Source organism: Monodelphis domestica, chromosome 2, assembly GCF_027887165.1.
Source record: "Monodelphis domestica isolate mMonDom1 chromosome 2, mMonDom1.pri, whole genome shotgun sequence".
NCBI lineage: Eukaryota > Metazoa > Chordata > Mammalia > Didelphimorphia > Didelphidae > Monodelphis > Monodelphis domestica.
This window is the reverse complement of record NC_077228.1, coordinates 540100135-540211857: the sequence shown is the minus strand read 5'-3', so window position 1 is coordinate 540211857 and position 111723 is coordinate 540100135. Positions and strand designations below refer to the sequence as shown.

At 42.6% G+C, this 111723-nt stretch overlaps 3 protein-coding genes, 1 long non-coding RNA gene and 2 pseudogenes across 6 annotated transcripts in view; 2 read left to right on the top strand and 4 right to left on the bottom strand.

The window, feature by feature from the left end:
- Positions 1-35444: 35444 nt before the first annotated feature.
- LOC130456973 (inorganic pyrophosphatase 2, mitochondrial-like) lies at positions 35445-41526 on the bottom strand (annotated as a pseudogene).
- LOC130453575 (zinc finger protein 350-like) lies at positions 39522-56672 on the bottom strand. The gene is made up of 4 exons (XM_056820103.1): positions 56239-56672; positions 53291-53359; positions 43934-44060; positions 39522-42222 (listed from the first exon to the last, which is right to left on the bottom strand). Exons 1-4 carry the CDS (start codon positions 56284-56286, stop codon positions 42062-42064), a joined length of 405 nt encoding a protein of 134 aa, XP_056676081.1. The 5' UTR covers positions 56287-56672; the 3' UTR covers positions 39522-42061.
- A 5994-nt stretch (positions 56673-62666) lies between these two features.
- Positions 62667-74473, bottom strand: LOC103105464 (zinc finger protein OZF-like). 3 transcript variants are annotated; one of them, XM_007486048.2, is made up of 4 exons: positions 74262-74473; positions 73482-73608; positions 71969-72121; positions 62667-65690 (listed from the first exon to the last, which is right to left on the bottom strand). In XM_007486048.2, exons 1-4 carry the CDS (start codon positions 74382-74384, stop codon positions 64426-64428), a joined length of 1668 nt encoding a protein of 555 aa, XP_007486110.2. In that variant the 5' UTR covers positions 74385-74473; the 3' UTR covers positions 62667-64425. The 3 variants fall into 3 exon arrangements, with proteins under 3 accessions (XP_007486110.2, XP_007486111.2, XP_007486113.2); XM_007486049.2 differs by having other exon boundaries at positions 71969-72064; XM_007486051.2 differs by having other exon boundaries at positions 73482-73820; positions 74262-74472.
- On the bottom strand, positions 65709-69995 carry LOC103095396 (inorganic pyrophosphatase 2, mitochondrial-like; annotated as a pseudogene).
- On the top strand, positions 74472-89175 carry LOC130457580 (uncharacterized). Its single transcript, XR_008916906.1, has 2 exons — positions 74472-74818; positions 87812-89175. It is a non-coding gene; the product is annotated as an uncharacterized LOC130457580 (long non-coding RNA).
- Positions 89176-99994: 10819 nt separating this feature from the next.
- LOC100011653 (aryl hydrocarbon receptor-like) overlaps positions 99995-111723 on the top strand; it is a 102771-nt gene continuing 91042 nt past the window's right edge. The window contains exon 1 of the mRNA XM_007486055.3: positions 99995-100666. Coding sequence (XP_007486117.2) covers positions 100608-100666 — 59 coding nt within the window. The 5' untranslated portion in view covers positions 99995-100607. The remainder of the gene's footprint in view (positions 100667-111723) is intronic.

Below are 111723 nucleotides of genomic sequence, written 5' to 3'. Positions count from 1 at the left end.
CTCTTTTGACTTCAAGATCTTAAAAGATTTGAAGTTAGCTATTAAAAACAAAGATTCCAAAGATTATAAATACTGGCATTTATGGGCATATTATGTTGATAAATCAACCATCCCCTCCAGTGAAGAAACCTTTCTTTCCTTGGAATCAAACCATTCTAGCTTAACTTCTTTAGTGAAATCTAGAAAGGAACATGCTCTATAATCCCACCTGGCCTGTGAGGAGGTTACTCCTCATACTGACCCAAACCAGGACTTGTACCCCCTCATCTCCTCTCCTTGTAAATTGTTGTACATCCCCTACTCCTCCCATCCCCTTTCCCCCCCCCCCAATCTACCTCTCTACCCTCCCTTAACATACTACTACCCAGTGCCCAACCATCTCCCATATCCTCACCCATACCATTCCTACTTCAATCCTTTTCCATACCCTCCTTCTCACCTATCTTACTATGACCCCTCTAGAACTCACTGCTCCTACTCCTCTCCACCCCATACCCAATCCCACCCCCTCCTTTCCACCTTGCCTCCAGCCCCTACCCATTCCTCTCTGTTCTGCCCCCAATACTTTTCACTCTGATTTCCCATCTGCTGACAAGCTTCATTCTTCCACCACCCCACTCCCTTCCCCTACTAGCTTCACCACAACCCACTTCATTGAACTCCAGAACACAGGCCAAGCAGAAATTGTCACAGATGATTTAAATAAAGATCTTTTCCCTCTAAGAGATGTTCCTACATATAATAGACATGGAGATTTAGTAAACATTAGACATTATACACCGTTTTCTCCACAGGACATTGAAAGATTCAAAGAAAAAAACACTTTCCTATGAAGCTGAGCCTGTGGTGTTTGAAATAATTTTTTTGCACATATAATCCCACATGGCTTGATGTAGAAGATTTGATCCAGGCCTTGATAACAGAAAGGGAAAGGAATAAGATTCTTTCCCTTTTTATTCAGGCCCAAGGAGAGGGAACAACTCATTGACCAAATGAAGATCCTACATGGAACCCAAATTCAGAGCAAGATTACTTACAACTATGCCAGGCTAGAAATGCATTGTTAAAAGGTATGATTTTCTGTTCTGATAGGCCTGGTACATGTACTAAATTTGATAATCTTAAGCAAGAAGACAGGGAAAGTCTGTCCCAGTTTATGGACAGACTTATCGAGCTGGGAGGGAGGAATATCGAGCTTGATCTGGATAGAGAAAGGGACCTTAGACAAATCAGAATATAAATCAGAAATTTGTCAAAAACAGTTGTTAGTTAGGAATTATTTTATGACTAGCTGTCCAAACTGGCCTACTATGGACCTTGAAGAATTGAAAAGAGTGACAGTTTATGCTTTTGAGGGACATAAGGAAAAGGAGAAGGAAAACACTGATTTAGTGGAAGAATTAAGGAAGGAAATAAAGGAATTGACTTCTAAACAGGATGAGAAGAAGGATAAGGAGAATACTATGTTAGTAGAGACATTGAGGCAGGAAATAAAAGAATTAAGTGAAACAGTTTGAAAGGTAAAGCAAGGAGAGATCATAGCTCCCTTACAAGAGTCCACAAATCAACCACTAACGTTATTTTTGTGGAAAAGTTGGCCATGTAATTAGGAATTGTAAGAAGGGAAATCATGAGGACTTCCGGTTAAGATGGCGGCTTAGAGAAAGCTAAAGCTCAGATCTCCTGAAAACCCTTCCCGACCGATCTCAAACGATAAACTCCTAAGGCGCCGAAATTCAAAACGATCAACAGCACAGACCCTGGGAACCCTCCTCCTGGACCTGGACCCGGATCAAAAGGTACGGCTCCCCTTAAAAGCCAGAACCCGAGATCACTCGGACCTCAGGGGTAGGAGCGCAGAGTCCAAGGCTCCCGGAAGCCGCAGCCCGGCCGGGCTCAGAGAGCAGAACCCTCAGGGCCTTCTACAGTCCCGGTGAAAGTTACTGCCTGGGGCTTCCGCTGCAGAGAGCTGGTTGAAACAACAGCAACCCTCAGGGCGGGCAAGACAGCCTCACGGGCTGGATCCTGCTATCCAAGTCTCAGTGAAAGTCCTTGCCCTAGAGCTTGGGCTAGCTGCAGCCCATCCCCCCGCAGGCTGACAAAACAGCCTCACGGCCAGCGATTCTGAAGGCAACTTCCAGAAAGCGAGCCGGGGGGAGAGTGTGGCCTCGTGGTCCGACCCTTCCATTCCAGTTCCAGTGAGGCATATTCAGTTTAACCCAGGGAAAGCTCATAGAACCATCTGCCCAGGACTAAAGCCTCTGAACACCAGACAGAGACAAGAAAAACTAATCCTCCACATTCAGAAATGGCAAACTCCACAGAACCACAGAAGCCCCAAAATACCAAAAAAAATAAGAAGAAAGGGGCGACTTTGGACACATTCTATGGAGCCAAAATACAAAATACAGAGCAGACAGAAGATAATATAAAAGAAAATGCTCCAAAACCTTCCAAAGGAAATGGAAACTCTCCACAAACCTATGAAGAATTTGAATCAGAAATGACCAAAAAGATGGAAGCCTTCTGGGAGGAAAAGTTGGAAATAATGCAAAAGAAATTCACGCATCTACAAAACCAGTTTGACCAAACTGTAAAAGAAAACCAGGCTTTAAAGGCCAGAATCAGGCAGCTGGAAGACAACGATCGTGTAAAAGAGCAAGAATCAATAAAGCAAAGCCAAAATACCAAGAAATTAGAAGAGAACATAAAATATCTCACCGACAAGGTGATAGATCTGGAAAATAGGGGGAGAAGGGATAATTTAAGAATAATTGGACTCCCAGAAAAGCCAGAAATAAACACCAAACTGGACATGGTGATTCAAGATATAATCAAAGAAAATTGCCCAGAGATTCTAGAACAAGGGGGCAATACAGCCACTGACAGAGCTCACAGAACACCTTCTACACTAAACCCCCAAAAGACAACTCCCAGGAATGTAATTGCCAAATTCCAAAGCTATCAAACAAAAGAAAAAATCCTACAGGAAGCCAGAAAAAGACAATTTAGATATAAAGGAATGCCAATCAGGGTCACCCAAGACCTTGCAAGTTCTACTCTGAATGATCGTAAGGCATGGAACATGATCTTCAGAAAGGCAAGAGAGCTGGGTCTCCAACCAAGAATTAGCTACCCAGCAAAACTGACTATATACTTCCAAGGGAAAGTATGGGCATTCAACAAAATAGAAGACTTCCAACTTTTTGCAAAGAAAAGACCAGAGCTCTGTGGAAAGTTTGATACCGAAAATCAAAGAGCAAGGAATACCTGAAAAGGTAAATATTAAGGAAAGGGGAAAAATGTTATCTTCTTTTACTCAAACTCTCTTCTATAAGGACTACATTTATATCAACCTATGTATACTAACATATGGGGAAAATGTAATGTATAAATAGGGGGTAAAGAAAGACCAAATAGAATAATCATTCTCACACAAAGATTCACATGGGAAGGGGAGGGGAAGAAAACTCCTATAAGAAGGAGAGGAAGAGAGGTGGGGGGGGGTTACTTAAACCTCAATCTCAGGGAAATCAGCTCTGAGAGTGAAAAACATCCAGATCCATTGGGATCTTGAATTCTATCTTACCCAACAAGGGTAAGGAGAAGGGAAAACCAAGGGGGGGAGGGGGAGAGGGAGAACAAAAAGGGAGGGAAAGAGAGGGGGGAGGGGGAGGGAACAAAAAGGGAGGGACTAAAAAGGGAAACATCAAGGGAGGGGACAAGGGGGACTGTTTCAAAGTAAATCACTGGACTAAAAGGTAGAGCCGAAGAAGAAAAGGTTAGAATTAGGGAAGGCAATCAAAATGCCAGGGAGTCCACAAATGACAATCATAACTTTGAACGTGAATGGGATGAACTCACCCATAAAACGTAGACGAATAGCAGAATGGATTAGAATCCAAAACCCTACCATATGTTGTCTTCAAGAAACACACATGAGGCGGGTTGACACCCACAAGGTCAGAATTAAAGGATGGAGTAAGACCTTCTGGGCTTCAACTGATAGAAAGAAGGCAGGAGTGGTAATCATGATATCTGATAAAGCCAATGCAAAAATAGACCTGATCAAAAGGGATAGGGAAGGTAATTATATTTTGTTAAAAGGGACTATAGACAATGAGGAAATATCATTAATCAATATGTATGCACCAAATAATATAGCACCCAAATTTCTAATGGAGAAACTAGGAGAATTGAAGGAAGAAATAGACAATAAAACCATACTAGTGGGAGACTTAAACCAACCATTATCAAATTTAGATAAATCAAATCAAAAAATAAATAAGAAAGAGGTAAAAGAAGTGAATGAAATCTTAGAAAAATTAGAATTAATAGACATATGGAGAAAAATAAATAGGGAAAAAAAGGAATACACCTTCTTCTCAGCACCACATGGCACATTCACAAAAATTGACCATACATTAGGTCACAGAAACATAGCACACAAATGCAGAAAAGCAGAAATAATGAATGCAGCCTTCTCAGATCACAAGGCAATAAAAATAATGATTAGTAATGGTACATGGAAAACCAAATCTAAAACCAATTGGAAATTAAACAATATGATACTCCAAAACCGTTTAGTTAAAGAAGAAATCATAGAAACAATTAATAATTTCATCGAGGAAAATGACAATGGCGAAACATCCTTTCAAACCTTTTGGGATGCAGCCAAAGCGGTAATCAGAGGTAAATTCATATCCCTGAATGCTTATATTAACAAACAAGGGAGAGCAGAGATCAATCAATTGGAAATGCAAATGAAAAAACTGGAAAGCGATCAAATTAAAAACCCCCAGCAGAAAACCAAATTAGAAATCCTAAAAATTAAGGGAGAAATTAATAAAATCAAAAGTGATAGAACTATTGATTTAATAAATGAGACAAGAAGCTGGTACTTTGAAAAAACAAACAAAATAGACAAGGTACTGGTCAATCTAGTTAAAAAAAGGAAGGAAGAAAAGCAAATTCACAGCATTAAAGATGAAAAGGGGGACAGCACCTCCAATGAGGAGGAAATTAAGGCAATCATTAGAAATTACTTTGCCCAATTATATGGCAATAAATACACCAATTTAGGAGAAATGGATGAATATATACAAAAATACAAACTGCCTAGACTAACAGAAGAGGAAATAGAATTCCTAAATAATCCCATATCAGAAATTGAAATCCAACAAGCCATCAAAGAACTTCCTAAGAAAAAGTCCCCAGGGCCTGATGGATTCACCTGTGAATTCTATCAAACATTCAGAGAACAGTTAATCCCAATACTATACAAACTATTTGACATAATAAGCAAAGAGGGAGTTCTACCAAACTCCTTTTACAACACAAACATGGTACTGATTCCAAAACCAGGCAGGTCAAAAACAGAGAAAGAAAACTATAGGCCAATCTCCCTAATGAATATAGATGCAAAAATCTTAAATAGGATACTAGCAAAAAGACTCCAGCAAGTGATCAGAAGGATCATTCACCATGATCAAGTAGGATTCATACCAGGGATGCAGGGCTGGTTCAACATTAGGAAAACCATCCACATAATTGACCACATCAACAAGCAAACTAGCAAGAATCACATGATTATTTCAATAGATGCAGAAAAAGCCTTTGATAAAATACAACACCCATTCCTATTAAAAACACTAGAAAGCATAGGAGTAGAAGGGTCATTCCTAAAAATAATAAACAGTATATATCTAAAACCAACAGCTAATATCATCTGCAATGGGGATAAACTAGATGCATTCCCAATAAGATCAGGAGTGAAACAAGGATGCCCATTATCACCTCTACTATTTGACATTGTACTAGAAACACTAGCAGTAGCAATTAGAGAAGATAAAGGAATTGAAGGCATCAAAATAGGCAAGGAGGAGACCAAGTTATCACTCTTTGCAGATGACATGATGGTCTACTTAAAGAATCCTAGAGATTCAACCAAAAAGCTAATTGAAATAATCAACAACTTTAGCAAAGTTGCAGGATACAAAATAAACCCACATAAATCATCAGCTTTTCTATATATCTCCAACACAGCTCAGCAGCAAGAACTAGAAAGAGAAATCCCATTCAAAATCACCTTAGACAAAATAAAATACCTAGGAATCTACCTCCCAAGACAAACACAGGAACTATATGAACACAACTACAAAACACTCGCCACACAACTAAAACTAGACTTGAACAAATGGGAAAACATTAACTGCTCATGGATAGGACGAGCCAATATAATAAAAATGACAATCCTACCCAAACTTATTTATCTATTTAGTGCCATACCCATTGAACTACCAAAATACTTCTTCACTGATTTAGAAAAAACCATAACAAAGTTCATTTGGAAGAACAAAAGATCAAGGATATCCAGGGAAATAATGAAAAAAAACACATATGATGGGGGCCTTGCAGTCCCTGACCTAAAACTATATTACAAAGCAGCAGTCATCAAAACAATTTGGTACTGGCTAAGAAACAGAAAGGAAGATCAGTGGAATAGACTGGGGGAAAGCGACCTCAGCAAGACAGTATACGATAAACCCAAAGATCCCAGCTTTTGGGACAAAAATCCACTATTCGATAAAAACTGCTGGGAAAATTGGAAGACAGTGTGGGAGAGACTAGGAATAGATCAACACCTCACACCCTACACCAAGATAAATTCAAAATGGGTGAGTGACTTAAACATAAAGAAGGGAACCATAAGTAAATTGGGTAAACACAGAATAGTATACATGTCAGACCTTTGGGAGGGGAAAGGCTTTAAAACCAAGCAAGATATAGAAAGAATCACAAAATGTAAAATAAATAATTTTGACTACATCAAACTAAAAAGCTTTTGTACAAACAAAACCAATATAACTAAAATCAGAAGGGAAACAACAAATTGGGAAAAAATCTTCATAGAAACCTCTGACAAAGGTTTAATTACTCATATTTATAAAGAGCTAAATCAATTGTACACAAAATCAAGCCATTCTCCAATTGATAAATGGGCAAGGGAAATGGATAGGCAGTTCTCAGATAAAGAAATCAAAACTATCAACAAGCACATGAAGAAGTGTTCTACATCTCTTATAATCAGAGAGATGCAAATCAAAACAACTCTGAGGTATCACCTCACACCTAGCAGATTGGCTAACATAACAGCAAAGGAAAGTAATGAATGCTGGAGGGGATGTGGCAAAATAGGGACATTAATTCATTGCTGGTGGAGCTGTGAACTGATCCAACCATTCTGGAGGGCAATTTGGAACTATGCCCAAAGGGTGCTAAAAGAATATCTACCCTTTGACCCAGCCATAGCACTGCTGGGTCTGTACCCCAAAGAGATAATGGACACAAAGACTTGTACAAAAATATTCATAGCTGCGCTCTTTGTGGTGGCCCAAAACTGGAAAATGAGGGGATGCCCATCAATTGGCGAATGGCTGAACAAACTGTGGTATATGTTGGTGATGGAGTACTATTGTGCTAAAAGGAATAATAAAGTGGAGAAGTTCCATGGAGACTGGAACCACCTCCAGGAAGTGATGCAGAGCGAGAGGAGCAGAACCAGGAGAACATTGTACACAGAGACAAACACACTGTGGTATCATCGAACGTAATGGACTTCTCCATTAGTGGTGGTGTAATGTCCCTGAACAACTTGCAGGGACCCAGGAGAAAAAAACACCATTCATAAGCAAAGGATAAACTATGGGAGTGGAAACACCGAGAAAAAGCAACTGCCTGAATACAGAGGTTGAGGGGACATGACAGAGGATAGACTCTAAATGAACACTCTAATGCAAATACTATCAACAAAGCAATGGGTTCAAATCAAGAAAACATCTAATGCCCAGTGGACTTACGCGTCGGCTATGGGGGGTGGGGGGAGGAAAAGAAAATGATCTATGTCTTTAACGAATAATGCTTGGAAATGATCAAATAAAATATATTAAAAATAAAAAAAAAATAAAAAAAAGAAGGGAAATCATGAAAATAGGAATATAAGTTTCAGGAATAGTAATATTGATAGGAGAAATAGTTATTTGAATGAGGAAAATCAGAACTTATACCCAAACATCTGTACTCAGTGTGGGAACTCTCCTCACTATGGGGAACCCCAGAGGTGTGGACAAAGGGATTGTGATGAATGATGGTACTTGGGAGGGGAAGGAACCTCAAAGAGTCTGGAGGTGAATTTTAAGCCTTTTCAGACCTAATTGCTTTATTGGAGTTAACTGTTTCAGTTTGTTCCGCTCCCCAGAATGAAGAAGTCTATGTAACACGATTCTAAATAAAAGATGCATGTAATTCACTGTTAACCACTTCATGAGTTATCAAAATGGAAATTTCCTGTTACAATGTCTTTATTTGTATCTCCCCTATGATTGTATTGAAGAATATCTTTGTAAAAGCCCATAACCAGCATATTGTTCCTTTTTTGACTTTTTAAATTGTCACATATATGGTGATGGATGGACTCCATTACATTGATTTCAACCTGTATACAAGTTTTGAGAATTTAGTTGTCTAATAATTTAAATTGATTTTCATGAGTCTTCAGAAGTGATTTTCAGATATTTGGGAGCACCCCTACCTCTGACTGATCATTTATTTGCCTAGCTCTGAGTTGTTTGTAACAAGAGGTAAGGGTCTATTTGTAGTTGAAGTAAAGTTAAATGGCATTGTTGAATTTCTCCATCTCTGCATTCATTGAAAATGTAATGAATGACACATCTGAAGTGAATTTCACTTTTTAGTCCTTGGTTCCACGTGAAAATGGGTGGGACATATTGGAGACAGTTCTGTTACACTGTTACAGTCTCATCCCAAGAGGGAGGGAGGTGCCCAAGTGGCTTAGTTATCCTGCGTTTGTTATAATCTCATCCAGTAGGTGGGAATGATTTTTTCCTGCAAAGCCTTGTAGCTTCAAAATGGATTTATTATATTTGTAACTCTTCATCACCAGCACAGAGGTTTTTCTAGGTTTCTCTCCCATCAAATTTTGGAATGATGGTAATAATAGACTTTGCTAAAAATATCTTTGCCAAAGTTGAAAGATTGGCTAAATCTGTAGAACTTATGACAAATATTCATGATTTCAAAAGCTTTTAATGACACACAGCAAATAGCTATAGAGACTCATGTAATTTCTAATGATAGTGGGTTTTTTGCAGTTATCCTTAAATGGGCTCTTATAATTTTGGGGATTTTGGTACTTTTTAGAATCTGTATTAGTTGTTGTCCTACTGTTGTTAAAAGGTTTTTACCTGGTGAAAAAATTATGTATACTCACACTGTGGATCCTGGCCAAGTTAAGAGTGATATAAACTTCATTTTTGAGTGAGCACCTTTTGTGTTGTGCCTCTGCTTGGCTAACACATTGACACATGGAATGTGAACTGCAAAACTATGATTTTTTAAATTATTTTTTCTCTCTTTATGTTTGCAATAGGATATTTTATTTTATTTTATTTTTAACCCTTACCTTCCGTCTTGGAGTCAATACTGTGTTTTGGCTCCAAGGCAGAAGAGTGGTCAGGGCTAGGCCATGGGGGTCAAGTGACTTATCCTGGGTCACACAGCTGAGAAATGTCTGAGGCCAGATTTGAACCTAGGACCTCCTGTCTCTAGGCCTGGCTCTCAATCCACTGAACTACCCAGCTGCCCCCAGGGATATTTTATTTTTCCTTTCTTTTTTTCCCTAACCTTGGTGATACTTGAAGTACATGGAATCAGTATTAATGGTTTTTTACCTGAAATATAAAGTTTACAGTATAAGTTTACAGTATCTATTTGCCCTAGTAATATGCATACCCAAAAAGCTTCCAACTATGGAAAACTGCCATACATTGATGAATGTTATGGGACTTTGTTTAATGATTATGTCTGATTCCAGGAGAAGAGAACAAAAGAGCCAGTATACAGTGCCAAGTAGCATGAGGTCAAAACAGATCAAATCCAGTCCAGGGAGGATTGTTGAACTTCGATGCCAATACCAAAGGACTTGAACCTAGTGTCAGAATTGAGGTTGTGGTGCTTGACATATGTTAAGATGCAGGACTTCCTTGAACCACACTCCATGTGCAATACTTTGAGTCAAGTACCTCAGGTTGGCTATCATCCTGTCTCCCCCCTATCTCTGACAGTGATGGTACAATCAGAACAGGGAATGATTTTCCCATTTGCTGCTGAAACTTAGTCCTTTCTCTCCTATAATTTGGCAATTTCCTGTAGTCATGGCTGCAAATGGGTAAAGTGTTATATTGCTGCTATTGTCCTACAGGTTTGTGGGACATAAGTCACATTAATTGGATCTTGTTACTGATTCAAGGACCTATTACAGGTTTTTTATTTTTTTACTCAGGATTTTATACAAATAATATTTTTATTTTATTTTTATAATCTCTGTACTTATTATTATTTTTATACAGAATTTAATTCTTGTTTTTTATTTTGGGATTTTTGGGGTGTTTTGCTTTTCTTTTGACAATTGTTTCATATATCTCATAACTCAGTCATGTATCCCAGTGTGATTCTGGTGTTGGTCAACACCCTCCACAGGGGGTATTGTGTAATTATCCTAAAATCCAAGATTTAAAGCTTTTTGGAGAAATTTCAGGAAAAAGAAACTTGCCAACATCCTGAATCAAGAAAGTGGATCCTTTTGGAGAAGGTGCTTAAAAGATGCCTGAAGAAGCCACACACTGCATCAAAAAATCCAGAGTGAACTCTGGGATATAATGAACTGAACTGAAGGGTGTTGAAAATACTTACTCTGAATATAAACTCTTATGCCAAAGGGGACTGCCCCCTAATTGGCATTTTGTCAATGCATCTATCTATCAGTTTTTTTTTATTTTACTCTCACCTCTAACAATTGTAACTTCCTCTTAGCAAAATGCAATATTGTATGTACTTTTAGCTAGAAGGTATTTAGAGTTATAAGATAGCAATATTGAAATGGGGATGGGTCTCCCAAAGGATCACAGGGGTATGTGAATCTTAAAAACTATTCGGACTATATTTTAGAAAAGATTTGATTTAGCTATTTCCTTATTGTAACAATGGAGATACTTGGTCTAACAGAATTAGGAATGTCTTGGGAACTTTATATTATTCCATCCATACTTAGACATAATTTAGGGGAAGATAAAAGTTGTAAACTGAAACTAGAACCTTAAGCTAGGTCTACTTTTAAATTTAATACAGAAAGGTGTTAAGTACCTGTAAAGGTTAAATTAATCACAAAAAGGTCAAGTAACTTACAAAAGGCAAATCTTAACAAAGAAGTGTGAAGTACTCAGAAGATATAATCTAACCAGAGAAGATGAGAACTAAAGAGTGGTGAGAACTAAGAATGGGCATTCCTGGAAAAAAGTGTCTACTGTGATTGGTAGACTAGGGGAGGTGACATAAGAGAACATTTCGTTAAAAGGAAGGGGTAAAAAGTCAGTTGAAAAAAATTCAGTTTGGAGTGGAGATTCTGAACTCAGTTCAGGAGATGGAGTTCAGTGGAGGACTAGAACACAGCTTGGAGTGGTCTCATGGTGAGTGATAAGACTGACTCCCTTACCCGTAGGCTCAGGGAGGCCACTTTGACCAAAGCCTTTAACTACTGCTTGGCTCATCCAAATTAATTCTCTCTCTCTCTCTCTCTCTCTCTCTCTCTCTCTCTCTCTCTCTCTCTCTCTCTCTCTCTCTCTCTCTCTCTCCCCTTTTCTTAATTCCTTCTCTCTATATTAATTATAATCACCATAACTTCCAGACTGACGGGAATTTTATTTGGTGACTATTTAAATCTAGATTTCAAGTCACAACACTAAAATTATCCTTTCAGGTGTTTGTGTAAAGGAAGTTCATTCCCCTCTCCCCTCCATCAAACATTCCTGAAGGAACACAGTTGCTCCAGGTTTGCATCCCTCTATATGCGGTATGTCAATAAAAGTCAAGACTTTGGGACTTGTGAGGGGGAGAACGGAGAAGAGAACAAAGAAGGAAGAAGTCGGGAACAGAGCAGGCAGGTGAGAGGGAAGGAGGAAGAGACTGGCAGGCTAGGGAACATGTGGTCAGGTTAATTATAGGAATGATTGTCTATCCTTCCTAATAAGCTTTACAAAATATATATCTGGGTAGAAATATTATTTCAATTCTTATACTACACATTCTATAAGAAAATGGGAACTTAATATTAAAGATCATACTATAATACATTAGAAGAGGAACTGCACATATATGTTTCATACCTACATACAGGGAGATGTAGTTAGAATGATATTTTATATTCTCCCCATGTAAAAACAATTTCCAACATTCATTTTTTAAAAACGGAGTTCTAAATTTTCTTCCTCTCTCCCACCTCCCCAAGAGAGCAAGAAATATGATCTTGACTTTGCATGTGCAATCACAGAAAATATTTTTCCATATTAGTCATTTTGTGGAAGAAATTTCAAACCAAAATAATGAAGAAGAAAAGGAAAATATGTTTTGGTCTGAATTCAGAATCCATCAGTTCTTTCTGTGGAAGCAGATGTTTTTTCTCATCATAAGTCCTTTGGGATTGTCTAGAACACGGTATTACTGAGAATATGTGAGTCATTCACAGCTACTGACCATACAATGTTGCTGTTATCATATAAAATGTTCTCCTGGTTCTGTTCATACTTTGCATCAGTTAATGGAAGTCTTCCCAGGTTTTTCTGAAATGATCCTGCCTGTTACTTCTCATAGTCCAATAGGGTTACATTATAATTATATACCAAAAATTCTTAGGCCATTCCCCAATTAACTAATATCCCTCAATTTCCAGTTCATTGCTATCTCATATATAAATAGCTTTGTATAAATAGGTTCGGTTGAAAGAGGAGTTCTCTTTCCTTTATGTTTCCTTTTTTTAAGGTCATCTCTCAGTGCCCTGAAGGTCAAAGACCATTGAATAAATTCAGGCATAGACAAGCCCTCAGAGAAAGGAATTTAAAGAACCAAGGAACCAATGAGACAGGAAACTGATTCCATAGACACTGCCCTTCTGGGTGGCTAAGGCAAATTAAGAAACTATGATTGGTTCCTGAGATGTGATGTGTGAGAGCTAGTGGGTGGAGAAGAGTTTATAAGTGGAGACCAGGAGGTCTTTGGGGGTCTTCTGGCTTAATCTTGGAGACTGAAGGAACCATTGTCAGAGGTTAGCTTCAATCCAGTATGTTGGCCAATAGATTAGTAAACTAAGCACTTCTCTACCTCATCCCTACCTTTTCCTCCCTTTACTATTACTACTTTGATTTAATAAAGTTATTAAGCTATTATCAGCCTCATAATTTTAATTATTACAGTACTTTCCCCTTTTGGAAATCTTGCTGGGATATTTATTGAACTCCTCCTACTTGACACACAATGTGCTGAACTTTGAAGATACAAATATAGTCTTTGACTTCAAGGACAAAGAATACTGTCAGTGAAAATAAACCTATTGACACCCATTATATGTTATTATATTTTATTTATTTTTTAGTTAATTTAGTCAATTTAGAACATGATTCCATGATTACAAGAATTATATTATTCCCCTCCCTCCCCTCTCCCCACCCTTCCCACAGCTAATGCCAATTTCATTGGGTATTACATGTGTCTCTGATCAAAACCTATTCCCATGATGTTGGTGTTTGCATTAGGATATTCATTTAGAGTCTACATCCCCAACCATATCCTCTTGGCCCATGTAATCAAGCAGTTTTTTTTTCTTCTCTGTTTCTACTCCCACAGTTTTTCCTCTGAACGTGGATAGTATTCTTTCTCATAGATCCCTCCGGGTTGTTTATGATCTCTGCATTACCACTAATGGAGAATTCCATTACATTCGATTGTACCACAGTGTATCAGTCTCTGCATAATGTTCTCCTGGTTCTGCTCCTCTTGCACTAAATCAATTCCTGGAGGTTATTCCAGTTCCCATGGAATTTCTTCACTTTATTATTCCTTTGAGCACAATAGTATTCCATCACCAACATATACTACAGTTTGTTCAGCCATTCCCCAATTGAAGGGCATCCCCTCATTTTAGAATTTTTTGCCACCAAAAAGAGCGCAGCTATGAATATTCTTGTACAAGTCTTTTTCCTTATTATGTCTTTGGGGTACAAACCCAGCAGTGCTATGGCTGGATCAAAGGGCAGACAGTCTTTTATCACCCGTTGGGCCTATTTCCAAATTGCCCTCCAGAATGGTTGGATCAATTAACAACTCCACCAGCAATGCATTAATGTCCCAACTGCCACATCCCTTCCAGCATTCTTTACTTTGCTTTGCTGTCATGTTAGCCCAACTGCTAGGTATGAGGTGAAACCTCAGAATTGTTTCAATTTGCATTTCTCTGATTATAAGAGATTTAGAGCACTTTTTCATGTGCTTATTAATAGTTTTGATTTCTTTATCTGAAAATTGCATATTCATGTCCCTTGCCCATTTAACAATTGGATAATGGCTTGATATTTCGGTTTAGCTCTTTATAAATTTGAATAATTAGACCACTGTCAGAGGTTTTTTTAATGAAGATTGTTTCCCAATTGGTTGCTTCCCTTCTAACTTTGGTTGCATTGGCTTTGTTTGTACAAAAACTTTTTAATTTTATGTAATCAAAATTATTGATTTTTACATTTTGTGATTTTTTTTTCTAGATCTTGCTTGGTTTTAAAGTCTTTCCTTTCCCTAAGATCTGATATGTATACTATTATGTGTTCACCTAATTTGCTTATAGTTTCCTTCTTTATATTCAGGTCATTCACCCATTCTGAGTTTATTTTGGTGTAGGATGTGAGATGTTGATCCAAACCTAATCTCTCCCATACGGTCTTCCAATTTTCCCAGCAGTTTTTATCAAATAGTGGATTTTGGTCCCCAAAGCTGGGATCTTTGGGCTTATCATAGACTGTCTTGCTGAGGTTACTTACCCAAAGTCTATTCCACTGGTTCTCCTCTCTGTCTCTTAGCCAGTACCAAATGGTTTTAATGACCACTGCTTTATAGTATAGTTTGAGATCTGGGACTGCAAGTCCTCCTTCCTTCACATTTTTTTTTCATGATTTCCCTTGTGAATCTTAAAATTTCTCAGACTATAACTTGGAACATTATCTTAAGGTTATGGTTAAGGTTATTCCCCATTTAAACAATGGAGATACTTGATCAGGAATGTATTGGGAACTTTTAAATTACTCCACCGATATTTAGGCATACTTTAGGGGAAGATAAAGTTGTAAACTCATTACTGAACAATGAAAAAGTACTTAACCCATACTTATAGTGAGGCAAAATCCCTTAATCTAGATCTATTTTTAGATCTAATACAAAAGGGTGCTAAGAACCTATGAAGGTCAAATTAAACACTAAAAGGTCAGGCAACTTGCAAGGGGCAAGCTGAACAAAAAGGTGTAAAGTACTCAGAAGTTTTATCTACTCAGAGAAGGTGAGAACTAAAAACTAAGAATGGACTGTCCCAGGAGGTGACACAAGAGAAATTTCTCTTTAAAAGATCTGTCTGAACCAGTTCATAGGGAGTTCGGATCAGTTGAGCTCAGGAACTGAACTGTAGGGTCTCTCTGAACACTAGAGTTTTGCTTGGGACAATCTTGTGGTGAGTGATTAAAGACTGACTTAGTTTTCTCTCATAAAAGAAAGGCCTAGGCCCTAGCCTTCCTATTATTTCCTTTTACTCTGTCTCTCTCCCTTTCTTTAATTCCTTCATTTGTATTAATTGAAATCTCCATAAAAACCCAGCTGACTTGGGTATTTCATATTTGGGAATTTTTCCCATGGTGACCACTTATTTTTGACATAAAATCAAGATGCTAAAATTTATCTTCACAGTTTGGGCAATTCACAGTCTTGAAACCCATATTTTCACAGTCAGAGTTTATGGCAACCACTCTTTTGTCTGTAACACCCTGGATATCCTTGATCTTTTATTCTTCCAAATGAACTTTATTATGTTTTTTTTTCTAATTCAGTAAAAAAGTTTTTTGGTAGTTCAATGGGTATGGCACTGAATAAGTAAATTAATTTGGGCAGGATTGTCATTTTTATTATGTTAACTTGTCCCACCCATGAGCAATCAATGTTTTCCCAATTATTTAGATCTAGTTTTGATTGGGTGGAGAGTTTTTTGTAGTTGTGTTCATATAGTTCCTGTGTTTGTCTCAGCAGATAGATTCCTAAGTATTTTATATTGTCTACGGTGATTTTTAAATGGAATTTTTCTTTCTAATTCTTGCTGCTGAGATGGGTTGGAGATATATAGAGAAATACTGATTATTTATGTGGGTTTATTTTGTATTCTACAACTTTGCTAAAGTTGTTGATTATTTAGACTAGCTTTTTGGTTGATTCTCTAGGATTCTTTAAGTAGACCATCATATCATCCACAAAGAGTGAAAGCTTAGTCTCCTTATTGCCAATTTTAATACCTTCAATTTCTTTTTCTTCTCTAATTTCTACTGCTAGTGTTTCTAGTAAAATGTTAAGTAATAGAGGTGATAATGAGCATCCTTGTTTCACTCCTGATCTTATTGGGAAGGCTTCTAGTTTATCCCTATTGCAGATGATGTTTCCTGGTGGTTTTAGATATATGCTGTTTATTATTTTTAGGAAAGGCCCTTCTCGTCCTATATTTTCTAGTGTTTTCAATAGGAATGGGTGTTGTATTTTATCAAAGGCCTTTTCTGCATCTATCTAGATAATCATGTGATTTTTGTCAGTTTTCTTGTTAATTTGGTCAATTTTGTGGATGGTTTTCCTAATATTAAACCATCCTTGCATTCCTGGCATGAATCCTACCTGATCATAGTGGATAACCCTTGTGATGACTTGCTGGAGTATTTTTGCTAGTATCCTATTTAAGATTTTTGCATCTATATTCATTAGGAAGATTGGCCTATAGTTTTCTTTCTCTATTTTTAACCTGCCTGGCTTTGGGATCAGTACCATGTTTGTGTCGTAAAAAGAATTTGGTAGAACCCCTTCTTGGCTTATTCTGTCAAATAGTTTGTATAACATTGGAATTAGTTGTTCATTGAATGTTTGATAGAATTCATTTGTGAATCCATCTGGACCTGGGGATTTTTTCTTAGGGAGTTCTTTGATGGCTTGTTCAATTTCTTTTTCTGATATGGGGTTGTTTAGATAACTTATTTCTTCCTCTGTTAGTCTAGGCAATTTATATTTTTGTAAGCATTCATTTATATCACCTAGATTGCCATATAATTGGGCATAATAGTTCTCAATAATTGCCTTAATTTCCTCTTCATTAGAGGTGAAGACTCCCTTTTCATCTTGGATACTGTCAAATTGGTTTTCTTCTTTCCTTTTTTATTAATTAGACTGACCAGTACTTTGTCTATTTTATTTGTTTTTTTTTTCAAAGTACCAGTTTCTAGTCTTATTTATTAAATCAACAGTTCTTTGACTTTCAATTTTGTTAATTTCTCCTTTGATTTTTAGGATCTCTAATTTAGTCTTCATCTGAGGATTTTTAATTTGTTCACTTTCTAGTTTAATTTGCATGCCCAATTCATTGACCTCTGCCCTCCTTAATTTGTTAATATATGAACTCAAGGATAGAAATTCCCCCTCCCCCCAGTACTGCTTTGGCTGTATCCCATAGCTTTTGAAAGAATGTCTCATCATTGTCATTTTCTTCAACAAAATTATTGTTTCTATAATCTGTTCTTTGACTAACAGGCTTTGGAGAACCGTATTGTTTAATTTCCCATTAATTTTGGATTTGCCTCTCCATGTACCCCTTACTAATTATTATTTTCATTGCATTGTGATCTGAGAAGGTTGTATTTATTGTTTCTGCTCTATTGCACTTGTTTGCAATGTTTTTATGCCCTAATACATGGTCAATTTCTGTGAATGTTGAAAAGAATGTATACTCCTTTTTGTCCCTATTTTTCTCCACATATCTTCTAACTCTAATTTTTCTAAGATTTCATTTACTTACTTCTCTTACCTCTTTCTCATTTATTTTTTAGTTTGATTTAGCTAGTTCAGATAGAGGAAGGTTCAGGTCTCCCACTAGTATAGTTTTCCTATCTATTTCATCCTTGAGCTCCACTAGCTTCTCCTTTAGAAATTTGGATGCTATGCCATTTGGTACATGAATGTTGAGTACTGATATTTTGTTATTGTCTATACTGTCTTTTATCAGGATATAATTACCATTCCTATCCCTTTTAATCAGTTCTATTTTTCACTTTGAATGTTAGATATCATTATTGCAACTCCTGCCTTCCTTTTATCAGTTGATGACCAATAGATTTGGCTCCATCCTCTTACTTTCACCCTATGTGTATCTACCTTCCTCATGTATGTTTCTTGTAAACAGCATATGGTAGGGTTTTGGATTCTAATCCACTCTGCTATTCACTTGCATATTATGGGTGAGTTCATTCCATTGGCATTCAGAGTTATGATTACTAACTGTGTATTTCCTAGCATTTTGATTTCTACTCCTGGTCCTGCCTTTTCTTTTTTCAATATTTCCTTCTACACCATTGTTTGTTTTTAATCAGTCCCCCTAGTTCCCACCTTTATTTTACTTCCCTTCCTACCCCCTCCCTTCTTATTCCCCCCATTATTTTCCCTGTAGTCTTTCTAAAATTACCCCCCCCACACACACACACACTCTGTCCCTCCCTTGTACTACTTTCCTCCCCACCAGTCCATTTGTTACCCTTCTACTCCCCTATAGGGTGCAAATCTATTCTCTGCCCCAATGGATTGAATTGTTCTTCCCTCTTTGGGTCAATTTCAAAACATGTAAGAGTTGAGTATTTCCTGTCTCCAACCTCTTTAACCTTCCAGTGTATTGATGTTCTCCCTCTTCGCACTATGAACTTCTTTGTGACATATAAATTTACCCCCTTTAGTTTCTTTTCTGTAACTTACCAGGCATGTTGTGTAAGATTTAAAAGAGTGGGAGCTATAAATTGTAAGAATTAAAATGGTTGAGGTCATAAACTGTAGTGAGTTAAAATAGTTGAAGATATAAATTGTGATATATATGAGTGGGTGAGTAAATTTGACCACTGGAAATATGTTTTCACTACAGTGTCTTGTTTCAAATCAAATATAAGGTGGTTGCCAGGGAAATATTCCCAATTATGAATATACCCAAGTGAACTGGGTTTTATAGAGATTTTAAATTAATAATACAATGAGGAATCAGAGAGAGAGAGAGAGAGAGAGAGAGAGAGAGAGAGAGAGAGAGAGAGAGAGAGAGAGAGAGAGAGAGAGAGAGAGAGAGAGAAAGGAAATAAATGAGAAAAGAATAGGCTGGCCCGGGCAGCCCTGGCCAACCCAGGCCTAAGCCCTAAAAAAAAAAAAGATCAGTCAGTCCTAATCACTCACCATAAGATCTGTTCAAGCGAGGATTCAGGGGGACAGAGTCTCCCCAGAGGGAGTTCCATCCAGAGTCAGCCTCCCTTGAAAGACCTCCTTAGAGATTGTCTCTCAAGAGCCTGTATATCTCAAGAGATTTTTTCTCAACAGTCTGTCCTTTTTCTTATATAGAGGGTTTTCTCCTATGTTACCTCCCCTAAGTTCTTCCATCTACCAATCACAGTAGATGTTTTCCAAAGGACAGCCCATTCTGAATTCACACCTGAGTAGGTTAGAATCTCTGTGTAAGTTTTTTCCTCTTTGCTCCTTTTAAGTTCACAAGTTGCCTGACCTTTATAGGTACTTAGCACCCCTTTGTAATTAATTCTAAAAATAGGCATGGCTTAAGTATGGGTGTAAGTATTTTTCATTGTTCAGCAAGGAGTTTTCTCCTCTAAAGCAGTCTTAAGTACGGGTGGAGTAGAGGTCTTCACATTTCTGATCTAAGTAGAGTTCTCACTGTCCAAACGGGGAGTGGTCCCAATAGGGAATTGTCCCAATGGAGAATTCCCCAATGGGGAATTTTTTAACATTCACAAGTCTGAGAACTTTCAAGATTCACAGTTGGCATCTGGGAAATATGGTTGATGTATTAAATACTTGATCAGATCAGTTAATGATCAATGTTATAGACAGTTCTAAGGGCAGGAGAATTCCTGAGCCTGAGCCACAAAGGCTTAGCCCTCACTTTGTCAAACCTCATTCCTCTGAAAAGCACGTGTCAGGTGAATCCCCACCTTCTCTGATCTTGTCATTGTCTATTCAACCAATGTCAAGACCTAGGTGATATGTTACATATTCATTGATCACTTCTCAATCCACAATAAATGCTGGTGTGAGGGGCACTACTCTCTCTCTTGATTCCTGCAACCTTGGAGTTCTTCCTTCTATCTCTCTTTATCTTTCCTAGTGCCACTCTTGGCCACATGCTGTCTATCTCGGAATTCTTACTTCCATGTGTTTTCTTATGTCTCATATTTTCCTTTAATTAATTTTCTAAGGAGAATATTTTCAGGAGCAAGTGCCGCTCCCTATATCAATTAACTTGTCTGTGAGTCTTCATTTATCACCCATCTTCCTCAGGCTCCTTCCTCCTTCTCAAGCTATATCCCACAAAGAAAAATTATAAAAACAAACTGCTGGCCGGATTGTTATATTTTTCCATTTCTTTTAGTGTTAACCTCTTTTTTAGCTTTAGTCATATATATGTATATAAATATATATATACACACATATATGCATTTATGCATACATATACCTATATACCTATTTATGTCTTGTCATTTCATCCTATACAGTTTGTCACTGTTCCCTCTAAGTGTTATTCTTCTAGCTGCCCAAGTAATAATAACAATTTTTCAGTTACCAATGACCTCTTTTCTTATAGGGAGACATATCATTTTAACTTATTGGATCTCTTTAAAAAAATTTTTTTTCCCTTTTTTCCCTCTTTTTTAGTTACCGTTTGATGAATCTCTTGAATTCTGTGCTTGGACATCCAATTTTCTGTTCAGGTCTGGTCTTTTCTTTAAAATGCTTGGAATTCTTCTATTTTGTTGAATGAACATACTTTCCCCTGTAAGAATATAGTCAGTTTTGCTGGGTAGTTGATTCTTGGTTGTAGACCTAGTTTCCTTGCTTTCTGGAATATCATATTCCATGACTTTTGGTCAGTGTAGATGCAACCAGATCCTGTGTTATCCTCCCGGTGGTCCTGTGGTATCTGAACGACTTCTTCTTAGCAGCTTATATTATTTTTTCCTTAGTCTGACAGTTCTTGAATTTGGCTGTAACATTCCTGGGTGTTGTCAGTTGGGGATTAAGTACAGGAGGTGATCTGTGGATTCTTTCAATCTCCACTTTTCCCTCTTGTTCTAGAATATCAGAGTAGTTTTCTTGGATGATTTCCTGTAGTATGATGTTCAGGTGCTTCCTTTTGTCATGGTCTTCTGGTAGATCAATGATTCTTAAATTGTCTCTCCTGGAATGATTTTCTAAATCTTCTGTTTTGTGAATGAGATGCTTTATATTTTACTCATTTTTTTTCATTATTTAGATTTTGTTTTATAATGTCCTGCTGCCTTGTGAAGTCACTTGATTCTAGTTGTTATATTCTGGTTCTTAAAGACTGGATTTCATCCCTGACTTTTTGGTCATCCTTCTCCTTCTGGTCTGATTTTCTTTGGAGGTCATCTTTCATCCACTTTACCTCATCTTTCATCTCTTTTGCCTCATCTTTCATCTTCTCTGCCGCATTTTCAAGCTGGTTGATTTTGGCTTTCAAGACACTATTTTCTCATTTTAGTTCAAGTGCCTTTCTTTCAAGATGACTTATCTTAGTTTTTAAGTTCTTTTCCCAATTGTCTTCAGCCTTTCTTAATTGTGTTTTGAATTGTATTTTGAGTTCTACCAAAGTTTTCTGTGTCCAATTCACTGGTTTTTCTGTTTCATTGCTTGGTGTTCCATCCTCCTCTGTTCTGTTTGCTATTTGTTCATTGCCTGTATAGAAGCTGTCGATTGTAATTTCTTTTTCTGTTGTTTGCTCATATTTGCCCCTTCTTTTCCCCCTGTAGTTGTCTGTACTCTTGCACCTCTCATTATGTGTTGGATCTGTGGGTTTGGGCTTTTCTGTCAGTCTTCCCTTTTGAAGTTGTGTCATTGAGTCTCTCAGTACAATCTGTGGGGGAGGGGTGTTGGAGCTTGAGCTTCCCTGCCCTCTGAAGACTGTTGATGGGATTAAGTCCAGCTGGTTTGGGCTGGATGTGCCCTGAGGCCAAAACCTCCTGGAAGGCTGGAGCAATATGGAGGGTCTCTGCTGCTGCAACTATGCTTCCTGCTCTGCTCTCCTTCTGTAACTCCTTCCCCACTGCCTGTGTTTGGTGCTCCGAGCCTGGCACAGCTTTGCCCACAAGGTATTTCCTCCAGACCAGTGCCTTTGCCTGCCAGAGGTTCCAGCTGCTGCTGGAGGCTTAGCACTCTAGGTGGGGGAGGGGGTCCTGGGATCTTCCTTCTCCCTTCCCCTTAAACCCGAGTGTTCTCAAATTCTGGCTTTTGGTGGGCATAACTTTTAAATTGATTCCAGTAGGAGTGTTCCTTAGCTCTGTCTTGTTGTTAGGTTTGATTTTCAGTCCCCTAGGAGCATTTAGTTTGTAATTGGTAAGGAAGGGTTTTCAGAGGTCTGAACTTTTGCTGCCTCTATGCTGCCATCTTGACTCTGACCCTATACCTAGAGTTTTTAAGCCATTTAGGTAGTTACAAAAGACTCCCCCAAATGGTAGGTTAATTCACAACTCCACCAAAAGTGCATCAATGTCCCAGTTTTCACATATCTCTGAATTTCCCATTTCCTTTTTCTATCTTAATTAACAGGCATGAAATGGTACCTCAGAGGTGTTTTGCCTTGCTGTTCTCAGATACAAATTCTCAGCCAAATTCGAGATAGAGGCAATTATTTTTAAAAAGTGTGTGGGGGGTTTGATTTCTTAAAACTGAAAAAATTCTGCACAAACAACATCCACGCATCCTGGATTAAAAAAAAAAAATTAGTTGAATGAGAACAACTTTGGGATCCAATTTCTCTGAAAAGGGTCTGGAATCGAAGAGAATTTGCAATCCCAGGACCCAGAGCCATTCTTTAATTGATAGTCAAAGTTAGTTTGGGTTTTTAAAAAAATTATTTAGATATTGTAGAATAAGGCTAATATATTTCATATACTATCCCTAACTCTTAGTTTCTGTTCTCCTATTTCCTTTCCCTACTTCAACCGGAAAGAAATTAGAGCTGTATTAGACTGCATCTGGCCTTCAATCCCACTGCCTCAAGACAGTTTAACCACTGACAACTTTAGTCACTTATAACAGCTTGGCATTGTCAACTAGTTGTCAATATTACTATCAATATCCAATACCAACAGCAAGATCAATTATATTTATGACAGCTTATCAAGAATATTTTGGATCTCAACCTACCAACATCCAAGACACTTACATGCTAGCTGACTCTGAAGTCACTTAACCTGTTTGCCTGAGTTTCCCCAACTGTGAAATGATGAGAATAAGAACATTTGCCTCAGAGGGCTGTTCTGCAGATTGCTGAAAGCAGATTTTGAGGAGAACATAAAGCATTCTAGCCTATTTGTATCCCATTCTTTGCCATTAAGCCAGATGCCTTTCTGACAAGCCCAGGATGTTTCCCTCAGGACCCCCCTAACCCTATTTGCAAAGAAAGCTCCCAGACCTTCCCGAAACTCTCCTCTCTCTGTTCAGCCTTTCCAACAAGGGAAGTACTGAACCAGGAAGGCATTCTACTGAAGACAGAAGGAATGTACCCAGCTGCTGGCTCTGGTACAAACAGCTCTGCTCAAGAACATTTGAAGCTCCTCTTTGGGAAAAAAAATAAAAAACCCATTTCTCTCTCCATTTCTGTGTGAGGACTCTTCTTGAGCTCACCCCAAACTCCTTAGACTCTCTCTGGGTCAGGGAGTAGCTGAAGGGCAGTTGTGGGGGTCACACTCTTGAACAGAAACAAAAGCTATAGGGGAGAGCTCTGGGGGCATCCCCAGCTACCTGATCCTGGCTGTCATCAGCAAGGACTCTGACAATTCCTACAACAGGATCCACTGGCATAAAATGACCTTCCAGCTCCTTCCTCTCTCCTCACAACTTCCTCCTCCTCCTTCTCTGACCCAGGGACACTGATCTCCTGGATGATCCTTGGCCAAGACCTTCCATAGTCTGATTCTGGGCCTTTCCAGGCTGCCTCCTTGTAGGGAAGGTTCTCCCTCCTCCCTCTGGCCCCTGAGCTTCCTTGATCCCAGATAAATCCTCCCCTGGGGAACCAGTGATTTCTGTGGTCCCCAGAACCCTTAGAGTCTTCCATCCCAGAGGGCCTCCCTCCATCAAGGCCCCACAGAGCTTGTTTAGACATGGCTGCTGAGGGATCTCCTTGGTCAGACTGTGGGGGGCCTGGATGGCAGCTGATGGTTTCTCCCTTTTTTTGTGCTGAGCAGTGCCTGGCACAGACTAGGGTGTTTCTCCACACTTGATGGCTTGGGAAGAAAAGGAGGACTTGAGGCAATGCAAGGGAGCTGCACTAAGGGGACACAGAGATGGGGACACCCTCAGGCTCTGGTCCAGTCCTGACTCAAATGGGAACAGGTTAGTCAAATAAACCAGAGGAAGAGTGTGTGCATGCTTGTGTGTGTGTGTGTCTGTCTGTGTATAGGTGTAAGGGTCAAAATTGGTTTGACAAATATAAGAATTTAAAAAATTGTTGTGGTCGCCTTTTATGAAAATTAACTCTTAAGTCACAAGGCTGTTAGTAGCTTTAGTAGCTTTATTACAGCAAAACAGCGATAGTAAGAGATGGAAATATAGGAAGGAGGTAGAAAATACTGCCTAGCTAAAAATACCCTAAGTCTGGATCTGAGTTCCTCCAGACTGTGAATGTGAATCTAAATTTGAATCTCACCACGAGAGTGTTTCTAGCCAGTCGTTTCAACAACCAAAGAGCAAACGCCAAAGAGGTGAGCCTCAAAATACCCTTTTGATCTGAAGAGTATATACACTGAGGCTCCACAGATGCAAAAGACCTAAAAAAAGACTTTGAGGGTCCCAGAGGCTCCCCTTACATGAAGTTTCTGCCACCCGTCAGCTCTCCTTGTCACATCTTGGGAATCAATTATAGCTTCTCAATTTGTCTAGCACTGCCAGGAGAAGGGGGGAGGGGGGTGTAACTTAAAATAGACAAAGAGAGTTTACATTCTCTTTCACATATGTGTGTGTGTGTTGCCAGGCAAGCAGAGAGAACAAAGACTCAATCCTTAGACAACAAAGAAGGAGCCAGTGGTCATCCTTGGCACTCACTTGTGTCCAGGGTCAAATCTAACATGGGACGCAGGGCCTGGGGGGGGGGGGGAGATGTTGGGGTCTGAGCTGCCCAAGGGCCAAGGAACTCATAAACCATTAGAAGATAGCCAGGAAGTGCTGTTCCTCCTGCCTTGGATGTGGGAACAGAACTGGCCCAGCAGGAAGGAGGCAGCAGCTTCCAGGCCCCTCTTGTGGCAGAGCCAGGGAAGGGTCTCCCTGGCTGAGGGGGCTCCCATCTGGGGCTGGAATGCACTTACCTGGGCTCGGAATCTGTCCCTCTCCAAGGCCATCTCTGGGACCCCAGGCTTCCTATAGAGGCAGCAAAGTAGCCCCAGTGAGTCCATCTGCTGAAGCTCCTCCATCTTTCCCAGCCTTGTCTCCCCACTCAGGGTCCTGCCTCCCCCCAAACCTTCCTCTCATTTTATGGCCCCAGAATGGGGGTCCAGCCAAAGCTCTTCCTGACAGGCCTCCCTCGGCCCAGGGAATGTCTGACTTCTCTGCCCTTCTGAGCAGCAGGAGCTGGCCTGGAGCCCCCGGGGAACCCCCTCCCCCCTCTCTCTCCCAGTGTAGAACAGCCCATCTTCCTCTCTGCCTTTGGGCTCACTCTCTGGGCCAATGGCTCTGGGTGGAACCTGAGAAGAAAGCTGCCCTGACCTCCCTCCCAGCTCAGGATCTGGCTCAGCCCCGACCCCCCTGGGGCCAGGCCTGGGCCTCGGCACCCTGAGCTGGGGAGGGAGAAGGGACCCAGAGGGCAGAGCTCTGCCCTCCTGGAACCCCTCCACAAGGAACCCGCCTGCCCTGGCTCTGGAGCTCTTCTTCCCTCCTTCGGGGTTTTCTGGGCAGACACCGGAGCTCTTCGCCATTTCCTGGGCCATCCGGGTCAGTCCTCTGCCTGCATCTCCCAGAGGTCAAAGCAAGAACTGGGAGCACCCCGAGGTGGGCAGGGCCTGGCCGTGTCTCCTTCCCAGAACGTGGAGGCCGAGCTGGAAGGAGGACAGTCGAGGCTGAAGAAGCGGAGACCTCCTGGCAGCCAGCCCGGCTCCTCCTCCACACAGACAGACTGAAGGGACTCGGCCGGGGTTGCCCTTCCTCCCCAGGAGGTGGGGGCAGCGGGAGCTCCTGGGAAAACTGGCCTTCTGTCCACCATGTGGCCCTGCAGCCCCAGGGCGGCTGGCCTGGGTTCTCCTCGTCTCCGCAGGTCTTGGGGCTCATTTCAGACAGTCGGGCTCCCCCACAGCGATCACTGGGAGGCGAGAGTCAGCGGGAGCCCCGGGGAGCTCCGCACCAGACTCACCTGAACGGGAAAATGCCCGGATGATGGAAGCAGGAGGGTGTGGCTTGTAGCTCGCGGCTCGGTGTGGAGGCGGGGAGGAAGCGGCAGAACCCGCTCCTGGGCAAAGTCCGGTAAAGGCGACCGATTGGTTTGGGCTCTACTGGGGCAACGGCGGCAGCATCCTCTCCCCGCAGAGTCCTCCTTGTGCCCAGACCAGAGCAGACGGGGATCCGCGCACATCTTCCCTCCAGGACTTGCGTGACTTCCAATAGACTGGCCAGTAGATTCATTCATTAAGCCGCGGATGAATACACGAATACGGGTTCCATTCAAGGGAACTTCTGCCTGTCTGGTTCCGGTTTACGAAGTCGCCCCGCACAGAGGCGGCTAACGGGAAGGGGCGGCCGCAGGAGACCTTCAGTGCTCGTCCAAGGGACAGAAGAAGGCAAGGAGAGGGGGGCAGACCGGGCAGGGACTGGCCCCTCCCCGACCCACGTGACCATTTTAGCTCGGCAGGGAAGCGGCGCCCAGCCAGAGCTCTGCCCCGTCAGCCCCTGCTCTGACTGGCTTTCCAGAGGGACCCGGGAAGCTGCACGCTGGGGCTGCGGGGTCACTCGGCGCCCAGACCTCCGACATTGGTTTCCTCCCCTCGGCCAGCCCGAAGGAGGGAGCGTAGAGCGAAGGGGACATTCGGCCCCCCAGCCTGGGCACTGGGACGAGCAGTGGCCACGCGACGCCGGCACACGTCCTGGCCCCCAACAGGGGTCTAAGCCGTCGGGCTGTCCTCGGCCGCGGATCAGGAGGACTCCTTCCTGGGTCCACGTTCCGAGCCGAAGGGGCCGGTCCGAGAATTCCTCCGAGGCCGGAACCGGTTCAGACGAAGCGGGTGCCTGGGCTGGCCTTGGTCGCTGGTGACCCGGGCAGGAGGGAGGCATCGCGGCGAGAGCAGCGGGTGTTCTTTGTCCGCCTGTGGCTCCCTGCAGGTCTCACTACCTGGGCCGACTTTTCAGACCCTCTGGAGCCTGAGCACGCCCTGAGGGGGCGCCAGGAAGAATGTTTGCATCCCCCAAACGGTTTTATGGGCGAAAAACTCCCTTTGAACTCAAGACCCCGGCAGGCCCCTGGCCTTGTTTTTAATCTGGAAAACCTCAAAACGCCCCCCCCCCCCCCCTATCACAGACACGTCCAAGCCTCAAGCCTACAAATCTCGGCTCGCCAGGAAGAGAGGAGGGGAGGGGCAGGGACAGTGGGAACCAGGAGGGGCTGGGGGCGGGGCTCTGAATGAGGCAGAGAAGTGCGGGAAGAAGAGGAGGAGGGTCAGTCCTGCCCCCTAGAGGCCTCTGGGAAGTAGGACCTCCAGAGCACCCTCTGTCCACACCTCCTGTAGCACTTCCAAAGATTGCTTGTTTCACTCTGTATCAGTTCATGTGGGTCTTCCCAGCTCTTTCCCAAATCATCCTATTCATCCTTTCTTATAGCACAATGCCCTCCAGCACCATCACTTACCAGTTTGTTCGGTCCTTCCCCGATGGATGAACATCCCTTCCATTTCCAGTCTTTGCCACCTCACAAAGAGCAGCTACAAAGATCTCTGCCTACATAGGTCCCGCCCCAGCTCCCTCTTTATCTCTGTGATGCAGACCAAGCAGGAGTAGTGTCATTGGATCAAAGGTTGGGCATTGTTTCATAGCTCTTTGGCCATCGTTCCAAATTGCCCTCCAGAATGGTTGGATCAGTTCACAACTCCCCCAACAATGCATAAGTATCCCAGTGTCGCCACATCCCCTCCACATTCATCACTTCCTGTTACTCTCATGTTGGCCAGCCTGATAGGGGTGAGGGGTTACCCTAGAGTTGTGTTAAATTGCATTGCTCTAGACTGGCTAGCATGATAGCAAAGAAAAGTAATGAATGCTGGAGGGGATGTGGGAAAGTAGGGACATTAATTCATTGCTGGTGGAGTTGTGAATTGATCCAACCATTCTGGAGGGCAATTTGGAACTATGCCCAAAGGGTGATAAAAGAATGTCTGCCCTTTGATCCAGCCATAGCACTGCTGGGTCTGCACCCCAAAGAGATAATGAACAAAAAGACTTGTACAAAAATATTCATAGCTGCGCTCTTTGTGGTGGCCAAAAACTGGAAAATGAGGGTATGCTCATCAATTGGGGAATGGCTGAGCAAATTGTGATCTATGTTGGTGATGGAACACTATTGTGCTAAAAGGAATAATAAAGTGAAAGAATTCCATGGAGACTGGAACAACCTCCAGGAAGTGATGCAGAGCGAGAGGAGCAGAACCAGGAGAACATTGTACACATAGACTAATACACTGTGGTATAATGGAATGGAATGGACTTCTCCATTAGGGGCGGTGTAATGTCCCTGAACAATCTGCAGGGATCCAGGAGAAAAAAACACTATTCATAAGCAAAGGATAAACTATGGGAGTGGAAACACCGAGGAAAAGCAACTGCCTGACTACAGCGGTTGAGGGGACATGACAGAGGAGAGACACTAAACGAAACTCTAATGCAAATATTGACAACATGGAAATGGGTTCGAATCAAGAACACATGTGACACTCAGTGGACTTACACGTCGGCTATGGGGGTTGGGGGGGAGGAAAAGAAAATGATCTTTGTCTTTAATGAATAATGCTTGGAAATGATCAAATAAAATATTATTAAAATACAAAAAAAAATAAATTGCATTGCTCTAACCACAAGAAATTTAGAACACTTTTTCAGGTGATTATTGATGGCTTTGATTCCTTCCTCTAAAAATTGCTTGTTTCTATTAGTCAACTGGGGAATAACTTGTATTCTTCTAAATGTGTCATTGTTTTCTGTATATTTGAGAAATGATCCCTTTATCAGAGAAATTTGTTAAAAAATATTTTCCCAGATGTCTCTCTTCTAATCTTGGTTACATTGGTATTGTTTGTAGAAACCCTTTTTATTTTAATATAATCAAAATTATTCATTTTACATCTTGTAGTATTCTCTATATCAGCCTGCACTCCTCTATCATGATTTTTTTAAAGTTTTTTTTTCTATGATTTTGGTTAGATTACTCTCTAGACATGGCGGTGCATGATGGTGGACAGGAGACCAGGGAATAGCTTGTCTTAAGCTTTTGTCTCATTCTGGTCCCACTGGCCATTCCCTCTCCTAGTCAATGAGAAAGTTTGAGTAGGAAATAGGATTGCAAAGGGGAACTGGGAAACCACCTACAAATCATGACAAAGATCAAAGGTGCAAATTTTACAAATTGGATCACATATTTGTTATAATTCACGCCCTAGTGATGTGGGCCAAATTAGGAGAAACCATCTGGGTAGTGCTGGTCAAGGTCTATGATCCTCTGATCTATAAATCCCAGATCCCATCCAGTCAGGAATCATCAGGTCCAGATCAGGAGAACAGCAAAAGAGCTTCATGACTTTGGGATGATGACTGAAGTTTTACCAGTAACTTGGAAATGATTTGGATGTCAATGAACTTATCTGAAGGTGACACAGAGAGGACCTGGTCTGTTCCCTTCCCCTCTTCCCCATAAAAAGTATAAAAATGAGATCCAAACTCCTGTGCCCAGTCCTCTCTCATCTCCTTGGGGTCTAGAAATTGCAAGTCTAGTCCACGGTTCTGTGACTGACACTCTCTGCCCCTTCCTCATCTTCTCCATTCAGATACCCTTCACTATCACAGTCTTCTAAGAGGCATACATCTATCTCCATATCCCTTTCCACTTTTCTCTACTTGTCTCTGCGTCTTATTAAAATGATTGCTGCCACTTTCAGAATACCAATCCTGCTCTTTTCTACAGAGTTCCCAAAGAATGAGGCATGCCCATCCCCATTTCATATATTAGGAATTCATAGGTGGCCTATGATGGAGGCACCATCACCAAACCTCTGAGAGCCAGATGTAGGTATATAGGACATCTGAGGAGGTATAGGGGATGGGTGAAGGGAAAGTTGGCTCAATGGTAAAACGGGGGATGGCACCCTGTGGCATTTGGGATGTGAATGTGAGTGTGGATAGCCAGTAGCTAGTTCTAAGAGAGTCATGTTCCTGATTGGCACAGAAAATGCTCACCATAAAGGGAGAATGAGGCTTAAGGGAAAGGGAGCCAGCAGAAGTCTGGTGCCTTCTGGGTTCCTGGTCAAGACTTACCTGAGAACTGTACCTGAAGACCTGGTTTCCGAAAGGTGGAGTGATCTCCACTCCTCAGGGAGATGACAGTCAACCCACTCTGGGTGGATCTTCCCAGACCTAAGAGCCGCACTGCTCAGCCCCTGAAGTCCCAGAATGGGCCCTTTCCTCCACCAGTACCCTGGGTCAGGACCACAAGATCCTGCATGCCTCTATTTGCCAAGCCCTGGTCTTCATAGGAAGACCCCAACCACCTTCCAGACTTTCCCCCCTTCACTCTGATGTGGGCTGCTATGTGTAAAGGGGACCTCTTCCTCCCAGGGATGTGAACTTTCTACTGGTCCAAGAAAGCCCTGGGAGCATGACCTGGAACTTGGGATTGGTTCTCGAGATGTGTTAGAGCAGCCCACCATGAAAGGAAGTGACTTTATCATTATTGTTTATCATAAATAGGAACATCCCTGAGAGCAAAAAGGAATATAGTTTAGTTGCCTGTGGCTGCTGGAGTCTGGTTTGTTTGGGCTGGAGCTGAATGGGGAGGACGGAGGCCTGGCTGAGAGGTGAGAAGGCAGCCCAAAGGGAGTTTGAACTGAGGGTGGGGAGGAGAAGTAGGTAGGTTGGGTGGGGCTAGTCATGATCAGGGGAAAGTTGAGGAGAAAGAGAATAGGGAGGGGGTCAAGGCAAGTCTGGAAGGGGAGGGGAGAGAAAAAGAAGGGGGAGGACCTGAGCCAGTAGGGGAAGGAGAGAATGTGGGGCAGGAAAGGGGAGGAGTTGAGGAAGGGGTAGGAAAGGGTGGGGTTGGGCAGTGGGCAGGGAAAAGCTGGGCAAGGCAAGAGCAATGGAGGGCAGGGCAAGAGAAAGGGAGGGTAGGGTGAGGCAGACTGGGTAGATTAGACGGTAAGAGGCAGGTAGAGATGGTACCAAAGGTCTAGGAGGTGAGAGGGGCAAGGAAGGGGGAGGGGAGTAAGGAATCAAATCCTGTCTTGGATCAAGAGGAGCTGAAGGAGTCAAGCCAGAATGGCTGGAGGACAGTGAAGGCCACTAGTGTCAGGGTTTTCAGTGAGCCAGACTATTTTTGGGTGGTGGGTTTGGTTGAATTGTCAAGGTGGTATGCCCATAGCCTCTCCTTGTTATCCATGGCCAGTTTTAATTCCTTTAAAAATCAATGAGTCATACCTTGGCCAGCTAAAGGATTTTAGTGTCCAGGCTTGGCACTTTTTTCATCTATGTTTTTAAGAGCCAACCCTCCTTAGGGAAGCCTTGTTCATCCCAACTACATAGTACCTTATGCAATGGAGAACCCTCAGGCACTTTACTGGTTTTCTTCTCCATAATGCAAAGAGGAGTTAGTTGACATTATCCAGTCAGAAACCACTGCTTTTATTTTTTCACTGAATGTAGAAAAATCTCTAGTCTTTATTTCCCAAAGTTTTTGGGAAAATTGCTGGGTCTTTCTACCCTATCTGTATGGGGCTTCTGCTCTTGCTGCTGTTGTTGAGGAGGAGCTCAGCAGTGCCTGTGGTAGTAGGCTATTACTGCTGGGAAATTTAAGTAATTAAAAGGATCCAACAACAGTTTCATATACCCTAGTGAAGAAAAAAGTATTGTGAGACACATTATCCTTTGATTTTATTGTAGAAAGCAACAAACTATATTAGGATTAAATAAGAAATCAATGCAAGGCAATAGTACTCAATAGTACTAATGCTGAATATATATTTGTAATAGCAATAATTTTTAAAAATAATTATTTTTTGAAATAGTGGATCAATGAAGTGTTATGCCCAATTATTTAATATTTCATTAAATATTTGATTTAATTCAATTGTAGTAATAAATGTTTGCTTCGATTCAATTAGATTTTATTAATGTAATTGTTTAATCATATTTTATATACATACATATATATGTATATATATATATAAATTGCCTCTAGTTTTTTGCTGTGTTGGTGGCATTGCCTATGTGTGCACTGAATGCTGTGAGTCTTTAGCCCTGCTGAGAAGCTAGAGTGGTCTGAGATTAGGGTCCAGGGAGTGGTGGGGAAGATCCTTGGTACAGGGAAGGAGCTCCAGTCCCCACGATCAAAGCTGGAACATGGAAGTTTCTCTGTGCTAGGCAGGTGGAGTGGCTGGTCTTGCTGGTTGTTGAAGGGCTTGGAATTTGCAAGTGTGGGTGTGGCCCTTGGACCCCTGCTGGGATTTTGTCCATAGAGATGCTACATTGGGATGGACTTTAGGTTCCAGCCCCGAGAGGCCCCCTGCTGTGAAGCAGGGAGTGGGGCACTTGAGAGCAGATTTGATTTGCGCACGTTGCTTTGGCTGCACAATGATGCTGGTACCGGGGGAAGGGTGTGGGGGGATCTTGTCTGCTACTCCAACATCCCACCCCAGTCTAAGCTAAAGTTGGGGCCACTTAGGGGTTTCAAACTTGCTCCAAAAAAATTATCCCCTTTAGAAAAGCAAAAGACTTTATGTGACCAAGTCCGAGATCTGTGGCAGCTGTGGCATTTTCTGTTTGAGTAGGAGTCAGGTAGGGAGTGGTGGCTGGTGCTCTGAGCTGATCTGCCCTAGTGTTTATTTTAAACTCCTCTAAAAAATTTAAAGAGATGAAGTGAAATTGCTCTCCAGTGGTCTCCATAATATAAGAATGAAAACTAGCACTATGGTCATTGTTTTTCATGAACTTTATTAGAATTTACTTAAATAGGCAGAGGCAGATAATTAAATAGAAAAGTCTTTTAGTCATGTGGGTGCTCTCCACATGGCTCCCTCAGTCACCTTCTTCTTTGCCTGTACCTCGAGAAGGAGCCCACACTTCCTTGTCTTCAACATTTTCCCTCCTTCTCCCTTCAGTCATGTCCTGTTAAAACTCAGTCACATGACCCACACTAGATGATGTCACTAGAATTATAAGGATGCAGGTTAAGACCCCGTGTGTGATCCTGGGAGAGGATTCCCATCACAAAATTGGACAACTTGTTTTAAAGGAAATGATAATGTCTTGTCTTCCCCTTTAACTTTGGCTGTACTGGTTTTGTTTTTACAGTTTTGAATTTAAGATAATAAAAATAAACCATGATGTAGCTTATGTTATCTATTTCTCATTTGGTCATAAATTCTTCCCTTATGACTGAATTGATCTAAAAGGCAAACTATTCTATGTTCCCCTAATTGGCTTATGGCATCATACTTTAGGTCTATATCATATTCCCATATGGACCTTATCTTAGTATAACTGATGACATACTACAGCAAGTTGTCCGATTTAGAGAAAGCTGTGAACATCTGGAGTTTCTCTGATTTAGAGCAAAAGTGGAGCAATGTGTTAATCTTTCCACATTGCATTCAAAGAGTTTACCCCAAGTGTGGATACTCTGATGTACAACAATATAGGATATCAGGCTGAATATCTTTACACATTGTTTACATTCATAAAGTCTCTACAGTGTGGATTCTCTCATGCTGAAAAAGTTTGGAGCTCCGACTGAATGTCTTTCCACATTGATTGCACTGATAAGGTTTCTCCCCAGTGTGGATGCTCTGATGCTGAACAAGACCAGAACTCTGACTGAATGTCTTTCCACAATGCATACATTCATAAGGTTTCTCCCCAGTGTGGATGCTCTGATGTCGATTAAGACTAGAACTCTGACTGAATGTCTTTCCACATTGCTTGCACTCAAAAGGTTTCTCTCCAGTATGTATGCTCTGATGATAAGCAAGTCCAGAGCTGTGACTGAATGTCTTTCCACATTGCTTGCACTCATAAGGTTTCTCCCCAGTATGCATTCTTTGGTGTATAGCAAGACATGAGTTCCAACTAAATGTCTTTCCACATTGCTTGCACTGGTAAGGATGCTCTCCAGTGTGGGTGCTCTGATGTACAGCAAGTCTGGAGCTCTCTCTGAATGTCTTTCCACATTGCTTGCACTGATAAGGTTTCTCCCCAGTGTGGATGCTCTGATGTCGAGCAAGACCAGAGCTCTGACTGAATGTCTTTCCACAATGCTTACATTCATAAGGTTTCTCCCCAGTGTGGATGTTCTGATGTCGAGAAAGACCGGAGCTCTGACTGAATTTCTTTCCACATTGCTTGCACTCATAAGGTTTCTCCCCAGTGTGGATGCTCTGATGATAAGCAAGTCCAGAGCTGTGACTGAATGTCTTTCCACATTGCTTGCACTCATAAGGTTTCTCCCCAGTATGGATTCTCTGATGATAAGAAAGACTAGAGCTCTGAGAGAATGTCTTTCCACACTGATTGCATTCATAAGGTTTTTCTAAAGTGTGGATTCTCTGATGATAAGAAAGACTAGCATTCCGACAGAATTTCTTTCCACATTGCTTGCATTCAAAAGGTTTCTCTCCAGTGTGGACTCTCTGATGTATAGCAAGATGGGAGTTCAGACTGAATGTCTTTTTGCACTGCTTGCATTTATAAGGTTTCTCCCCAGTGTGGATTTTCTGATGTATAACCAGTTTGGGTCTCTGTCTGAATATCTTTCCACATTGCTTCCATTCACCAGACTTTTCCTCAGAGTTCATTTTCTGATCTTCAGTATGGGATGAATGTTGAGATTCAACACAGAATTCTCTCCAAGCTATGTTATTTGGAACATCACTCATGAGTCTTTGATGATCTGTTTCTTCCACAAAAGGGCTCATCTCTGTGGGAGTTGCCTTCATTTCTGGTCTGATCTCTCCTAAAAGAAATAAACAGTAAAACACACCTGCATAGTCACATATAAACACAAACATATCTTCTTTCCTCAGTATCAGAATATAAATAGCTTTATGTCCTTTTTCCTCAGGTAAGAAGAAAAGTCTTCCAACTGAAGTGGACACAATTCGTCCCTTGAAAATGCCATTACCTCAAACCTAAAGAACAATTTAATAAAAAAGAGCCTCCTACATGATTTCATTGTGTTTTCATGACAAACCTGTGGTTTTGGCTAGGCTGTCATTATTACATTCCTGTATCAGAACATGACCTCATACCCAAATCCTGGCATTGAAACGAAATATTATGACTGGGCATGTTCTGTCTATGGTACTAGACAACTCATTTTCAATCTTTCTTTTTACTTTCATTTTCATTGTCTACAAGTTCAATCCTATCTTCATAAGTATGAGACCAGTGGGTGCATGCACACTAAGTATTCCTATTATTTAATGATCTAGCTTATTTGTAAGCATTATGTAATTTCCTTCATGATTACTTTTAACTTTATTTTTTGTTGCAGTATCTGAGATCAGAGAAAGAAAATCCATCCTCTTTTTTTTGCACTTGCTCAAGGCATAAAAGATTTTGTTCTGTTCCCTACTTCTTCAGAATAGCTATTACTTTTCTTTAAGAGCCTCTTTTCACTACGATCAAGTCCTTTTACTAACTACAACCGAAACAAATACATGGAATTTCCCATGTTTCAAAATATGTCTCATACAATAACTTGAGTCCATGGTCCTTTTGTAAGGAAATGGGCTGCAGGTTCCATTCTTTGTCCTTTTGCACCCTTCCCATTTAGTGGTTCCTAAGCCCTTTGGAGATTCGATGGGATGTGAGCTAAACATTAGTTAATGTGACCATAAGCACTACATAATGGCCCAATTTTGTTATAACTATTTCTCCTTTTAGACAAGTATTTCAAACATAATGTTCCCCACCCCCCTTACATTGATTCCAAATGATCCTAACCAGGAATATGATACTTTTCAAGTGCATTTATGACATCAGATTCTGATTGCTTCTGAGTAAGTGTAATATATTTTAGTTTCTCAACCTGACATCAGATTATTTCCAAGCTTCCAGGAAGGTTGGCCATTCATTCTCATAGGCAAGTACAGACTCTCCTTGGCTGCCATTATATGTGAATAGTTGCCTAATTCATGAGTTACCCTGGAATTGCATCTCATCAAGTTTATAACCAAATGATTGAGATGTTATTTGGGTTTTCATTCTTACAGCAGCAGAGAGAAGAGTCTTTGAAAACCCTGGTCAATAGAGATGCAGAGTAGAGGCTGTTATGAAACCCTCATTGACCACAACCTTTTTACAAAAACAGTCTTTCACTGAACACTCACTGCAATGTGATGATTATTTTCTTGTCCTTTTAAAAAAATATTTTAAAGAATTTATTATTAAGCATTTTTTTCCATGGTTACAGGATTCATATTCTCTCTATCCCCTCTTCCCTCCTCCTTCCTGGAGCTGACAAGCAATTCCACTGGGTTGTATATGTGTTATCTCTTGATACGTATTTCCATATTATTACTTTTTGTGATAGAATAATCTTTTAAAATCAACCCCCCCAACCATATTTCTATATAAACACATGATCAGTCATTTGTTTTTCTTCTGTATTTCTACTCCTACATTTCTTCCTCTTGATGTGGATAGCGTTCTTTCTCAAAAGTCCCTCAGGATTGTCTTGGATCATGGCATTGCTATTGGCAGCAAAGTTGAATACATATGATCATCCTGTAAAATTTCAGTTCTGTGTACAGTGTTTTTGTGATTCTGATTATTTCACTTAATATCAGTTCATGGAAGTCTTTCCAATCCTTATAGAAATCCACTGATTCATCACTCCTTATAGCATTATACTATTCCACCACCATCATATATCACAACTAGTTCAGCCATTCCCCAATTGAGGGACAACTCATTTTCCAATTTTTTGCTGACACAAAAAGTATAGTTATGAATATTTTTGTACAACCTTTTTTATTATCTCTTTGGGATACAAACCTAGTAGTGGTATTGTTGGATTTATGGCATGGATTCTATGGGCATATTTCCAAATTGCCTTCCAGAATGGTTAGACCAATTCACAGGAGTTCTATCTTCTTACATAAATTTTATGTATCCCCACTTTTTGACTGTTTTAAATAATGAGGCAGGTGTTGAGTCCAAATCAAGCCTCGGACATCTCTTAGATCTTGGGCAAGTCACTTAGCCTCTAACTGCCTGAGAAAAGAATCTGCTGGAGAAGGAAAGGGTGAATCACTCTAGTATCCTTGCCAAGAAAACTCTGGGACAGCAGTAGTCTATGAGGTCAGGAAGAATCAGATTTGCAACAACAACATTTTTAAAGATACAACTGATATTTAACATTTGTTTGTAGAACTGAAGACGTTATTTAAACAGAAAAGAAATGAGCCAAGAGTCTGAAAACCTGGAACTTGCACTCTGATCTACTTATTCTCTAGCTGTGTGACTTGAATAGGGCCAGTTCCCTCACTTTTAAAATGGGGTTGATGTCATCATAGACTATCTCTGAGCAGTTGCTTAGGCAACATACATACTAGAATATCTCTTAAAGATTATTTGAAAGATCAAATGAGATGATGAGTATGTATTCTGTGTAGCACAAGTATCGGTAGACAACTTGAGACACTTACAAAGTTCTCAGATGCTCTCTGATTTAAATTGAGACAGAGATGGGGGCTAAATGAGGTCCTGTTATGGGACTGCCATTTTAATCCAGTCTGAAAAAAGAGAACAATCATCTTTACAAGCACCTAGCTAACATTTAGGATTCTACATTCATGCAGAGAATTTGAGCCTGGACATCTGTGGGTTTCCTTTTATGAACAGGGATGATAAACAGTGGGTGTTCAAAATATGTTGCTTCCAAGCTTTCCCTAAGAACTTAACATGGCAACAAAGAGTCTGTATTTTGGGGAGATACTCAGGAGAGAAAAATTTGGGAATCCAGTGTTTATTGGAATATGGTTCATCATGAGGCATTTTAAGGAAGCGACGTTCATGATGGAGGCAGTAACTGTTGTGAGAACTTGTCTGCAGCCCTATCTATCCATTACTTCTTAATAAAATGTCACTTGTGGAGATCTTCATCTTCTTTGGAATTGAAATCTTTATCCACAGAAGCTGATGCCTTCTGCACTAGGGATCAGGTTTCTTCAGTGCAACAGAAAGGGCTATCACTTATTTCCATATTGACACATTTTATTTCTCCTTCATCAACTTCTTTATGAAGCAAAGCTTTCCAACATTTGTGGGTAGATTCAATAACTTGATGAGCAAAATCCTCATCTTTAAACTCTCCATTAAAAGCAAAATTATTTTTTGTCTTCCTTTCTGGCACTTTGTAAAATCGGAACCAGTGAAATGTTGCCTCGTCTTGAGGTAATTTGGTTTATCCTTCCACACATCATCAACACTATGGATGTTGGAAGATTCTGGGTCATCCATTCTAATAGCAATTAATGTCTAATCTGCCTCATCCACATCAATAAAGGCCCGAATTCCAAGAATATTTACCTGGATGTCACCAGGAGCATGAACCTTGGAGCCTATTTCACAAACGTCGAGGGGACCATTATGGCCATGGCAATAGGTGCAGGAGTGTACATGATGAGGGTTTTCCCAAGTCAGAGGAAGAGCTTCATAATTCCATATATAACCCTTGTGAAGGGAGATATTTGCCACATAATGTAGCTTGCCTCTCTTTATATCTTGTTTAATGGGGTTCAATGGCTCCTTGGTGTCAATCTCCATTTTAGCATTTGTCCAACAAGGTATTTCTATCACCATATTAAATACTTCCTAATGCTCACTGGTCCAAGCTTTCTTTGTAGGAATGAGATTTTCCTCTTTAGATTCAGGCTTCAGAGGAACGTCATGTAAGTGGGAGATGTAGTGACCAGTTATATTCTTGACATAGAGGCGGTATTGGTGGGAGTATGGGCTGCCCGATTGTTTCTTGTGGAGGTCTTGGCAGCAGTAATAGCCATGAACACCTGGCCCAGGCCTTGGCACCAGAGCCCAGGACCAGCAGCCTCAGTGTTGGGGATGGCACAGGCCTCAGCCCTGCCTGGGAGCTTCTTAAAGGAATTGGCTGGCAACACAGGTTAGTCATTGAGTAGTTTCAGTGAGAGTAGCTAATTTGCCAGAGGCAGAATAAATGAAATCCCATCCTTACAGGGGATATGACTGATCACTTGCTTATATGGGTATATGATTTGGGGTTTTGGTTCAAAAGATGACTCTTATTAGAAAAATGAATAATATTGAAATAGGTATCACGTGATAATACATGTATAACCTAGTGGAATAGCTTGTCACTTCTGGGAGGGGAGAAATAAGAGGGAATAGAGAGAAAATGAATCATGGAACCATGGAGAAATGCCAAAAATATTAAAAAAAATTTAAAAGGTGGTTTTGCAGATAATTTTTTTAAAAAAAGCAATAAATGCCATTAATATCCAGGAACATTTATCATTGTATACATTAGTTGTCATAAGTCAATGGAAAAACAAATGTTTCACTGCGTAGGTGGCAATTTTTTTTTTTTTGTTGGCTGGTTAGAGAGCTAAAACTAAAAAGAATTTTCACCCCTCTGCAAGAAATTCTCTTTCTATTTTCTGCCTCATAGAGATGCTGGCATTTCATGATCTTCTTAGAAATCCCCTACAGGTGGGGTGGTGCATTCTAATTCTACTTCAAAAACTTGCTAGTACTTTTACTCTTGGGCAATTCACAGGAGTTTTGTCTCAGTCTCCCCAACTATAAAGATGGACATCACAATATCAATTAAGTCACAGGATTCCTATGAGGAACAAATGAGAAAATATTTACAAAGCGTGGGACAAATAGTAGGAGCCATGTGCAAATGGTAGCTTTTATTTTATATTATAATTTTGATTATTCCCTCTTTTGATTGCTCTTCTTCTCAAATGTCTTCTTTCCTCTATTTCCTTATTCTCCATTTGAATTAAATGCATTTCTATTCCCCAACACTCTTTTTGCCCTGGATCATCACAGAGGGAGATTCAGGAGCTCTTGCTTTTTTTAAAACCATCTCTTTGTTGGGATCCTAGATTGTGAGCTCCAGGAGAGCCCAGACTGGGGTTGTCCTTCCCTTGTGGGCTTAGCATAGTTCTTAGAATCTATTTTGTATTTAGTCCATGTTTGGTGGCTGGGCCCAGGGCTTATGTCAGGCCCAAGCTCTGCCAGCATCCTTGCATTCTGGTCTTTCTTCTGGAAGGCAAATGCATACTCTGGCCTGAGCCCTGTTTCTCTCTCTGTCAGGCCCTTATTTCTCAGCAGTCAACAGTAACTCTGCTGGAATCTGAGCAGACCTAATCCTGGAGATCCCAGAGGCTTCTGTCTAGGCTCTCATCTCCCTAAACTGAGGTGGTGTGGTCACCTCATTTTCCAAGAACAGCACAAAGATGGAGTTCCAGAAAGCAGGGCCTGGAGCTGAGGATTTCTGCAGAGCTTAGCCTTGGATTGCTTCCAAGGCAGGTAGCCATCTTCATCCCTACTGATGAGCTGCAGATGGAGAAGGAGGAAAATCAGGAAACCAGTTGCCTGGCACTACTCTTCCTTTAGGCTCCCTGATCTCAGCTGGGTCCTCACCATGGTAAGGCAATCCTGTGACATCTCCCTCATGGATTCCCTTTGCCACCTACCACAGCAGCCTTCCAAAGATTTCTCTGGTCTCCAGCTCTTCCTTATGGCTTCCTCCCACCCCCTGGCCACACCTTCTGAGCTGAGAAATTGGCCTCATATTTCACTGAACAAAAGTTGGACCTCTCTGCAGAGCTCTCTTATCCTCCTTGTTCTTTCCTTTTCAGTCTTTCCAACACTCATGGACTAATGACTCTTTTCCTCTGGAAACCAATAAATAATTCCTCCTCCATGTTCCAAACCATCCCTTGATGTCTTCATCCCCTTGAGATACTGTCCAACGTCTATCCTTGGGATGAGGGTTAAACTGCTAAAGATGGCCATTTGCAGTGAGTTGTGCCAATGCTTTTCCCTCGTCTTCTCTGCCATACTTTGGGCTTACTATCCTCAATCTTGCTGTCCTGGAGCTCAAGCTGAAGTCCATCTTCCAGTTTTCTTCTCTTTAGAGACTTCCTTCTCTTGATGCTCTGCCCTGGATTTAGTATCTAAAGGGCTTCTACAGAGTCATCAGCATGCTGTTTGCTCCAGCAGCTGGTGAGCTCCATGAGAGCAGGGGATGTCCACTGAATCCCTTTATATCCCCTATAACTTATTTCAGGACTTGGCACAGAGGAAGCACTCATACATGTTTATGGATAATAAAAGATCTCAGAGGGGCTAAGCTAACCCCTTTTGACACTTGTAGGAGACTTCCAGGCCCTTCAATCCCAAAAAATGACTTCACAGAGGGTCAGAGACAGATGCCCAGAAGGGAGAAGATAGGAAATGGAGTCCAACAATCTCATCTTATAGATGGGGAAACTGAGGCTTAGGGGTGCAGTGATTTGCCCAGGGAGTTTCCTCCTAAAACCTCTGAAAAAGAATTCCAAGTTAGGTCCTCCTGTCCCCAAATCTAGCCCTTGCTTCACCAGAGCACACAGAAACCTCTGGTCACCTCAGCTTTCACACACTTCTTTTCCTCTCCCTCACCTGGGCAGCATCTCCTCAGACCTTCTTGCTCCTGCATCCATGGAACTTCTCTCTCCTCTAAATAAGAAAGCACATCTTCTGGGGGAGCTAGAAGCCCTGGGGATTAGGAATCAGTCAGAAAGGAGGATGTAGAGAAGGTCAACACTGACTTCTCTTAAGAGTGTAAAAATTAAAATTAATCTCAAATACCAAAAATGTTATATTTTAAGAGATTTATTAATTATCATTATAAGTAAAGGAACAAAAGGGATGCAAAATGAAAACTACATGTCCATGGCTAATCAGCCTGTTCAAAATCCCGTCTTATCACCAGTCACCAAAAGGAAGCCAAAGAGAGCTAGAGCAGGAACACCCACTGAATTTATCCCCTGTCTATAGGAAGTACTTAATGAGAGGGAGTCAGTGGGCTCCTGGAAAATGTAGCTTTTTAGGGTAATAGATTTCTAATTATACAAAGGAAAAGTAGAGGGAGGACACTCCACTCAGAGACTGTCCATGGGGTTCCCACAGAAGTCTGCCCTCCCCCCTCAGTGACTGTAATGCAGGAAGCCAGGGTAGGATGTGCCTGTTACATAGCTGGGGGACCTGGAATGACCAATAGCTCTCCCGCACACCCAATCTTTTTCTGGTCTATTCTACCAGAAATTTCTAAAGTCCCAAACTAGGTGTGAGGGTCATTATCCTGGAACAGTCTGAAGCCCCAGATCTAAGGGAACTCAAGGGATCAACTTTTGTTCCATCATCCTCCCTGCTCCTCATTCTCTGACAGCTTTCCAAGCCTCAGGGACTACTTTCTAGGGGGCTCTGTTCTCTTCTCCTAGGGAACTCAACAAATCCTCAGTGGACCCAATGCTGTCTCTCAGCCAGTCCACACATTCTGACAATGACAGAGGGATGCATGCCGGGTCTGTGGGAGGCTTATGGGGCCTCCTGGAGGAGAGTCTCAACAGCATTTAGTGTGGGGAGACGAGGGGGGGAGAAAGTCAGTGAACAAGTCTGGAACTAGAACAATTGGTTCTGGTGCATTTTTTGTAGAGAAAACTGAACTCAGTCAATAGTTTTTTCTGTTATCTGGCAGCTAGATGGGGAGTGGCAGGAAAGCCTCAGTTTAAATCTGGCCCCAAGCAGCTTCTACATGTGTGCCTCAGTTCAAGTCACTTAATCGACTCTATTTCCTCAACTGTAAAATGGGGATAATTCTGTCACCAAATTTGGAAGATGAAGGTGAGGAAGAAGAATCATAATATTACAGAGAGAACCCTTGGCAGAGCACCTGGACAAGCGCAGGTCGTTATTAAGGCTTCTTGCCTTCACTCCCTTTCTCACTAAGCTCTGCTGGAGGTTTAGGACAATAGGAGGGAAGACTAAGGACAACCCTGCTCTGCTGGAGACACCCAGGAGGTATGAACTAGAGAACGATATCCCAAATAGTAGATACACTCTAGAGAGGAAGAGGGTGGATGGAAAACCCACCCTAATACCTTTCCCAGATGAGTTTGGGAGACACAATTCAAGGCCAGGGAGAGGAGAGACGGAATTAGCTCTGAGACTACATCCACATGCGAGATTTTCCCATACGGATTTGATCTCTGACTTCAGGAGTACCAAAGGGAACCCAGAAGTTCCCATTACACAATGCAAAGTCCTTTTATAGGAGAACCAGGTAATAGGAGGGCTCTGGCTCTGGGACTCAGCATAGGAGCCCTCATCCCTTCCTCCTGACTGAAAACTGCTTCCAACCCTGCTTGCTGCAGAGGGCGATATTACTTTGGATGGCAGACTGGGGCAGCAGGGAGAGACTCCTTACCTACAGAGAGCAGGTTCTGGACATTCTCCAGCATCACTTCCTTGTACAGTGCCTTCTGAGCAGGGGACAAGAGGCGCCACTCCTCCCAGGTGAAGTCCACAGCCACATCCTGGAAGGTCATCACCTCCTAGAGTAACCCAAGTCAGAGCACAGAGGGCTGAAAGCTACATCACAATGAAGAGCCCACCTCTGGTCAGTTACAGGAGGAAATTGACACATAGAGAAGGGAGGGGCCCAAAGGTCCCACCCTCAGTCAATGTCAGAGCTAGCACTAGAAGCTGAGGCTTTAAGAGACCAATGGAGGTTTGAGAAAAGCAGCTCTAGGATGCTCTGGAACAGTGCTGAGGAGTTTCTAACTACTGTGTGAAGGGAAATGTCTAGAGGACCCCCATTTCAACTTTGGTCCCAAGGGCCCCAGCAATGGGATGAAGGTGTTGTGATAGAGATATGAGAGAGAGAAGTTTTTCCAGGACTGGAGATCTAGCTCTAAAATGCAAAACCCAGGATTCCAATGGAATATCCCTGGTTGGTGGCAGTTGGAGCTGGGGGAGGGGGCTTTTGTGTCTCTGTGTCTGGGACTGGAAGTCATACTTTTCCCTGGATGCTTTTCGTTGGCCATACTAAGAAGGGAAACTGAGTTTTTGAACTTGGTCTCTGGCTCTGAGCAGTTGGAGTTGATCAGAGGGGCTTTTTGGTCTCTGGGTCTCTGACTGGGGGACACACTTTTGCTCCCTGGAGGTTTGAAGCTGGCTGAGAGACTTTTGTGAAGCTGACTTGGCTTTTGGACTCTGGTGGAGCTGACTTGGTTACTTGAAGTTCTCTGACTTTGGACAGTTGAAATTGACAAGAAGGAGAAACCTAACTGAAGAAGAAGAGAGAAGATCGTGAAAAGCCATTGTCCTCCATCTCTCTGTCTCAGAGTCACAGTTTGTAACTGGACTATTTTCTCAATCATTCATTTAGATTAGGGACTTCCTCATCCCCTTTACCTCAGTTTCCCATCCTGGTATCCCAATAAACCCCTTACCTGAGAAAGAAACTTAGAGTATTTTATAATTCACTGGGGGGGGGGGGGGATTGGGAGGAGAAGGGTGTCAGGAGGAAGAGGGTTGGAGGGAGTGAGGGAGGAAAGAGGTTAGGAAATAGATCAGCCATCGTTAGGGATCAATAGGCACATTCCTCAGAGCAGTACCTGATGTACCAGTATCCCTGTGTGTAGTGGCATCCCCCAGCAGCATTTCTCTGTCCTCTATTACCAATAAGCAGTCTCAGGTTTTCTCAGCAGTTTAGGTCCCTGTAGCGGCCTCTCTAATAAAAGCCAGTCATAGAATAGTAGCCATTGTGAAGAAACAGTTTCTCCTCAGTTTGTCTTCTCTATCTCAAGAAGTAATAAGTTTCCTTCAGTTTATTCTTTATTACAACTGGCACCTTCTCTATGTCAGTAAGAAATAGTTTCTCTCAGTCACTATTTTATTACAGTGTCACAGTCACATGTCTGCTGCCCTGACCTGAGGAGTCAGTATGAGTGTCCCTAGCATCAATGTGCCACAGCCACAAAGGGGGAACCTAAAGGGCAATAGAGGGAAAGAAAGGGGGCTTTTATACCTCTCCACTGGAACTAACTGGCTCTTTGAGCTGGGGGGTTTCTCTCTGAGGTTTCCTTATCTCTTGATCTCCTGCAAGCCCAGCCTGACCAAGCTGAATGGAGAAAGAGATCTAGAAAGAATGAGACACCTCTCTCTCTCTTTCTGTCTCTCTCTGTCTCTCTCTCTCTTTCTGTCTCTCTCTCTCTGTCTCTCTACTTCTATGAAACTCTCTTTACTAATAAATGCTTATAAACCTAGTAATAAGCCTCCAGATGAATTTTTGATTATAACATTATGGAACGCATCTCCCTGTGAAATCATGACAAAAGTCTGAGTTCTAGCTTGGAGCTGTGTGGATCTGTGGAGGAGAAAAGAGAAGGTGAGGGGAAGTTCTTCCTTCGCAGAACTTAGAAGTGATATGTCCTCAAGCAAAATCTGTGAAGAGTTTGTCAGAATCTGTCCAGAGCAGTGTATTCTGGAGGGAAGAGAGTTCTATGAGATGCCTTCAAAGAGAACAAAGCTAAAGAAAAGATCTAGTTTGTTTTCTACATGATTGAAATCAAGTTAGATCTGGATGAAAACCCGAGGAGCGTTCTAAAGAGATGGTCCTTACAATCTGGAGTCAAAGGAGTGATCTGGGATGCTTTCCAGCCAAGTGAAGGAGATGTGTGTGTTGTGACATTCAGGGCTTGAGGTTCCCCTTGGTAGGATGGGTCACAGCCAAAGTCTTTACTGTATGATTGCTTTCATTCATATATAGCATATAGTCCTTAATTATACTTCATTACACAAAAATAACTATGATGGAGAAGGGAGAATTACATTGTTCAATAAATAATTAATTTGGGTTCAATTTGAGCTAATTCATGAGAAAACGTTCCCACTATATTTATGAGGAAGAAATAATCTAAACAGACACCTAGAACTCTTGAAACTTCAAACAACAAGAGTCAAGATAACCAATTAAAGAGGCCTACATCGGACAGCCCATATAAAGGGGAGGTTGGCCAGATCTGAACATACCTTGATACTCTGGAGGGGCCACTTATACTTCCTACCTGTTCTATACATATACATACATGTGTTTGGCCAGTGAACCTGGAATTAGATGTTTTTCTATTTCACTTCTTTTATTCTAGGATTTGACTTCTGAACAAATGAGGAGTTTCTGACTCTTTCTTATGCTTTTCCAGATTCCTAAGAATTTATAAATCTTTTCTTCCCGTCTAGGATCTCTTCAGTTATTCTTCTTCACTGTATGGGTTCTGAGCAAAGAAAGGCAGTCCTTCTAGGGACGGATAACTGGCCTTTAGTTGACTCACACTCAACAGATGCTATTCCAAACATCTTTCCTGCTCATACCTCCCACATCCATCCATCATGACCAGGGGATAAGGTCATGACCTCCAAACTTCCTTTCCAATAGAAAGTGAATCTCAAATATTTTGATTCTCACCTTCATCTACTTTTTTGGGTCTCCTCTGACCAATTTCTCCACCATTCCCCTTATATGAGCACCTTCTCTCCTCCCAAAACCCTTTTCATTTCTGTGTGTGTGTATCTTCTTCCTCTGTTAGATTGTTAGAACCTTGGGATGAAGAGAATAGAAACCCAAGAATCTACCATGGCAAAACTCCAAAGACACAACAAAAGAGAGATAAGAGATTTGCAATGGAGATCCATGGAAGGGAAGGACAACCTAGAAGAAAAGTCAACAAAGGTAAAACAAATCTTCCCACTACCAAAGCCAAACATCCTGATCTCAAATATTGGAGGAACACAGACAACCTAAAGTTCAGAGAACATCCAGAAGAACAAACCGATAAAAACAATGAAGACAATAATGACAATAACAATCAAAGAGCACTGGCCAGAACTTCAGGAACATAGAAAATGAAATTGGAATGGAAAGAATTTACATTACTGAAGATGGCCTTCAGAACGAAACCAACCCAAGGTTGCCAATTCCAAGATTGGAAGTGGTTCCATGGAACAATTCAAGTCAGAAACAAAAAGTGCTACAAGCCCTCAGAAGAAAGACCTTCAAAAGCAATGGAAAGGATACTGGAATAATACAAGACTATGCCAAACCCATGAAAGGAAAGAAGATGTACCAGAGAACATTGAAACTCAGGATGCAGCCCAGGGTGACCTATCCTCTGAGAAGTCTCAGCTGACCTTGTATCATTTATTTATGGATCCTATTTACCATTAACTGCTTTTGCCTGGTAACTGCCCAAGTCATGGTTCTCTGTCTCCTGACTGGGCACAATATTCTTCTGACCTGTAAAAAGTGAAGGGCAAAATCCAGCTCTTGGGCATCACCATTCTAGCTTCATTTCAAGGTGTTGGATGACCCTGGAAGAGTCTGGTGAGGTCCAGGGAGTCGGGTCTAGTATTTCTACATGACTGACCCATCTCTCAGAGATGCCTGGTTTGCTGTCCAAAGTCAGGGCCTTAACCTTGCACTTGCACTCACACAAGAATCACTTCTTTGTCTGAGGAAAGAAGGAGGGGTGGGTCATTGCTGGTCCCTCATTATTGATTATTCCAATCAATCCCAGATTATCCCACCCCATAAACAATCACGTTGCCCTCAATTCTATGATCTTGGTTACCCTGTCTGTTCCTTGCTCTGCCCATTAATAGTGGCAATCCCCTGACCCATTTTACTGACAAGCAGCACTCCCCTGCTTGTCTTCCTTGGAAAACTGCCTCAGTTTACTCTTTGGTCCAATTCCACTCCCGACACTTGCAAATGTGAGCTTCCCAACATTGGACAGAACATTAGATGTCCACTAATGAAGAGGAGTCTGAAATATTTTGAGAAAGAAAATGTGAAGGGAAGAGATCATTTGCTTCTTGAACAGGCCGAGCAGCAGAAAAGCAGGAGGAGTGAATACTTGAAGCCAGCAGTGGCAGCAGAGGAACATCAGAGAGAGCAGAAAGAGGCTTCCTTTAAAAACTAAAAGCCCTTAGCGTAGAGGTGAAGACAAAGAGAGGGGATCATGGGAAGAACCTTATGGCGTCCCATCTCCTCCAGGAGGATGCTTCTTGGAGTGGACTTCACAGGACCACAGGGGAGAAGAGCAGGTGTATACAGAGAAGACGGGGACATGCCCAGGGCATCTCAAGCACCACAAATGTTCTATTCCATTCCCTCTACATTCAGCACCTGTTCTACCCCAGGCCCTGTGCTAAGCTCTGGGGATTCCCCAAAAGGCAAAAAACAATCCTTGTCCTCAAGGAGCTTACAATCAAGTGGTGGAAGGAGACAGTATACAAAGATGGACACCCAGCAAGCTCTGTCTAGGAGTAATAGGGAAGAATGAAAAGAATGAAGGCTCTCTGACTAAGAGGGATGAGGGAAGGTTTTCCTGAAGAACCTTTGTAGTTGGGACACATAGGAAGCTCAAAGGCGTCAGTGTTCTGAACTGTGGAGGAGAAGTATTCCAGGCATGCAGTAAAGCCATCAAAAATGCCTGAAGTAAGAGCCAGTCAGGTCCCATAGTGGATAGAGTACTAGATCTGGAGGCAGGAGGCCCTGGGTTCCAATGTGACCTCAGACACTTCCTAGCTGCATGATCCTGGGCATCTTAGCTTAACTTAATCCTGATTGCCTAGCCCTTGTCCCTCTTCTGTCTTAGAACTGATTCTAAGATGGGAGATATGGATGAAAAAACCCCACAACTTTTCCATTTGGGGGCAGTTAAGTGACTGTGAATAAAGAACTATAACTGGAGACAGGAGCTCCTGGGTTTGAATCTGACCTCAGATACTTCCTACCTATGTGACCTTGGGGAAGCCATTTATCCCCAAATGCCTACCTCTAACCCATTTTCTGCCTTGCAACAGATGCTGAGCATCAATTCTAAGACAGAAGGGAAGGGATTTTTTTAAAAGTCTGCAGTTGAAGGAATGTAGGAGGCCACTGTCCCAGGATCCAAGAATACAGATTGGAGATTAACATATAGGAAGACTGGAAAGAAGGGCCTGGACCAAACAGAATGTTTTGTAGATGATCCTAAAGGGAATATGGAGCCATCGGGGTGTATTGGGTAGATGAGTGAAAGAATCAGAACTGGGCTGTAGGAAAGTCACTCTAGTCACTGGATAGAGGAGGCCTTGGTATGGGGAGAGCCTTTTAGCAGAAAGAGCCTACAGCAGGCTGTCTTTATAGTCCAGGAGGGAGGTGATGGCGGTCTCCAGTGGGAGGAAGGCAGTGACACAGGACAGAAGGGGAGTACTGGAGAGATGATGCAAAGGTGAAAGTGAAGGTGCCATATTGGATAGGTAAGGGACAGGGAGGAGTCAAAGTGGGGCTCGCAGGCTTTTAGCTTGAGGCATGAGGAGGATATAGCTATAGAGAAGGTGGGGGTTCTATCTAGGTGAGAGAGAACAATGTCTGTGTTGGACACACTGAGATCAAGATGTCTGCTGGTCCTCTAGTGTGAAATCCCTGTAAGGAAAGGAGAGATGCAAGACTGGAGGTCAGCACAGACAATGCAGATCTGAGACTCATCAGCAGAAAGATGGCGATGGCATCTCTGGTAGCTGATGAGATCACCAAGTAGAGAAGTCCAAAAAGAGAAGAGTAGAGGGCCTAAGACAGGGCTGGGGGAGCTCCATCACCCAAACCCTATCCCTGCTGTTACCAGGTCTAAAGGAGGAGCCAGAAAAGACAGAGAATCACAGGTCAGAGAGGTAGGAGCTAAACCAGGAGAGAGCGAGAGCCATGTCCTAAAAACCAAGAGAGAAGAGAATATCCAGGAGGAGAGAGTGGGCCAAAAGCATCAAAGGCTGCAGACAGGCCTGGGAGGCGGAGGACTGAGGAGGTGGTCCTTGTTGTCTTAGAAAGAGAAGAGCAGACAGGGCAGGAGGTATGGTGGAGGGGGCAAAGCCTGAAGAGATGGGACAAAGAAGGAGGAGTTACCCTGGAAGTGGAAGCTGGTTCCACTCATGCAAGCAAGCAATCTGATCTATACTTTATATGTGCAATCATTTAAAATGTTTTTCCATATTAGTCATCTTGTCGAAGAAATTTCAAACCTAAGAAAGAAGGAGGAGGAGGAGGAGGAGGGGGAGGTGGGGGAGGGCGAGGAAGAGGGGGAGAAGGTGGAGGGGAGGGGAGGGGGAGGAAAAGGAGGAGGAGGAAATATGTTTTGGTCTGAATTCAATCCATTAGTTCTTTCTCTGGAAGCTGATGGTTTTTCTCATCAAGAGACCTTTGGGATTGTCTTAGAACACTGAATTGTTGAGAATAGCTGAGACGTTTACAACTACTGCCCAAACGATATTACTCCTATCATATAAAATGTTCTCCTGATTCTGCTCATACTTGCATTAGTTTGTGGAAATCTTCCCCGGTTTCTCTGAAATGATTCTTCTTGTTATTTCTCATAGCCCAACACGGTTACACAACTTGGGCCATTCCCCAATTAAGGAATATCCTTCCATTTCCAATTCTTTACTATCACAAAAAGATCTGCTATATAAATATCTTTCTCCCTCTTTGGGGATCTTTTTGGGACACGTAAGTAGATCAAACGGTATACATGGTTTGTTTTAAAGTCCTTTGGGCAGAATTCTGAATTGCTCTCCCAGATGGTAGCAGATCAATTCACAACTCCACCAACAGTGCATGAGTGTCCAATGTTTTCACACATTTTTTCTGTCTTAATTGACAGGTGTGAGATGGTGCCTCTGACTTGTTTTACTTTGCAGTTCCAGGACACAAATTTGAGATAGAGGCAATTATGGAAAAAAAAAACAACTTAAAATTTGATAACCTGAAGCTGAAAAACTTCCTGCATAGACAACATTCAGGCATCCAGGATAAGACAGAAATTGGGTGAAGGAGAACAATTTTGGAATCTAATTTCTCTGAAATGGGTCTGGTATCCAAGAGAATTGGAAACGCAGGACCCAGAGCCATTCTCTAGTAGACAGTCAAAGGATCTGAACAAAGCGTTTTCCAAAGAAATGCCAAGGATTCACAACCACGTGGAATATGGTCTAAGTCACTAATCAAGAGAAAAAGGAACCAAAACAGGGCTGAGGCTTTATCTCATAGTCTGCAAAATGCCAAAAAGAAAAACATTGGGAAACAATCAGTGTTGTAAGGGATTGTGGGAAGATGGGCACACAAAGGCAATATTAGTGGTTACAAAATGGAAGAAATTCATGAAGATCTGATTTCCAATCCCACCTCAGACACTTACATATTACGTGATTCTGAAAAGTCACTTAATCTCTGTTTGCCTGAGTTTCCTCAACTGTGAAATAATGAGAATAAGAACATTAACCTCAGAGGGTTGTTATGCAGATTGCTGAAAGCAGAATTTATGAATATAGAGCACTCTCGTCTGTCTGTAACCCATTCTTTGCCACTGAACTCATGCTCAATATCTCCTCCTTCAGGGCTTCCTTACTCCATACTGGAAAAAAAAAAGCTCCCAGGCCTTCCAGAAACTCTCCCCTTTCTCTTCAGCCTGTCCAACAAGGGAAGGACTGGACCATCATTTAATTCTACTAAACAGAGAAGGAATGTACCCAGTTGCTGGCTCTGGTACAAACAGCTCTGCTCAAGAACACTCAAAGCTCCTTTTCTGAGAAAAAGGCCCCATTTCTATGTGAGGCCCTTCCTGGGCTCACCCCAAACTCCTCTGACTCTCTCTGGGTCAGGGGGCTCAGCAGCAGAAAGCTAGTGATGGGATCACACTGTAGAGAGGATACAAAAGCTACAGGGGAGCTCTCTGGGGGCATCCCCAGCTACTGATTCTGGCTGTCACTAGGAAGGACCATGGCGATTTCCACAACAGACTCCAATGGCATATAATGACCTTCCAGCCCCTTCCTATATCCTCACACCCTTCCTCCTCCTTCTCCTCCTCCTCCTCTGACCCAGGGACACTAGTCTCCTGGCTGATTCTTGACCAAGTCTTTTCATGGTCTGATTCTGGGCCTTTCCAGGATCTGTCTGTCTCCCTGCAGGGAAGGTTCTCCCTCCTCCCTCTGGCTTCTGAGCTTCTTTCAAGTCCCAACTAAATCCTCCCCTGGGGAACCAGTGATTACTGTGGTCCCCAGAACCCTTAGGGCCTTCCCTCTAAGAAATCTATTGTGAGAGAAATCTATTCTCTTACAATAAACAAGATTGAGAATGAAATATGGATGGAGTTCCAAATAATTTAGAAATAAGATGTGTTCTCCAATTGTCTTTGCCTGAAGAAAACTCTTTCCCTAATTTTTAGAAAACATTTCTTTGTTTATACAGTCCACACTATAAGAGTTTAGTTATATCTGTATTAAAGGACTAACTACTAAAGGACTGAGGGATATGATACATATAAAATGGGTATCTGGGAAAGTAATGCATACCAAACTCTTCCCAAGACAAGATGGACTATAGCTCCAGAGGCGCTGCATCCAAAATCAAAGTAAAATAAATTGCTCCTTTTACTGATGTCATCTTAACAATCTCTTAGCCAAAGGTAAACCTGTCCTTAGGCCTGGCTCTCAATCCACTGAGCCACCTAGCTGCCCCTAAAAGGAGGTTTGTAAGGAGACATTTTTGCCAACTCAATTTGCCATTCAATTATCATTTTTCTCTCCAAAATGGAAGAACTAAAATTTTTTTGTCAAACTATTATGCAAAGAGCAACCTTTTTATCCACAACATGTGAGAATGGCTTTATACTTAAGAAAAGGGCTAGGGGAAGTGGGAGAAAAACTATTAACATCAGCCAAGGCAGGGCGATGTTCTCAAACGTACCTTAACATTATCAGATTTCATCTCAGAATCTGAGTAGAGCCCCTTCATGAAACCAGTCGTTCTAATTACCTTCAAAACATAAAGAAAAGGTCAATTATTAATATCACGTCAGAGTACATCTGCCCATTTTCAAAGATGTTTTCTTCACTTGGGATGCCAAAAGGGTTCAGACCTGTAACAGTTAAAAATTAGGGGAGACTGAGGCAGGTAGAAATTAGTTTCTCTCTGTAAGGAGTATTATATTTTTATGAGGTTTATTAAAGATTAAGGATTAAAGAAAATACAGGATAAGAAAACATGTGTCTAGGCCAGTGGCCTAGACACCTCACTTACATTATGAAAAGAGCCACCTCTGCTCCAAAACAGAAGTCCAAAAGTCCACAAAAGCCTTTGCAATCAGGTTAAATCCCTTCATGATCTCGGCCCACCTGAGAATTCAGTGAGATTACAAAGCATTTTGGGGAAGTGGAGCAAGGGTTTGTGGGGATAGAAGTCCAGAGTTCAAATCCATTTTTTACAGACCTGAGTTTCCTGGCCACAGGGAATTTCTTGTGGGGAGACTCACTCCAGTAAGGAAACTGACCAATTTATCTTAAATTAATAAAGTCTCAAAGTTGAGATACTGGGGCACGGAGGAGAGGAATGGAGGTTTGGTATCTTGCCCAGAGTCAGAGTTCATATGTTAGAGGCAAGACTTGAACTCAGGTCTTCCCAACTCCAAGGCTTGAACTGTAGTTAGCAAGTCATGGCAAATATATCATTCCACAGGTAAATACAATGACTAGGAATGAGACCGACAGAAGATGAGAATGGAAGAAAGACCAGGGTCAACAGTTCTTTCCTCTGATTCCCCCATCTTCCATCACACCACAGAGCTGTCTTGCTTCCCCATGAACACTCAAATCCTTTTGCTCATTTCCATGACTTCAACCAATGAGCCCAGAAGGTCAGACCAGAAGCAGGAGCCCTCAGAGGATCTTAGAGGTCAGCTAATCACCTCCTAAGCAAGACTGTCTCCACTGTGTAATATATCCCCATACCAACACCTAACTCTTGCTTGAAGATACTCCCCCTTCTCGTCCGGAGGCAACCTGGAGAAAGCTCCAGTTGTTAGCAACTTTGTCCTCACACCCAATCCCAAATCTCCTCAGGGTCCCGCTCTTACGCGGGTCCCTGTGCTACCCTCTGGGAGAATCAGGACAAGGCTAAGCCTTTCGATAGGCCAGAGTCCTCCTCCCCAGCCAGCTTTACAGAGGGGCACTCCAGGCTCAGGGAGTTCGGCTCAATAGCATAAAGACTGAATAGCCCAGGCAGAGCTCTCGATCAATAAGCGATGAAGAAGGGCTGAATGCAGGAGCCACTGAAAATACACTCACAGCATTCAGAGCTGGCTGAAGGGTGGAGGACGCCAGACTATGACTGTAAGGGCCCAGAGGAAGAATCAAAGGGGACTCAAACAGGAGGGACTGGGTGGATAACGGTAGCATTAGTGGAAATAAGGAAGTCGGCAAGGGACGTTACATACAAATACATGTGAGTGGTCTTATGAAGTAGTGAATTAGGTGGACTTTGTCGTGTATTTTTTCCGCCCAGAGTAACAATATGACGTGTCTGGATGCTTTTTCTCTTCAAAGGGGTCCACGCTGGAAAAGGTTGGGCATCCTCAGGCTATACCACAGTGCAGTGAACTGGGGTTCATTCACTGACTGAAGGAACCAAACTAGAATCAATGAATGGACAGACCCCTGCAGGCTTTCGGGAGGCCTCTAGGTGGAGCTGAAGGGCTCCGCACGTGACTCGGCCATTGGCCTTCTGATGACTTCCATGAATCACAACTAACTGGAGAGAACATGAAGCCGGGCCATGCTGCCGGGCAGTGCCAGGCGCTCCTAAACCTCCATCACAGCCAAAGCTGCCATCCCGAACCGAATGCTAAACGTCAGTGACTAGCCTTAAGCGGTACACAATGGCCCACTCTTGTTTTCCCTCTGGACAAGCATTTCGAACATAAGGGTCCCCCCCTCCCCCCATTCCAAAGGATCCTAAGCAGGAATAGGATACTTTTCGGGTGTTTTGTGACATCAAATTCTGGGTGCTGCTGAGTAAGTGAAATACAGTCTTTGAGTTGCTCAACTTGACCTCAACCCCCCCAAAGCAAAGGGCTTGAGCTGCCATTGGCTGCAGCTGGAAATCCAGAGGAATCCAAGAGCTCCCAGGTCAGCACTCAGTAATAAAACGGGCCCCTGCTGGGATGTGAGAAAGGAAACCTGGTGGAAGAGGCCTGGCCGGCCCTGTGTGGCTCCACTGGGGCAGCAGGAAGGCCTGAAGGGAAGTCACTGACACGAGGGGGTGTGGAGCCAGAGAAGGGCCTCCAAAGTGGCCTGCCCTGGGCTCAGCTGAGGGGAAGCTCCTCGCCCCTTCCCCACCCAGCTGTGCCCCTGAGCGCTGGCAGCTGTAGCTCAGCCAGGCTGTCCCCCGTAGCCAGTGCAGATGTCAGGGCGGGTTCGGGGGGCACCCGGAACAGTCAGGGGGGCCGCCCACAATCTGCTTCGCTCCGCAGCGGCCCCAGGCTTGTCCTTCCTTCTCCAGCGAGTCTGGGACGCTGGGCTGGTAGCTGAGCACTCACAGCAGGTGCCCCCCACCTGCCACCCTCGGCCTGGGCGGGCTACGCTTTCGCGCTGAGGTGCCCGGCCCTGGGGGGGAATGGGGGGGTCCGGAGCGCGAGGAAGCTCAAGTGTCACCCTTGCACCGACCCCTCCTCCCCACCCCACGGCAGCGTTCAGGAGGCGCCTCTTGGAGCCTCTGCGAGGGCAGCCGGTCCGCGACCCGCTCCCCTCCAGGGGCCGGGCGTGGAGGCTGCGATCTGCACTGCAGAGGAAGCTCCGGGGCTCGGGAGGCCCCAATCGCCCCGAACCCCGCCCCCGAGCCCTCCCGGCCTGGGCCCGCACCTTCGGGATGATGTCGTGCAGGTAGCGGAAGGGGGTCTTGCTCAGCATCTTCTCCGTCAGCGGTGGCTTCTTGATCACTTTCCCCAGAGCGTCCTGCGTTTGCTTCACCACCTAAGCGTTCAAGGTGGCTCCGGCCCCTACCTGGTCTCCTCCGGCCGCCGCTGCCAGACTCCGCCCCTGCAGGCCCACCAGATTCGCCAGCTACTGGCTGGCCTATCCCACAATGCACGGCGCTCTGAAACGACGCTTATGCGGACCCGAGGAATTCTGTCGCCAGGCGCGCGCGGCCCTAGCAACGGGAAAGAAGCGGCTGCCTCCTTGGGGTCATGTCCCTGCCCCCTCGCCTTCCAATTCAGATGGGGTCTCGGATGTCCCCGCCGCCTGCCCTTACCCGCCGCGCCTTGGTTCCGCCCCCAGCCCTCTAGTCTAGTACCCGCCCCTCCCGGGCCCAGGGCACATAGTGCACTGGCCCCACCCACCACCTTCCCACGCCCAGCCACTGGGACTCTATTCCACCTCTCGACAGTGTTCCTGAGCTCTAGGGGCCTTCATGGCTCCGCCCATCCTCAGGCTCCCCGGCTTCCTGTCTGGGCCAGAGATGGCGCATCTCAGCTGCTCTGTTGTTAGCTCCGCCCCGTCCGTCTCCAGAAGCCAGGATCTACCTCCATCCCCGCCCACCTCTCTCCTGGCCTCCACAAGCAGGCCCTGGGCCCCGCCCCTAGGGCAGTCATACCATGGAGTTGGGCTTCTCTCTCTCTAGTCCCGCCCCCTCTTTCTTTCCCAGCCTCTTTCCTCAGCCCCTCCTCGTCCTCGTCCTCGACCTCGTCCTCCTCCTCCTTTGCCCTCCTTCCTTCCTCTTTCTTTCCCTTTTCATTTCTCTTTTCTCTCGTTCAGTGGCATTTTCTCTTTCCTTCATCTTTCCTTCTTTCCTCTCCCTTTTTGTCTCTCTCCCCTTCTCTTTCTTTTTTCTCTTCTTCCTCCCTCTCTCCTCTTTTCCCATCTCTCTCCGACCTTCCTTCTCCTCTGTCTCCTTCCTTCTTCCAATCAAAGGGTGGGGGCTGAATGGAACCCCATGCCTCCAGAGAAGCACCCCAAGATTGATCTTTGAATACGAAGAAAAGGGGTGCCAACTGGTTTTTAGTTCTTATAACCCCCCTTTCATTCTCTAGAAGACATGCTAATCTCTCCAGTGAATATCTAAACATATCAGGATTGTCTCACCAAGGTACATAAGGGCCCAGAGATATTACATATTAGTGGAATGTCTAATTACAATCTGTGTTTAACACATTGAAAATGTTTGATAGACACATTGACAAGGAGCCATTAGGGGAAATCTTTAATTACCCTTTTTTGGCACAAGAGTTTTATGATTAAGATAAAATATTGGTGCATGGGAAGGACAGAGGTGGGGTCTAACCCCACACAGTTCAATTCATTATATCCAAAAGGTTTGCTCAGAGTCTCATGAAATGGTGTCTGATTTTGGGGAACATCTATTTCTGTCATCTTTTCAGCCCAATTACAATCATGATGGTCCTCACAGCATCTTCTCCAGAAGATCTGCATTTCTGTTCCAGGTTACTGACAATATCTTTCCCTGAAATTGCTTAAAAAAAACAACCTATGGACCTTTAGAAGAACTTCACAAAAATCTTTCCAGAATTTCTAAGCCAAGTGTCTATCAAAAGAAATTATAGATCACCTCCAGGAGAATAAAGTAAAATAAAATCTCCTATGCTGGAAACTCTAAGATATACAGTGATTCCAGTCTAGCAGTTCCACTGACAAACAACAGATTTTTGAAACAGTAAGGGGAAAGACCTGAAAATATAAAGGAAGGGAAAGTTGAATAAACAAGACTATCCTCACTCATGAGAAACTACAACAGGAAAGGGAATAATGTGTTCCAACAAAAAAAGGCCCAATTGTATAGTGTGTCTGCCCTGAAATCATAAAGACATCATAGTAGCTGTTTTAACATAGTAGCATCATAGTAGCTGTTTGAACCTGGGAGAGTCACTTTACATTCTTTATCTTAGTCTCCTCATCTGTCAAATTAGTTGGCAAAGGAAATGTCAAACCACTTCACTATCTGCCAAGAAAACCCCAAATGGCCTCAAACAACTGAACAACAATATACTTTCATGCCAAAGGGGACTGCCCCCTAACTGGCTTTTTGTCAATGCGTCCAGCAATTATTGTTTTTTTTTCTTTTATCCTCAAATTATTGCAATCTTTAAAATTGATTATGTTTTTATGATCCTTTGGGGAAGTCCTTCTTCTGAGAGGATCAAATGGGGGATGTAAAAATAGACTCGAATCCAGGACTTCAATCCCCAGAAATCCTTGCTCTACTTCCCCAGAATGCCCTCTAATCTCACTGAATTCTCACCTGGGCTGAGAGTAGGATGGGATATTCAAACCTGGTTGTAAATAGGCTTGGTCTCTTTTGGACTTCCATTTTGGAGCAGACATGTCTCTTTCATGATGTGAGGTTATCTTGTCTAGGCCTCTCTGGCCTAGACATGTGCTTTCTTATTCTGTATTTTCTTTAATCCTCAACCTTTAATAAACCTCTAAAATTATAATACTCCTTGCATAGAGAAACTAATTTCTACCTGCCTCAGTTCCCCCTAAAATTTTAAACTTTACATATGAGAAGGGGAGAATGAGGCTTAAGGGAAAGGGAGCCAGCAGAAGTCTGGTGCCTTCTGGGTTCCTGGTCAAGACTCACCTGGGAACTGTACCTGAAGAGATGGTTTCCAAAAGGTGGAGTGATCTCCACTCCTCAGGGTCCTGATGACAGCCAGCCCACTCCGGATGGGTCTTCCCAGACCCAAGAGCCCCACTGCTCAGCCCCTGAAGTCCCAGAATGGGCCCTTTCCTCCAACACTACCTTGGGTCAGGTCCTCAAAATCCTGCATGCCTCTATTTGTCATGCCCTGCTCTTCATAGGAAGACCCCAACCACCTTCCAAGACTTTCCCCCCTTCACTCTTATGTGGGCTGCTATGTGTGAAGGGAACCCCTTATTCCCAGGGCCATGAACTTCCTATTGGTCCAAGAAAGTCCTGGGAACATGACTTGGAACATGGGGTTACAAGTCAGGGCCAGAGAGACTTTGATAGTTTCCTGAGATGTGGTAGGGCAGCCCACCATGAAAGGAAATGACTTTATCATTATTGTTTATCATAAATAGGAACATCCCTGAGAGGGAAAAAGCCTGTATTGGAGTTGTCTGTGGCTTCTGGATTCTGGTTGTTTGGGCTGGAGCTGAATAGGTTGGACAAGGAAGGGGATTGCTGAGAGGTGAGGAAGCAATCTAAAGGGAGTTTAAGCTGGGGGTGGGGAGGAGAGGTAGGTAGCTTGGGTGGGGCTAGTCATGATCAGGGGAAAGGTGAGGAGAAAGAGAATAGGGAGAGGGTGGAGGCAAGTCTGGAGGGGGAGGGGAGAGAAAAAGAAGAGGGAAGAGATTGAGCCAGTAGGGGAACCAGAGAAGGTGGGGGAGAGAGGGGCAGAAGTTGAGCAAGGGATGAGAAAGTTTGGGTTTGGGCAGTGGGCAGGGAAAAGTTGGGCAAGGCAAGAGAGGAGGCTGGTAGAGTAAGAGCAAGGGAGGGCAGGGTGAGGCAGACTGGGTAGATTAGATGGTAAGGGGGATTAGAGATGGTACCAAAGGTGGACTGGGAGGTGAGAGGGGCATGGAAGGGGGGGTGTAAGGAGTCAAATCCTGGCTTGGATCAAGAGGAGCTAAAGGAGTCAAGCCATAATGGCCTGGATCTAGACAATGAACAGCCTCTTGGCTGGAGGACAGTGAAGGCCACTAGTGTGTCAGGGTTTTGTAAACCTTAAAATTTCTTAGACTTATAAATGTTGGAAATTTCACCATTGGGAAATTTCATACTTGGAAAATTTCTTACTGATAGTCTATTGGAATGTGAACCCCATTGGCATGGGAGGTTCCTCCTCCTCCCTTCTTAAGATTACTTTAGGACAGAAACCTTTTGCTGAACAATGGAAAGGGCTTTGACCTATGCTTAAGCATAGAACAGGAAGTTCTTTGAGTCATGATTGATTTTAGAATTGATACAATAGAGATACTTGGAATGACAGAACCAGGTCTTGGAAATTACAATCTACACCCTACTCAGTCCTAACAGGATTTAGGAAGGGCTGCAGCATAGATCAAAATTTAATTATTTGAGAATATGACCTTCAACAGACATGTGCAAAGCCACAGACCTCTGGGCGGTCCTGTGTTAAGGTAGAGCCACCATTGGCACAGGGAAGACATGGACAGTGATTGGTAGATGTGAGAACTGAGAGGAGGGAACTTGGATGGTTTCCTTAAAGATAGAGGAGTCTGAGGACTGAGGTGTGGTTGGAGAGGTTTTGCTCTGAGAGGTTGTGCTCTGAGAAGCTTGCTCTGAAGAAAGCTGGAGGTGGAGGCCCCTGAGACTGTTTCTCCATTTTGGTCACGTGAGTGATAGGGACTGAGCTCTTTTCTTTGCCTCAGCTATCTAAGGGCTTGGGCCTTTTGGCCCAGCCTAAACAGAAGGGGTATTTAAGCCCTATTCCCTTCTCTCCCCTTTCTCTCTCTCTCTCTCTCTCTCTCTCTCTCTCTCTCTCTCTCTCTCTCTCTCTCTCTCTCTCTCTCTCTCCCTCTCTCCCTTTCTTCCTCCTGTTTGTAATTAAACTCCATAAAAGGTTGACTGCAACAGCAGCAAGAGCAGAAGCCCCAGACAGATAGGGTATATCAGTCTTTTAAAGTGATTTCCTTGTCACAGTTTTCAGGGTTTTCGGGTGGGTTTGGTTGAATTGTCATGGTGGTATGCCCATAGCCTCTTGTTGTTATCAATGGTCAGTTTTAATTCCTCTAAAATCAAATGAGTCATACCTTGGTCAGCTAAAGGATTTTAGTGTCCAGGCTTGGCACTTTTTTCATCTGTTTTTAAGAGCCAACCCTCCTTAGGGAAGCCTTGTTCATCCTAACTACATAGTACCTTATGCAATGGAGAACCCTCAGGCACTTTGCTAGTTTTCTTGTTTATTCCCCATAATGCAAAAAGGAGTTAGTTGACATTATCTGGTCAGAAACCACTGCTTTTGTTCACTGAATGTAAAAAAAAATCTTTAGTCTTAATTTCCCAAAGTTTTTGGGAAAATTGCTGGGTCTTTCTACCCTATCTGTCTGGGGCTTCTGCTCTTGCTGCTGTTGTTGAGGAGGAGCTCAGCAGTCCCTGCGGTAGTAGGCTATTACTGCTGGGAAATTTAAGTAATTAAAAGGATCCAACAACAGTTTCATATACCCTAGTGAAGAAAAACGTATTGTAAGACACATTATCCTTTGATTTTATTGTAGAAAGCAACCAAACTACATTAGGGATAAATAAGAAATCAATGCAAGGCAATAGTACTCAACAGTATTAATACTGAATATACATTTATAATAGCAATAATAACTTTTAAAAATAATTTTTTTGAAATAGTGGATCAATGAAGTGCTATGTCTAATTATTTAATATTTTATTTAATTCAATTTTATTAATAATTAAAATATTTTCTTCCATTCAATTAGATTTATGTAATTATGTTTAATCATATATATATATATATATACATATATATATATATATATATATAAATTGCCTCTAGTTTTTTGCTGTGTTGGTGGTATTGCCTAGGTGTGCACTGAATGCTGTGAGTCTTTAGCCACAGCTGGAAGCAGGGATCCTCTACCCCCTGTTGGGAAGCTAGAGAGGTCTGAGATCAGGGTCCAGGGAGTGGCAGGGGAGATCCTTGGTACAGGGAAGGAGCTCCAGTCCTCATGATCAAAGCTGGGAGCATGGAAGTTTCCCTGTGCTAGGCAGGTGGGGGTGGCTGGGCTTGCTGGTTGTTGCACAGCATGGAAGTTGCCAGGGCAGAGTGATAGTGTGGATGGGGACCTGGGGCCCCTGCTGGGATTTTGTCCCTAGAGATGCTCTATAGGAAGCTGTCATACCAAGAGGCTGAATTAGGTTCCTGACCTGTGTGGCCCCCTGCTCTGAAGAAGGGGCACTTGAAGGAAGCCCTGCTCTGGGCACACTGCTGTGCTTCACAATGATGCTGATACCAGGGGAGAAAATCTTGCCTGCTACTCCAACATCCCATCCCCACCTAAGCTAAATCTGGGGTCATCTGGGGGCTTCAGACTGGCTCTAAGAAGGACTAAACTCTTTAGAGAAGAAAAAGATTTTATCTGACCAAGTCTGAGATCTGTAGCACCTGTGGCCTTTTCTGGTTGAGTGGGAGGCAGGTAGGGAGTGGTGGCTGGTGCCCTGAACTGATCTGCCCTAGTGTGGATTATAAACTCCTCTAAAAAGCTTTAAGAGATGAAGTGAAATTGCTCCCCATAGTGATTTCCATAATGTAAGAACTAAAACACGAAGGTCCTTATTTTTCATGAACTTTATTTGAATTTACTTAAATAGGTAGAGGTAGATAATTAAATAGAAAAATATTTTAGTCATGTGGGTGCTCTCCACATGGCTCCCTCAGCTACCTTCTTCTTCACCAGTGTCTTGAGGAGCCCTCACTTCCTTGTCTTCAACATTTTTTCCCTCCCTCTCCTTTCAGGGTCCCCTTCAATTATGTTCTGTTTAATCTCAGGCACATGACCCACACTAGATGATGTCACTAGGATGATGGGGATGCAGGTAAGACCCCATGTGTGATTCTGGGAGAGGATTCTCATCACAAAATTGGACAACTTGTTTTAAAGGAAATGATAACGTCTTTGTTTCCCCTTTTAACCTTGATTGTACTGGTTTTGTTTGTACACTTTTGAATTTAAGATAATAAAAATAAACCATGATATAGCTCATGTTATCTATTTCTCATTTGGTCATAAATTTTCCCCTTATGACTGAACTAATCTAAAAGGCAAACTATTCTATGCTCCCCCAATTGGCTTATGGCATCATACTTTAGGTCTATATCATATTCACATCTGGACCTTATCTTAATATAACTTATGGCATACTAGAGCAAATTGTCCGATTTAGAGCAAGCTGAGAGCTCTATGTGAACGTCTGGAGTTTCTCTGTGTGAAAAGGAAAACTGAATGAAGTGCTGGACTTTCTGCTACTCAGGTGGAACAAATAGCAGTCAGAATGTTAGACATAAGATATTGAGAAGAATGACAGGAGGGGAACTTGGAGTGACAGTTGGTCTTGTGAAGCCCTCTCTTTCCTGGTCCTTGGACTAGAAGAAGCCTCTCTCCCTGTCTCTGGATAGAATTTCCTCTATTCCTGGACTTTTCCCAACTGTGTGCTCTACCTGGATTCCTGTGATTGTGTCACTGAACAAAAGGATTTAAGGGGAGTGGTTTGAATTGAAGGCCGATCTTTAGGGGCATCAGCCCAAAGAGACAGGCCCAAGAAGCTCTGAAGATCAGAACTTTTTCTTCCTCTTGCTGTCTACTGCTAAAGATTTTGAATTTAAGAGAACTTGCATAGATTAACTTAGCCAGGAATAAAAGAAACCCTCCACCGGCCTATGAGGCTTGACCTTAGCTCAAAAGCTGAGAGACTCAAACCCAATCTAGGAAAATACCTCTTCCCTGATACCTTCCCAATCCACACTTGTTATTAAAATTAATCTTTATTTAAATAACCGCAGTCAGATAAGAGGACTATAATTTCAAGGGGACATAAAGGGAGCTGAATCTATGGACAGCCATTCAACTATAAACAGTCTTTATTGGACTCCTGCTGGGCAAACTTCTTTTGGGGGAAGGCTTGTCCCTCCAGGAGGGTCCATGCTTAACTTCCCTGGGCTATCTTTAACAGCAATCAATAGAGGAGATATCCCCTCAGGTTATCATAGGTGGCCCATTTCTCGGGAACCCCATTTTTCAAAGATAGCCTCTTGGCAGGGGGGCATCTCTCCTTTTACCTCACAGGCAGCCATATTCCCTCTCTCCCTTCAACTCCTCCTTCCCTGTTACAAAACCTTCCTTAACCCCTGTGCCCCCTTCAATCCCTAAAATCCCTTTAAATATTACATCTGATGTAGAGCAAAAGTGGAGCTCCATGTGAATCTTTCCACAATGCATCCAAAGTGTTTCTCCCAAGTATGGATACTCTGATGTACAACAAGAAAGTATCTCAGGCTGAACGTCTTTATGCATTGCTTACACTCACAAAGTCTACACAGTGTGGATTCTCTGATGCTGAACAAGTTTAGAGCTCTGACTGAATGTCTTTCCACAATGCTTGCATTCATAAGGCTTCTCACCAGTGTGGATGTTCTGATGTCGAGCAAGACCAGAGCTCTGACTGAATGTCTTTCCACAATGTTTGCACTCATAAGGTTTCTCTCCAGTATGGATTCTCTGGTGTATAGCAAGACATGAGTTCCAACTAAATGTCTTTTCACATTGCTTGCACTGATAAAGTTTCTTCCCAGTGTGGATGCTCTGATGTACAGCAAGTCTGGAGCTCTCTCTGAATGTCTTTCCACATTGCTTGCACTCATAAGGCTTCTCACCAGTGTGGATGCTCTGATGTCGTGCAAGACCAGAGCTCTGACTGAAGGTCTTTCCACAAAGCTTACATTCATAAGGCTTCTCTCCAGAGTGGACGCTCTGATGTCGAGCAAGAACAAAGCTCAGACTGAATGTCTTTCCACATTGCTTGCACTCATAAGGTTTCTCCCCAGTGTGGATGCTCTGATGTTGAGCAAGACCAGAACTCTGACTGAATGTCTTTCCACATTGCTTGCACTCATAAGGTTTCTCCCCAGTGTGGATGCTCTGATGTCGAGCATGACCAGAGCTGTGACTGAATGTCTTTCCACATTGTTTGCACTCATAAGGTTTCTCCCCAGTATGGATTCTCTGGTGTATGGCAAGACTTGAGTTCCAACTAAATGTCTTTCCACATTGCTTGCACTGATAAGGATGCTCCCCAGTGTGGATGCTCTGATGTACAGCAAGTTTGGAGCTGTGACTGAATGTCTTTCCACATTGCTTGCACTCATAAGGTTTCTCCCCAGTATGGATTCTCTGATGATAAGAAAGACTAGAGCTATGAGAGAATGTCTTTCCACACTGATTGCATTCATAAGGTTTCTCCCCAGTGTGGATTTTCTGATGTATAGCAAGTTTGTGTCTCTGTCTGAATATCTTTCCACATTGATTGCATTCATAAGGTTTCTCGCCAGTGTGGATTCTCTGATGATGAGAAAGACTAGAGTTCCGACAGAATGTCTTTCCACATTGCTTCCATTCACCAGACTTTTTCTCAGAGTTCATTTTCTGATATTCAGTATGGGATGAATGTTGGGATTCAACACAGAATTCTCTCCAAGTTATGGTATTTGGAACATCACTCATGAGTCTTTGATGGTCTGTTTCTTCCACAAAAGGGCTCATCTCTGTGGGAGTTGCCTTCATTTCTGGCCTGATCTCTCCTAAAAGAAATAAACAGTAAAATACCTGCATGGTCACATATACACACAAATAACCATATCTCCTTTCTTCCATATCAGAATGTAAATTGCTTTGTGTCCTATTTCCTCAGATAAGAAGTCTTCCAACTGAAGTGGACACAATTCATCCTTTGAAAATGCCAGTACCTCAAACCTAAAGAAATATTTAAATAAAAAAGAACATTCTATATGATTTCATTGTGTCTTCTTAACAAATCTGCTATTTTGGCCAGGCTGTCATTACATTCCTGTCTCAGACCATGACCTCAGAATGGTGGTGGAGTGACTTGACCCAAATCCTGGCAGCTGAAACCAAATCTTGTGACTGGGCATTCTCTGTCCACAGTACTAGACAATTCATTTTCAATCTTTCTTTTTGCTTTCATTTTCATTGCCTACAAGTTCAATCCTATCTTCACAGGTATGATACCACTGGGTGCATGTACACTAAATATTCCTATTATTTCATGATCTAGCTTATTTGTAAACATTATGTAATTTCCTTAATGATTGCTTTTAACTTTATTTTTTGTTGCAGTATCTGAGATCAGAGGAAGAAAATCCACCCTCTTTTTTGCACTTGCTCAAGGCATAAAAGACTTTGTTCTGTTCCCTACTTCTTCAGAATAGCTATTATTTTTCTTTAAATGCCTCTTTTCACTACGATCAAGTCCTTCTACTAACTACAACTGAAACAAAGACATGGAATTTCCCATGTTTCTTAATATATGTCATAAAGTAACTTGGTCCTTTGTAAGGAAATAGCCAACAGGTTCCATTATTTGTCCTTTTGCACCCTTCCCATTTAGTGGTTCATAAACCCTTTGGAGATGAGGGGATATGAGCTAAACATTAGTTACTGTAACCATAAGCACTACATAATGGTCCAATTTTGTTATAACTGTTTCTTCTCTTAGACAAATATTTCAAACATAATGTTTTTTCCTCCTTACATTGATTCCAAATGATCCTAAACAGGAATATGATACTTTTCAGGTGTATTTATGATGACATCAAATTCTGATTGCTTCGGAATAAGTGCAATACATTCTTTTAGTTTCTCAACTTGACATCAAATTATTTCCAAGCTTCCAGGAAGGTTGGCCATTCATGCTCATAGGCAAGCACAGACTCTTCTTGGCTGCCATTATATGTGAATAGTTGCCTAATTCATGGGTTACCCTGGAATTGCATCTCATCAAGTTTATAACCAAATGACTGAGATGTTATTTGGGTTTTCATTTTTCTGTATTTCTACTTCCACCTTTCTTTTTCTTGATGTGGACAGTGTTCTTTCTCAAAAGTCCCTCAGGATCATCCTGGATCATGGTATTGCTACTGGCAGCAAAGTCGAATACATATGTACAGTGTTTTGATGGTTCTGCTTATTTCACCTGATATTAGTTCATGGAGGTTTTTCTAATCTTTATAGAAATCCATTGGTTCATCACACCTTGTAGCAACATATTCATCACCATCATATACCAAAATTTGTTCAGCCATTCCCCAATTGAGTGACAACCTCTCATTTTCCAATTTTTTGCCACCACAAAGAGTGTAGTTATGGATATTTTTGTACAACCCCTTTTAATTATCTCTTTGAGATACAAACCTAGTAGTGGTATTGCTGGTTCTATGGCATGCATTCTATGGGCATATTTACAAATTGCCTTCCAGAATGGTTGGATCAATTCATAGCAGTTCTATCTTCTTATATAAAATTTATGTCTCCTCATTTTTTGACTGTTTTAAATGAGGCAGGACCTGAGTCCAAATCAAGTCTGAGACATCTCTTAGATCTTGGGCAAGTCACTTAGCCTCTAATTGCTTGAGAAAAGAATCTGCTGGAGAAGGAAAGGGTGAATTACTCTAGTATCCTTGCCAAGAAAACTCTGGGACAACAGTAGTCCACGAGGTCAGGAAGAATCAGATTTGACTGAGCAACAAGAACATTTTTTAAGACACAACTGATATTTAACATTTGTTTGTAGAACTGAAGACGTTATTGGAACAGAAAAAGAAATGAGCCATGAATGTGAAAACCTGGAACTTGGACCTTGATCTCTTTATTCTCTAGCTATGTGACTTGAATAGTACCAGTTCCCTCACTTGTGGGTTGATGTCCGTTTCATAGACTATCTCTTAGCAGTTGCTTAGGCAGCATACATACTAGAATACCTCTTATAGACTGTTTGGAGGATCAAGTGAGATGATGAGCATGTACTCTGTGTGGCACAAGTATGAGGTATCAGTAGACAACTTGAGACACTTACAAAGTTCTCAGATGCTCTCTGATTTAGAGTGAGACAGAGATGGGGGCTAAATGAGGTCCTGTTATGGGATAGTCTTATTAATCCAGTCTGAAAAAAGAGAACAATCATCTTTACAAGCACCTAGCTAACATTTAGGATGCTACATTCATGCAGAAAATTTGAGCCTGGACATCTGTGGGTTTCCTTTTAAGAACAGGGATGATAAACAGTGGGTGTTCAAAATATGTTGCTTCCAAGCTTTCCCTAAGAACTTAACATGGCAACAAAGAGTCTGTATTTTGAGGAAATACTCAGAAGAATTTGGGAATCCAGTGTTTATTGGAATATGGTTCATCATGAGGCATTTTAAGGAAGCGACGCTCATGATGGAGGCAGTAACTGTTGTGAGAACTTGTCTGCAGCCCTATCTATCCATTACTTCTTAATAAAATGTCACTTGTGGAGATCTTCATCTTCTTTGGAATTGAAATCTTTATCCACAGAAGCTGATGCCTTCTGCACTAGGGATCAGGCCTCTTCACTGCAACAGAAAGGGCTATCACTTATTTCCATATTGACACATTTTATTTCTCCTTCATCAACTTCTTTATGAAGCAAAGCTTTCCAACATTTGTGGGTAGATTCAATAACTTGATGAGCAAAATCCTATCTTTAAACTCTCCATTAAAAGCAAAATTATTTTTTGTCTTCCTTTCTGGCACTTTGTAAAATCGGAACCAGTGAAATGTTGCCTCGTCTTGAGGTAATTTGGTTTATCCTTCCACACATCATCAACACTATGGATGTTGGAAGATTCTGGGTCATCCATTCTAATAGCAATTAATGTCTAATCTGCCTCATCCACATCAATAAAGGCCCGAATTCCAAGAATATTTACCTGGATGTCACCAGGAGCATGAACCTTGGAGCCTATTTCACAAACGTCGAGGGGACCATTATGGCCATGGCAATAGGTGCAGGAGTGTACATGATGAGGGTTTTCCCAAGTCAGAGGAAGAGCTTCATAATTCCATATATAACTCTTGTGAAGGGAGATATTTGCCACATAACTTAGCTTGCCTCTCTTTATATCTTGTTTAATGGGGTTCAATGGCTCCTTGGTGTCAATCTCCATTTTAGTATTTGTCCAACAAGGTATTTCTATCACCATATTAAATACTTCCTAATGCTCACTGGTCCAAGCTTTCTTTGTAGGAATGAGATTTTCCTCTTTAGATTCAGGCTTCAGAGGAACGTCATGTAAGTGGGAGATGTAGTGACCAGTTATATTCTTGACATAGAGGCGGTATCGGTGGGAGTATGGGCTTCCCGATTGTTTCTTGTGGAGGTCTTGGCAGCAGTAATAGCCATGAACACCTGGCCCAGGCCTTGGCACCAGAGCCCAGGACCAGCAGCCTCAGTGTTGGGGATGGCACAGGCCTCAGCCCTGCCTGGGAGCTTCTTAAAGGAATTGGCTGGCAACACAGGTTAGTCATTGAGTAGTTTCAGTGAGAGTAGCTAATTTGCCAGAGGTAGAATAAATGAAATCCCATCCTTACAGGGGATATGACTGATCACTTATTTATATGGGTATATGATTTGGGGTTTTGGTTCAAAAGATGACTCTTATTAGAAAAATGAATAATATTGAAATAGGTATCACGTGATAATACATGTATAACCTAGTGGAATAGCTTGTCACTTCTGGGAGGGGAGAAATAAGAGGGAATAGAGAGAAAATGAATCATGGAACCATGGAGAAATGCTAAAAATCTTTAAAAAAAATTTAAAAGGTGGTTTTGCAGATAAACTTGGTTTCTTTTAAAAAAAGCAATAAATGCCATTAATATCCAGGAACATTTATCATTGAATATACTAGTTGTCATAAGTAATGGAAAAATAAATGTTTCACTGGGTAGGTGGCAATTTTTTTTGTTGGCTGGTTAGAGAGCTAAAACTAAAAAGAATTTTCACCCCTCTGCAAGAAATTCTCTTTCTATTTTCTGCCTCATAGAGATGCTGGCATTTCATGATCTTCTTAGAAATCTCCTATAGGTGGGGTGGTGCATTCTAATTCTACTTCAAAAACTTGCTAGTACTTTTACTCCTGGGCAATTCACAGGAGTTCTGTCTCAGTCACCTCAACTATAAAGATGGGCATCACAATATCAATTAAGTCACAGGGATCCTATGAGGAACAAATGAGAAAATATTTACAAAGCGTGGGACAAATAGTAGGAGCCATGTGCAAATGGTAGCTTTTATTTTATATTATAATTTTGATTATTTCCTCTTTTGATTGCTCTTCTTCTCAAATGTCTTCTTTCCTCTATTTCCTTATTCTCCATTTGAATTAAATGCATTTCTATTCCCCAACACTCTTTTTGCCCTGGATCATCACAGAGGGAGATTCAGGAGCTCTTGCTTTTTTTAAAACCATCTCTTTGTTGGGATCCTAGATTGTGAGCTCCAGGAGAGCCCAGCCTGGCGTTGTCCTTCCCTTGTGGGCTTAGCATAGTTCTTAGAATCTATTTTGTATTTAGTCCATGTTTGGTGGCTGGGCCCAGGGCTTATGTCAGGCCCAAGCTCTGCCAGCATCCTTGCATTCTGGTCTTTCTTCTGGAAGGCAAATGCATACTCTGGCCTGAGCCCTGTTTCTCTCTCTGTCTGGCCCTTATTTCTCAGCAGTCAACAGTAACTCTGCTGGAATCTGAGCAGACCCAATCCTGGAGATCCCAGAGGCTTCTGTCTAGGCTCTCATCTCCCTAAACTGAGGTGATGGGGTCACCTCATTGTCCAAGAACAGCACAAAGATGGAGTCCCAGAAAGCAGGGTCTGGAGCTGAGGATTTCAGCAGAGCTTAGCCTTGGATTGCTTCCAAGGCAGGTAGCCATCTTCATCCCTACTGATGTGCTGCAGGTGAAAGGAGAAGGGGGAAAATCAGGAAACCAGTTGCCTGGTTCCACTCTAACCCGAGGCTCCTTGATCTCAGCTGGGTCCTCACCATGGTAAGGCAATCCTGTGACATCTCCCTCATGGATTCCCTTTGCCACCTACCACAGCAGCCTTCCAAAGATTTCTCTGGTCTCCAGCTCTCCCTTATGGCTTCCTCCCACCCCCTGGCCACACCTTCTGAGCTGAGAAATTGGCCTCATATTTCACTGAACAAAACATCTCTGCAGAGCTCTCTTATCCTCCTTGTTCTTTCCTTTTCAGTCTTTCCAACACTCATGGACTAATGACTCTTTTCCTCTGGAAACCAATAAATAATTCCTTCCCCATGTTCCAAACCATCCCTTGATGTCTTCATCCCCTTGAGATACTGTCCAACATCTGTCCTCTGGATCAGAGCTAAACTGCTAGAGATGGCCATTTGCAGTGAGTTGTGCCAATGCTTTTCCCTCGTCTTCTCTGCCATACTTTGGGCTTACTATCCTCAATCTTGCTGTCCTGGAGCTCAAGCTGAAGCCCATCTTCCATAGTTTTCTTCTCTTTAGAGCCTTCATTCTCTTGATGAACTTGCACTGGATTTAGTATCTAAAGGGCTTCTTTCATCAGCATGCTGTTTGCTCCAGCAGCTGGTGAGCTCCATGAGAGCAGGGGATGTCCACTGAAGCCCTTTATATCCCCTATAACTTCTTTCAGGACCAAGCGCAGAGCAAACATTCATACATATTTCTGGATAATAAAAAACTCAGCAAGGATAAGTGAACCCCTTTTGACACTTGTAGGAGACTTCCAGGCCTTTCAATCCCAAAAAATGACTTCATAGACGGTCATTGACCTATCCCCTGAAGGTAGTTCATAGGAAATGATCCAACAGCCTCATCTTACAGATGGAGAAACTGAGGCTCAGGGGTGCTGTGACTTGCCCAGGGAGCCCCTACTAAAAACTGAAAAAGAATTTCAAGTCGGGCCCTCCTGCCCCCATATCTAGCTCTGGCTTTACCAGAGCACACAGAAGCTTCTGTTCACCCCAGCACTCACATACCTTTCCTCCTCACTCACCTGGGCAGTAGATCCTCAAGCGTTCCTGCTCCAGCATCCATGGACCTTCCCTCTGCTCCAAATAAGAGAGCACATCTTCTGGGGGAGCTGGGAGCCCTTGGCATGGGGAATCAGTCAGGGAGGAGGAGGGAGAGAAGCTTGTCATTGAGTTCTCTTGAGGGAAACATGGAGGAGTTCAGTGCCTCCACTCAAAGACTGCCTCCATGGGGTTCCATAGGAGTCTGCCCTCCCCCCCAGTGACTGTAATGCAGGAGCCCAGGGTAGGATGTTCCTGTTATCCTCCTGAGAGACCTGAAATGAACAATAGCTCCCACAGATACACACCCTCAGCTTTTTGTGGTTTATTTTGCCAGAAACTCCTAATCTTCTAAACTAGGTGTGAACGTCATTTTTCTAGATCAGTCTGAAGCCCCGACTCGGGGACCTTGAGAGACTGGCTTCTGTTCCATCATCCTCCCTGTTTCTCACTCCCTGACACCTCTCTAAGCCTCAGGGACTGTTCTCTCATGAAGTCTCTGCCTCTTCTGGGGAACTCAACAATCCTCACTAGGCTCAATGCTGTCTCTCAGCCGGTCCATGTGACCTGACAATGACAGAGGGATGCAAGCAGGGCCTGTGGGAGGTTTATGGGGCCTCCTGGAGGAGAGTCTCCACAGCATTTAGTGTGGGGAGACGAGGGGGGAGAAGTTTAGGGAACAAATCTAGAACCAGAACAATTGGTTCTGGTACATTTTTTGTAGAGAAGACTGAACTCAATCAATAGTTTTTGTCTATTATCTGGCAGCTAGAAGGGGAGTGGCAGAAAAGCCTCAGTTTAAATCTGGCCCCAAGCAGCTTCTACATGTGTGCCTCAGTTCAAGTCACTTAATCGACTCTATTTCCTCAACTGTAAAATGGGGATAATTCTGTCACCAAATTTGGAAGATGAAGGTGAGGAAGAAGAATCATAATATTACAGAGAGAACCCTTGGCAGAGCACCTGGACAAGAGCAGGTCGTTAGTAAGGCTTCTTGCCTTCCCTCCCTTTCTCACCAAGCTCTGCTGGAGGCTTAGGACAATAGGAGGGAAGACTAAGGACAATCCTGCTCTGCTGGGGACACCCAGGAGGTATGAACTAGAGAACAATATCCCAAATCGTAGATCCAATCTAGAGAGGAAGATGGTGGATGGAAAACCTTCCCTGATACTTTTCCCAGATGAGTTTGGGAGACACAATTCAAGGCCAGGGAGAGGAGAGAAGGAATTAGCTCTGAGATTACATCCACCTCTGAGATTCTCCCATATGGATTTGATCTCTGACTTCAAGAGCACCAAAGGGAACCCCGAAGTTCCCATTACACAATGCAAAGTCCTTTTCCAGGATAACCAGGCAGAAGGAGGGCTCTGGCTCTGGGACTCAGCATAGGAGCCCTCGTCCCTTCCTCATGACTAAAAACTGCTCCCCACCCTGCCTGCTGCTGAGGGTGACATTCCCTTGGATGGCAGACTCAGGCAGCAGGAAGAGGCTCCTTACCCACAGAGAGCAGGTTTCGGGCATTCTCCAGCATCACCTCCCTGTACAGCTCCTTCTGGGGAGGTGACAAGAGGCACCACTCCTCCCTCGTGAAGTCCACAGCCACATCCTGGAGCGTCACCAACTCCTAGAGCAGCCCAAGTCAGAGCACAGAGGGCTGAAAGCTACATCATAATGAAAGGCCCACCTGTGGTCAATTACAGGAGGAAACTGACACACAGAGAAGGGAGGGCCCAAAGGTCCCACCCTCAGTCAGTGTCAAAGCCACTAGAAGCCGAGGCCATGCTGTCGGGTAGTGTCAGGCGCTCCTAAACCTCCATTACAGCCAAACCTGCCATCCTGAACAGAATGCTAAACGTTAGTGACTAACCTTAAGCGGTACATAATGGCCCACTTTTGTTATAACTTTTTTCCCTCTTGGACAAGCATTTCAAACATAAGGGTTCCCCCCCTCCCCCACTGATTCCAAACGATCCTAAGCAGGAATATGATACTTTTCGGGTGTATTTCTGATGACATCAAATTCTGGTAGCTGCTGAGTAAGTGAAATACGCGGGGAAGCTTAAGTGTGACCCTTGCACCGACCCCTCCTCCCCACCCATTTACCCCCCAACCCACGGCAGCTTTCAGGAGGCGCCTCTTGGAGGCTTCACGAGGGCAGCCCGTCCGCGACCCGCTCTCCTCCAGGTACCGGGCGCGGAGGCAGAGAAAGCTCCCCGGTTCGGGAGGCCCCAGTCGCCCGGAACTCCGCCCCCGAGCCCTCCCGGCCTGGGCCCGCACCTTCGGGATGATGTAGTGCAGGTAGCGGAACGGGGGCTCGCTCAGCAGCTTCTTCGTCAGCGGTGGCTTCCTGATCACTTTCTCTATGGAGTCCTGCATGCGCTTCACCACCGAAGGATTCATGGCGGCTTCGACCCCTACCCGGTCTTCTCAGGCCGCCGCTGCAGACTCCGCCCATCCCGCCACGCCCTCAGGCGCACTGGACCCCCCTACGGAGCTGGATGGCCCATCCCACAATGCACGGCGTTCCGCAAGAACGCCTGCGCGGACTCGCGGCATTCCGTCGCCAGGCGCGCGCGGCCCTAGCAACAGTCAGCAAGTCGCTATTGCCTGAACTATGAATGAATCAGTGCTCATTGTTGAATTAAATTACAAAATGAGAGGACTCATCAGAGGGATAGAGGAGGAAGAAGATAGAGGAGAATGTGTGATATTGCGTACAAGGGAATGACCGGAAGAAATGAAAAACTGAATTTAGAAGAAATGCCCCAGAAGATGAGCAGATGGAACCCCAGAGGACCTGTGGGGGTCGGATGGAATTCCAGCCAGGCTCAAAAGTAAGTTAAGAGAAAAAACAAAAGTACTTCTTGTCTTGTGCTCTTTGGAGCTGGGAGGGAGAACTACCTTTGACTGTGAAGACACCCCAAATCTCTCAATCCTTTTATGAGCAGAAGGTCTCATTTCTGAACTGGTGGCAGTTAGATACCTTAGAAGTTTTAATCCCATTGAGAATATGGAGATTTAAAAAAGACTAAGTATGAATAAGACAATGAATCCAAGGGTGGGGGCTGGGTGTCTAGAATAGACAGAAAAGAAAGGTAAAAATAAATTGAATAATGGGAGAAATAAATCTCTTTTTAGAAAAAGGATTCATAAAAATAACATTTTAAAAGCTAAAAAAAATTGAAGAGTAGAGGAGAGAAATTATTAATTGAATTAATTGAATGAGGAAAGAATTAACTAGATAAAATTAATAGGGAAAAAAGGAAGACATACACTGAGAAAATAGAAAGAGAAATTAAATATGAATTTTAAAATAGAAAACAAAAAATAAACATAAAATAGGCATAAAATAAGCAATATTAAAAATTAAATACAAAATCGATAAACCAAAAGCCAAGAAAGCTATGGAAATGATAAATAAAACTAAAAGCTGATTCTTTGAAAAGAATAATGAAATTTATGAATATTTAGCAACCTAATTAAGAAGAAAAGGGTAGAAAATCTTTAATAATATAGCAACAACCAGTTAAAATCATAAGAAAACCAAATGAAATAAAAAGACTCATGGGATCCTATTATATCCAGTTATATTCTAACAAAACTGAGACCATGAAAGAAATAGTGAATTTACTTTGCAAATGTAAAATACCCAGACTAATAGAGCAGATAGAGATCATAAATAACCCAGTTTCAGAAAAGAAAATAGATCTAGTTATTCTTTACCAAAGAAAAAGGAAAATAATAAACCTACTGATATTGATAGGTTTATAGAAGAATCTCATGAAACTTTTAAAGAACAATTAATATGCATTCTTTATGAATTATTTGTTAAAATTGAAAGTGAAAATGCCCATTCTGATTCCTTTCATAAAGAAAATATAGTCCTTGTACCTAAACCAGGTAAGACTAAAAGGTGGGAAAACTACAGACCAATATTAATTAAGAAGCACTGATTGAAAAAAAAAATTTTTAAACAAAATTCTGACAAACAGAATACATTTACCTTTTGATCCAGCAATACCACCACTAGGTTTGTACTCCAAAGAGATAAAAAAGTGTGCAGAAATATTTATAGCAGCTCTTTTTTGTGGTGGCAAAGAGAGTTTGATGTCCCTTAATTGGGAATGGCTGAACAAAATGTGTTATATGATGGTGATGGAATACTATTGTGCTGTAAGGAATGATGAACTGCTTGATTTTGTGAAGATTGGATTTGGTTCTCCCCTGATTGTAACAATGGAGGTACTTAGCTCTTCCTTTATTGTGAAGATTAAATTATAATCCTCTGTCTATTTTTAGATTTTATTCCCCAAAGTGTTAACTCAGTATTTAAAGTAGATCTACTAATTGTAACTACAAAACATGTTAATTAATCAAAAAAGGTGTTAATTAACCACTAACTACAAAAAGTTGTGAATACCCATTTCATACATTAAGTGGGAGGTCTGTGAAAGAGTGGGCAGTCTTGGAGAAAAACGTCTGTTGTGATTGGTAGACGTAAAATTTTGGGGAGGTGACACAAGAGAAAAAGATCTTTAAATAGAGAAAACAGAGGCACACAGATGAGTCACTTGGGCTTGTACTGGAATCAGTTGGACTGGAAGAGAGACACTCAGACTTGGAATGAAGACACTTGGCTGTGCAACTGGACCTCTGGAAGAGCTCGTGCAGGAGTCCTCAGACTGCTTTCTTTTTAGATGGTCACCGTGGTGAGTGTAAAGGGTGACTTAGTTTCCTTGCCCTTTCTGGAGGTGTGAACCTCTGAGAAAGGCCCATTGTCTTGAGACTCCTTTTCCCTGGCTGGGTTTAGAATTTCTACCTGGGTCAGTGGAAGCTAGAGCTTTCTCTCTCTCTCTCTCTCTCTCTCTCTCTCTCTCTCTCTCTCTCTCTCTCTCTCTCTCTCTCTCTCTCTCTCTCTCTCTCTCTCCCCCTTTTCTCTCTTACTTAATATCTTCCCTCTATTGTAAAATAAATTACCAATAAATTTCAATTTACTTTAGTAATTCATTTTGGGATTTAGGAATTAAATCCCTGCTGACCACCAATTTAATATATTCAGATCCCAACCATAAAATTAACAATTTCTATATGAACTGGATAGACCTTCATGAACTGATGAGGAGAGAAATGAGCAGAAGCAAGAAAATATTGTATATAGAAAGTGAAACATTATGGAAGGATCCAATGTAATAAACTTTGTTTCTAGTAGCAATGCAATGATCCAGGACAATCTTGAGGAACTAATGATAAAGAATGCTATTCACATCAAGAGAAAGAACTGTGAGAGTAGAAATGCAGAAGAAAAACATGATTTATTACTTGTTTATTTGGATATAGAATTGGGGGTTTTGGTTTTAAAAGATTACTCTATTACAAAAATAAATAATATCCAGTGATTACACTTGTGTAACCCAGTGAAATAGCTTGTTGGCTCCAGGAAAGGGGAGGGAAAGAAAATGAATCATAAAAACATGGAAAAATATTTTTAAATTTTAAAGTAGAGCTAAAATGATTTATTTGGTTTAAAAACAAAAACAAACAAAAAACCCAAATTCATCCAAGATCAGAAAGGAAACCTCAAACTGGGAAAATTTTTTTACAAAAAAATTTCTCTCATAAAGGCCCCATTTCTCAAATATACAGAGATGAGTTAAATTTTTAGGTATACAAGTCATTCCCAATTGACAAATGGTCAGAGGATGTGAACAGGCAGTTTTCAGATGAAGAAATCAAGGCTATCTATAGTAACAGGAAAAAATGCTTTAAATCACTATTGATTGCAGAAATGCAAATAAAAGTGGCTTTGAGATTTCATTTCACACCTATCGGATAGGCTAATATTATAATAATTGAGAATGATAGATATTAGAAGACACAGGTCAAAATTAGAATGCTAATGAATTCTTGGTGGAGATGTGAATCAATCCAACCATTCTAGAGGGCAATTTGGAACTATGCTGAAGGGGTTATGGAACTGTGCATTCTTTGATCCAGTAATACCTCAACTAGGTATACCAACAAGACAAGAAAAAGTGAAAATGTCTCATTTGTACCTGGGAGGTTTATAGCAGTCCCTTTTTGTGGTGGAAAAGATTTGAAATTTGAGGGGATGTTCATCAATTGAGGAATGGCTGAACAGATTGTGGTATAGTATTGTGATAGAATATTATTGCATTATAAAAAATGGTGAGCAGGATAAACTGAGAAAAGAAAGACCTACATGAACTGAGGCAGAGTGAGATGAGCAGAACCAAGAGTGATAACAATGTTGTACAATGATCAAATGTGAAAGACTTAGCTATTCTAAGGAATTTTAAGGACATTTCTGAAGAACTTCTGACAAAGAGTGTTATTCATCTCCAGAGAAAGAACTAATGGAATCTAAATGCAGATCAAAGAATACTCTTTTTCACTTTATTTGTGTGTTTTTATTTTTGGATTTTGGTTTTATATCCGTATTCTCTCACAATATGACCAACATCAAAATATACTTTTCAGGATTATACAGTACTCATCATGCCAAAAGTCTATTAAGTATAGGCAAAGAGATTTTTTAAAATATAAAATGTCTAAATCCAAAATTAAGCATTATATGCAAAAGAGATACACTAGAAATCCTGGAGTAAAAAAAGGATGCCTGTTGTTTTCATTATTATTAATATAGTTTTGAAAATGCAATAGCAACTAGCAATAAGACAGAAGAAGAAAACTCAAGGTATAAATATGGGATAAAGAGAAGATAAAACTATCAATATTTGCTGATAGTATGCTGATTTACTTAAAAAATCCTAGGGAATTGGGAGAGATACTAATCAAGATAATAACTTCCATAAAGATGTGGGCCACAAAACCACACAAAAACCAACATTTCTCTATAATAATAACAAAAACCAAAAGGCAAAAATAGAAAGGGTAATCCCCTTCAAATAACAACAAAATACATAAGGCATTTGGAGAGCAATCTACTGAATCACACAACTGCTTGTACAAATTCAATGACAAAATACTCCTTACAGACATGAAGAAATAAATCTTAAATCTCTAAAGAAATATTCAGTGCTCATGGCTCAACTATACTAATATATTTTAAATGTCAGTATTACCAAAATTAATTTAAGCTTTTAATGCCATACAAATGAAATTTATGAAAGGAATACTTATAGAACTCAAATAGCATTTATAGGTAAATAAATATATACTATATGAAAGACATTATTATCTAAAATTCAATATCTATTGGGGAGTGACTTTTGGTTACATATATGTATACATTCATTTACATATTATCTGCTTATAGATTACACAAACATCATCTATAACTATATAACTTATACTCTGTGTAATATGTAACACATTAATATTGACTATATTTAATAATACATCTGTAATAGTTAACATTATATATAAACACATATATACAATGTATAAAGCCAAAAGTAATTCCTTCATAGATTAGTGCCAAGGGAGATGAATAAGTCCTTGGAAGAACAACCATATCAGAGAATGTTTCAAATCACTAAGAGCAAGGGAAATGCTCATAAAAAACAAGCAACTCTTGGAAGTTCCATCTCATTATCTGAATTTGGTAAAGATGATAAAAGCTGGGAGAAAATGTTGAAGGGGTTATGGGAGGATAAGGAGCCATGCAGCATTGGTGGAGCTATGCTTTAATATAATAGTTTTAGAAAGAAAATTTGAAGTTATGCAAACAACGATATCAAAGCGCTCATATTCTTGGACCCAGGATTCTATTACTAATATCTAATATCTTCTAAAGGAGGTCATTAAAAGACAATCTCCACAAACAACAAAACATTGTAGCAGAACTTTGTGTGTGTGTGATAGCAAAATGGAATTAGAAAAATAAAAACGGAAGGCTAGGCACCCATCAGTTGTGGAATAGTTAAACAAATTATGGTGCATGGAAATCTTGGAAGATTACTGTACTGCAATGAATGATAAATGGGATGAATGCAGAGAAACATGGTTAAGACCTTTGGGAACTGAGGCAGAGTGAAGTCTGTGGAGCCAAGAAGACAGTGTGCACAATCACTCACAGCGTCAATGGAAAGAACAACGACCAACCAGAAAACCAAAATATTCATGCTGTGAAAGTATAACAATGGGAATGTATCTTATGAAGCTTGAAAGAAGAAATAAGAGCAGACCACCTACCCCATCCCTTTTCAGAGGTGAATTGTGCCCATAAGTGGGTTTACCTCCGTGCCTCATCTATAAAATGAGCTGGAGAAGGAAATGGCAAACCACTCTGGTATCTGCCAAGAAAACCCCCAAATGGGGTCACAAAGAGCCTGACATGACTGAAATGACTCAACAACAAGACAACCTGAAGGAATCATACTGGAGATCCTTTTGGCAAATGAGCCCTTTAGCTTCCCCTCTGAAGAGAAGTGACCCTGAGGTGACATAACTTTTCAAGGTCTCAGTTTCTTCTTCTGTACAATGAGGAGGTTGTATTGAGGATCTCTAAGAAACTTTCCAAGTATCTAGACTCCACCATGTTCCCTGGGAGAGTATATTAGATTGGAATTGAGGCCTCCTGAGATCAGATCTACAATAGGACTTTGGGCAAATCACTTTCCTCATTTTACTAATGAGAAAACAAATGACTTCTTATTGAAATTTCCTTTTTCATATGAACTTTATCTCATGGATCTTCACTTTGGGTTTGCTTATATCAACTGCTCTCAAAATGCAGCCCTTGGACCCCATGGGGTCTTCAGGACCTTTTCGGAGGATCTGTGAGGACAAAACGATTTTCCCATAACATTGAGATGTCATTTGCCACTTAAAGCAGTCAGGTCTTTTCCAAATACATATGTGTGGGCTACAAATGTCTTCACATACTTCCTCCAGGTAAGTTGAATTCAGAAGCAGATGTGATTGTGGTGATGTAAGAGAAAACTTCAAACTTCTACTGAGTCAGGTATCAAAGAGATTTGCCCAATTTGGCAAAGGAAAGCGATCATCTCACTCGTTTTATTTGTAAAAAAGACGTTTTTTCATAAAAGTGTTCTTTATATAAATAGCTAATGGGTTGACTATTATTTTAAACAGTTTAATACATATTCCAAAATGCCTCAGTTACAGCTTTAATATAGTTAAGTGTCCGGGACTCTAGCCTCTGGGGTCGTCAATGCTTTTTAAGAGTAAAGGGGTCCTGGGTCCCAAACAGTGGAGAAGCTCCAGCTCCCAGGAAGCAAGTTCTCAGCAGTTCACAGCCGACTGGAGTTGAGCGAACATCACAGGCCGACCACCAGAGGGCAGTGGTTCCCCAGAAAAGCCCTTTGCTTCTCCCGCCCAGAAGGGCAGCTCAATGGAGGTTCCATGGAGCCATCTCTTTGCCCATTTCCCCCTTGCTCGATCCAAGGCAGCGGTCCCTGCGGCAGGATTCCCAGATGAGCTGCAAACCGTGGGCAGCGCCCTTTCCTCCGGCTGTGCAAGAATGATGGCGGCATGATATTAGCTGTACTCTTCTGCTTCTGCATTTCCAGGCAGTCCTGGTGGGATGGACACTCCCCCGCAGACCTCCAAATTCAGTTAGAGCCAGATCGTCCTGATGGCTTAGGTAGTCCTCTTACACGCTGCTTTGGCCAGACACAGCATTCAGGACCAGGGACTGTCTGGTGCCTCTTTCTGTCTCTAGCTCAGGGCTTAGCCCTGCGCCTGGTGCCTAGTAGGGGCTTAATCAGTGTTTACAGATTGATTGATTGACTGGTGAGCTGAAGCATAAGAGAAACTTCAGAGGCCAGACACCAGCTCTTGGATTACACAAATAAAGGAACTGAGGCCCAGGGAGGCTGTGAGTGTCCCCAGGTCTCACATCTCTAGAAGTGGGGTTAGAACCTTGGTTCTCTGACTACAACTACTAATGTTTCCACCAGCATTGATTAAATGCCTGCTGTGTGTTAGCTAGGCACTAGGAGCACAAAGGCAAACATGAGACAAGCTGGAGGGAGCCTATATTTAGGGGGTCTGGGGTTCTGGCCAGAGCCTCACTAAGGACATCTAGACAGGGTCTGGGAGTTTTGCCAGAAATGAGCTGGCAAAGTATGGAATTTGCTTGGAGTGGGGCTTGGTTATTTGGGGATACTATTTTTTTAAGCAAACAAAATTAATCCATTGAATAAATAGCATTTATCCACATCCATTAGCTCTTTCGCTTATGGCCAAGTAGATTTATACATCTCCTAATCTGAACTTTCTGGCCTGAATTCATGGGTACCAGAACCTTAGAGCTGGAAGAAGCCTTGGAGGATGTCTATCTAGTCCTGTGATACAGCATCATCTCCATTCCATGACCAGGAAATGCTCCTGCATTTGTCCTAAATCTTCTAACTGGCCCAAAATCCCCTCTTGTGTCTATATTGTGGGGAAGGCAGGGAGAAGAAATCAGTCCTGCTCGTCTGGTCTTCTCTTGTCTTATTCATTAGCAGATGTTGGGAAAAGGCTCACTTTACTTCCTGGGTAGTGATGTCATCCTGTCATCAAGGAACTCAAACCTTTATGAATGTATTTGCCTAAAGCCATAACATTTTTGGTTTTTGATGACTATAATGGATATTGTATTCCCTCCCTTCTCATAGGTGGAAGAGACAATTGAGAACTGAAAATCAAAATATTAAAAAACACAATACTCTGAGAAGAAAGATGAACCTTCCCCAATTAAAGTGGGACAGTGGAAAAAAGAGCTGGGTCTATAGTAAGAGGATCTGAATTTAAATCTTGCCTCTGCCACATACTTATGAAAACATCCCTTCCATCATAGAATCAATACTGTGTATTGGTTCCAAGGCAGAAGAGAAGTAAGGATGAGGCCATGGGAGTTAAGTGACTTGCCCAGGGTCATACAACTAGTATGTGTCTGAGGCCAGATTTAAACCAAGGACCTCCTGTCTCTGGGACTGAGTTTCAATCCACTGAGTCACTTGGCTGTCCCTCTAATACTTCTTGAAAGACCTTGGGCAAGCCATTTGCCCTGTGGGTGGCCCTTTCCTCATCTGAAAAATGAGCAGGTTGGATTAACTGGGCTCTAATCTCCCAGCATTATATCTAGGATCCTATGAGGTACCTGGATTCAAAGAGTTTTTTTTTCTTCAATGAGGGAAACCCTAAAAGGCTGAACTGGGGAAGGTGGTTTCTGTAAAGTATCACAGAGCTGAGCTGGGAAAACAGGACAGCTAAGAGAGCTGCCTTTGTCCCTCTGGTAGCTCTAGAGTACCTATTCCCTTGCCACAAAATCCAGGCACATCAAAGAATGAAGAACCACTGCTTGGGGAAGGGGTGAGAAGTGGAGAAGAAATTTCATCCTGTAGTGACCAAGAAGGCTCAGGATGCCAAGGCCTAAAGGAGGAATTACTTTATTTGCTGAGAATTAGTTCTTGCAGATGCCTCCTGGACTGAGACAGTAACTGAAAGATGGCCAGTTAAAGGCCTGTAGTTCCCTCCTGGGGAAAAGGTTACAAAAGAGGCCTTGTTCCAAGATCAAGAGCTTGTCTCAGAGCAGGTGGAGGGTCCAGGGAGGGGGTCTGCTAGAAGTATGGATCATTGGGCATGTGAATGTGAGTAAAGTATGAATCTCATATCACTTCCATTAACTGTGTTTGGGAAAGAAAGAAAAAGAAAGAAAGAAAGGGGGGGGGTAGGGAGGGAAGTGAAGGAATAGGAAATTAGTGAAAAGGGAAAGGGAAGGGAGAGAGGGTAGAAGAAGAGAGGGAGAGTGAAGAAATAAAAGTATGGTATTAAACATTTATTATAACTCAGAGGCAGCTAGATGATGTAGTGGATAGAGGGCCAGGCCAAGAGTTAGGAAGACTCATCTTCCTGAATTAAAATCTGACCTCAGACCCTTACTAGCTGTGTGAAACTGAGCAAGTCACTAAATGTGTTGACATGAGTTTCCTTATCTGCAAAATGAGCTGGAGAAGGAAATGGTAAAGCCTTCTAGTCTCTTTGCTAAGAAAACCCCAAATAAGGTCATGAAGACATGACTCAGACATCCCATCAACAACAAAATAAGCCATAAATAGTGTAAAGTGCTAGCAATACTAGTGCAGCTAATTTGAGGAAATTCCCGAGGAAAGAAAAGTGTGGCTAAATAGCAATTCATTTGCTTTTCTTTAAACTGTTCTTCAGGTTTGGTAAGAGCCAGATGGGGGTCACAGCAGCCAAGAAATGTCATGGATACATCAAGTGCATTTAGAGAGGGATAGAGTCCAGAGTGAGGGAGAAGATCATCTCTGATCTTTCAGGGGCATGCCCTAATACACACAACTCTGGGGAGACTTGGCTCAGCACTTCAAACCACAGTTTAAAGGGGTCACAGATAGCTGGAGAAGCCAAGAGAGGGTGGTGTAAGGATAATTGTAGTTTTTCAGATTCACAGTGGCCAGGACAGTGAATAATTTTAAGTTTAGGCCACATGTAGATTATTTGAAGAAATTGGAAATGTTAAATATTTTACAGTAGTAGATTTGTGTTCTGCCTTTTTTTCAATACCCATACATAAAGATTCCCAAAACACATTTACATTCACCTAGAAAGGTTCTATTTACACATGGTGTCATCTGCCTCAAGGTTACATAGAAAGTCCAACTTTATTTTCCCAAATTTTGACACAAGATTTGGCAAATATCAAGTTTAAGGAGAGCTGTTAAATATATGTTGTGGATGATTTGCTCTTGGCCTCACCAAATGCTGCAACATGCCAAGAAGATAGCAAACATCTCCTGTTTGAATTATATAAGAGAGGACACATGATCTAAAAGTCAAATATTCAGTGGTGTCTCCCTAAAGTGGAGTATTTAGGATTTGTTTTAACTGATGTTGCCTGCTTCATTTCCCCTAAGTGTATTGAAGATATCAAAAAATTGAGTGCCCCATCCACTAAGAGACAGTTGAGAGCAATTTTGGGAACAACAAGATTTTGTAGGCAATGGATTCCTTGCTATGGGGAGATCACTAAACCCCTTATTAGCATTGACAAAAGATGCAGTCACTGAACCACTTAGGTTGGAGGCTAAACACCTAGCAGAACTTACTAAATTAAAACAGACTCTCCTGTATGCCCTTGCTCTAGGCATCCCAAATTAAAACAAACCATTAACTCTACATGTACATGAATAGAAAGGGGGTAGCTTCAGGTGTTTTAACACAAGGTTTAGGACCTGTTTACTGTCCAACTGCATATTATTTGATTCAACTAGAATCAATAGCTTCAGGAGCACCACCAAGTCTTAGAGGCATAACTAAAACAGCTTTGGTAGTAACAAAATCTGTGGATTTAGTATTGGGATGCCCACTAATGATAATGTGCCCTCATGAAGTTGAAGCATTGTTGCTAAGGCATATAACACAGGCATTCTCTGACCAACGACTTTCAAGATATGAAATATCCTTTTTAGGCAATGAAAATATCACTTTAAAACATTGCAAAACACTCAATCCTGACACCTTGCTTCCAGATTTACCAGTCACAGGAGAACCATTGCATAATTGCGAATCATTAGTATCCATGGCAGAAAAGCTTTGTGATAATCTCTTGGACGCTCCTTTGGAAAATTCAGATCTAGTTTTGTTTACAGATGGTTCATACTTCATAAGGGATGGTATATGTTACATTGGAGCAGCTGCAGTCACATAATTTGCCACTCTGTGGGCAGCTTCACTGCCATCAAATATAAGTGCTCGAGGTGCAGAACTAATAACTTCGAAACATGCTTGTGTAATTGCCAGAGACAAAAAAGCAACAATCTACACTGACTGGAGATTTGCTTTCGAAATATGTCACACTGTTGATATGCTTTGACTTCAAAGGAGATTTTTAACATCAGCTGGCAAAAATATCACAAATTCTAAAATCATCAATGAGGTTCTCTCTGCTCTCCAGCTACCTGAAACCCTGGTTTTGTACATTGCTCTGACCATACAGGTGGAACTGACCCTATCTCTAGAGGAAATCACCAGGCAGATGCTGCCACAAAACTCACTGCTATAGAAATTTGCCAACTATCAATGACTCAGATTTATCCCTTTTCTATGATGAAAAAGAAATTTAAAAATGGAAACAAAACTTCAAGGCAAAAAGGATTAATGGAGTATGGGTGGCATCTGAAGGAAAACCCCTATTCCATAGAAGTTTTTATAATCAAATCTGTCAATCCATCCATAAAAATGGTCATTTTGTAATCCAAGGCATTGTAGACTCTGAAAAATAATGGATAGCCCCTGGGATAACTAATATTGCCTCTAAAGTGTGTGCAGTCTGTCCCACCTGCCAAGTATATAACTAACCAGCATGTCTTTCACAGAAAATTTTTTGGTGGAAGTCCTTTGGCTTACACACATTTTGAACATCTGCAAGTAGATTTCATTACAATGCCAAAGGTTTGATATTACAAATTTTGCTTAGTCATAGTAGACCAGCTAACCATATGGCTCAAAGCATTTCCAACTGCTAGAGCAACAGTGGCTTTGTTGCCAAAATGCCTTTAAGAGAAATCATACCTTGTTTTGCTTTGCTGGCATGGATTGATTCAGACAGGGGGACTAATTTTACTGATTTGGTTTATTACAAATTTACTCATGTTTAGGGATTACTCCAAAGTTTCATGTACCCTACCATCCCCAGAGCTCTGGGCAAGTTGAAAGAATGAACAGAGAACTTAAAATCATGATTGAAAAAGTATGTACTGAGACTAAGTTCAAATGGCCTGAAGCTCTCCCTCTAATACTATTCTACCTTCAAAGCAGGCCCAGGGGAGATCTACACATCTCACCTTTTGAGATGCTGTTTGGTCGTCCACCAATGCATACTAAACCATTTAACCCTATGTATACATCATTGCTAGGAGGAAATACTACTATTGCCTCATATAGACAAGATCTGCAAATCAAAATACGAGAACTTCAGGAATCCAGAGCCATGGTGAAAGCTGGACCTATAGATTTTTCTCTTAATGATTGAAATCCAAGAGACGCAGTATATGTAAAGAACTTCCAGAGCACAGGTATGAAGATTGGTTTTAGCTATTTCCTGATTGTAACAATGAAGATACTTAGTTGAACAAAATCAGGAATGTCTTGGGAACTCTAAGTTATTCCACCCTACTTATACCATACTTTAGGGGAAGATAAAGTTGTAATCTCCTGATTGAACAATGAAGGTACTTAACTCTTTCCTTATAGTGAAGCTATAACTTTAAGCTAAGTCTATTTTAAGATCTTAATACAAAAAGATGCTAAGTAATTATTAAGGTTAAATTAATCACAAAAAGGTTAAGTAACTCACAAAAGGTGAACTTAACAAAGAAGTGTTAGGTAACTCTAAAGATATAACCTAATCAAAGAAGATGAGAACTAAAAGGAATGGGCATTTAGAGGAGGAGACACAAGAATGAAAGGTCTATATATTGGCTCATTTCCTTTCTCTGGTATCTTTTGCGGTGGAGAGTTGGCTGATAGTAGTGTGCTGGGCCTTTCAGCATCTTAGGGTGGCTACAAGCTATTGTCTGGTTCGGTAGTGAGTTTCTGGCTGAGTTTTCTTCCTTTACTTTTCAACTTTATCCTCTTAGAAGCCTCTAATCTTTTTCATAGACCTAGAGGTGGGGATTTTAAACTCCCCCGGCACAGGTCAGACAGGAGAAATCCTATGTTCTCTTCCCTCCTTCTCCTTAAATTCCTTCCCTCTATATTAATTAAATTACCATAAATTTCTAGACTGATTTGAGTATTTTATTTGGGATTTTCCCCCATCAAACAATTAACTCTAGATTTTAAGTCACAACCCTAAAATTATCTTTACACAGGAGCAACTCAGCCAGCCTGGGAAAGGCCATTCCAAGTCATGTTAACAACTCCAACAGTGATAAAAATTGGAGAAAAAACATTGTGGATCCATTGCTCTCAAGTGAAAAGAGTACTTTCCATCGGAAATGATTGACTGCATACCTCAAGGATAAGACTACAGAGACAACTGGACATTATTTTCAATGACATTGAACTCTTACACTTATATTTTTTTTCAATAAAACAAGGTTTAATTTTGAAATAGAATGAGTAATAACCAATAGGCAAGTGTATAATTTATATTATATTATAGAATTTTGCTTTAGAAATGATTATTATTAATATACTTTTATAGTATTATAGAAAAGTTAAAATAACTGAATGATAGTTAAATGACAAAGTGTTATAAGTGTTGGTCAACACCTACCTCAGGGGTGATATTGTATTTATATAATATTCTTGTATATTTTTGTACATAATAATTGTAAGTTGAATTTGGATTAATACCTTTAGGTTCTTATTTCTGTAGAGTATAGTCAGGATTGTGTTATTTGTAAATGTAATTATTTGTAATTTTATAACTAATTATTTGTAATTGTAATTTGAGACTTGTATGTCGTAAGATTTGTTTTGCTTTCTCTTTCTCTTTTATTCTCCCTGTTTCTCATATTGGTATAGCTTTCTATTAGAAAGAATTAATAGTATAGGCACATTTGACTAGGGAATATGAGTGTAAGGTAGTTATGTTTGAAAGATCCATTGGGGAGACTAGTCTCCCAAAGGATCTCAGGGGAAAATATGTTAAAGGCATTTATTACTCTCTCACTGTCTCCTTAAGAGGCTAAAGAGCAGGATTTCTAAATAGATCAGAATTGACAAGAGTCAGTGATGCAGAGCTGAAGATTCCATTACCAGGGAGACCAGGACTAATGAAAGGAAGTAGCCTGCCCTTTGACAGGATGTTAGGGGGTACAGTTGATCAGTGAGGAGATAAAGGAAGAAGCCAATGACAGATGGAGGTCTTTTGCCTCTGAGATCTCTAGAGAGCAGGAGGTCTGTCTCTGAGGCAAGGGGCTACTGGCAGTTGGCTGCTGACAATTGGACTGCAATAGAAAACTGATTAAAGGAGTGAGTGAGTGGTGACTGTCTATTATTTTAGGGAGTTAGGTAGTTAGTGAATAATTTATAGATAGAATAGGTTAGATAGGCCTGACATGCCAGGCAGAAGAAACTGTCCTCAGAAGACAGAGAAAATTTGTGAAATTTTAGGTAGTATTAGGAATTTTAGGTATATTTATAGGGTATAAGATTAATAATCTCTCCTCTTTTTTATCTTCCTATCTATACTTCTTTCTTAAATTAAACAAAGTTTCTGTTAAACTGCTCTCCTCACTTTGTCAAACTCCTTAATTTAACCCTTATAAGAAGAAATGATTTCAAGGGAATGTGAAAACTAGAATTGGAAATTCTCTTGTTCTGCTTGTCCCCAGAGGGCAGAGAGGATGCGACAGAGGCTTGATGTCAGGGAAAACCTTGCAGCCACAAGAGCATGGAAGGGCTGCCTGAGAGATATCCTTTCTTGGAAAGATCTAAGCAGAGACTACATTTTGAGGATGTTACATGAAAGAATTAACAGGGGGTCAATTGTATATTAGGAATCTTGAGTATTCCTTCTATTACTTGTTTCTCCCTGGTTTTCAGAATAATTATCTTCCTAGGACCCTGACACATAAGAAGGGCCACAGATTCCTTTAACCTTTTTAATGCCTCATAGGACAGCTAGGTGTCAGCATCCTCCTGAATTAAAATCTGGCCTCAGACACTTACTGATTGTGTGATCCTGGACAAGTCACTTTATAATGTTTGCCTCAGTTTTCTCATCTATAAAATGAACTGGAGAAGTGCTCCATTATCTTTGTCAAGAAAACCCTAAATGGGGTCATGAAGTGTTGGACACAACTGAACAATAACAGCATTCCTCACGGGGAGACTAGTTTTTTCAATTAAGGAGTATTGAAATGCTCCTCAAGCTTAAGTAGCTCAGGTTTGTGGTGTGACTTCCTGGCCTGCTGCATGAGAGGCCAGCAAGAACTCCAGCTTCCTCTGACACTTCAGACCAAGAGCCAAGAGCATGAAAAACACAGAGAAGTTGGGCTCAGTTCAGTCAGCACAAGACCCTTCCTGAATACTCTTGTTGAATGTCCTTCCCTGCCACGACTAAGTACTGCCCTCTCATTTTCTAAATGAGAGACCTAAAAGTGTCTCATTTTCTTTCACTTTCAGGCCTAAACTATGTGAAGATTAGATTTAGCTATCTCCTGATTGTAACAATGAAGGTATTTAGCTCTTCCTTTATTGGGAAGATTAAATTATAATCCCCAGTCTATTTTTAGATTTTAATCCCCCAAAGTGTTAACTCAGTATTTAAAGTAGATCTACCCATTTTAACTAACTACTAAAGGTGCAAACTAACTACAAAAGGTGTGAACTAACTACTAAAGGTATGATTTAACCAAAAAAGGTATGATCTAACCAAAAAAGGAGTGAACACCCATTTCATGCATTGAGTGGGAGGTCTGTGACCTACCTGTGAAAGAGTGGGCAGGCCTGGAGAGGAGCATCTGCTGTGATTGGTAGACATGAAATTTAGGGGAGGTGACACAAGAGAAAAAGATCTTTAAATAGAGAACCACAGAGGTCAGGAGATAGACAGAGGAGATTCCTCTGATTCAAAGTTGGATCAAGAGTGAAGAAGAGTCACTGGGAGGAGAGACTTCAATCAGTTGCTTGGAATCAGACTGGAAGACAGACATTTGGGGAAAGCCTGGAAGAGAGACCCTCAGATTTGGAGTGAAGACACTTGGCTGTGGAACTGGAACCCTGAAGGAACTCATGCAGGAGACCTCAGACTGCTTTCCTTTTAGACCATCACCCTGGTAAGTGTAAAGGCTGACTTAGTTTCCCTGCCTTTCTGGAGGTGTGAACCTCTGAGAAAGGTCCATCATCTTGAGACTCTTTTCCCTCATTAGGGCCTTAGAATTTCTCCCTGGTTCAGAAGAAGCTGGAGCTTTCTCTCTCTCCCCTTTTATCTCACTTCCTTAATATCTTAGACTCTATTGTAAATAAAATACCATAAATTCCATTTACTTTAGTAATTCATTTTGGGATTTAGAAATTAATCCCTGGTGACCACTAATTAATATATTCAGTCCAACCATAATAATTTTAACAACTATTAAACCTAAACTACGTAAATAATTAAACTTTTAGAATGAACTAGGTCTACTGTACCTTAACCTAAAATGTTTGTCCTTCCCACGTAGAGATGCCTAGATTTATAGCTGGAAAATTGAGATACCATCATGTTTACCTCTATCACTTTACAGGTAAGGAAACTGAGGCCCAGGGAAGTTGAGTGACTTAGCCAAAGGCATAGGATCTTACATCTAGACATAGCAAGGACCTCAGAAGGCATCTAATCCAACTCCCTCATTTAGCAGATTTGAAAACTGAGGCCTAGGAAGACTAAGTGATTTGTTCAGGGCACACAACTAATAAATGGAAAAGCTGAGATTTGACACATCTCTTATTCCACCCTAGAGCACAGAGAGGCTTTGAGGACTGGACATACACATTCTTCAGAGTCATGCCACTGGGAAAAATACTGAGAAACAGAGTTTTCCTGTAATCATCCAGAATACAGCAAATATCTGACCTCGTGGTATTTGGGTGGTTAAAGGCAAGCTGACACCCACCAACAGCCTCTCCAGTCTAGGTGATGAAACTTTGCCTCCAACAATTTGGGATTTGGAGGGAATCCAGTCCAAGAACAGTTGGGGTCTAAGCCCACATGATTAGGCAGTGCTTACCAAAGGCTTAAGGCAGCAGCCTCATACAGGGTGATGTCACACACTCTGGTTTGAAGTTCAGTTGGAAATGTGCCATCATCTTCCACAGCTGCCCTTTTGACCCGGGAGAAGTGTTAGCTCCATTCATACTTTTGTGCAACTGTAAATCGCTTAGAGATCTACCTTGTCATTGTTCTGTTAGTGACTCGGGGTAAAAGGCACCTCAGATGGCTTCAAATCTGGTCTCAGATACTACCTAGCTGTGTGACCCTGGGCAAGTCACTTAACCCCAATTGCTTAGCCCTTATTGATCTTCTGCCTTGGAATTGATACTCAATATCAAATATAAGACAGAAGATAAGGGTTTAAAAAAGAAGAAGGCACCTCAGAGGTACTGAATCCCACTAACAGCTAGTCAAGAATTCTCTCCGCAACCCAAGCCAATTGGTTTCATCATCATCAGTTTCTTTTTGTAGACCTTCCTTCATGGAGGAGAAGCTCAACTCCTCCTGAGGCATTCACATCACAGGGAGACAGCTATCCTTGTGAGGAAGTTCATCCTGGCGTCGCTTATCTTCTCTAGGACTTCACTTGTCTTTCTAGGACTTCAGGTCAATTCACCAAATCTTTTTAAAGGGTCTATTGTATGCCATGCCCTACTCCAGCTACTGAGATGCAATGAGAAAATTGCAATAGTAGCTTTCAAGAAGCTTACATTGTATTAGGGGAATGGATTTACCAATTGCTTTGTTACAAGGGAATCACTTTAAAAGACTGATATATATTAATTTAAGGTCGCCAAGGAATCAGCTATGTAATTCCTAAATGAAAACTTAAGCCAGCCGTCAATCTTTTATGGAGTTTAATTACAATAGGAGGAAGTAATTAGAGATAGAGAGAGAGAAAAGGGAGAGAAGGAAATAGGGCTTAAATACCCCTTCTGTTTAGGCTGGGCCAAAAGGCCCAAGCCCTTAGATAGCTGGGGCAAAGAAAAGAGATCAGTCCCTATTACTCACGTGACCAAAATGGAGAAACAGTCTCAGAGGCCCCCACCTTCAGCTTCCTTCAGAGCAAGCTTCTCAGAGCCCACACGAACCACACCGACCAACTACTCAACCTCCTCTCGAGTCTTCAGACCCCCTATCTTTAAGGAAACCCTCCAAGTTGCCTCCCCTCAGTCCTCACATCTACCAATCACTGTTCATCAATTTCCCTGTGCCAATGGAGGCTCTAGCTTAACCCAGGACTGCCCAGAGGTTTCTGGCTTTTGCACATGTCTGTTGAAGGTCATATTTTCAAATGATTAAATCTTTGCTCCTTTGCTACAGCCCTTTCTAAATCCTGTTAACCTGAGTAGGGTAGAGATTGGAATAATTAAATTTTGATCTAGGCTGCAGCCCTTACTCAATCCTGTTAGGACTGAATAGGGTGGAGATTGATTCCAAGTATCTCCATTGTATCAATTCTAAAATCAATCATGACTCAAAGAAATTCCTGTTCTATGCTTAAGCATAGGTCAAAGTCCTTTCCATTGTTCAGCAAAAGGTTTCTGTCCTAAAGTAATCTTAAGAAGGTAGGAGAAGGAACCTCCCATGCCAATGGGGTTCACATTCCAATAGTCAAGACCCACTATCAAAAGGAAATTTTTCAAGTATGAAATTTCCCAATGGTGAAATTTCCAACATTTATAAGTCTAAGAAATTTTGAGGTTTACAGCTTCTACTCCACACCATGGTCCTGACACTCCTTGTCAAATTCATCAGCACCATGAATGAGAGAAAAGTAATGAGAGAGTCATAAATTTGGAATCTGGCTCTATTACTTCCTACCCTCCTCCTTTGGAAAATGTGGGAGATACATGAGATGGCTTCTGCGGGACCTTACAGCTCTTGTATGACCATGATCCTAAAATTAAAAATGAGTATGAATACAGCTGTTGAATCTGAAGGTCTTAATTTGTATTTTTTAAGACATTAGAGTTCCCATTTTCAACACATGACCCTCAAAGGCTATGCCATTTTTTAAGACCTCATTTATCTGTGAATCTAGTTTGTTCTGATGTGACTAACTGATGCTTCAAGGACCAGAGATTTCAGTCAGTCAGCCAATTAAGTGCCTACTATGTGCCAGATACAATGCAAAGCACTGAGGATACAAAGAAAGGGAAAAGATAGCTCTTGTCCTCCATATAAATTGATTTTTATAACCATCTTTTATTGTTTCAAAAGTTTTTCAAAAGTTTGCATTTTGCATCTTGCATTTCTTTAATTGTATGTTTTGCACTTGCATTTGTGCAAGGATGTTTTCATTGATTATTTGTTCTCGTTTAAATTTTCTTTTCTTTGATTTATATCCCTAGTGCAGGTTAGCATACAGAAGGTGTAGCAATAAGAATAGGATAAGATAAACCTAAGATTAAGATTATATTTTGGGGGGATTATAATAATAATAAGGTTAGGTATAACTTTAGAATTACATAGACTAGCAAGCATATGGGAGAGATTTTTTTTCTCTCCATATACTCAAAGGGGGGGGGATTATAAGGATGATATTAGAAATTAAGTCTTGTTATATTATTTTAGAGATAAGAAGTCGAGAAGCTAAGCTTGAGAAAGAATTGGAGTTTGAAGAAGACCTGAGACAGAGTGTCAGTTTCAAATGTTGACAGTCTAATGGTTTTTCTATGGTAGTTGGTCTCTGGCAGTTGGCAGAGTTAGTCTTTCTCTTTGGGGGCTTGGAGGAGGGGACTTCTTTTCTCTCTCTCTCTCCTCACTGTCTGAGGTAGAAGGAAAGGAGGTAAAGACCTGAAGGAGCTAAGTGTTTTTCCTTTTCCCAACTTGAGATACACTAGTGACTATCTATTGCTGTGTCCATAGATTGTTTTATCTCAGAGAAGACCAAAGTAAGACTTGGTCTTTGGTTTGGACTCTGAGTCTGCATAGGCTCAGAGTCCTACTTGGTTCTTGCTAAGGCTCAGCCAGCTGGCCTTTGTTATTTTTATAACTTGGAGACAAAGTTAAGAAGCATAAGGATAATTGTGTTAAGTTTATTGTAGAATAGAGAAACTTTGGGTAGGTCAGATTAGGAAGGATCAGCATAGCCTGTGGAAAAAGGAGAAGCAGTTCCTTTCGGAACCAGGGAGTTTTATTTTGGTGGAATTAGAAATTCTTTTTTATCCTTATATATTCTCAATAATTAGTTTATTTTTTTATAACAAGAGTCTCTTTATAGCATGCTTGCACCTGGCCCTGAAGAGAAGTTCACTTATGAGCTTCACTTCACTTATATAAACTGAAGATACTTTGTAAGCACAGCAAGCGGAGTATCTAAATAAGTTTATAACCCATGATCAATTCATTATTAGTTTTTCAGTTTCTGCCTGTTATTTTTATAGCAAGATAATCTCTCAGCAGTCAAGGTTGCTCTTGTTGACAAGTGAACACTCGGCTGTGGTGCCCACTTTTCTGGAGAGGTCATCTCTGGATGATGTCAGACCAACCCTGGGAGGACAGAGGAAGAGTCTATCTTGGCAGGACCTGCCATAACTGGCACTGCCTCCACAGAGACTAGTTCAGGTCCTTGTCCACTTCCAACTGGACCAAACAATAGCTTCTTATTGTCTCCAGATTTCCAATGTCTCCCTTCTCTGTTCCTTCTTCTAAACAGCTGCCAGATTGTCTTTCTTCACCATAGATGGACCATCTCATATAACTGCCACCTGCCAAGGGCTCTCTGAATGTTATTATCAGTAGCAGTTTCCCTCCCTTGTTCAGCCTACATACACTCAAAATAAAGCCATGATGGCTCCATATTAGATCACATTTATGCTTCATTTTAGAGTTGGCAAAGTGCTACGTGGAGCTTATCTTACTTGATCCTCCCAACAGCTGGGGGCTATTATCACCACTCCCATTTTACATAGGAGGAAATTGAATTTGAAAGATGCGAAGTGACTTGTTCAGGGTCATATAGAGCAGATAGGTCTGAGGTAGGATTGGAAATCAGGTCTTCTTGACTCCGAGTACAGGATTCAGTTCCCTTCCCCTCCTCACACTGCCATTCACATCCCACCACAATCTGGTTCTCATTGGCCTTTCCCATCTCACTTTCCAGTGCCTCTCCTTTGCACAAATATCCACTGGAACCAAACCAGTCAAGTAGCTTTTATCTCAATTTTGCTCCAGAACCTCCCATCTGCAGACACTGGACCAGCCTGTGCCAGTGAGAAGGGATGCCCTCTCTCATTATCTCTGCCTTTCACAATCTTTCTCTTTCTTCAAGATTCAGCTCAGAATGGGGGAGAATCCCAGAATGTGAAAATAGAAAAGGATCTCAGGCATAATCTAGGCCAACTCACTCAACACCAGAATGCCTTGTTACTGCCCAGTGACGTCCAAGGACCACTTCCAGTGCCATCTTCTTCAGGAAGTCGACCCTGATCTCTCAGGTGAGTGGTTGGTTCCTCTTCAAACTTTCCCAGAGCACTTAGCTTGACCTACACTTGCCTCATTCCATTCCATTCTTCCTGGTGTTAAAATGACCTGTTTCCATGCTGTGTCCCACAGGAGAAATTAAGATCTGTGAGTCCTAGGGGTTATTCTCCTTTGTCTTTGTACCCCAGCACCAAGGACAGTGTTTGCCACACAAAGGGCCTCACTAAATGCTTGTCCAAGAGCTTTGAGATCACTTCTGCTACTTAGGTGACAGAATCAATGAAAGTTCAAACTAGGGGATTAAAGCCTATGAAGGGGAAATGAATTACCCAAGGTCACACAGGTATCAAGGAGGAAAGCAGGGATGATGTCCTCATCTGAAGCCATTATTGACTGCTCTTTAGATTTGACCAACTGGATCCTATATAACCAATTCCAAAATAATGTAATGAATTGTTGCTCAACCCTTGTCTTTGCAGTGGCTGTTACAGAGGGGATTCCTGCCCAGGGAGGTGTTATACTAGTGGCATCTGAGATCCCCACTAACTCCAAGGTAAATCTGTAAGGACATTCCCAGCCAGGCACCCAGTAGGTGCTCAATGACTATCTGTTGGATACTGATACACTTTTTGTGTATCGTTTCCTTTACATAGGGAAACAAAGTGATGTTTGGGATATATGGCAGCACAGACAGTGGTTTTGCTTAGTGACCCATCCTCAGAGTAAAGGTAGGAATGGGGACCAGAAGCAGAGAACTGGGCAGGGCATCATCTCATTTAATCTCTGCCCATTTTGCTGACTGTTGTTCCTTCCCTGCTTCATTTGGACACCCAGAAGAGAAGGTCTGGGCAGTCTGAGCTGCCTCATCATCCTAGCTATCCACAGTTCTTGGATGGATGGGCATGTGGGCAGGGGAGGCAAAGGCTCTGAGATGTCTGTGGAACATACAGATTCTGTCTGAGCTGCTTGTTAAACTTCCTGATAGAGTGTTTTATACCTGGGCAATGGGCACACTCTTCAAAAGCAAGGGTGGATTTATTGTTAGGCTGGTCATACAGATTTTAACAGTGATGGAGAATATTAATAATTCAGATTAAACTCAAAAGTTTGATCATATGGTATGCTAAACACTGATCAGCATTCTCCAGCCCACAATCCCTCCTCCTCCAAGTGATCAACCAGTAAGAAATTTAACAGGAGTTGAATGGAATTTTGTGGTTCCCAATTCAGTTAGAGTTCTGGATAAGGGCCCTGAATCAGCACAAGTGAAAGCAGACAGAAGGATCTACTTAAGAGGGTGCCTGGTAGAGTAGCCTGAGTCCGCCTGAGGCCCAGAAAAGCCCGAGGTCAAGGACTGCCTCTGCATATCAGTGAGACAGACCCTGAGCATGGGGCTTCACCATTGGAGAGCCAGACAACTTTGGAAGACTATAGAGTGCAGAAGAGTTGTTCATCTGCACTGGCAGAGCCTCCTTTTCTGTAGCTCCCCACAAATCAGACTGACTCCCAAAGGAGAAAAAATAAAATAGATTTAGTCCTTGTCCAAGACTCCTACTGGCTCCCAGGCTGGGCAGGACAGCTCAGGACACTGGGCTAGGCAGGAAGAGAAGATCCAGCTGGCCTTGTCAAAGACTGTCTTACCAATCACTGCACGGAGGAGGTGGTGGGAGAGGAACAGATGGGCCCCAGGAGACTAAACAGCTGAGGTCTACTAGAGCGCAGCAGAGAGTTTCAATGGGACCTCCTGAAAGACCCAGGAGGCACCCTGGAAAGACAGCACCATGAACACGCTCTGGCTCCGTGTGTCCTGAAGAATGGACTTGGCTCATATGGGCTCTTGGCATGTAGCCTACATGTATGGTACCAGCTTACATGTTCTTCACGGTTCTTGGCACATAGTAGGCACTTCAGAAATGTTTATTGATTGGTGGACCTTTCATGGTCAAATCACCAAGCCTTTATTGGATGCCTACTATTTCGGTCATTGCGCTGGGGTCACACATTTCTGCATGTGTGTGCCCTTCCCTTATTCGAGGCTGGCAGTTAACCAGTGGGAGAGGGCACTTGGTGTGCATGGAGGAGTGGGCAAGAGCTTGTAGGAGACTCCTTTCTTCCCAAGTTTGCCCAAGTGTCATTTGATTAAGTATCTTTGGCTTTGAACTAATGTGTCCTCTGACTGGCTTGGAAGAGTAAAGATGCTGCTGGAGCGTGACTTTGGGCTGTCCCCCAGAGTGCCTCAAACCTGGGGCACTTTTCTGGGGGCCTCCAAGTGAGAGAAGATCCCAAGCGCGAGGGGGACATTGGGCACACTGGATTTGGAACAAACAGAATTCAGTGTGAATGTCACTCCACCCAGAGAATGCCGGAACAGCCGCCATCTTCCTCATGGCTGTGGTGAATGGATGTACAGGATGCTTTTGTCTAGAGGCTCATCGAGCCATGAATACGAATTCTCCACCTCACCCACAGTTCAAGATGCCTCCCTTTTCTAAAGTGAGGGAGGAGAGGGCAAGGGTGGCAGCAAGAGGGATCCCAAAGCCTCTTGAAGGCCCAACGACAGAGACATGAGAAAATTGGACTTCCTCCTCTGGGTTCTCCTTTCAGGTCTGTATTTCCTTTAAATGGGAGAAAAGCAAAATGACTAGCTGGGGAAGTTTGTTTATCTGGGCAACTTCTTTGAGACCTTTGAAATAAGTGAGATTCCTGGACCTAGACTGTTGGTAGTCCAGTAAAATCCCTGGTCTGTCTCTATCAGGTTGTAGGTCTGTTTGCCAGGTCTGGGACTGGGAAACAGGATCTGACTGCGATATTCTTAGAAAAACAGTAGTTTGGTTTATTAAAATAGTCCAACAAAAGGAAGGGATGGAAGGCCAGGGATTGGAGTCCCTCCCACTAGGTTTCTAACTCCTTCCTCTGATCCTTGGGGTTCTCACAAACCCCTCTTCTGTTTCTTGATGCTATCTGTTCTACCCTGTCTAGGAACCCCCAAATCCCTAACCTTCTGGCCCTCCAAAATATCGATGGTGGACGAAGAATAGTTCCAGAGGATTAGATGTGGGTGAGGTAGTTGATGAATTCACCTGGGAAGCTTCAGCAACAAAAGGCTCCGACCACACCTCCAGGCACACCTCTCTGGGCTCTGGTTGGCTCTCTTCAGCAAGATGAAATCTGAGTCAACTGGAACAGGAGACATCGGGGTGCATAGGATACATTCTCAGGGATGGGATGGATGATGGGGAGACCTCAGGACTTGGGACATGGCTTTCCCCAGAAAAAGCAGGTCCCCAACGACAGGAAGTACTCCCTCCAAACTCTCTGAGAGAAAAGACCCCCCCCCCCCCCCCCCCCCCCCCCCCCCCCCCGTCTCCCTTAAACCCTTCCCCCACACTCCAGTCCACCCATGAGCCAACCCATCTCAGCAGAGTCAATCACAAACCTCTGCAAAAAGCTTTCCCCATCTTTCTGTCTTTTCACCTTCCATGTTTCAATGGGGAATCTAGAAACCCCAAACTTGTAGCCTAGTAAGATCTGAGGAACCCCAAGTCAATTCCTCTGCTCTGGAGGAGTCTGAGCTTTCCTTCCCAGGAAGGGAGAAAACCCACCCAAATGGAAACTTCCATCTGCCTCGGAGGTCAGGGAGTACAAAGTCTTCTCTCACCTTGAAATAAGAGAATTCAGTCCATTTCCGGGATTCCACAGTTAGGAGGTGGATGGTCAAGGCCGAGACCACTAAGAGGGGGCCAAAGGCCCCTCTCCTCCCCTTCTCCCTCCTCTTCTCTCTTGTTCCTCCTCCCTTCTCCCCTCTTCCTCTCTCATCCCCTCTTTCTTCATCCCCCATCTTCCTCTTCCTCCCTCTTCCCTCCTCCCTCTCCGCCTTCTCGGTTGCCCTCGCCCTTTCTTCTCCTCCCTCCTCCTCCCGCACGCTGGCTTCCTGGGTTGGGTGTTTCTCTGAGCGAAGCCATTAGCTGTGAGGCGGCAAGTTCAGTCCCTCTCTTTGGCTGGCTGGGCCAGAAAGCTTCGGGAGGGAGTGATCCCTCCATCTCTTCTCCTCCCGCCAGTGCTAGACTCGGGCAGCAGCTGCAGGAGGCCAGCCCTTGGGCGGGAGACCAGAGCTCCGGCTGGAGGCGAGGGCGGAGGCTGACTGACCACAGACAGACTGCAGGGAGGACGGTTGCAGAGAGGGCGGGCAGGAGAGACAGCAGCGCCCCACGGCTTGAGCTGGCGAGGCTTTGGGAGCGGGCCCTGCCCAGATTGTGGCCGCGACAGCAGCTCCCTGTGGAGGTCCCCGAAGAAGCACCCTTCCTCCTTGGCACCCCAGCGGCAGTGAGTCGGAACCGGGGTGAGAGCGTTCGAACTAGGGGTGGCTGCGCTCGGCTCCTCCTCTCGTACTCTGGAGCCTGTGGGAGCCAGGCCCTCCCTCGGCCTCTCTCCGCCTCTGACCCTCCCTCCCTCCTTGCTGTGCCTGGGTCGGAGGTGCCGGGACGCCTGGGTCCTTGGGCTGGTCAGGAGGGGCAGAGTGGGAAGCTGCCTTCGTCATGGTGCCCGCCGGAGGTGTCTATGCGGTGAAGAAGAGGAAGAAGCCGGTGCCAAAGAGGTGGGTACTCGGACCGAAGGAGTGGGCGGCCCCCAGACTTGGGGCTAGCCTGGCTTGCGCCCGAGCGCAGCTTGGCCAGGCCGCTGCCCGGAGTTCCTACCGAGCCGGGCTCAGAGGATGGAGCAGAACACCTAGGAGCCCGGGGGAGGCTCAGCGATCGGGAAGTCGTCTTTAGTGGGTGGGGAAACCCAGGGCCAGGGTCACACAACTAGTAAATAGAAGGACGAAACTGGAACATGGAGCTTTTGGCTCGAGAACCAGGGCGATCCCGCAATGCCCCCACGCCTGCCCCATCCTTTTCTCAGGAGTTCTTGCCCCATCAAAGTCCGGGGTAAGGACAAGGCCAGGGAGTATCCCTAGCGGGCTTCCTTGGGAACCTGGGCAGATCCCCCAAAGCCTTGAAGAGCCAACCCCGCCCCCTGAAAAGGCTGATTTCTCGGGGCGACTCATCTGCGCAGGGGCAGAGCTCTCTCTGGAGTCTCTGGAGCCCCAGCCTCCTGAAGTTGGGCTCTGGAATTCTGGTCCAATGAGGCAGGGGTAGGGGGTGGCTCAGGGCTGACCCATTTTTTTCACGTTTGCTGCTTGTCCTCCCCAAGACTTCCAATATACCCCCACCCCCTCTCCAGCTCCACGAAACGACCGCTGCCCAGAAAGGGGTTTTCTTTTCTTTTTTGACTTGGGGATTGTCGTTCTCAGTTCCTCCGATCCGGCTCAGAGTCAACGGGGCAAGTCTATGGTCATTCACTTCTTTTCGGGGAACCCAGTGGGGCTGGGCTGAAGGCAGAGATGTTTCAGAGGCAGAAACAGCAGCCAGGTTTTGATTAAGGATGGGGTAACTCTCTGGGCTCATTCTCAGGGAAGTCCCCTGACCCGCCATTGAATGCTCTGAAGGTGTCCACTGGAATATGAGACCTTATGTTGGTTCTAGCTATGCAATATATGTGGATGTTTGTATTTTCAGTCTTTTCCTGCTCTTTGGGATGGGGTTTTCTTGATAGAAATACTGGAGCAGTTTGCCATTTCCTTCTCCAACTCATTTTACAGATGAGGAAACTGAGGCAAGGAAAATTAAGTGACCTGCCCCAAATCATACAGCGAGGCAGTACCTAAGGCTGCATTTGAACTCATGAAGATGAGTCTTGATTATTCCAAACTCAGTTGGATTTGGAATTGGAGGATCTGGCTTGAATCTTGGACCTGCTCCTTATTCCTTGTGTGACTTTGGAGAGACCCAGGCCCTCTCTCCTTCTCACTTCCCTTTGCTGTTTAAAAAAAAAAAAAGGAGTGGTTGGCTGTGACTTGAAAGGACCAATTAGGAAGCCCAATGAAATGTGGCTTCTGTCACTGAGCAGAGGTGGTGGATTACAGGTGTGGAATAAGGCATACTTGGTTGGACTTGGCCGTGGTACTGATTTACTTCCTTTTTTATGGTTAGAAAGTGACTGCAATATTTAATGCAAAGCATTCATAAAACCATTTATCTTTTAAAAAAAACCTTTTGCCTTCTGCCTTAGTATAAATTCTTTTAAAAAAATTCTTAAATTCCATGTTAGATCCAAAACTATGTATTGTTTCTAAGGCAGAAGAGTAGTAAGGGCTAGGCAATTGGGGTTAAGTGACTTGCCCAGGGTCACACAGCTGGGAAGTGTCTGTGGCCAGATTTGAACCCAGTTTCTCTTGGCTCCAGGCCTGGCACTCTATCCACTGTGCTACCTAGCTGCCCTGTCATAGGCTGAGACCAGTAGCTGTAATCAAGGAAGAATGGAAAAAAACACAGAGAAACATCTATGAAGAGAGACACATGAGAAGCACATGGAACAGGCATGAGCAGCAGGGGATGGGAGAAGTTCCATTAGAATTAAAAAACCACACTGTTGGCCGGGGGCTGAAGCTGGTCAGCACGTTGGCTCTTAACCAGGACTCTTGTCAGAGCTCAGGAGCAGAGTGGTTTCTCCATATACCTTTTCCTATCTGGCTGTTCTGAAGAAAGTGTTTCTGCCTTTTATTTGAAGATAAATGATCCTGATCCATCCTTTCCTCCTTGAACGATGGCTTGATCTCCCATCAAATAGAGCTATAGAAAAGATAGGGTTGGGGTCTCCCCGTTCCCTCTGTCCTACCCTTCATCCCTTTATCTTTCTTTCCCAAATAAATCAATTAGCCAGTTAGCATACCAAAGACTGTCTCTGAAGTTTGTAATAGGAGGGAAGACGTCAGAGTTTCATAAAGAAGAAAATTCGGAGGGCTTGACTCCCTCTTGGTCAGTCCAGACTCTCTCGAGCTTAGTGGAGGAAGGAGAACGTGGTTACCCAGAACCCAGTCCCCAACGTCAGCTGATTCTCTGGTCCTAGCATGTGGGGCCCCTCTGGCTATTCTGCTACTGCATCGCCCAGGCCATTCAAGTTTGGGATCTCCTGGAGTATAGACGTAGATGCTCCATGACCGACCGTTTTTGGTGCCGGCCTGCCGTTCATTATATGAGCGTGGAAGCAGCTTCTCCTGATGTTGATGAACTCATCATCATCGCCGAGAGGGCGACAAGCCTTAGCCAGGGTCATAGCTGGCAGGTGTTAGAGGCAGACAATGAACCGGAGTCTTGCTGACCCCCACACAGCTCCCCTGACTCTTCAGCCATGCTGCCCCTCTCTAGGCACAGAGGCATGAAATCCTCCTCAGTTGGGGGACTCTAAATCATGGAATCCTGCAGGGTTGAGAGCTGAAAGGAACCTATAGTGTCTCCATCCAGTCCCACTCCCAACCCCAGTCTGACAGAGGAGGAAACTGAGGTACAGAGCAATGTTGGAATACTGACCCCAACTAGGGCACTAAAAGGCCAATACCAGAATTCTTGAGAGCTCTTTCCCCAGTGCATTCACTGAAGTGAAGATACGAACCTCCCCAAGTGTATCAAGACGGATAATAGGGCTTCTTCTCTGGCTTAGAGGGAAAAACACTATTGACCTTAACTCACATTTCCTCCTTAGGACCAATCTTTCTCATGATGGGACTGGGAATGAGTGTGCCTGATGGCATCTGAATTCCCAAGACTGTAAGTCAGGTTCTAGGCAAATTGTCTTTGCTCTAGAAAATGTTCTAGGCAGCTAGGGGGAATCATTGGACTTGAGTCCAGAAGACCTGAGTTCAAATCCTGACTTTATAACTATGTGATTCTGGACAAGTCACCGAACCATCTCCCAGCCTCAGTTTCCACATATGTAAATTGGAGAGTAATAATAGCCACAATCCCAGAGTCTTGCTTGGAGGATCAAATGCTGTAAGTGTGTGTGTGTGTGTGTGTGTGTGTGTGTGTGTGTGTGTGTGTATTCCATTGGAGGTGGTGCTAGTAAATGGGACAGAAGGGTTAGGCAGGATCACTCTGAGGGAGGTCAGACACTCTCAGAGTGGAGGCGAGGCAGACCTGCGTCCAGAGCTCCATCTTCGTCCCCCCTGGCTGCCTGGAATGATTTCTTGAGCAAAGAAACTTGGGCGAGAACCTGCCTTACAGGCTTGTGCAGTGAGATGTACCAGGGACAGAGGACTGCCTAGGAAGGCAAGAAGGCGAGGGATGGAAGGCTGTGCAGGAGAAATAGCAAGCAGACCAAAGTGACTGGAACCTAGAGCATGGAGCGATGTGTGCATGGACCTGTGGCCTCTACTTCTGCCACTGCCTTGTCCAGCCTCTACAAATGCTTTATATTTCTGGAAGAGAAGAAGATGAGGCACAGGTTATAGAATTTAGAGCTGAGAGGGACCTCAGAGGCCAAGCAATCTAATGCCTTCATTTTACAAAAGAAGAAACTGAGGCACAGAAAGGAAAAACAATGGTGCGGGATCATGGTCTTATAACTGCGAGGGACCTCAGAGGACATTTAGGGCAGCTAGTTGGTGCCAGGCCTGGAGTCAGGAACACTCATCTTTATGGGTTCAAATCTGGCCTCACATACTTCCTAGTTGTGGGATCCTGGACAAGTCACTTCACCCTGTTTGTGTCAGCTTCCTGATTAGTCAGATTCACTAGAGAAGGAAATTGGAAACCATTCCAGTATCTTTGCCAAGAAAACCCCAAAAGGATCATGAAGTGTCAGCATGACTGAAAAATGGTCCAACACCAGTGACTAGCTCTTATTGAAGGGGGATTGCTCAGTCCACTGCCTCCACTCAACCTCTGAATCTCAGGCTCTTCATTGCAAAATGAGGCTCTAGAGATGGTTCAATCCTCTCCCAGGGTCTTTCCAGCACAAATATTCTACGATTCCATTTCTGTGCTGAAAGGGCCAGAAATGACCACGATAGAGGAAAGGGACGGACGTCCTGGAGTGGACGGACAGCACTACTGTGTGTGAAAAGGCAGAAAAGATGGATTAAAAGGAGGGACCAAAACTTACTTCTGATCCTCTGAGTGCAGGAAAGCCAGTGGTCATTCTCCCATTGATGTCCTAGTGGGTCTAGAGCGTCTGAGTAGTTTGTTCTTGTCCTGCCTCACTGGGCCTTTGCTGAACTGCCCTATTTCAAAGCCCGGCTGTGACAGCAGGCACCTGGACCCTCTTGAAAGCTTGTTACCCTCGTGCCCAGAAGAGGGCTGATCTCCCCTCGCTTCCTCATTTATAAGAGGACCCCAGAGTCGTTTGATTCAAGGGATTTCGTTTCGAAGGAGCTGGGGCCAAACATCCATTGGATCCCTCCTCCCTGTGTGACCTTGGAAAAGTCACAACCTTTCAGTGTGCAGAATCTCATCTGTAAAATGAGGTGCTGCATGAGCTCCCCCATCCCTTGGGATAGGACATTATGGTCTCGTGGCTGCTTTGAGATTGTCAGTCAGCTTCATGGGGAACGGATGAAACGCTTCTGGCAACGTGAATTTTCTGCTTTTAAGGGATGGGGATTTTTTTTAGTGCAGATTTTCCCAGGAATATATCCCCCCCCCCCCCCCCGTCTGTCATTGCATTTCCTTAGTCAAGTCTTTGTTCACATCCTGGAAACTGAAGCCTTGAGGAGCCACCTTGTATAAAGCTCAGAGCAGTGCCTGAGCCTCCCTGCGACAACGCTCTTTCAAGGGGCCTGGCAGACACCGGCTCTCTGTCACATTGAAAGCTGGACAGTCTCCCTGCCAGCACGGACTGTACGTTTCCTTCAGCAGCTGGCATTCAGGCTCCGGGCAATCTGGGCTGGGCACCCTGGCATGCTGGGCTCTGAGAGATGGGCCGTGGATGCAGTCCTAAGCTTGGTCTCAGCAGAGGCTTGCACTTGGGATGCCGAGAATTCTCCTGAAGGAGAAGGTGCTGTCTCTGGGCCACTATCTAGAAAGCAATTGGGGGAATCAGGCCATTATTCAGAGTCCTTTTCTTCCTTTGAAGCATGCACCCAATGCCCATTTCATGCCCAGTGGTGTCTGGGATCCATTGGTGCCATTTGTGGCAAAGAAATGGCACAAGTGGATGGTTTGGAAGGGGCATCAAGCACAAGTGCTGAACTGGGGGTCAGGGAGTCATTGATCCAAATAATTCTTTTGGCAAGAGCTATGAGTGTGACCCTGAACAAATCACGTATCCTCAGTTTCCTTATCTGTGAAATGGGAGTAACGATATTTGCAATTAGAGACAGTAGTGAGTCTGACTCAGGGCCCAGAAGACCTGACTTTATGTTCCATCTTTGACACTGAGGCAAGTCATGTCGTCTCTTTGGATCTCGGTGTCCTCATATGGGATAACAATCTCTGGGGTTGCCATCTCCCAGAACTGAGATGAAGTTTAAGCAAGACAATGTCTGTAAACACTTGCAAACTTTAAAGTGCTAGAGAAATATTGATTGTTGTAATATTATTATTCCTTCTTGCTAAGTCAATGGGGTGCAATGAAGAGTGCTGGAATGGAATCAGAGGGCCTGAGTTCTTCCTTCCTCCCTCCCCCCTTCCTCCCTTCCTCCTCCCTTTTCTTCCTCCCTCCCTCCTTCTTTCCTTCCCTCCCTTTCTTCCCTCTATTTTCTCCTTCCTTTCCCTCATTCTTTCTATCTCTTGTTCCCTTCTTTGTGTGATAGATACAGAATCAGGTCAGGAACTGGAGAGGCTTCCGTGCACACCTCTCAGGGGCCAACGGACTGGTCTTCACACCACCATCTGACTTGGCTCACCTGGGAAATGTTTAATGGTTACACGACACCCTCCTCCTTTTACCGCTTTAAATTTTGGGGCTTCACTTTTAGAACTACTTTTTCTCGAGATCCCTGGCTTTGTGGCTTTCTTCTTTAACCACTCGGTTTGGAGAAGGCCTTGGCTGTGACTCCTTTGCTCTTCTTTTTATAAACAAAAGCCTCCTTCTTCTCTTCGGCCAAAGTGACAGTCCAGTGGGAATAGTGGTGCATCCTAACGGACATTTTATTTGGGAATCCTAGAGTTTTGCTCTTCCACGTGTTCCATGGGATGTGAGAGGGCCAAGTTGGGGAAGACCACAGTCACATCAAGTCTGAGGGAGCTGAAGCTGCAGAAGGCTGTGTGTGTGCTTTGGGGGGTGGGGTGGGCAGATAGCCCCGCAAGGTCCAGAGCATGACTGTGTACCGGCCTTATCTGGCGATTGGTCCATCCATCTCTCAGGCCCTTGGGAACTGTCCATCCTTCTCTCCCAGGTCTGGCAATAAAGTTTTTCAAAGATACAAACAGCTTGAAATGCACTTGTTTGGGAGTCAGAAACATTTAGGGGGGGCCCTGGAGCAGATGTGGGGAAAGCATGAGATTGGGATGTAGCATTAGCGCACCTGGGTTCAAATCCTAGCTCTTATCACTTCCTAGTTGTTGAACTTTGGACAACACAAGTACTTCCCCTTTCTGGGACTCAATTTTTACCTCTACAAAATGGGAATAGAAATAGCATAGGGGCATCTAGGTGGCTCTGGAGATTGAGAGTCACTCTTAAATACAGAAGGTCTTGGGTTTAAATCTGGCCTCAGATATGGCCTAGTTGTGTGATCCTGGGCAAGTCACTTAACCCCCATTGCCAAGTCCTTTTGTCTTGGAACCAATACAAAGTATTGATTCTAAAATGGAAGGTACCATTTTTTAAAAAAAGAAATAGCATCAACTTCTGGGGGTTGCTGAAGGAAATGGCAAACTACTTGTAAAAAGAAATTTAGTTAAGTAGCTTTGTAATCACCTATAAAGATTCCTCTATAATAGCTTCTGTAACCAACCCTGTGATTTATATAAAATATAATAGGAATAAAAATAAATTAAGTGTCTTACATTTCCCCTTTCCTTGCCACACACTCTGGAGGTTCTGAAATGAGAAAACTGGGCTTCTTGTTTAGTCCTGAAATATCATAACCAAATGACCTGAGAAGGGAAAGGAGAAAAGGGGAGTAACCCAGTTATGTCCCCTTTATTGGGATTTATTAATCATTTCAGTAAAATGTTTCCAAACTCACTTTATCTTGTGCTACCTACTGGATATGGCATGCTACCTCTGACTTTCGTAGTTTGTGCCCACAAAATAAAGTCAGATATTTGGCTCAGGATGTTGGCCCACTTCTTTTAATTTTTTTCCATATTCCATTATCTTTGTCAAGAACGTCTCAAATAGTGTCATGAAGAGTCAGATACCAAACAACAAAAGGAATTAAAGGTGATTTTGGATAGAAATTGCTTTATAAATGCTTAGCACAATAGAAATATCAGCCAGTCTATGTAGAAGGATATGATAATTTTACAGGTCTCTTCCAGCTCTGAATCTAAACTTATACTTCTTGATGAGTGACTTTGAATATGTTAATTAGCTTCTTGTTTGCCTCACTTGTAAAATGTGTCTCTGGTGCATTTCCCAGTACCCCATCAGAGATGTTGTCGGGCTACAAGACTACATGGATATGTCAGACAATTGAGAAAATATTAGGTCTTCAGGTCCCTGCCTCATGAGCTTCCCTCCAGTGTGTGGCACTCAAAAACTTTGTGACTCTTAGCAAATTGTTGAATTTCTTTAAGCCTCAAAACCAATAACTTATACATGGATTGGTATCTTCCCGGTGTGGTAAGTTCCTATATTGACAGGATCCCAGGACCTTGACATATGAGTGGCTCGTCCCATTTTTGGAAATTTATTAAGATTTCATGTTCCATGTATCTTTGATTTTGAGAGTCTGAGAGTAGAGCCGAGGTCTTAAGAGACTTTAAGAGGGATCTTGGCTGGAAAGTTCATCCCCTTTATGACTTGTCTGCTGGTTGAGTTTTAGAGATCTTTTAGATATGTTGGATCCTGGACAGTAGATGTGCAAGTAATGAGTATTCTCTGGGGTCTCACCCAAAGCCTGGTTGCCATATTTCCTTATAGGGTTCCATGGGTATCCTGAGAAGCTGATGGATTTCTCTTCTGTAATGCCATTGGTTCAAACTCCCCACCAATTGTGCTTTCTTTCACTGTTAATTATTAATGATTATCATTCCAGTTCTGTTTAATAATTTCACATTAATTAGCTATTGCAAAGATATTTTTACTTTGAAGATATAGCAAGAGGAATCCTCTTGAGTATAGGAAAGCCAATGGTCATTCTCCCATTGATGTCCTAGTGGGACTAGAGCTTCTAAATATTTTGTTCTTGCCTTGACTCACTGGGCCTTTGCTAAACTGTCCTATTTCAAAACCCAGCTGTGACAGCAGGTACCTGGACCCTCTTGAAAGCATGTTAACCTCATGCCCAGAAGTGAGGGCTGACCTCCACTTGCTTCCTCATTTATAAGAGATAGCAAATGGCTTTTTGTGGAGGCCATCCCAATTTGGTAAGACCTGACAAAAATTATGGTTCAGGGACCAGAGCCTTTATGATGCTTTAGAATCTCTCTCTCTCTCTCTGTCTCTCTGTCTGTCTGTCTGTCTGTCTGTCTGTCTGTCTGTCTCTCTGTCTGTCTGTCTCTCTGTCTGTCTGTCTCTGTCTCTTTCTCTGTCTCTCTGTCTGTCTCTCTGTCTCTGTCTCTCTGTCTGTCTCTCTCTGTCTCTCTGTCTCTGTCTGTCTGTCTGTCTGTCTGTCTGTCTCTCTCTCTCTCTCTCTCTCTCTCTCTCTCTCTCACACACACACACACACACACACACACACACACACGAGCTTCCATAGCTACTTCTGGGTCATTTTACCCAATGCTGATTTTTTGGGGGGCATGGTTGGGATTCAGACTTTTAGAGCTTCTGACTCAGGGTCTATATTTTTCTAGCTCTCTAGATTGAGTGTGTACTACTAGGGGTGAGTAAGCAGTCATGTGCTCTATGTCACCAGGGAAGCCCATTCCATGATACATTGTCAACTTAGCAAAGTATTCCCAGTTGAGTCTAAAAAAATGCTTTGCTAAGTTGTAACTCCATAATCTAAATAAAATATAATACAAATTGAATTAGTTTTAAGAGCTTCTACATCTAGCAAGGTACCTGATCTGTCAGTTCTACATTCTAATTATTCCAATGAAGATTTGGTCTTCATAAGTGGAACTGAGGGAGAGGAGTTGGACTGTTGTTAACCTCAAAGACATCCACTACATTTAAAACTGTGGGCTAATTTATGACAGAGCTGGTTTTTCTGCCTTCCCCTTTCTTTTTTTTGGGGGGGGGGAAGACATTCTCCCTTAGATATAAACTTCCCTACAGGATGTCAGACCTGTCTGGCTTCCTATCAGTGTCATAGCATATAGCCACTATCCCATTTCCCTTAAGAGGGAGGAGGATCTCTTCTCTTCCCACCCCTGTCCTGGTGAGAGTGATTATTGGTTTCCAAGTGCAGCCCGAATTCATGACTTTTCAAGGAGCCCAGCGAATATACTACACAATATCTTTATCCACATAAATCATTAGCATTTGTCTATACCATCAGTAAAGTCTAAGACTAAGAAATAGAGAAATTCCATTTAAAATAATTGTAGGCAATATAAAATACCCAAGAGTCCACTTGCCAAGACAAACCCAGGACCTGTATAATCACAACTATGAAACATTTTTCATACAAATCAAGTCAGATTTAAATAAGTGGAAAAACACAAATTGCTCATGGATAGGCCAAGCCAATTTAATAAAAATGGCAATTCTACCTAAATTAATTTACCTATTCAGTGCCATACAAACCAAATTACTCAAAATTACTTCAAAGAGCTAGGAAAAATTTGAATTTATCTGGGAGAGAAAAGGCCAAGGGAATTATTAAAAAAATATGAAGGAAGGTGGCTTATCTGTACCAGACTTCAAACTGTATTATAAAGTAGCAGCTATCAAAACAATCTGGTACTAGTTAAGAAGTAGAGTAGTGGATCAATGGAATAGATTGGCCACTCAATATAAAGTAGTAAATGACCATAGTAACCTAACGTTTGACAAACTCAAACACCCAAGATTTTGGAAGACAAACTCATTATTTGACAAAAACCTCTAGGAAGACACTACATGTTTAAGGAAAACTTCTTGAGCACTCCCATGAATGAAATAAAAAGACATATAGCTACAAGGGATGGGTTACTTTTTGGCCACATGTGACCTCTGAGCTTGAGTCTACTTTTCTCTTGATTATGTATGTACAAGGGGGAGGGAGAGTGGTGTTACAGAATTTGGGGGGCTTGTTCTGTACCAGCTATTTCTACCCCCTTAGTAAATACTCTCCTTTTTTGCTTTTCTTTTAAAAATCCCCTTTTAAAAACCCGCCTAAGCCTAGCTGATCAAATGATTCTCATCTGATGATTTTGAGAGGAAAGCACACCAGTTGGGGCATGAGACAGTCTCTGCCTATTTCCAGATGTGCCTTTCTTCCCATTTAAAGAGCCAACCCTGATAGTAAAAAATAAAAAGAAGAGAGATGGGGGTAGCAGTTCAGCAAAATTAAAATAATAGTTTGAAATGACATGGACTTTGAAGCCTAAAGATTTGGGTTCAAACTCTACCTCTGATGCTTGATACATGTATGATCTTGACCAAATCATCTAGCCTCCTTGAGAGTCAATGTTCTCACTTGTAGATGAAGGTGTTGGATGAGTGGGCACCGAGGTCCTTTGTACTCTAGATCTGTGTCCAACGGAGCCTTATAGTATCTGTGGTGTGCTGCACCTA

Coding starts and splice junctions, on each gene's coding strand:
- LOC130453575 (XM_056820103.1), bottom strand. CDS start 56,286: ATGCTGAGCAAGACCCCCTTCCGCTACCTGCACGACATCATCCCGAAG. Junction 53,360..56,238: donor TGCACGACATCATCCCGAAG/GTGCGGGCCCAG, acceptor TATGTTTTGAAG/GTAATTAGAACGACTGGTTT. Junction 42,223..43,933: donor CCAGAACCTGCTCTCTGTAG/GTAAGGAGTCTC, acceptor CCTAATCCCCAG/GGCTTCTAGCTCCCCCAGAA.
- LOC103105464 (XM_007486048.2), bottom strand. CDS start 74,384: ATGAATCCTTCGGTGGTGAAGCGCATGCAGGACTCCATAGAGAAAGTG. Junction 72,122..73,481: donor CCGAAACCTGCTCTCTGTGG/GTAAGGAGCCTC, acceptor GTTTCCCTCAAG/AGAACTCAATGACAAGCTTC. Junction 65,691..71,968: donor CTTGAGGATCTACTGCCCAG/GTGAGTGAGGAG, acceptor TATTTCTTTTAG/GAGAGATCAGGCCAGAAATG.